The sequence below is a fragment of the Vidua chalybeata genome, chromosome 10 (genome assembly GCF_026979565.1).
Source record: "Vidua chalybeata isolate OUT-0048 chromosome 10, bVidCha1 merged haplotype, whole genome shotgun sequence".
Taxonomy (NCBI): domain Eukaryota; kingdom Metazoa; phylum Chordata; class Aves; order Passeriformes; family Viduidae; genus Vidua; species Vidua chalybeata.
Window position 1 is genome coordinate 9,588,300 of NC_071539.1, and position 123,099 is coordinate 9,711,398.

A 123,099-nucleotide genomic window follows, 5' to 3' on the forward strand; every position below is an offset into this window, starting at 1 on the left:
TTTCCTCTCTCTGAAGGGCAGCTTTTTGTCAGTGCTGCTTTGCAAATAAGGAGCCAGCCCCTGGCAGGGGCAGGGTCTCGGCACCGCGATTTGTTTGGCCAGAGGTAGAAAGAGAAGCCCCTGGCACAGCCCCCAGCCTCTCAGCTGACAGCAGACACGAGGGAGAAGGTGGATAAGGGCAGTCGGCTTCTCCGAGCTGAGCTCCGAGGGGAAAGCAGCGGCAGGATTTCATTTGCCTGCCTCTTAAGGCAGTGAAGTCTCCATCCCCTCCCACGCTCCCTCCCCAGCCCTGACCCTGTCCCTGTCCGGCGCAGGGGTAGTAGGACCTCAGCGTTCATCTGGAGTTTCCCAACAAGCCGTAAGTCCTTATCATGTTGGAAAATCAATTTTCCCTCTGACTGTTTTATTGGTTGCCCTGCCAGCCCTTCTACATATCTGCTAGAACTGCTGCCAGGAGAGATTTTTGGGGTTGTATCCTGCTCTGCTTACAGCGCAGGAAAAGAGGATAGCCCTGCTGACATTCCCCTCATGGGGCAGAGGGGCTGAGGTGGACTGGGGAGCTGCCAGGTTTGTTTGTGGATGGGAAATGGGGCAGGAAACACTTGAGAAGCCCGAGAGAGTTTAGGTGGAGGTTTTGTGTGGTTTCACAGAGGAAAGGCTGTGTTTGGGGCAGGATGGGTGCAGGAGAGCAGAGCCCTGGTGATCAGCAGAATCCCGGCATCCTGACACCAGTGGGGAAAGGGACAATGGGAGCAGGGGGAGCAGAGAAGTTGGGAAAGCATCCCAAAAACCTCTCCATCTCTCCACAGCCATGAATCCCTATGTCAACTGCTCCAGTTCCGAGTTCCCCCTGCCCCAGCGAGACTTCCCTGTGGAGCCCATCAGCCCTGATCTCAGCAACAGGACTCATGCAGAGACCTTTTTCGACCCTAAGGATGCCAACCTGACAGAGGAGCAGCTGCGGGATAAGTACCTGGGACCTCGACGGTCCAACTTCTTTGTCCCAGTCTGTGTCATTTACCTGCTGATCTTCTTGGTGGGGGCTGTGGGCAACACGCTCACCTGCATCGTCATCCTCCGGCACCGGTTCATGAGGACGCCCACCAACTACTACCTGTTCAGCCTGGCCGTGTCAGACCTGCTGGTGCTGCTGCTGGGGATGCCACTGGAGCTCTATGACATGTGGAGCAACTATCCCTTCCTGCTGGGGGCCAGCGGCTGCTATTTCAAGACGCTGCTCTTCGAGGCCGTCTGCTTCGCCTCCATCCTCAACGTCACAGCCCTGAGTGTGGAGCGCTACATCGCTGTGGTGCACCCGCTCAAAGCCAAGTATGTGGTGACCAGGAACCACGCCAAGAGGGTCATTGTCACCATCTGGGTCTTGTCGGTCGTCTGCTCCATCCCCAACACCAGCCTCCATGGGCTGCAGCCTCTCTATGTGCCAGGACGGGGGCGGGTGCCCGATTCAGAGATCTGCACCCTTGTGAAACCACGCTTGACCTACAATCTCATCATCCAGGTCACCACCATCCTCTTCTTCTTCCTGCCCATGGGGACCATCAGTGTCCTCTACCTTCTCATTGGCCTGCAGCTCAAGAAAGAAAAGATGCTGGAAGCCTTGGGAGCCAAGACCAGCAGCAGCCGCAACTGCCACAACCCCCAGGGGCAGAAGAAAGTCAAGAGGAGGCAGGTCACAAAGATGCTGTGTGAGTCGGTGCTGGGCATGGCAGAGCCAGGGATTATCTCCCCAGGCTGTGTTGGGAGGATGCTGGGGGGGAACTGAGTCATGGACAGTCCAGAGCACCACAGCTGGGTCATCCCAGAGGAAGGCTGTGGGTCTGGCTTATGAGGTGTTGGGGCAAAGGCAGATCTGGTGATTCTAGTCCAGCAGTAAGGATTGCTTGGGCCAGCTCCCTCCAAGCCATACTGTATCCCCTTCTTGAGGGAAGTGCAGGATGAGAAAGAGAAAGGAGGTGGGTTGGGATGGGGGAACTCACTCCCCATCCCTCCACCCAGACCTCAAATGCTGGTGGCAGTGGTGGGGTTTCCCAGAAGGGCAGCACTTCTGCCCAGCCCTACAGCTTCTGTAACTCTAACAGGGCAATGACCCAAGGCTGGATTGAAACATCCTCTTTCCCACTGCTCTTCACTATTGCACCCCTCTCCAGCATGGTTCCCAGAGATTCTGGCCCCCTTCCCAGGAGTGGGAGCTGGCTGCCCTCGGGTAGCTGCCTTTCCCCGGCACACTGACCTCCACACGCTCCCAGTCCGTGATGGCACAGCCATGGCAGATTGCCCAGCCCAAAGGCACAGCAAGGGCTGCTTCTCTACCACCTCCCAGACACATGGTAACTCTGCTTTCCAAGGCACTTGGGCTGGCCTGGGGACAAAGGGGGACCTGCCCTGCATGCCACAGAGATGCACTGTGGCATGGGTATGGCAGAGGACCCCAGGATTACCTGTACATATACATACCTACATCCTTTCCTTTCCATCAGCAGAGCTGGGTTATAAAACAAAATCAAAACCAGAGCACAAGGAAAGGTCTCAAATAGCTCATGCTCCTTGGACTTTGCTGGTGCACGTGGCAGGTTTCCGGGGGCTGGATGCTAACTAGGGACTGAGTCCCCCAGCTGCGCCGCATGGCTGTGACAGGGCCAGCTGCCTGCCAGTGAGGAGTGGAGAAGTGCAGCACAGAAATAGCACTGGCAGGAGATGGAGAGAGGAGATCCTGTCCAGACCTCCAGCCCTTCCATGACAAGTCCAGAAGGCACTGAGGGGACCTTTCCCCTCTCCTTCATCCTTCTCGTGCTTCTCTGCTATGGCCAAAGCTGAAATGGGGCAGTGCTTGTCCAGGGACTGGAGATCTCTGTGGGGTTAGTAATCCCCATCCCCCCAGTAACACCGGTTCCTTGTCTCCCCACAGTTGTGCTGGTGGTGGTGTTTGGCATCTGCTGGGCTCCTTTCCACACCGACCGCCTTGTCTGGAGTTTTGTATCCACCTGGACCAGCAACATGCTCCACATGTTCCAGTACGTCCACATCATCTCAGGTGTCTTTTTCTACCTGAGCTCGGCTGCCAACCCCATCCTCTACAACCTGATGTCCACCCGTTTCCGGGAGATGTTCAAGGAGGTGATGTGCCGCCCCGGCCACCGCCCGCCGTGGGCACGGAAGTACTCGCCCAGCGTCACCCGCACCACCACCCGCAGCACGGAGTGCGAGCCCGTGCCCGGCACCAACGGGCTGCCCCTCTCTGACGCCGAGGAGCACGAGCTGGAGGACATGGAGAGGGGCCAGGCCACCACGCATGCAATGTCCATCTGCTGAAGAGTGGGAGGGCAGGGAAGGACTCTGGGACCAGCTTTCCTCATTGCCAGCATCCATCTGACTGTGGCATTCATCCTGTGCTGGGGAGCGGGGCAGGAGCGATGGGGGATCCCTGCCTCACTGTGCTGTCCCACTGGGGTGGAAAGGCTGGTTGCATCAGCAGCACTGCTCCAGGGACATGGTGGCAGTGACCTTGCTGTGTCCTGGATGCATAGCAATGCATCCCACTGTCCTCAGCACCAGGCCTGACCAAGGCCAGGGCATCCCTTGTGGTGTGGGGACAGCTGACTTCTATGTCAGGGATATGTCAGCAATCCCTAAAAATATTCCATCCCTCCTGGCCCAGGGGGGTGAACTCGCAGGTACTGGAGCTGGGGACTTAGGCATCCCAGGCCATTTTGGGACACAGGGATGGATGGGTGCCCCCAGAGGTGCTTGCACCTGGGCTGAGATCCAGAGGTGTGTGAGAGGTTTGCATGGGATTGTGGAAAAATCCCATGGGGAAAATATAGTCTGTGGGTGCCTTCTCCCTTGAGACCTCTTCAGGGCTCTCTGGCACCAGTGTAACCCTGATTTTCTGGCACATCTCTTCAGTGGTGCCAGCTGGTGCCTGGCTGCAGGTGCTGGTACAGCTCCTTGCTCCCAGCCTTTCTCATGCCCTGCATTCCCAGCCCTTTGAGGGCAAGGGAAGAAGCACAGCTGCTCCCTCCAGAGCTGGAGTCCAAGGGGAGAATATGGAACAAAGGCTCCAGGCTGTCTGTAGTGCCAAGGCAGAGCTCCATAGCTGTCTGTGTCACATGAATATGCTCCCCTCTCCCCTCTCTGACTAGCATGTGCTGAGTGCTAATCTCTTCCTCCTCTGCCCACTGTGGTCACCTGAACTTGAGGGGAATGTGGGGAACCCTCCTCCATCCCTGCCCTGCATGGGCTGAGCCTCACTGAGAATTAAAAAAAGCCACTGGCCTGATTTTGCTTGTCCCCTGGCACCCAGCTCTGCTTCCAGCATGGGACTGAGCTCAGGCCATGCTCCTGGGGAGGGTGGTGGATGGGCCACGTGCCAGGGTGATGGACACCAGGGCTGTTTCACCAGATCTCCCTGGGGGTACCGCTGCTGTGGTGGGTCTGCAGGTCCAGGGACACTGAGGGCATGGCAGGGAGGGCACAAGTGGGATGCCTGCACCCTTCCTGGCCTCTCAGGCTGAGCTAGGGCTGGGGCCTTTGCAGAGGGACAGCTGCCTCTAGAGCCGTGGCCATCACTCCTTCCCCAGACACACGGCTTGGAAAATGTCACGAAAATGCCAGGGAGCGTGGGCTGGCTGGTCATGCTCTCCCAGGCTGGAAGGACCCATCGATTTCCTGTCTGAGATCAATGCTGCTGCCTTCCCCGTGTACACCAGGTCCTGCAGGATGAAATATTGAGGATCTGAAATGGGAGCTAAGGGACTGCCCAAGCAGTTTGAGCTCTTGTTTTGCACTACTTTCTCAACCCCAATTCCCTCACAGCCAGCTCTTGGAGGCTCCCCTGGCTCAGCATCACATGGCCGTGCCTCTGGTCAGCATGGGATAGCCTGGGGCTTTCTTGAGCAGAAATACTGGATGAGCAAGCCCCAGGCAGAGCACTGGCAGCTGCTATTTCCTTCCAGCCTCTCCTAAGCCCATTGCATGGGACCATAGCCAGGCCAGTGACCGAGAAGAGGCAGGGTTTGGGGCTTGCACACTCCCTCCTGCCCCCATCTACCCAATCCCTAGTTCAGAGGCAGTGCAGCTGGCTTTCCCTGCTCCCCATCCCACAGCCAGGTCTGCCATGGGCAAAGCCCTTCCTTGGCCCTTGAGGGGTCCTGGTGGGTGTTGCTGGGTGAGGGTGGGCATTGGGCTGCAGTAACTTTGTGTTTCAGGGTCTTGCTGACTGCTTGCAGCCTCTCTCTGGAGGATGTCAGTGTGACTGAGGACATTGAGATCTGTCTATTACATCCTCTCTCTCTCTCTCCTGTCAGTGATGGTCCTGGCAGGGCACACAGCACCCTGGCAGCCATGTGGGGCCCCTTGTGGCTGCTGCGTGGGTGGATGTGACTGATGCCTCCTTGATGGTCATTATTGCCCTGTCTCACTTCACCCAGCTGCTTCCTCAGCCACAAATCTCCAGGGAATGGCTTTTTAATAGGCAGTCAATAGTATTTTATAATGTAGTGACAGACGCCTGTGTGGAGTTTGGGTCCCTCATGCTGCACGAGGGCAAACTTTTCCTGCTGTTCCTGAACAGCCAGGCTGTGCAGGGATATAGCTGTGGCTGCTGCAGCTCAAGTGCCTTGGTCTGTGTCAGAATGTGTCAGAATGTGTGTTCCCAGGGTTTTTTTACAGAATCCTTGGTTGCGGCACAGCTGGGATGGAGTCCAGAGCAGCCAGAAAGGTGAGGCACCGGCTTTGCCTTTATCCAGCCTTGTGTTCACAGCTGCCCAGGCATCTCCTGTCCTGGGACTCCCCATCCCCCTTGGTGACTCCAAATTCTCCTCTCTCAGATGCACGAGGGGAATATGCAGCTCAAGCCCTGATATATTGGGTGGTGATGTTGGGGCTGCCCCACCACCCACTCCACGTGCACAGCTGGGCCAGGGTCACCCTGAAAAGCATCCCAAAGGCTTGTCAGAGATGTAGCTGCAGCACAGCTGGTGGCAGTTCCTGGGTGGAGATGTATGGGCTGGGTTTTGATGATGTGGACACTTCCCGGGTACCACATGCCAGCCAGGCTCCCCAGAGATGCTGGAATCAAAGGCTGCTGGGCAAGTCCTTAAATCCTATAATTAATGAATGCATGAAACTTAATAAAAAAGGAACTGATCTTCTCAGGGAGAATGGTTTCATGAAGAACATTTTATACCTCTCCACCACTGGGAAGACAGTGGTTGATGACTCCTTCCTGCCTCAGGCTCACTGCAGCCCCAGGAAGGGAATTACGGAGCTGTTTGCTCCAAGAACGGTGCTCCAAACTGCCCTGAGCCCTCAGGATCAGCCTGGCCCCTGCCACCTTCCCAGTATAAATTAGAGGGATTATTCCTCCCAGGGAGGTGATATAGAAGCAAAAGGCCCTGTGGGATGGGAAAATGCAGAAGGCAAGGATGGGCAAGTTGTCCCCACTGCTCTCACCCCTTTAGCACCTGACTGGTTCTTCAGGATTGTTGGGCAGAAGGAGCATTCCAAAATACTGCCTGGGAGTCAAATAAATATTTCAGAGCCCAAGGAACCCCAGATGGGTCAGAGTAGAGGTAAATTAAGGGGCCAAGAGATGCAGGGAGTGTGTGGATGCCATTGCTCTGTCTTTGCTCGGAGCTGGGAGAAGCATCTCTCTGTCCCTGCAATATGGAGCACGTGGTCAGGTTGGGCTGCATGCCACCATCTCCTCTCCAAACACTTTGTTTCTGAAGAGCTGTTCCCCAAAACTTGTCCATCTGTCCTCCCAGACTTATAGCAGCTTCTGTCCAACTGCCAACTCCTGCCTAATCACCTGCTCCTGTCTGCAGGAGAACCCTCCTGTCCCCCCGTGCCAGCTCAGCTCCTGGAGCTGTTTTCCCCGACGCTGCTGCATGCCCTGAGTGACACAGTATCTCCAGAGCGTCCAGTGAAAAGATTTATCACCAGAGCTTTGGGGATTAAAAAGCAATTCATCTATGAGGCTGCCCCAGCCTTGTAAGGCTTTTTTTTTGCGCTGTGATTATTTGCAACAAGCATGGGGTGGGTTTTTTTTCCTTTACAGAGCCAAACTCAAGTTTTGCAGCAATTGCCTTGTATATTTGTAGCCATGATAAATGGCTCCAGAGTGTGCCAGCGGATTTTTTCTGCCCCTTTTCAAGGGAAAATGGTTTCAAGGGAAGGGTTGTTTTTCCCTTCCTTCACACAGCCATGGGATGGAGAAAGCACGTACAGTGTGAATTTGGCAAAGCCCTTGTGAGCCTGGGAATGAGCAGTCCCTGTCTAGGTCAGGGCAGGGGGCAGGTTTGGGCTGCCCAGCCATGGATGCAGCACAGCAGCCTTTCCTACCAAGATCCCAGGCTTTGTTAGGGGAGGAGGGAAGCAGGAAAATGTAGAAGTCTGGAAGCTGTGCTGGGTTTGAGCTTAGGCTGCTTTTTGAACCATATTTCATTTATTCCCCTTATTCCAGGCTAGTGCTGGCGGTGAAAAGACAACACATAGTGCCTACAGAAGGTGATGGGCAACACGAGACAGGCAAGGAGGCAAGCAGACAACAAGAAATCACAGAATCATGGAATAGTTCAGGTTAGAAGGGACCTTTGAATGTTCTCTAGTCCAGCCCCTAGGGTATATATGTAGAATTTGATTCTGCTCCTCAGGGACACCTCTGGGCTCAGTTTTTAGGCAGAGGCAGCCCATCTTCCTGCCTGGCTCCTCAGTGGCTTCTCCAAGAGCCAGGATTCTCACAGAAATCAGCTTCCAGACAGCCAGGCACTGCAGGGAGGCTGGGAAGAGGCAGCCTGGGTGGAAGAGCTCAGGTGCAGCTCTGGATGCTCAGGCTGACTCAGCAGTGGTGCACTGTGACTGTCACCTGCACCAGGGACAGTCTCCTCTATGTCACAGCAAACCCAACAGCCCTGGAGGGACGAGGCTACGTGCAGGGAAGTGAGGGGGTCCTTGCACCCCACATCTCCTGACCTTAGGGCACACAGGGAGGGAAAACACTAGAGCTAGAGGAACAAAGGGCATCTCCAAGAAGTGAAGGACTGTGTGTTGTTCTGTGTCTGAAATCCCACTGTCCTGCTGGCAGGGTGAGGGGAAGGGCACTGTGCCTTGCACCTCTGTCCTTCCCCAGTCTAGCAGGGACAATTAAAGCCACTGGGCACCTTCACGGGAGTCAGCTGGGGCAGGGTTAAAACCCTGCCACTATGGGTTAGAAAGAGAGAGGTTAGCCCACATCTTCTCCTGTAGCAACTGTGGTTGCTAAAGATGGCAGAATTTATGTCAGAGAAGCTTGTGTGATGCTTAATTTTGTTCATGGGGACACTTTGGTTAAAAAAAAATTAATGTGAGCAAAGATAATTAGCGCTGCGGTAAGTGGATTAAAGTCGGCTGGATGGCTGAGCTCTGAGGCAAGTGGGGACTGCTAACAGCTGGCTGTGATTGCTGGCAGGACTGGGGGCATTGGGCTCAGGGCCCTGAGACTGACCTGGAGAACAACAGTCTGCAAAGAGCTTTCCTACAGCCCACAAGCTGTGCTTAGGGTCCCCAGCACACACATCCCAGGTGGGATGTCCCCTGGGTGGGATGTGGTGGATGAGGGGGCATCAGCCCTTGGGGTCTCATTGGGATGGAGCAAATTCCAACATGAAGAGGAAGGCTGGGAAGCCCAGATGGGAAAAAACTAACTTTAATCTAGTGTTCTATATATTTAGGACCAGTTAAAGTGGTCCCTGACCAGTCCCTATTGTCCCTGCCCAGGCTTCTAAGGGCAATGGTGTAGTACCTCAAAGGGAAATGCCTCCTTATGAACCATGGGCTTTTCTATAAGGTCAGCTCCTCTTCAAATACGGTTTTGAGGTGTTTGCTTCTGCTAAGGACTTCTCTGTGTTACAGCCAGGAAGGGAACAACAGCTCCTCCACTCCACCATGCCCAGATGGCATTTTCCCCTCCCTCCTGGCACCCAGCAGTGCTTGGGCTGAATCTCTCCAAACTAAGTTTGAATGAAAACAAGTAAAACCCAAGGTATGGACCCAGGCTCAGGGCTAGACTCCAGCTGTCTCCGCTGCAATGTTATTACACTGGCAGACTTTAATTACGTGGGTTTATCACTCTTTGTGCTTATCATGGCAGCCAGGGTGAGTTTGTCTTCTCAGTTCAGGACTATTTAATGTGGCACATTGGAAAAAGCTGTCTGAGAGGACTGGGAGGCCAAACTCATCTTTCTTGTTATCTTTCCTGGGCGGGTGGAGTGACTGTGTCACATTAATGACCATCTCACATTAAGGATGCTGAGACTGAGCATGAGACATCCCCTCCTGCCCACTCCCGGAGCTTGCATCAGGCACAGGATGGTTCCAGCTGGCCCTGGGGCTACAAGCCAGGTCAAAAGCTGTATTTCACACAGGAATCAGCCTGGGGCTGCCAGGATGGGATGACACAGGTTCCCCGCAGGTATTTGGCAGAGACTGATGGACTGGTTCTCCAAGACCATCTCCATGCCCTGGCAGGGCAGGCAATGCCTCAGGGGCAAGAGCTGCCAAAAGGCAGCAGAAAATGGAGACACACACATAGATCTGGTTTTCCTCAGTTCTTGTGCCTGGCCTCTTCCAGGACAGCTGACAAAAACTTCTTGCTGCCTGAGACCTGCTTGTACCCGCTTACAAAGAATCTCAGCAGCACTGTCCTCCTTCATCCCCAGGCAGGGAATGTTCCTTGGAGGGGGGAATCCCTGAGGAGCTCCCATGTGTCCTCTTGCATGGCAGCAGCCTCAGCACACATAGGGCTGCCCCCTCCCCAGACAGACCTCACTGTGGCAGGCACCTTTTCAGTATCCTGCTTGCAGGGAGAAGCATGAGCCCTGGGCCCATTTATCCCTTCCTGGCATTTCCTACTACCCCCATGACTGCATGCCATGCCATGCCATGCCATGCCATGCCATGCCATGCCATGCCATGCCATGCCATGCCATGCTCAGCCATCTCTGGCCCAAAGCACCCCCTCCCCTGCACACCAACCCCTCCAGCACTTGGCTTGTTTAATTCCTTTTAATTTCTCATCCCTTGCTCAGAGCAGCTGGGGCCAATTTGCTGCAGCTGTCACCAGAAAGAAATCAAGTTAATGACAAGAAAGACATTATAATTTAGGAGACCCATCAAGCCTCACCGCTGTATTAATGAGGAGAAGGGAGGATATTGCTGCTGCCTGCCCTGCTCTTGTCTCCCACACCTACAGCCCCAAGCCATCCTGGGAGCCAGCTAGCAATGCCAGGCTCAAGCTGACTTTTTTGCATCGTGGTTTGTGAGCTCTTTGCTCTTCTGGTGTTTTCCAGTGATTTCTGCTCTGGCTAAAGGAAGATCCACGTCTCTCTACAGCTCTTCACTTCTCCAAACTTATTCTGGCATCAGCTCCAAACCTCTCTGCCGGCGCTGATTTCAACAACCGCCTAGCACAGATGGAAAAGCAAATGCTTTGAGCTGGGTTTCGTTCCTATTTTTCTGTGGCAATCCCTACCAACAGGCGGTGAGTCCATCTGGCAGGAACCTGAAACACAGCAGCAAGTGCTGTGCTCAAGCATCATCTGCAAGATGAGGGCTGGGTGAAGACTCCTTCAGGCCCTTCCTAAGGAAGAAAGGAGATAGATAAGATGAATTTCTACTGATTCAGTTAAGGATGGTTGAATTATATGTACAGCAACGAAAAGCCAAAAGAAAGAAAACACAGTAAGTGGTAATAACTGGGCTGAAAAGCACCCATTTGCACCCAGTGGGGTGGGGTGAGTGTGACAGTAGAAACATTTAAAGATTTTTCTTCCTAGTACAATTTTTGTCTCTGTGCTGATTGTCTCTGGGCAGACATAGCTGGGAGATGTAACAGTTTAACTCTATTCCAAAAGCCAGTGGTTGCAGTAGGAAACCACCTACCCTTGGAGCTGAGACTGGTCTGAAGGGCAAGCATCTCCTATTTTACCTATCTGTATCTGCGAGCATCTCCTCAGGCACTGGGAGGAATTCTCTGTGTCTTCTTGCTGTTCCTCCCAGCTCCTGGCCTGCTTCCTCGCCCCAGCAGTTCAACATCTCCCCAGCCCAGCAGCTACAGAACTGAAAATGTCCTTTGGCTAACACTGGTACAATTTTATTCGGCAGGTGTGTGTTGGGAGAGGCTGGGGTCAGCAGTGAGGCATCCTCTGCATCGTCCATGGTTTCCTCTCCAAACCTACTAGAAACAGGTTTGGGGATCTTCAGTCCCATTCAGGATGTCCCAAAACTCAGCTTTTCTGTCACAGTGATGATTTTTGTCACTATGCTTGAGCCAGGAATTGGGAGAACAATTTAAAACAACAGGAAAGACCAGGCCAAGCAATCTGGTATCCTTTTGATTTAATACCCAGAGGGAGCCAGAGCATCTCCAAGCACAGACATGGTCCCACTGCAGTCCAGCACAATCCTGCTCTGCCAAGGGACTTGCTTCAGCTGTGTCCCCTCCTTGCTGGTGAGGGCAGGTCCCCTCCTGTGCTGCAGCACCAGAGGGTGTGAATTCACAGATCACCCCACAGCAACTGCTTTTGGTAGCTGGGACACTCATGAGTGTGATGTGGCCAGAGGGCACTTGTTGGCATCTTCAGGACCTTCTGCTCTAATTTTTCCTCCTCCAAGAGGCTGCTCCATGCCCGTAAAACCTGACTTATCCCACAAGAGAAGGATTTAACTTTTTTTTCCCAGAAAGCAACCAGGCAGGATGCTGCTATACCTCTGAACCCCCCTGTTCACTGCCTTTGCTCCAGACTCAGTGGTGGCAGGAGCAGGATCTCCTTTCTGCAGGTGAGAGCAAAGGCAGCAGAGGTAGAAAAATGGGTCCTGATTTTGTGCCCCTTTGGTCTGAGGCACTGGGCAAGAGAGAGATGGCTCAATATGAGTAAGCAAAGTGTGACTTCCTGCTTGGTGCATTTCTGCACCCTCCAGTCATTTCTGTGCTAAATGCACCTTTCAACACCAAGAGGGTGAAGCTCAGGCTGTGAAGCACTGCACTAACCCTGCAGTCATGAGAGTGCAAGTACAGCTCTGTGCTCTTTTAGACTCACCAAGGTTTGCCTTTAGCTGGTTTTCCAGCAAAGCTGGTGTCAGAACAGGCACCTGGTGATGCACTTGTCTCCTTTTCCTGTGTTAGAAGTGGGAACAGATCTTGATCCCCCTACACTTGGCCAGTCTTCAGGACCTTTTCAATTGCCCCAGCCTGTTTTTTTTGGTCAAGGCTTTGGCAGGAGATGGTTGGTGAGACCAAAGTCTGTGTTAACCCCTGCACTGCTGCAGGTGTTCATGAGAGCCCAGGGCAGCCCTGGACAGAAATTGCCTTTCTCCTCTCTGCACAGGCAGCCTTCACCCACAGTGTGATGGGGCCAAAGAAAACCCATTAAAATAGAGAAATCTGGTACCATTGTGGCTGGAAATGTTTGGACTTCCCCTTAAATTTCTCCTTTTTCTTCTGGACTTTTCTCCCAGTGAGATCTCCTTTTGCAAACAGGTTTGCTCCCTCCCAGGCTGTGGCTCATCCACTGGGGAACTTTTATCACCTTCAGGGTCTGGAGGATGCTGGCCCTGCAGCAGGAAGCAGTTTGTGTGGAGGAGCTCAGCTTCCCTGGGAGTGATACCTGGGGCTAGGGTGAGGATCAGGCACAGGATGAGCCCCAGCACAGCAGCAGAACTGGTTTGGGTACTCCTCAGCCCAAAGGCACAAGGTGATGCCACCTGCACCAATTTCAGCAAGTTTAGGCATGAGGCTGTGAGGCTCCCAGCCCGGAGGGTGCAGGGTTTGGCACCCATAGTGGTGATGATTCATTCTGCTCCTGGAAAAGGGTGCAGAGCAAGCACTGCTCCACAGCACAGCCCCCAACATCTGCCCATCGCTGCACAGGCACATCCCAAAGCCTCAGAGCAAAGGAGTGTGGAGACACAGCAATGTGTTCCCTTACCCTCACAGCATCCTCAGGAAATGTTTCTTTCCTAACAACCCAACAAACCCCTACTGAGGCTGTTGTACACACAAATGTACCAACATAGGTGTGTATTCTCAGTCTCAGAAAGGCTTTCCTAGAGTAAATGCAGCAGCTCACCCAGTCAGGGCTGCTCTACCTGGGGAGATGGGACACTGGGAGCATCAGTGCTGCTTCTTCCGGGGCTCAGTGTTCCCCTTCAGATATAATCAAAGCACCAGAGGCACCTTCTTCCTCCTCCCTGGGGCTGTAAGATAGCACCTTCCCTTCTTTCTTTCCAGATTTAATTTTTTTTAAGACTCTGAAAAGAAATTTACTTAGAGAGGTTCAATTTCAAACCATGAATCAAATGTTTGAGAGAATTGCAACCTCATGAAGATAAATCAAGCTACAAACAGTGCTCAGAGGTTGTTTACCCCACTGAGAATGACTGTAAAATCCACTTTTTCCAATCGGCAGTGTACCCAGAGAGCCCGCCCTCCCAGACAAGGCAGAAGGTGCCAAATACTTGTAAATTATATTCATGGACCTTTTATTGGGCAGATGCTGCATTATTGGACTATGGCACAGGGCAGAGAAAGTAATGAAGGCAAATGGAGCAGAGCCACCAGAAAAACAAATCAAATAAGGGTTTGACAGCATGATCTGTACTTGGGTTTGCTCAGAAAAAAATGCAAGTGCTTTTGGTTTCCATGCTGGAGTTCAGGAAGGGCTGTGTGGGCTCCCCTTATCCTTGGGCAGGGGGTTGTTGACATGGATTTGAGAGCTTAGGTGGAAATTTTGCCTCTGGTGGCTTTTTAGGCCATGTCTGCAGTGTCCCTGAAGTGGCTGCAGGTGGGGTAACCCAGCATGCCACGGCTGGAGGGACAATGCCTCAATCCTGGGGAGGTGGAAAAGAACGCAGCAGAGGATGGTCTTGAAAAGGGTTGCTCTCCCCGTCATGCTGCAGGTCCTTCCTTCCTCCATCTTCTATAAATGGCCCTTAAGCATTCCCTGCTGTCCACAGGGCATGGGATTCCTGCCATGTGCTGGGCTCTGAGGTCCCTGCAGGTGGGAGGCAGTGCAGCCTCCATCCTTCACTGGGTGAGACCCCCCTCAGGAAGTGCACAGTAGCCACCGGCACAGCAGTTCTGAGGGTTGACTGCTTCTCCCAGCAAGCAAATCGGCCTCTCCAGCTTGGAGCAGTGCTCACTCAGCTCACTTTTATGTGCTTAATCCCAGGCAATGTGTAGGCTCTGCCCTGTGCTCCACATCCTGTGCATAATAAATACACTAAAGCAGACGGCTAATTACTGGGAATGTAGAGCCCGGCAGGAGGTGGGCAGACGTTCTCGTGCCTTTGCCATGGCTTGTTATAAAAGGGTTGTACTGCTCAGATTCATCTTCCTGATCCCATGGCTGACAACATCCTAGACCTGTGCTGAGGGCAGCACTGATGCTCAGAGCTCAGACTCTCCTCCCCCTGCCACGGCCAGGGGGACTTCCCTGGGGTAGGGGCTGCCTCCTCCTCCATGGTCCTTCTAGCCCTTCCCTGTTCCCTTGCTCCCTGGGATGAGCTCTCACTCCTGCAAGTTGTCACGGCACTAATTCAGTCCCTGAGGTTTTTCACTGTGTGCTCCCATCCCACGTAACTATCGTGCTCCTCAGGAGCAGCTCGTGCTCCTTCCTCGCCATGATATAAGCGATTATTAATGCATTAGTGTTGGGCTGCTGAACCATAATGTCTTTATAGTCAATAGCATTAAGCATTTAATTACCCAGCAGGATGAATCGATGGGCTTCTTTCTTTGCTCTACAATTAAAACTGAGCAGGAGAGATGCAGTGTAATTTTCAGTGTAATTTTCAGTCTGCTTTAAGCTTCCTCTGCCATTTCGTACACAGGGAGATGAGCTGATGGCTTGTACAGGATGGGAAGGAGAGGACTTTTCCCCAAGAAACCATGTTCTCGCCTCCCTCCCAGGATACAGACATCATGATCACAGCTTGCCCAGCTAAATGAGACACCACTGGGTCGTTCAGGACTAGGTTTTTCAGGTCTGAGGCACCAACAGTGGGGAAATTATTGCTCTAAGTCTTATTTTTAACTATGGTCGTAGGAAGTTTTAAAGCAATGGTTTCATCTCTCATCCTGCAAGTGGGAATTTCTGTGGTGAGAGCTGGTAAGTCAAACAGCCCAGTGTGCTGCTGGGATGAGGCACAAACAGTCTGAGAGTGGTCTGGGCTGGAAAAGCACTTTCAGGTCTTACTTTTGACCTCCTTTTGATGGAGCTTGCTGCAGGCGGGCAGATGGATGGTGAAATCTGGTCTCTGTCTCCCCAACTCCCAAGCTCTGACCTCTCCCAGGCTCACAGGTGCTCTGTACACCCTGACGCCTGCCCAGGTCACTTCAGCTCTGCAGGCACAGTCAAATGTGAAGTAACCCTTTCCAAAAAGCTCAGCCCATGGCTGGACCATGCAACCATGAGAGGCCTTGGGGTGGCTGTTCCTTCACGGCAGCAAGCTGGGACAGGGGCTTTGCAAACTGCATGGATGGGGCTCAGTGGGCAACTTTAGCTGGGAGAGCACAGCACAGAAGCTCTCAGGGAGAGCGATAGAACATTTCCCACTGAGCTTAAGAAGCCAGCCAGCACTTCCCACTGGCACTGATGCCTGTTTCCTAGAGCAGTTCTGGCTCTTGCTCCCTGGCAGAGGTTGGGACATGTTATACTGGGGACACATGTGTGTTTGTGTGTGTGTGGCTCTGCTCTCCCTGATGTTATTTGGCTGTGTTCTGGTGCTAGAGGTGAGGGCACGGGGCAGCCCCAGGTTCACCATGCCATGCTGCCCTCTGCCTTTGCTGAGTGATGGGTGCATGTGGCTCACAAGCAGGGATGAGCTCACCCCCTCACTCAGATACAAACACAAAAATAAACTGATATCACAGAATCTTCTGAGTTGGAAAGGACCCACAAGGATTATTGAGTTAAATTCTTAAGTGAATGGTCCATATGGGGATCAAACTGGTGACCTTATAAGGGGAGTGAAGAGAAATTCCTGCTTTTCCAGTTTGAACTCAAGAAAAAGAAAGATATTTTTTTTTTTTTTTTTTTTTTTTTTTTTTTTTTTTTTTGTGATTGAGAAGGAAAAAAAGAAAGAAAAATCCTCTGGTTTGGGTTTGTTCCAGGCAGAGCGTCTGCCTTCCACTGGCCTTGTGCCCAGGAGCTGCCGTGAAATGGAAATAGCCCAACACAGCCTGGGAGCAGTGGGAGCTTCCAGCAGGTAAAATGGGAACAAACTGAGACAAAGCCCCAGGTTGCTGCTCCATGGGGCTGTACCAAGGGGCAGATGTGCTGAGCCACAAGAATGTGCAGACTTTTACTTGAATGTCTTGACAGTCATCCCTGGAGACCCAGTGCTTGTCTGGATTCTGTTCCCTATTGCTCCAGCTCTGGGAGATGAATAGGATGCACAGAAATGCCCATTCAAAGAGGAGCTTCCTCCTCTGGACTGTCTCCACAAAGGTCCTGGAAAGCCTTCCAAAATGCTGCAGGGCAATGCAGGAAAATGTGCAGCTGCATGGAACTGTGACATGCTCTGGCTGCTGGCCTGGCATTGCTGACCTGGGATCACCTGTAGCTTTGCTCCGGATTGACTTCCCCTGGGTTATAAAGGATTTGTATGCATTGTTTCAACATGCCTGCCTATTCCCATCTCACTGACTTGTCCACTTGGAGTTTCTCTACTCCAATGGAGAGAGAAGGGTGCTCCCAAGGTCTCCTCTCACCACCCAAATTGCTCCACATCTCCCAGTCCTTGTTTGTCTACTTTATCTCACACCTACTGCAAGTCCTCTTCTGGTCCCACTTTTCTCTCACACATCCTTTTTTCCAGGGCTGCACTTGTTCTCCTGCTGAGCAGATCCAGAGGGGCGTCCACCTGGCTGGGAGGCTCTGGGTGGCTGTGTGGGCTTATTGGTGGCTCACAGAAACACCACAAGATCCTGCTGCCAGCTCCAGGCAAGGCGTGTTGGGGAGAGGAATTGGCCTGCCAGAAGGGACATCTTAGGGGAATTGGCTCCTTCTGGAAATAAAAATCCCCTTTTTTCTGCAGTGTACCAGAAATTATCACTACAAGGAATACTTGGAGGGCATGTGGAGACTAAATTTGCATGTACAAAACTCCCTGTGAGAGTCACCTGTAGGTTTCCTTGTCCATGACCCCAGGAAATGGCACAGGAATGTGCTGGGTTATCACCCAGCATCTGCCAGAGTGACAATGGGTATGCCTGTCTCCAGGGGCCCAAGCCAATTCCTGCAGCATCCCACCTCAAGAAAGGATACTTCCCAGAGAAGAAATCCCATACTCTGACAGACACTGTTGACTTTCATCCCTGCAGGCTAGTGTGTCCCAAGCTGCCCATTTCAAGGCAGAGGACATGCACTTGTCTGTGACTACTTGAATTAAGTGCCATTTGTCACTGCAAGCTCTGCACCCAACCCACTTCATGCTCATCATCCTTGAGGATTCTCCTCTTGGCACAGACAGGGGGATAATGAAGAAAAGACTTAATTAGACTACTACACAGTCCCATCTAATTTTCTGTCCTGCATTAATCAGGGCCTGGGGAACTGTGCAGTTGGGAAGAGAGAGGACAATCCCTGAGTGCCTAGTGCTGCTGGCTCACCATCCATCAGCTGGGGTATCTGCTGGCATAGGAGCACCATGACGGGGTGAGGTGGACACCAAGAGGAGAAAAGGATTTGCCAGCGCAAAATGGGGGTTTTCAAGAGGTTTTGAGCAGCACCTAGACCTAGGATTGGTAAATTTGCTTTAATAGTGGTTTTTGGGTTTTGGTTGGGGTCTTTTTGTGTGATTTTGTTTGTTTGTTTGTTTGTTTGTTTGATATTTTTTCCTGTCACCTTTGCCATGCCGTACACATCAGGGCACTGCTCAGACCACACAGCAGGTGATGTCAGGTTGGGGTGCTCAGGGACACATTTCATTGCTTTTCTAGCTCGTTTCCCCTTCTCTGAGCACCCACTGGATGTTTGCTGGAGATCCCTGACAAATTTTTTGGCAGCAGACACCTGCACCAACTACAGGTAAAACTTTTCCTCTCCCGAATGCACTTGGCTGCTGCTTATATCCGGCGAGTACCAAAAGCGTCCCGGGATCTCCTGGGAGCGACGAAGGGGCCGGGCAGGATGTCCCGCTGAGCTGCGCCCAGGCAGGCGTTTGGGGGAGCCGGGTGTCCCCGCGGCTCCCACCCGGGACAGGCAGCCTTTTGTCACCATCTAGTGGAAACACACAGCCGCGACCGGCCACAGGCTGAACAGGGCGTTTGGGAACACTCCCTCACTCACCCCATCTGTGATTCCTACGGGGCTCCCCCTCCAGCTGGCCACCCAATTTTCCTGGCTTTTGGGCAGCCGCGTTTGCCTCGCAGCCCAGTTCCCCCCACCAAGCCCTGGGCAGCCGCAACCGGCTAAAGTGTTCCCAGCGCTGCAAGGCTCGGGAAAAGCACAGGGGTGAGCGTCTGCTATGCCAGAAACTGAGAATCCACAGCAAATCCCTCCTGGGGTCTCCACTGAACCAGCTAAATTCCCTTTAACTGTGGAATTATATCAACGCTCCCAAGCCACAGACATGCTACAACAAGAGACAGCCATAAAAGGACCTAAAGTGTATTTACTGCACAAATAGAGCTGTCAAACCTGCTCTTTTGGCCAAATTACCCTTCTCACTGATGCTTCTCTGTGAGACTTCCCTCGGCATTGAAATTCCTGGAGCCGCCTGCAGAGGAGCTGGGTTGTGCTGTGCCACAGCAGGGACAGCCCTGCAATATGGTGTGTCCCAGAAAAAGGCTGGCCTTGCTCCACTCTGGCATCACCCTGCCCAGTGCTAGGGCTGAAAAATCCTGGCCACACATGGGATACAGGGAACAGCGCAGCCTAAACACTGGCATCTGCAATGTCCTGGCTACTTTCCTCCCTGCAGTATCCTGGGCCCTTGTTGACCATAACAGCAGCTGGCAGGGTTGGGCCATATCCAGACCTGCTCAATGGTGTGTGGATAACAGTGCATGGATTGACATGGAGCATGGATTAACACAGTGCATGGATTGATGCAGAGTATGGATTGATATGGAACATGCATTGACACAGTGCATGGATTGACATGAAGCATGGATTGACATAGAGCATGGATTGATATGGAACATGGATTAGCACAGTGCAAGGACTGACACAGTGCATGGATTGATATGGAGCATGGATTGACATAGAGCATGGATTGATATGGAACATGGATTAGCACAGTGCAAGGACTGACACAGTGCATGGATTGATATGGAGCATGGATTGACATAGAGCATGGATTGATATGGAACATGGATTAGCACAGTGCAAGGACTGACACAGTGCATGGATTGATATGGAGCATGGATTGACATAGAGCATGGATTGATATGGAACATGGATTAGCACAGTGCAAGGACTGACACAGTGCATGGATTGATATGGAACATGGATTGACATAGAGCATGGATTGATATGGAACATGGATTAGCACAGTGCAAGGACTGACACAGTGCATGGATTGATATGGAGCATGGATTGACATAGAGCATGGATTGATATGGAACATGGATTGACACAGTGCATGGATTGATATGGAACATGGATTGACACAGTGCATGGATTGACAGGGTGCATGGATTGATACACAGCATGGATTAGTACAGCCCTGTGGGCAGCACTGGTTCTCACTCCTCTGCACAGGGTGCTGTGCTCCTTCCCCAAACACTGGGCTCTGCTGCACCTCAGAGATGCCAGAGGCAAGGACAACCTTCCAACACACTGCTGGGGAACGGGACTGAACACAGGCCATACTGAGAACTCCCCTGCCAGGGCTGGGAACCAAGACTAGCCAGCTGCCAGCCCAGCCCTTTGCAGATCCCACTGCTGGCAATGTTATTGGACACATACAGTGTCCCAGCTGCCAACACTGCCCCTGGCTAAAGCAACAGTTGTACCTTTCTCATGACAAACCAGCCTCCCACAGCACGTGGAGGAACCAAGGCCAGCCCCAGCACAGACAGCAGAGCTGTTCAGGCAGTCATGGTACACGATTTTGTTGCACCACATGCATGGTGAGGAGAGTGCAATCAGCTCTTGCTTCAGACAGTTAAAAATCACCTTCAAGTATCTCTGTCTTCCATTCCATCACTTTGCATCCCCTTGGGCCACACTTGGTCTGTGTCACTGCTTCCCCCATGCAGTGTCCCCACTTGGGGACAGCTCCCGCAGCACACACTGGGACATGAGCCAGACATTGCTATTTCACAGGCAGGGTCCAGCTGCCCTACACAAGGGGTTTTCCCAGCTGAGATCCCCATCTGCCTGCATGTATGTGACCAGGGCTGGAACACGGGCAGTATCCCACTCCGTTCCAGCTCCTTCCCTCTCCATAGTAGCTGATGGTGGCAGGCTCTGCACAGGCTTGAATTACTCCTGGAGAGTAATCCCATCACCTCTCAGTGAGGAGGTGCCCTTAGCTCAGCTTGCCTGGAAACTGCCTCTTCTTACCCAGCAGAGAAAGAGGCACTAGGACAGCCTAAGAGCCAGCTATGTTGCCTCACCCACAGTGTGTCCCTTGCTTCAGGTGGCACTGAACAATCCTGGGGTGCCCCTCAGGGCATCAGGGCCGTGCAGGATGGCATTCATTGAGAGTCTGCATTTTTATTCTAAGGCTCACTAGGATCTCCTGTTCCTCAAGTCAGGTCCTTATCTCAAGTAGGCCATGGATGAGCAAACTGCTAGTCACCTATGCTTGTGTCAGGAGCCCCCAGGAGCTGGCTGGATGCCCAGTTTGAAGTGGTAGGGGAGGTAAGGCAGTGGGAAAACCCCAGCAATGGAGGCCACTCTGTGTCAAGTAGGGGCAAGGCAGCACCCAGCCCTGCCACCAGAGTGACAAGTAAAACAGAGGTACCAATTGTGCCCTGGGGTCATTTATACCCCGACTTTATAGCCACCGGGGAAAAATTCCACAGGGAGAAAGGTGGTGTCTTCTTGCAGTGACTGAATTAAAAAGTATCCATCAGGCAAGCACAGGCTTTTTTTTTTTTTTTCTTTCATTTTGAGCCTTTTCTCCCAGCTGAAGCAGTGGAGGCTGGCAGCTGCAGAGTGCTCCTTTGCCAGCCGCAACCTCAGCAGCAGCAGCAGCAGCAGCAGCAGCAGCAGCAGCACACTGACCGGCTCCTACGGATGCTTTTCCAAGCTGCTCAGGGGTGCTTAGTGCCTCCCGAGGGTCGGGGAGGGCACGCGGGGCCAGGCTGAAGTGGGTGGCAGAGACAGCACTGGGGCAGGGACAGCGCTGGGGAGAACCCAATCCCAAAGCGGAAGGCAAAAGCGTGTTCGGGCAGAGTTGCACGCCGGACGCCGAGCTGCCGCCGGGCCGGCGGGGGCAGCCGTGACTGCCGGGGAGTGGCAGCGTCTCTGCCGGTGCCGGGACCGGCCAGACCCCCGGGACCCCCGCCCGGCCCCGCCGCGTGGCCGCCGCCCGCCACGTGCGATCCCTTGGCCCCCCCCACGCCGCCCAATCAGCGCGCAGGCGCCGAGCTGCCGCCGTCCCATTGGCTGAGGCCGAGCCCTCCCGGGCGGGCGGTGCGTCCCCCCGCGCTCGGCCCCCGCCGCGCGGCCCCGGGGCTGTAACGCGCCCTCCGGTTGGCCGATGGCAGAGCGCCGGCGATTGGCGCGGCGGCTCGAGGGGCGGGGGCTGCGATTGGCCGGGCGGCGGGGCGCGCGCGGCGATTGGTCGGGGCGGGGGCGGTGGGGGCGCGGCCTGGCGCGGGGCTAGCAAAGGGGGCGGAAGGGGCGCGCGCTCGCTCTTTCGTGTCAGTGCCCGGCCCGGCCGCCCGCGCGTCCCCGCAGCTCCCGCCGCCGGCCTGCGGCCCGATCCCCCCCGCGCCGCCGCCCCGCCGGACGCACCCGCCCCGCTCCCGACACAGCTCGGCCGCCGCCCCTGCGCCGCCAGGCACCGCCGCCATCATGGTGAAAATTACCAAGGTGAGAGAGCGGGGGGCGCAGCCGCCGGGCGGGAAGCGAGCGAACGCCGCCATGATGGGGCGGGCGGGTGCGGATGGCGGCGTATCGGGGAGGGAGCCGGGCCGCCTTCTCGCCGCCGTGCGCTCCGGGCCGCGCGGTGGCTCCGGGCCTTGCTCTCCCGAGCCGTGAAGATGGCGGCGAGGGGAGGGGCCGCGGGCCCGGAGGCAGCGGATTCAAGGCTCCCCCTCCGCCTTGTCCCGCTCTGCTCCGGGCGCCGGCGGCGGGCGGGGGCGCGGGGCGGGAGGGGAGCGGGCGGCGGGGTGGGGGGGTCTGCGTGTGAGGGACGCGGGTGGGCCCCGCGTGCGAGCGCGCGCGGGATGGGGGGGGCGGGGCTACGTCACAGTGCGGCCACGTGGGGCGCGGGGACAGCGAGCACGTGGGAGCGCGCGGAGCTCCCGGGGCGGCCCCCGGGAAGGCCCCGCACACCGGCGGGCGCGACCCCGCAGCCCCCGGGCGGCCCCTTGAGCGCCGCCGGGGCCGGAGGGCGGCCACGTGGTGGGGACAATTGCCCGCCGGAGCGAGCGCTCGCAGGCAGCCCGGGCGAGCACGGCAGCTAAACGTGCTGCTCCCGCTCTCTTTCAGACCCCGAAGAATCAGATCAAACAGAAAAAAATGGCTCCTCCCCCGAAAAAGTTTGAGGAAAGTGAGGAAGAGGAGTCCTCTGACCTAGAGGAAAGCAGCGGAGAAGAGGTGATTGATCTGGAGATGGAGTCAAAAGGGATGCACGTGTTACAGAAGTGTCGTGCGGGTTATGGGTTACACTCTAACAGGGGTTTAATCAACAGTCGGTGTTCCTCACCAAACTGTGGCTAAAGAATAAACTGGATTTTATGAGACTAAAGCAGCATGGGGAAAAATAGCTCAACTGCTAAGTCTGTGTTTCCAGGCTTTTGGAAGTGCTGCTGGCGTCTTAAAGCTGTACTAAAGCTGATAAGCAAGTGGGTACCTAATTACCCTAGTAATGAGCAGTATGATACTTGTCCACATGTGGTATATGTGCAAGTGTAAAAATTCCAAGATATAGAATGCTAGCAGACATCATTGGTCTTGGTTCAGGACCAGAGAATTTAGAGGTGCTTTGATGTAGGCTTCTGAAAGTATGAAAAAGCTGAGTTTGAGCTTTATTTATTCATTGGGGTGGGCATTTGAGGTAATTTTAAAGAAACTGTTAGAAGGATATTATTTAGATTTCAGTTGCTGTATGTTTGACACTGAAGTAATGGTAGGCTAAACAGGCCAGCATGAATCTTACACTAATGTGTCTTTCAGATGATCCCCCAGAAGAAACCACAAAAAGTTGCTGTTACCCCAGCCAAGAAGGCTGCAACTCCTGCAAAAAAAGTTGCTACTCCTGCGAAAAAGGCAGTTACACCTGCAAAGAAGGTTGTGGCTACTCCACAGCCGAAAAAGGCTGTTGCTCCAACTCCTAAAAAGGCTGCTGTCCTAACCAAAGGAGCAAAAAATGGAAAGAATGCCAAGAAGGAGGAGAGTGAAGAAGAAGATGATGAAGATGATGATGAGGAGGAGGAGGATGAAGAAGAAGATTCTGGTAAGTTACTTTTGAACTAGGAATTGACTAAAGCTGGTTTGATCAAGTCATTAAATATGAGTACCTTTGGAATTGAAGTATTTGTATGTTTGTATGATTTAATACTTGAGGGAGGGTTCATTGATTAAAGTGGGGTTATGAAGCAGAGGTGGGCAATGGCTGAAGTTTGGAGGAGAGCTTGGGCTGCAGCTGCCTTACACACGGCCTGTAAGACATTTCCTAGTTTCTTGATTGCTTTTTCCTGAACTTTTGGACAAAATTTTGGGAAGCTCTAAGCACTTTTTACCTACACCACTCATCCACTGAACCTTAGTAGTAAAGACTTGTACTGTTGGTGCAGATGAGGAAGAGGAACCACCAATGCCTGTGAAGCCTGCAGCCAAAAAGCCTGCAGCAGTACCAGCCAAAAAGCCTGCAGTTGTGCCAGCAAAGCAGGAATCTGAGGAGGATGAGGATGAAGAAGATGATGAGGACGATGAAGAAGAGGACGGTATAAGATGTTTATTATTAAACACAGGGACCTGGGGGAGGGAGGTAACTTAAAGGATAATGGGAATGATGCAGTGTGTGCCCAGCTGGTTTTAGCTGGTTGGTGTTGTCCATGTTGCTGAATAGGTGTTAAATTTCCCTATTGTCAGTAAAACTTCTTACTGTTAGTGAACAGGTTTTGGGGTTTTTTTAATGCAGTAAAACATAAGGGAGAGAGACAACTTTTGTAAAAATTAAGTGTATTAAACTTTTTTTCCTGATAACATACAAATTTTAAGCAAAATGAGGAACATTTTGCTTAACAGCATTTTGTTTTCTTAGTTTCAAAAGACTCTTAATGTGGAACTGTGTGAATACTGTGGTCATTTTGTTTCAGAGTCTGAAGATGAAGCCATGGACACAGCCCCTGTTCCAGTGAAGAAAACCACTCCAGCCAAGGCTGCACCAGTGAAAGCCAAGGCAGCAGAATCTGAAGATGAGGAAGATGAGGAGGAGGATGACGATGAGGATGACGATGATGAGGAGGAGGATGAAGAGGATGCCGAAGAGGAAAGTGAAGATGAAAGTGAGTTTAAGTGTTTTTGAGACTCTTTAATAACAGGTATGGTGCCTGATCAGAAATGTGGTACAGTGGCCTTTTGTACTGAGGAGCAGCTTCTGAGTAACAGGAGAAGATCTTGTGTATGAATGGTGTAAGGACTAATGCTCCTGCGTTGATTCAATTTAGGAAAAGTTCTGTATTTTTCAGTGTTGTTTTGTTTTCTGGCACAGAACCTGTCAAGGAAGCACCTGGAAAGAGGAAGAAAGAAATGGCCAATAAAAGTGCACCAGAGCCCAAGAAAAAGAAAATGGATGGTAAGTGGTGTAGGATCCTCAGATGATGCTTGTTTAATGGACTGTGATTGAACTCTGTTGCATGAGGAATGTAACTGTGAAGGTCCAGGATGTCAGGGGTGGGGTTTTCCAGCACAAATGATGATTATAAGGGACTTAATACTGAAATATGATGTCACTTCTGAGCAAAACCTGATGTGCTAAAGCTGTCTGGACTCTGGCTCCCAGTTATAAAAGCTGCCTTAAAAAAAACCCACTTTATTATCTTTTCATTTAAAGGGCCCACATCAGCTTTCACTGTATTTGTTGGAAATTTGGTCTGCACCAAGGAGTTTGAGGAGCTGAAGACTGGCCTCAGAGAATTCTTTGGGAAGAAGAATATTGAAGTTGTAGATGTCAGAATCGGTGTTTCCAAGTGAGTTCGTCAATACGATTTTGCTGCTCATTTCTTTTATTTGGTACTAATTTGTTCAGAGGGGTCCAAGTTGTGCTGGTGCTGGTTCCCCTCAAAATGCTAGGGTGGTCTCTTGGTAGAGATGAGGGTTTAACTTTGCCTGGAACTTCACCAGCGAGGACCTCTCAGGTGTTAGTTTTCTGTTTGTGGTCTGTGGTGCCAGAGATGGATCAGCTGAGACCTCACGGATGCTGTTCTTTCAGGCGGTTCGGCTATGTGGACTTCTCATCTGCTGAGGATTTGGATAAAGCTCTCCAGATGAATGGAAAGAAGTTAATGGGTTTGGAAGTCAAACTGGAAAAAGCAAAGAGCAAGGAAACTATGAAAGAAAACAAGAAAGGTACGACCCAATTAAGAACTTCTAAAATGCTTACGTACAGATATACAAGTTCAGACTGGAGTATCTGCACACGTGATCCCAAGAAATAGTGCGTATTGGGAGGGCTGAGGAAGAAATGTGTTTCTTTCTGAAACTTAAGGACCTGGTTTTTGAACTTGATGCCCTTAAGAGAAATACAGTATTTTCATTAACTTTTGTTACAGTTGCTTTTGCAGCTTCTGAAAATCTGAATGCTTGCTGTTCATTTCTGCTGGATCAACTTGCTAAGTCATACTGAACTGGCAGTGTAGATAAGGAGAGATTTTTAGCTGGTAACCTGAAATAACTTGTCTTTGCAGAGAGAGATGCCAGAACGCTGTTTTTGAAGAACCTGCCGTACCGCATAACCGAGGATGACATCAGGGAGGTGTTTGAAAATGCGTCGGAAGTCCGGATAGTGCTGAACAAGGACGGGAGCAGCAAAGGGTGTGTAGCTGAGAGGACTGTTGTGTGTTTGCTGTTCCTTTAGCTCTTGGCATATTCTGATAAGCTTAGGTGTCCTTTGGCTGCCTTAAGGAACCTGCTTCATTAGTTGTCCTACTTTTTGCAGCATTTTTCTTTTACATCTTTTCCCCCCTCATTCACAAACTTTGTTGTTCCCGGAAGGAAGCGTTTGCTTACGTTCTTTTCTGTGCTGTAGGATGGCCTATGTTGAATTTAAAACAGAAGCTGAGGCAGACAAAGCTCTGGAAGAGAAGCAGGGCACAGAAATTGAGGGTCGTGCCGTGGTCATTGACTTCACTGGTGAGAAGAGCCAGCAAGAACATCAGAAAGAACATCAGAAAGGTACTTTCCATACCGATAACATGCATACAGATGACATTGAGTATTCATTTCCACTTGCTTCAGAAGTTCCTGAGGGTATGGCAACTAAGATACCAGACCTTTTGCCTGACTTGTGCTCTGCATCCTTTGCACTTTATGTCTCTACTGCATGTTTCAGACAAGGGGCAACTGGTCTTGGTGATTGAAACAGGGTTGGATTTGGCTTTGTGCCTCACCTTGAGGTGAGGAAAGGGCAGCAAGTATTCTTACCCCTTGGCAGAGTCTGGTAACTAGAGGACAAGAGCTCTCCTTCTCCAAGTCTGCACTTTAACAGCACTGACTTTTCCCCGTAGGAGAGTCGAAGACCCTAATTGTCAACAACCTCTCATATGCTGCTACAGAAGAGACTCTCCAAGAAGTGTTTAAGAAAGCTTCTTCCATCAAGGTGCCACAGAACAACCAGGGCAGGCCTAAAGGGTAGGTTGTGCCTTTCACTTGACCCCCCAGGCTGGCATTGCAACTGACTTGCCTCCAGGTGTCCCTTGTTGTTCCCAGGCTGACTGGAATCTTCCTCTCCACACAGGTATGCATTTGTAGATTTTGCCACAGCTGAGGATGCCAGAGAAGCATTGAATTCCTTTAACAACACAGAGATTGAAGGCAGAACAATCAGACTGGAATTCAGTTCACCATCCTGGCAGAAAGGGAGCACGAATGCCCGAGGAGGAGGGTTCAGTCGTAAGTGTTTCATGTTAGATCTCCTGCTGTGGCAGGAGGGCACCATTCAGGCAAATCTGGGGCTGCTTTAAAACAAAACAAAAAAACCCAAACATCATAAGCAAGTGTGCTGGATATGATGACTGATTATCTGAAATGCTGATGAAACTGTTGTCAAATTCCTCTAGATAGTCAAGTGCTGATCCAGCAGTGTCTGTATGGGTAGTTATTATCATTGTTGATAAGGTGCAAGTATCTATTTTTAAAAAGGGAGTGGGGCAAATTTAATTTGGCAGTATCCAGTTGCCTGATGGAAATCCTTTGATGTCAGGCTCTAACTTCAGTCCTGAAAAAGTTTCCATGGACTTCAGGTGTTTGAGCTGTTCCTCGAAAAGAACCCCTTTATCCCTGAGAGCTGTTCTGGGAGCTAGTGATGCAAGCTGGATGTGATATTGTGAAGCTGAAGGTTTCCTTGCTCAGGCTGAATGAACTTCTGAATGTGCTCCCTTTTCACAGAACAAAGCAAAACATTGTTTGTCAGAGGCCTTTCTGAGGACACCACAGAGGAGACGTTAAGAGAATCATTTGAAGGCTCAATAAGTGCAAGAATAGTCACGGACAGAGACACTGGATCATCTAAAGGGTGGGTTAAACATCACCTGGGCTAGGTTCAGGTGCTACAAAGCACCTCACTTTAGCTGACCTCTGCAATGCAGGGTGTTTCTCACACTCATGTGGGTGGTTCTGGGGTGGGAGCAGAGAACACACAGCTTCGGGTCCTCTGGTGGAGGGCAGCACGTGCTCACTTCTCACCTCTTCTCAATGAGCTCCTTCCTGCCAACAAATATCCGTGGCAGCTGATGGATTCGCACGAGAAGAAAATTAACTGTACAGTACTGGCAGATTCACAGTGGGGCTCCATCGATTGTGATTAGCCACTGCTGTCCTACAAGTGACACATCCGGTGGGATGCAGAAGTGCTGGTGGATTCCAAAAGGATTTCTGTTAGGAACCTATAGGTGGTGCTGCAGTTCATGAACTGTGACTGACTGTCGCTCTTGTAACCTGTTCCCTAGGTTTGGGTTTGTGGACTTCAGCTCTCCAGAAGATGCCAAAGCAGCTAAAGAAGCCATGGAAGATGGAGAGATAGATGGAAACAAAGTGACCCTTGATTTTGCCAAGCCAAAGGGTGACTTTCAGCGTGGCGGTGGATTTGGTGGTCGTGGTGGCAGAGGAGGTGGCCGAGGAGGAAGAGGTGGATTTGGTGGCAGAGGTGGTGGCAGAGGTGGATTTGGAGGTAAGAGGAAGCAAATGCTGCTGTTCAAAGGGGGTGTGCTCCAAAATAAACCCAAGCCATTCTTGGGGTTACGGTGTAGAGCTACCAGAGACCATTCTGTCATGTGCTAGGATGGGTTGGGAAAGGCAGTGGTATAGATATACCACTGCAATATATTTGTGTGCATTGTATATATATATATATATATAAAATATATATCAAATACTATAGCGGTAACTCTGCTTTTTGCAATAATTTCCTTTCTAGGTAGAGGAGGTGGCTTCCGAGGAGGCAGAGGAGGAGGTGGAGATCACAAGCCACAAGGGAAGAAGATCAAGTTTGAATAAACTTCCCCTTTCCTTTCCCTTTTCCTGCTCTCCCAAGACTATCTGAAAGGACTCCGGGGGTTTTTATTCTCCTTTGATCTTGGCGGAGCCTTCAGAGGACATTCCAAGAAGCGAAGCAGTACTGTGAGCCACTTGGAAGATAACATTTTCATTTCAAGGAAGAGAGAGCAAGCCATTTTGACTGCTTGCCTGTTCAAATGAACTTCTTAAAAAAAAGAGTGATAGATGTGGGAATTTACTCCTTGTCTGTGAGTTGTCTTGAATTTATAATGTTTTACCCATGTACAAAAAATTTTTTTTTTCCTATAAACTTCTGTAGCATTTTTGCTGTAAAAATGCAGAATGTTTTATCATTTGTGCTTTAGCACCCTGTCTTGGACAGATTAAAGGACCTAAACTGGTTCGTGTTACTTCTGTGCCACTAAATGAAGCCAGGCTGTGAGAAACAGGCTGTCTGGAGCCTTCCCTTTTTTGGGTTAAGGTCATTGGTATCACAGCAGCAGCTTCTGTCCTACTCTGCTCCAGCCTGTGTCAGCTCCTAGCAGTGTATGTGTGCTGTGTTAGCAGGAAGTAGGGGAAAAAAAGAATATGATGGCCAAGGTAAGCTCTGTAACCACAACCTTTTTGTTTTTTTTTTTTTAACTGAAGATGCTGTGATGGTGCTTGCTAGACAATTGCTTTTCTACTTTCTTTTTAAACGAAGTAAATCAGATCTTTTACTAAGGCCCTACAGTTCAGTTGCTCTCTTCTACAGATATTTTCTCTTTGTGCTTCATTCCAAATTGTCTCCTTTGCCCCCAAGTGTGAAGCGAATACATAAACAGGAGTTTGGGCTAAGTGGCTGCTTGTTTTTAACCAAACTCAAGCCTGCTTTCCTTTCTCACACACAAGGTCAGGCACAAACCAGTCTGGGGATGAAGAGCCTCAGTCCTGTGGCAGTGGTCACTCACTGGTGGGTTTTTCTAGCCAGGTACAGGGCGCTGCCCTGCACTGGCAGCTGTTGGAGTACATGGTTTTCCCAGACTTATGGGTGCAGGAAACAGGCACAGAAAGCGGGGCTGTGTAGCTGAGCATTCTTGGGCACAGGGTCCCTTCGTGTCATCTACCCCTGCCCTGCTGAAAGATCGTGCCCTGGCACTGGCCTGCACCAGTGGCCTCCGGCCGAGGTCAGACTGTTCCACCCTCCTGGCACGTGGCCACTGCTGGGACCTTCCCTGCCCTGCCGAGCCTCTGCAGCCGCTCATGCTGCTGTGGCCGTTTCCCCCTGGCTTCCCAACATCGAGCCTTGCCAAAGGCCATTCCCAGTGGTGTCTGGGATCCCTTCAGCTGGAGAGCTCTGGGGTTTGTGTGCCGTGTGTCATCGCCCCTGGCCCGGGCTCTCCGGGCCCCTCGCCATCGGCCATTTTGGAGGCGCACGCGCACCCCGGCGGCAAATGGTCGGGGGGACGGGCGCGGCCGCCAGGGGGCAGCACCCGCCCGCGCTCCGCGTCCTTCCCGCCGTGCGTGACAGGGCCGCTCCTGAGGGGACTGCGGGAGCCTCGGCCGGACCCGCCTCCACACCGGCGCACGGGCCCTACTGCCACTGCCGGACTCGTGGCACACGGTGCCATGTGACAGTGTGGGGTCACATTGGACAGGCATTGGGCAGGAGTATCCATGAGTGCATCCGCTGAGCACTTGTGTTTTGTCCATGCGTGTGAAATTTTTGGTGCCCTGGGGAAGCCAGCCCCAGTCACAGGTGGCCCAGCCTGACAAATACAGTATGTCCTGGTCCCCTTCGCTGACCTCTTTGCTCCCCACCACCAGGAGTGTCCGAGCTGAGTGCCAGCCCGGGAAACGGCCCCTTGGTGCCCAAGTGCCAAGGTGAGACCTACGGGTTCACCTGTGGCTTTCCTCCTCTTCACCCCAGCCAGGTTCGAACCTCATGACCAGGGGCTGTGTTACCCCCTGGTGCTGCTTTGGCTGTGGAAGTGAGCAAGGTCCTGCTGTGGGGAGGTAACAGGGATGGGAGGTGCCCATCTCCTTCTGCTCAAGGAGAGAGTGCTCAACAAAACCAGTGAGCTTCCAGCCCTGCTGAGGTGGCTTTTGCCACAGAGGTTGACATGAGAAGCTCCTCCCTGCAGGGTACCAGGAGGATCTGAAGTTTAGTTTGAGATGAAGGTGGAGGAGTGCATGAAAGAGAGAAAATACCCACCAGCCTGGTTACCATGCCAGGCTCCACAAGGAAGCTGTGCCAAACTGGAACAGGGCAGCTATAGTCCCCAGATGCCCATTTTAAGGAGTTTGTTTTGTCACTGTAGCACACTGCCAGGTTTTGTTCCCAGCAGAAACTCACTAGTAATGACACGAGGTAAAGGCTTGTAGGATTTTTTTCTTCTTCTTTTGACCTTTATTTAGAAACTAGAATAGTCACCAAACTCTACAAGGTTTCTCTGTACAGGTCCCACCAGGTGAAGAACAACACTGCACGCAGCCCTGGCTCACCATACACATTGCTACAGAGAGCAAGAGCTGGCCCTGCATCCAGGATAAATATACAGCTTAAAGTACTGTACCTGACATAAATTATGGAAGTATCAATTTGGAAAGTATTTCTGAACTCACTCCTGTTGGAGGGAGGGAGGGGAGGGTAAAAGGAAAGAATTGTGTGCTGCCTAAGCCCAGTGGGTACCAAAAATGCTCTCAGGATTCTGCCCTGCTGCTACAGGGACCTGGTGCATTGTACATCCAGTTTCACCAGCTGAGCCCTGGGCAGCACTGACTCTTTCTCTTCCTTCTCTTCAAATCTGCATCTCATCTGAGCAGGGCCATTTTAAGAGTGGTGTGGCTTAGTGTGGGTGCCCTTTTTGACTGGTTTATGATCTTTTTTAGTTTGTTTTCTAACCTGGGAAATGTACTTGGAGTAAATGAAACAGGCCTGTTTCCAAAATGCTTTAAGAAAATAAGAGAAAGGGAAAAAAAAAAAGGCACTGCACAGGGGAACCTTTGAGGTAGTAAAATTTTTCTCCTTTCAATGTCTGGCATCAGAGAGGGAGAGGGAGTAAAGGCATCTGTGCCCATGTTTTGCTGTGCATAGTCAGGGCCATGGATGTGGCTGTGTGTGTCCACCCGCTGCAGGGATATCCGGGCATGCCAGCCCTACACACATGCACAGGGGCATCTGTGCATGTAGAGCCTGTGCCTGGGAGCACGTGTGTGAGCATGTGTGGCTTTGCACATTCCTGTGGCCTTTGCTCATGCCTGCAGTCAGTGGCTGGAGAGCATCCGTGGCCCTTGTGTGGCCACATGTCTCTCTGTTGGGTGGTTTCCACCAAGCAGCCAGCCCAGGGCTCCCCTCGAGAGCTCGCGGCCCTTGCAGCCCAAAGGAAAAAGGCCATGTCTTGTGACACCATTCCCTGTCATGCTCCTGCATCTCGGCCTGTCGAATAAATACTGCAACAACCCTGAGAGGAGCAGACGTGTGAAACACCAGGTTTCCTTCACTTTGTCTCCTTGGACTCTGCTTCTCATGCCAGAGCAGGACCAATGTCTCCAACCTACCCTGGAGCATCACAGTTGCTGACAAACCAGGGCTGAACTCGAAGCAGCCACACACAGAGCCTTTGGGGCTGTTGTCCCCCTGCAAGGCAAAGCCATGAAGGCAGTTGTGCAGCACAGAGAGGGTCTCCCCACAGCACCCCCTGGGATGCCCAGGAAGTAGAGTCCCAGAAGTGACAAATCCCTGGGGGACTCTAAGGCAAGCCACCAGTTTTCTCCACCTCTTCCTTGGCCACAGGCAAGGGCAGCTGGCCTAGTCTCCTTCCTGTGAGGAGGAACAAATCCCTGAGGAATTTCAGCTGGGTGCATTCCTCTGAGGACACATGCAGTAAGGCTGCAGAGGGGCTGGGGAGGCAGGCACAGCCCAGGCTGGTGCTCAGAGCCACCGTTGCCTGGGACCCTCTAACAGGGACAAGGACCCCAGTTCCCCAACTGCCAGGCTCAAACCCTAATGGGGACTCAGGGCTGTTGAGGGCCAGCCTCAGAGAAGAGCCCCTTTCCCCAGCTGCATATGGGGACACAGAGGACTTTGATGGGTGTGAACCCAATGCACACAGATTCAACGTTACCAAAACCTTGCATGGAGGAGAAATTTGAGATAACAAATAAAATCCCATGAGTTTTGAGTCAGGAGGGGCCGATGCACTTGTAATTGGCTGAACACCCTTGGAGCAGCTTCCCTGGATAGCCAGACCCTAAACATCTCCAAAAAATGCCAGTGCCACATCCCTCCCTGCCTCCCTCCACTCCTCCACTCATCATGCTGCTGTGGAGGAGGTACCGAAAGCAGAGCACAAACATCTTTGCCCTCTCTCCATTTTGTGCTAGACTTGTCATGTTTTGTTGTTTTTTTTCTCTTTTTCAGCAACCCCCAACCCAGCTGGAGATACGTGAACCACAATACAGTACAGGAACAAACCCTGCCCGTGAGCTCAGTGTCTCTGCCCTCCTCACCCCGGAGGGCAGTACCCCTGAAGGATTTGTGTGCCACCAGCGGAGGCTCACCCCACCCCAGAGCAGGGATCAGCTGTCCCAGCTCCTGCAGTCCCAGCTCTCCAGAGAGACTGAGCTAAAGGACATTGAGTTTTCTTGAGCATGTCAAGTTACTGTGGACCAAATCCCACATTTGGAGCAACTCTGGAGGCAGCAGTTTATGAACCACCAACATACTCCGGTAAAAACACGGCTCCTTGTTCATCTTGCTGTTCTTGTTTTTCACAATGCCAAAAGTTTTGAAGCCCTCGTGCCCAACAGGTGACACTTTAAGGATCTCCAAGCACATCCCTAGGAAGACGTCATCGATGGGGTACAGCTCCAGTGTCTCTGAGGCCTTATGCAGCCTCTTGGCCAGGGCTCCATCCATGATGAAGCCCCCCCCCCCTGCATAGGGTGGGTAGATGTTTTTGTTGTAGAGGGCACTGGGGATGTAGTACTTGTTCTCTTTCTTACGGATTGGCCTGGCCCTGTAGAGGACATCCCCCACAAAGAGGTCCTCTCCCTCCTTCTTGTCCTCCAGGAACTCCAGGATATTGCTGGGACTCACAAACACATCGTCATCGCCTTTGAAGATGAAGCGGACGTTGTCACAGTAGATGTCGACCCACTTCAGGAAATGGACCTCTTTGAGGGTGAGGTTGAAGAAGCTGTCCAGGAAATCCCACTGCAAGATGTCCCCATAGATGTGGTTCTCATAATCTAGTAGTTTCTGGTGGTTGGCTCTCTCCTCCTCCTTGGAGGCAGTGCCCAGCAAGAACAGCGTCCTGATCCTCTTGCCCTCCACCTCCTTCTCTTGGCCCCAGGTCCTCCGGATGGCCTCGCGGCGGTCGTGCTGCGTGATGATGGACTTGACCACAATGAGCAGGTAGACATCTCCGCTGCACTTCTCTGGGTGGTTGATCAGCATGGGGAAGTAGCGGCAGTGCCGATAGAGCAGGAACTGCTGGAAGTTGGGCTCCAGCCCTTTGAACCAATCCACCTTGCTGAAGTTCTGGTTGGCTGAGCAGTTGGTAGTGGTGACATCCCAGGATTTTGTTTGCTTTGCTGTCACGCTCTCCTCCTTCACAGGAGCTTTCTCCTTCTTGGTCTTCCAGAAAGTGCTGCTGATGGAGAAGGTGTTGTCTCTCTTCTGTGATTTCAAGGGCTCTGAAGGGGGCAGTTCTTTCTGCTGCTGGCCCTGCATGAAGTGGTTTGGGGCCATTCCACGCTGTAGCACCGTCACTGTAATGACCAGCAAGAAGGAGAGACAAACTGTTTTGTAGATGGTCTTCTTCCTAAAGAGAAGAGACAAGGGGTTAAGGAGAAGAATATACAGGCTTAAAGAGGCTTGTCTGCAAAACCACTTCCTTGAGAGGTCAGGGGGTTTCTCATAATCTGTGTTCCATCACCTTTTGAGGAGGAGAAACCTTGTGGGAAGAGCTGCAGGACACCTCAATGCATACTCTTGCCAGCTTCATCCTTCTTCTGGGGTGGCTCTGGGGCCACACTTAACTGTAGGGACAGTCACAAGGTATGTGGGGGTGGTTGCAGTGTCACCTGGTAAGCCCAGTGCTAAGATCAGGGAAGGGTTCACAGGAAAGATGAAAATGGGCTGAGAGAGAGAAGTCAGGGGGAGAGTTTCAGCAAGGCAGCTGCTTCAGAAGGAAGTCCCAAGGGAAACTACTGTTTCAGCCATCTGAAAATTGTCGTTTAGGACAAGAGCAGGAGGGAATTATCTTTTCCAAGGAAGCCTTAGCTCCAGGACAGGCATACTGTCCATGGCCTAGACTGGTATCACAGGTTACAGAGCACTGAGAAACCAGAACTAGGAAGACCACAAGAGTCAACATGAAACTAGCATTGCTGTTTCATTTCAAAATGGCGCATCAGGACAAAAAAAGAAAGCTATTTGAGTGAAATTTCATGGTTCAATGGGAAAAAGACATCCCTAAACCTACAACCACCTTGGGAACCAGTATTTCTGGGGGCACTCCTGAGTGTTTTTGCAGCTCTTGGGTCCCATTGCTTCCTTTGTGGTGATAAGGAGCAGCAGATACAGGGCAGATTGGGTGGGCAGATTTTCCCAGCCTGTGACAAAGCAGGTGTCTGCACTCTGTGACAAGTCCAGGGTGTGCAGGGCATTGAGTAGATTAAACCCAGTTCTTCCTGGGACCGTCCTGCTGCTCTCCTCTGCTGCAGACCTATAGCCCTGGGAAGCTGCTGGCTCATGGGACACACCCTGGATGGAATTCATGGGGAGCTTGAGCGGGATCCTTCTGAGTCCTTGGGACTCCGGCAAGGCTGCATTTGGAGATTATTGATGCACAATTCCTCCCCAGCCTGCTTTTCCACTCAGCTAAAGGTGGGTTTCTCATCTCACTGCCACAGAGGAGGGGAACTGCCCTTTCTGCCCAGCTGCACAATGTAGCTCCTGAGCAGTCAGCTGCCCTCCACAGCTTGCACATCTGCACCAACTTCCTCCTGCCTCAGTCCTGCATGTTCCAGCCACCTTGGGCCATCTCCCTGTGCAGATGAGCACTGGGTATGGGAGAATGGCTGTTGAGCTCCTTGTCTCCACTCCCGACAGCTTCCCAAGGGCAGTACCATCTCTGTCTGCTCCGACACAAGGTGCTTGCTAGTCCCTGGACCCCTTTTTCCTGCCACTGGGTTGTGGAGCTGATGGAGACAGATGTGGCACTGGTCTTGGGATGCCCCTGTACCTGTCCTCTTCATGTCAGAAGCACATCCCAGCCTGGGTGACACCCACTGGGATAGGCTGAGGGCTGAGCAGCCCCCTGCTTCTGTCAGAGCCAGAAAAATACAGAATCATCTCTAGCAGGCAGATGGCACTTTCACTTCAGGACAGTCCAGAGAAGGAGCTTGGGGCTGAAATCTTTAACCCAAGAATTTTCCAGATAGATAAAAAAAAACCCCAAAATCCATGAAACTCTCCTAGACTTGGGGACTGGATTGTCATCAGAACCACCGTGAAGCTGGGGGAGTTTTGGGCCTCAAGCTGCACCAAAACACCTGCTTGGTGGGACACCCTATAGGTCATCAAAGTCCCCAGGGCAGGAGACAGCACTGTGCTAGGGGATTCCACTGATCCTGAATTTTAGCAATCCCAGATGGGAACCAGGAGCTTTCAGGACCTCCTGTCTCTGGCTTTGCTCTGAAGCACAAAGAATTTTTGAGCTCGACGTTGTCATGGGAAAACTGTGATCACTAATGTGGACTGTAGGAGCGACCGTGGAAATAAGTAATTAAGGATAAATGGATAGATATTCCTCATCCGGTTTTGTATGTGGCCACTCATCTGAGACTGATGAGGGAGCAGTTCTGATTAGATCTCACCATTCCCTTAACCCTCTCCAGCCCTGCCTGCACAGCTTTGAGCTTATTCTTACAAACCCTTCAGTTCCAATACAACTTTACTCCAAGTACAGCCAAACAATGTTTAAAACCTCTCATCCATACCCAGCACTGCTGCAGAAATAACCCCTGTCAGCCCTGTATAGTAATTTCATTTGTATCAAACCCATCCCATCCTGTCCTGTCCCACCACATTCTTACACTCCCCACCACCCAAGAACAAGGAGTGATAAAATACTCAGCCTGAAGGATGGCCAAAGGTTCCCCAGAAGCGAAAGGGCAGGGAATTACTGATACAAGTTTCAACAATTTGCATAGGTAGAGCTGTCACATACTGGCACAGATGGTCCCAGCCTTGGCAGACTCTGCCTAACAGTGCATGGGCACACTGACCCCCATTACTCTCCTTGGGACAGAAGGTTCTGACCCCTCAGAGCTGAGGGGAGAACTCCAGCTTTTATTAAGAGGTGGAGCGTCAAGTGGCCTGGGTATGTTTATAGGTGAGGTGTTGCACAACAGCACAGAAACTTATTCCTCCTTCCTTCAGTGGACCCTGTTTCCCAGTTCTCACCAGTGCAATTCCTGCTTTGTTACAAGATCCTATTTGGGATTTTTCCTACTGGTCTGACTGCAAACCTCGGGGTCCCACCAGGTCCAGCAGAAACCAGGAGACCCACAGCCACCTCTGCCCTGCAGAAACCCTGTCCCTGCACAGCCAGGAAAGTGGCGGGGACTGGGAGGACCCTGAGCCACAACCACAGGCAATTCCCATATCAGACCAAGGATTTGGGGGACAAAAGAGCAACAGTTGTTTGTGCATCTTTTCGAGTGACGAATCTTCCTGCTCTGTGGTCTCCTCAGCTGGGAAGTACTTCAGGTACGGGTGAAAAAAGTATCTCCTGCTTTCTGGGGATGCATTGGCAAGGGAGGTGCTTTGGGTTTGTTGCCATCACAGAGACATCACCCTGCCAAGCCCCAGGACCCTTTTTTGGGGCACAGCCCCCAGCCACTTCCCATAGTGTCCCCAGGAGCTGGGGACACCCAGCACTGCAGAGTCCAAGGGTGGCACCCACTGGGTGGGGAGGGGGGGGGGCTGCCATCGGTGCCAGTCAGGTCTGTCTGCCCCAACTGCTGGTGTTGGTGCCATCAAGAGAACTTTGAAAAGGTCTTAACATGCTCCTTCTCTTCCCTTTTATCCACCAAGGAAACTTCAAAAGCCTCCCTGTGAGGTGGCCACGCCACCAGAGTGTTAAACATAAACTCCAAATCAGAGGTGGGCAGTATCCCTTTCAGATGTTGATGCTCGAGGGCAGATGAGGCACCGGAGACAGAAGCTCTCTATCCCTATCCCATTCACTTTGGATTCACGTGAAAACCTCTTTGATCCGCCAGCGCTATTTATGTGATAGGGGCTTTTGCTGGCCCCTCAATTAGACCCAGTCACTGGAGGCACTGCCAGTATAGAATCCTGTCTGTTGGCAGTGCTTAGGATTTGGTGAGGGGATCTTATAAAGGGACAGATGCTGGGCAGAAAGAACCCAAATGTCCCCAGAAATAGCCTGTGCTATAGCTGGATGCAAGCACCAAGTGGGGCCGAAGCTCGCCATGGGGGTGCCCGGGGACACGTCCCCTCCTCATAAAAGCCGTCTGGTTTAAATACAAGGCCGTAAAAACCCGCTTCTGGGGAAAGGGCAAGAGCCGAACCCCTGGATATCGCCCTCGGCGAGGGCATCGCCCCCAAGCTGGCGCTGCCGTGGGACGGGACCCCACCGGGCAGGGCTGGAGGCCCTGCTGTCCCCAGCACCTCCACATAAACCAGCTTTTTTTTTCAGGGAAAAGCTGGGAAACGCATCCCCATGGATTGGGGGCCACCCACCGGCCGCCCCTGCCCGTTGCCCCCATCCTGCCTCCCGCCGGGCCGGAGCTCCGGTGCCCCGGGATGAAGAGAAATTTGTGTCGGAAGCGGATCCGCAGAGAGCCTTCTCCGGGGTACCGCGGCCAGCGAGACCCCGCCTGGGAGCCCCGCAGAGCCGCGGCGGCGGGAGGGTCGCTCCTGGGATGGGGACAGACGGAGAGGGGACAAATAACAAATTCCGTCCTTAGTCGCTTCCGCATGCCCACCGTCCCCACCAGAACTGCCCTTCCCCGGCCAGCCACTCCCGGGGCGGCTCTCGAGAGGGACCCGGTGGGGAAGGGTCCTGGCAGTCCCCCGGCTCCGGGCAGGACGCAGCGTCGGGACGGCAGTGCCGGGCAGCGGGAATGGAGGACACGGGACGGCGGAGGCAGGGATACCGGGATTCGGTGCGAGAGCGGGGCAGGAGCGGGGCTCGGGCTCCGCGCTCCCCGGAGATCACTCACCACTGGAACATGCTGGGAGTGGGACGGGGCGGCCGCTCCGCTGCTGGCCGGGCTGCCCGCGGTCCGGGCGCTTCTCTCTGCACTCTTCCTCCTCCTCTTCTTTTTTCTTTTTCTTTTTTTTTTTTTTCCCTACTTTTCCTCTTTTCCCTCCCCTCTCTCTCCGAGGTGGAGCCTAGAGATGGATGGCAGAGCAGGTAGGTTAACTCTTGCCCTGCCCCTCTGTCCCGTCCCCCCGCCCGCCCCAGCAGACAGACACCTCCCCAGTGCTCCCAGTGGCAAGGAGTTTAAGGGTGACACCCCACACGTCCCCCTGAGGACCCTCCCCGCTGCTGATGGCACACTCACCAGGATCTGGGAACTCGGGGGCGTCCTAGTCCGGCTTCTCGTGTACTGTGACCTCTCTGGGGCGCATTAGCTCTGCCCCAGAGTCTTTAATGTGCCTCCTGGGATACCCACCTTTCCTGAGACCCACCCTTCCCCCACGACTCACATCTCACTCAGGCTCCACACCATGTCAAGGACCAATACTCTGCCCAGGACTCCAGTCTCACCCAGGCATCCATGCTCTGCCCAGGACTCACACATTTCCTGGGACCCACAGCACACCTGGGGGTGTAGGGAGTTGACAGGGAGTTGCTGCAGCAGGAAGGTGCCTGCTCAGCATGCTGGGACCTCTCATGGGTCAAATTTCCAATAACATCACAGCCAGGTGAGGGGTCTTTCAAACCGTTCCTTCAGCCCTGGTTTGGATGCAGTTTCACCAGCATTCCTGCTACAGCCGTATCAGCATGGGACATCCCATTGCCCATTAAGAACCAGATTAAAGACCTTCCTTTCCTTTTAAATGCAACATTTCTGTTGCAGGTGTTTTTCAGCCATAAAAATCAGTCCTTGTAATATCTCCCTTTTTTGTCACCCTCCCAATCCCACCAGCTGCTCATGTCTGCCATGAAGCCAGGCTGGGAAGCCTGCAGGAAATTTGCAATATTTCCTTTCCTGTCCAGCAGAGATATCCCAGTCCCTTTCTGAACAGTTCCTCTGCATTTTTCATGATGAGGGTCAGGGTCTCCTATAGCTCTCACAACCCCCTGGACACACTGAGCTTCTCATGGGAAAGGCTCTTTCAAAGACTGAACATGTAGAGGGACCCACACAACCTCTGCTACTCAAACAGCACCAAGAAAACTCCACATCCAGCTCACTTTGGGGAGGAAGATTTGCATTACTTTCTCCAGATCTGTTTCTCTCTCCTTATCTCAGCTTATCGCTTTCCCAGGTGCCCTGCAGCTCTGTGTCCTGGGACCTTTGAAAGCTCCCCAGGAAACATTGCCCAAACAGGCTGCACCAGCTCTACAGTATCCCATGTCCTTATCATCACCAAAAGTCCATACATACCTTTCCTGATTCCTTTTTAGCCTGCTCCCAGTGCCTATAGGAAAGTTTGTATTTGCTGCACTCATGGCCCCAAGAAAATCATGGCCATGAGATTCACTGAGCATCAGCTTGACCCGAACAGACTGTGAGAAGGACCCACCTCATCCCTGCAGCACAAGGGATGGTTTGGTGCATGCCAGCCCATGTCTGGGAATTCACCCCACTCTGCAAAGAGGGGCTCACAGTGGAGGAGGACACCACTGGAGAATGGCCCTTGCACAAACAGGCTCAAGGGATGTGAACAGGAAAGCCCTGAGAGCGCAACAACCATTTCATCCCTGTAATTTGCCCTGGGACCATGATGAGGACAGGGATGGCAACATCCACTCATGGGGAGCTGCAGTAAATCCCAAACCACAGCCACGGGGTGACTGCTGCCATTCCAGGGCACGCAGCAGCTGTGGGTGTGTGACAGTCTCACGGGGCTCTGTGGATGCCCCAGCACCAGCACATCCAGCCGGCAGGAGCAGGGCTGGCCTGGTGCAGCCTGAGGGCTGTGCTGTGCTGCTCCGGTGTGGAAGCAGCACTGCTGCAAGGTGAGGAGAGTTCCTGGCAGCCTGGGGCAGGGAGCGGTGCCAGCCCTGCTCCCAGCGTCCCGCCTCTCCAACGGCTGCTTCCGTGCAGGACCGCAAGCATAGGACTTCCCGGATGATTCCATGCTGCTGTGCAGGGTTTTGGTTCAAATAACACCCCTACCTCCCCCAGTGTGGGAAAAAGATGCACATCCCACTGCATGAGAGCACTGCAGGCCTGGGTGTGAGGGCTGCACAAAACTTTACCTCTGATAATCATTAAAGGCTCAAATCCTGTCAGGTCTGGGGCTTCTGATGCCTGGGATAAACACAGTCCTGGTCATCCCTGGCACCACCAGTTCCTGTTTCAAGGATGAACCTGTAAATGAAGCAGAATTGTTTATGATTTTTTTTTCATCATTACATAGAAAAGTTTAGGACAAAACTAAGTTTTCAGCTCTTCAGATTCACCCTGAGAAAGCAGAAAAACAGCAGGAAGAACAAAATCCAACTGAAAGCATGTTTCTTTTGAAAAGTATTACTCTACACACATTCCCTTTGCCTCTTTCCAGCACCCAGCAAGAACAGATTTCACATGAGCAGCCACAACCACTCTGCTGAGAACGAAACATGAAAAAGAGATACCTGAATATTTTCATCCACCCCAGCAGACTCTGCCAGCAGCATATCCCTGCCATTCCTGCCTAGCCCTGCCTTCAGCAAAACAGCTGAATCTGTAGCCTTGCCCCTCCTTCTCTGCAGCACCCATCACCCGTATTTCTTAGGTCTGAGCCATTAGGCTGAAATTCGGAGACACCAGGTGCCTTTTTGGCACTGTGGGCAGAGCTGCAGATTTCTGGATAAGTGTTCTGGGGTGGCAGGTGCTGCTTGAGCATGGAAAAGCCAAGTTCCTCTGCCTTGCACAACACCAGTGACATTTGAGGTGTGCCAGGCCACTGCAGCCCTGGGAGAGCTGGCAGGGCACCTGTGAGGAACAGCATTTGAGCACGCTGTTGTTGCATTGGATGGGGATGTAGAGGGGAAGGTAATGCACAGATCTTCTTGGGTGACACCTCAGTGACAGCCAGGGTGACACCAGCTCCTGCTGGCAGCAGCCATCTCCACATCTGGTAGCTCCTGTGACCCATTTGGAAAGAGCCAGTCCCAGGGCCACACGCTCACCCCCCACCCAAGCATTATCCCAATTGGTGGCACTGCTGGAGATGGGGAGGGGCAACCTGTGGGGACAACAAGGCTTTGGAGCTGGCATCAAACGGGGCTCCAGGACAATGTCTGGGTTAAGGGAAAGGATGAGGACTGGGGTGATGCCCAAGTGGGTCATTTAAATGTTCTCAAAGCTAACCACAATGCTTTTTTGTTTCCAAAATCCTCTTTTAATTTCAAAATGGACCTGAACTAAAATGTTTCATTAAAAAACAGTACAAAGAAATAAGTGGGGTTTTTTTAATGAAGTTTATGTAATCCCAGAAGACTGGCTAGTGGCAGATTGACCTAGCCAGTGTTTTCCCACTGATGGTTTGGAATTTGTTTCACTGGGGAAAGCTGCACTGGTTTCTTTGATATGGTTTTTTTTTGGTGTGTGTGTGAGTGTTGTTTTCTGATTTATTTTTATTCCAGCAAATTATACATACACAGAAAAAACTCTCACTGCTTCTTCCAGGAACTCTCACACCTCCTGACCACTTGTGCCAACACTGTGGTCCCTGGGCTGGGTTTCCCACACAAGCCAAGGTCCCGTTGCCCTGCGGAGACACACAAACCAGCCCTCTCCTCCTCAAACCTCTGAGTGCCTGGAGCAGGACCAAGGGCTCAGCCTGACTCAAGATTAGCTGCACAGGGTGGTCACACTTTTAGGTTTTTCTCTGCTACACCACCACCTGTGGTGTACCCTGGAGCAGGGAGGGAGGTCAAGGCTGTAATTTGTTTGGCTGAGCCAGACTCGCACCACATCAAGACTTTGCACACACTCAGGAGCAAACATCCTGGATGTGATAGGACAGGGAATGTTCCTTTTTCCTTCCATGTTTGTTTTCTAAGCACTTTTCATGATGCTGTGGTAAAGAGCAACCCTGTGAGACTCGCCCATCACTGCAGCTCTCACGTGGGATACTGGGAGCTGTGAGCGGGACCGGCTCTGCCTTCATCCCAGGGAAGGTTCCCCAGGCAGTTGGGATTAATTATTAACCTGATTTATTGCTGTGTCTTGGAAGGTGGAGCAGACGTCACGGACTGACCAGTCTGACGTGGGACCTTGGGAAAGACATCCACCCCCACAGAAAGCTCCCTCTGCTTGCCCATGCTAACGGCCATAAACCAGACCCCAGGTGGGGTGAGTTGTTTTACTCATTAACCCCAGTGCCCCGTGGCTGTTTCCATCCTGGCACCTCTGCTAGAGCAGGACCATGCTGGCACCCAGGATGTAGGAGGAGGTTTTCTGCCTTCCTACAGCCAGCTGCTTCATCCCACTCCATTGGCCTCGGCATTTCACACACTGAAACACTGGGGGCTGCCGAAACACCTTTCAGCCACAGCTGAAAGCTACACCCTCTGTCCTGCCTGGAATCAAACACTCTGGGATTTGCATGATTTCTTCCAAAAACAGGGGAGGAGTGTAAGTTGCTTTGCAGGGTAATGGCTAGGCCAGCCCCCGTTGCTTCGGGGTCCCCAAGCTGCTGTTGCCCTTTGCAAACCCAACCGTGGGATGCAGCTGGGGCTGGCAGGGAAGTTCTCCTGGTCATTGTGCCAGGAACCACAGGAGCAGGGCAGGGGGAAGCACACTGCAAACCTGGGTGAGCAAATCCCAGGTCCAGACCCACCCAAGGGTTTCTGTCCTTGGGCTTCCCCTTCCTCATTTTCCCCAGTGAAAAGGCCCCCTCCAACCTCATGGCTGCTGCACAGTGAGGATGCTGCCTTCTCTTCCCATGGGATTTGAACCCCTGGGACACCTGGGTGTCCTGGGGAGCCCTGTGTGGCTGTGCTGTTGCTTTAAAGCAGCAGCTGGATCCAGCTGTGACTGCGAGTAACCCTCACCGCAGCCTTGCCCAGCCTTTTATGCATTTTCCAGTGGTTCCAGAGGCGCTTGGCGGCAGCGCGCAGGGGAAACCGGACTCACTGGCTGCTGGCGAGCAGAATGGGAGGGGAAAGGGAAAACATTTCCCTTCCCAGAGGAGGAGGGGGAGCCCAGTGCTGCAGCTTGGGCAGTGGGCACAGAGAAGGCAGGCTCTGGGGTGTGATGCAAACAGCCTGAGGCTGGGCACAGTGAGCCACAAGCCCCAGCAAGAGATGCTGACCCCAGTGTGCCTCAGTTTCCCTTGTGCAGAAAGCCCCAGGGTCTGGGTTTTTCCTGATAACCTATGGTAGGATGGCATCCAGGCACTGAAAAAAACAAGCCCATGAGGACATAAGATGGGGGACGTGAATGAGGGGTTTGAGGTGGGAGACACTCTCATGCTGCCCAAACCCAGAAAGGAAGGAGGATGGGGCGCTTGGCCTTGGGAAGAGAAAGATCTGTCCTGGTGCTGAAGAACGGTCGTTTCCATCCTGGACCCTCCAAAGAGGTGGAGAAGAGGAAATCAGGAGTGTTAAGAAAGCAATGTAATGCCAGCAGTGAAATCAGGAGCCCTGCCTGTAGAGATGCTCCTGCCCATCGCAGGGACCATGGGCCTGTCCTGCCCAGCCCTTGCCACCCTGACCGTTCTGCCATGCCAGCTATGGGCACAGCCTGAAGGTAAAGCCCTGGTTGGGCATCATCCCATGGAGCCTCTCTCCCAGCTCCATTCTGGGAAGAGTTGGGCTCCAGGTGCCAGCACAGCCCTGGGAAGCTGTGCTGCCTGGGGACTGGCATGGGCCCAGAAGCCATGAGCTGCAAGGAGACGTGTTTTCCGTTGGGCAGGAGAGCACTCGCGACGTCTCTCATGAGTCAGATGGAAAGGACGGCTCAGGAGTCACCTGAGCCCAGCGGCTGCCTGCCCACAGCCCCTCTCCAGGCCAAGTGGAAAAACATACAGCCCCATACATGCCTGCTGAGACCCTGAGCTCTGGCCGAGCCCCCTCCTAGGCTGGCAGATGCAGAAATGCTCACATTAGCCTTTTTTGGCCAAATTGGTTTAGGAGAGAGGCAAAGACAACTCAGACGTCCCTGGCTCTGTGGCTCTGCTCAGCATTAATCATCACTCTGCTGCTGCTCGGCGCCAAAACCTGGGCTCTGCTACAGCCACTGGTGGATCTGTCTCCAGCAAGAGACGGAGAAAAGGAGAAGGAGGGCATGTGGAGTGCAGACTTCCCCTCTTTGGCGGGGGCTACTGGACTGAAGCCATGGCAGAGCTCCCTGCATGCGCACAGAGGGAGGGCAGCACCCACAGTGCCACCCCTGGGCAGGCACCCTCTGGGCACAGGGGATGACCCTTGCATGGGCACTGCTCCCCAGACCAGCTCAGGGAGCTGGTGGGAGAGGTGACAACAGCAATTTGCTAGCCTGGGAGTAGCTGAGACATAAGAGAGCCCTCTGGAGAGGAGAAGAGAGTCGGCACACCCAGACGCATTCCTGAGGTTTAGTTTCCATGGTGGGATGTTCACCCGACGGTGAAGTCATTCTATGCTGTGAGCTGAGATGGCCAGTGAGTTAATGCATGGATCCAGCTCCTTCCCTGATTCACAGCAGGCGCAGCCACAGCCCCGTGCCATCCCTCGGGCTGACGACTTTCACGTGGCTCTGGCATTTCCAGTGTCTTGGTGCAGGGAGGCTCCAGACACCGCTGCTGGGTTGATCCCTGCCTCACCATAGGAAACCAGCTCCTGCTCAGGGTGGAGGACAAACTGATGGCTCTCCTGGGTCTTTCCAGCCCATTTGTATCATCACACTGTGCTCCCCATTGTGGTTTACTTTCCCATCATCCTCCCGCTGTCACTGGTGACAACAGGACAGAAATGCACCACCCTAAGAGGTCATTCCTGCAGGGCCAAAGCTTTGAGGATCTGCCCAACACTAGAGAGAGGTTGGGAAGGATAGAGAATTGGGCATCATGGAAGGAGCAGGATGGAAAGCCCATCAGTCCTTGGGGCGAGGTGGCAGGGACATTCCCTGGCACAAGCAGCTCATGGTGCCAACACCGAGCATGTGGCTGCAGAGTTCAGCAACAGGGCTCTACAGATCAACAAACCAGAGGTGTGGTGGGTGAACTAGCCCTGAAATGTCAGCCAGCAAGTTGATAGGATTATTCCCAGCCTCTGGGGTGGTTTTTGCAGGTCTGGAGGCACAGGGATGTGGCCAGGCTGCCCAGAGCCATCATCTGCCATTTACTCACTCTCTTTTTGGGCCATGGCTATTTGTGCTAAAGGGAAATATCTAAGTCTGACTTTTCATCAAAGTTCAACTCCCTCACAGTCCAGTCAGCTAAATCCCCATTTAGCATATCCCTTCAGGATGCATCTCCTCATCAACACCACTGCAAGGGCCTTCTGCACACTCTCTGCACCAGTGGTCCCCTCCTGCTCTCCCCAGCAGATGTGGGCTCCAGGACAGGGGCAAGCTGAACCCCAAGGGGCCTCTACTCTTCTCTTGCTGGTGTCTTACATGAGCACATGATACGTCTGGAAGACAGTAGCACATGCCTAATCCTCAGATACATCATGGGGGACCTCTCTGGGTGGTAACACCACCATGTGCAGAGCTGTTTGCTTTTGAGATAAAACCAGATCTTCCCATACATGCTTACATCTAATCTAAACCAGAAATCCCTCCCTGCTTCTCATCTCACATGCAGCCAGGCACAGAGGTCCTAACTGGGACCACCAGGAAGCCATTCTCCCTTTGGGACTGCCCAGAGCTATGAGCACTGTTGCCTGCTCCAGGAAGTGACAAGCCACCTCCTGGCTCTGCCACGGCAGGTGACATCCCTGGGGCCCAGGAGTTGATGCTGGGGATGTGTAAGGTGCTGGCACAGCCTGGCAGCCGCCTGGGTGTGTGTCAGCCAGAACGGGAAGTGCACAGCCAAACTGAGCCAAAGAAAACCAGCAGCTCCAGGGATGTTTTACACGAGCCAGGATGGAGCCCCAGCCCTACAAGCCAGTGCTCAGGACACCAAAATGTGACACAAGACAGCTCCCTATCTCAAGGAGCCCATGGATATTTCCAGGGCTTTCCCAGCCTTTCCCCAGGCTTTGTTTGACAAAGTCACGTGAAAGTCCAGTGATGGGTGCAGACAGACCCAGCCTCCACTGCCCCTTTCCCGTTCCCATCCCTGACCCCTCGCAGACACCCAGGTGTGATGCAAGGCTCCCTCAAATCTCTCCAGCCCTGGAAACCTCCTTCAGCCTCCCTCCATGCTCGGGCCCTTCTGCCTCCACTCCAGGCTAATGAGATCCATGTCGCCACCTTTCCCTGGGAAGCCGGCCCCTCCTGCGGCAGCTCTCCGCTGCTCTCCCCGCCGGCTCCCAGCTGCCCTCCGGCCCGGCTGACTCACGCTCGGCGCACACTGAGCCCTTTCAGCAGCCCTCGGCCCCGAACACTGTCCCAGTCTTCCAGCGCCGGGCGGAGCCCCCCCCCCCAGCGCCCGCTGCCGGCACAGGCTCCTGGCCAAAGGGAGACATCCACGCCCTCCCTGAGAGAGCGGCTTTCATGGCCGGGGAGCCAAAGAGCTTCCCGGAGTAATCGGGGCCGGGTGAGGCACAGGCAAGAGCTCGACTGAATGGGATGGACACACAGACCGGGTCGCTTTGAGCAACGGCCAGCAGTTAAAAAAATAAATAGATGTATTTGAGAAGAAAAAGGTTTACAAGCTTCTAATGTGACCATTCTTGGCTTGGACAGATGAAACCTGTCAGGAATCTTTTCCTCCTTTCTGCCTTCACCAAACTTCCTCTGACCAACAGCGGGGCTCTGTCTGTGCGGGGATGGGGCCGGAGAAGGGGCTTCTCTGTTGCCCAGCTCCCAAACCAGCAGGGGCATGGGCACCACCATCCAAACCACCCCCTCACCTGAAAACTTTGCAGAATCCTCCATCAGAGGAGCTGCTGGAAAAGCCACTTGCACTTTCTCAGGGCTGGGGCTGTGCAGAGAGCGGGCTGGAGCCATACTGCAGGGCAGCACCAACCCCTGCACTGCACTGGGCCCTGCTTGTGCAAGGGGACGTGCTGGCCATCCCCAGAGTCTTGTGTCTAATGGCCAGGGGTGAAGTGCTGGAGCCTGGGAAAAGTCCATGCATGGAGTTGTAGGGGAGGGTGGTGCTCAGGTGTACCCCAAAAGGAGCCTTACCAACCTGTCACAGCCTAATATGAGGGCTTTTCAGCTGTCAGGGCCTCTCCAGCAAGGTGCGCATGCCTCAGGGGACACAAAAGCACAAGGTGAACTCTTGTGACCCCGGGTGACACAGTGGGGATGTGCACCAACCTTCGGGCATGAGACTGCAGGAGAATCTTCTGCCTCTTTCCTTCCTGCCTCTTGCTGTGTTTTTCACCTGTCATTTTCTGCTCAGTTTTCCAGAATGCCCAAAATACCTGACAAAACAGATTCCTCTGTCTGTCCAGGGAGATCACCATTACCACAGCTCTCAGCGCAGGCTGGACAAAGGGGACAAAGGGGCCTCACCCTCACTCCGTGGGCAGCGTGGCAGGGTCACCAGTGTAGCTGAAGCTGTGCTGATTTACACCTGTAGAGCATTTGAACCTGCACCAAGCTCAGCTCTGGGCTTGGGAACAGGGTTAATGGGAAAAACCTACAACCCTGACTGTGCTACACTGCAAGAGGCAGCTGAACAGGCTCAAGGGGAATCTCCACCAGGAGTTTGCAACTGACTGCCTGACAAACCTCTGCTCTTGCCCAGGCATTTCTCCTTGGAGGGTTTGTTTGTCCTCTTCCACAAGTAGGGCCAGAGAAGGGAAATCTCAAAATCTTGGTGGGAGGAATGTGGTAGCTGAAGGGCTGAGATGTGCATCACAGCCACCCTCCCCTCTGGGCACTCGCCAGGTTTCGGTAGCAGTGAAGTCCCTCTTCAGCTCCTGAAATGAAACTGCAAATGAAACCACCACAACAAATGAGTCAGTTTTATAAGCCTGGAAAGAGGCATGAGGTTTTGTAAGCTGTGCTTAACCTGTGAAAGGTCACCTGGAAACTGCACTCCTGGCTGTGTGGGGTGAAGCCGCGTGTGTGTGGACACCAGCAGCAGCTGCCCCAGGGAAAGGACGTGTCTTGTCACCAGATACTGCACAATGCTGTGGTGAGCACAGCCCACAGACTCAAACTGCCTTAGGGCAGAGAGCAAGTGCTGCTGCATCAGGCTGCAGAAACCCTTTCCACTCCTGCTCTCCTCAGTTATCCTTCCAACATTACCTGGTTTTGTTAAGGAGGAGGGAGATGGATCCTATGAAACCCTTAGCACAGCCCAAGGAGTGTGTGGGGAGGACAAGACCCAGCTTTCCGGGCAGTGGTAGCTGTGCCAGATATTATGATACTGAAGGAGGGTGGTGGCAGCCACGGGGGACAATTCATGGATGAGGTTTAAAAATATGTACAAAGCCCTGCGATTCTTGGAGCCCAGAGGGACCTCATTTCCCAGGCCTTGTGTTGCTGAAGTGGAGGAAGGGCCAGTGAGCATTTCCTACACCCAAGCCCTGCAGGGCACTGTGTGCTGGGGTCAGCAGGGAAGGAGGGGACCCCTGCCCCTGCAGGCAGCTCTGTTTTGGGCTGGTCATGAATCCCGGATGGGTCCCAGTGAGCAATCTGCTCACAGGGCTGACACAAATATCTCCACTGCTCCTGCTGGCCTTGGGATCACCCATCCAGCGGCAGAGCCTCGGGCCAAGCCATAGCTCTGCCAGCAACATTATCTCCACTGCTTGCAAAGGGAGAACCAACGCATTTCACACCCAGGAAACACAGAGATTCTTTTCTCAATAATCTGGAAAAGCAATTGATATTTGTGTGGAGGAAGGGGAGAGGCAGAATAACGTATTTATGGAGCTTTATTCGTCACTGGTTCCTGCACGGCCAGGCTGGACAGCTCTAACCTGCTCCAACCTGCTCCTTTGTGGCAGAACACATTGTTTGAGTAAAACCCAATACCAGCAAACTCAGTAATGCAACAGAAACCTGGCCAGATGCTGCCTCCAAAAAACAATGCAACAGGAAAAAGTAATATTCAGGCTTAGAGCAAAAGGAACAGTGCATGAGGAAATGTGTAGCACTGGTACTTTGCACCCCATTAACTAGGGGTGGCAGAGCAAAAGAAAACCTGGGCTGGGCGTGCACAACCCCAATCTTTGCCTTTGGTGTGGGTTGCACGTTCAGTGGATGTGGAGGAAAAGTCAGATCCCACGTAACAGCTTTTAGCTGATGTGGGCAGAGCATGGGCTAAGTTTATGTAGAAGCAGAATCAAAACTGTTTCAACTTCACTTTGTGATGTTAATAATATGTAGGAGCTTCCCTCCTGAACCACACCAGTGGGGGAGACATGTGGTCGTCCAGACAAACACCATCTATTTCTCACCCTCAGGGTCATGCACATGAGCTTCAAACTGTGCCTGGAAAAGAAAATAAGAAGAAGCTAGTACTGATCATGTTGACATTTTAAGTCTCCAGGCAATCTCAGCAGTGTAAGGACAACACTGCTGCTGTTCCCCCAGCTGCACCCTTCCTATGCACAGAGCAGTTCTTGCACCCTCACCCTGCCTAAATAATTTCACTTTGCTGCAAGAACGCAGGAGACAGCACTAAGGGATCATAAGAATCACCCCTACCAACAAGAAATGGGACCCTCCAATTAAACAATAAGGATTAAAATAGGACCCTTCCTAAAGCTCACCCTCTACCTTTTTGGGGTGCTGGTCCCCAGCAGCCTCCCAGCCCTGCTGCCCACACTCCATCGAGGCTCAGAGGGAATCCCCATATCTCCCTGCTTTTCTCTTGCAATCTCCGAATCTCCCCTGAGGCAGCTGCAAAGCCCCGTCTTGCTTGAAGGAGTTAAAACAAAGAGACACTTTAAAACTATTACATTTGCATTTGAGACAACCACCCACCACAAAGGTATTCCTCAACTTCTTTGTGATGTGCAAGTTCTGAAAGTAGGTGTGGTGGTGGTGGTGATGGTGGTGGTGGTAAAGTTTCCATTCCGGAATCTTTACAGGAACTACCTCAATTTCATATTGATTCAGCCTTTCCTGCACTAAGCCTATTGTATGACCTTCTCCATGGTTAAGCCTAATACAAACTACTTGGTATATACACACCTGAACGCAGGTCAAACTCCAGGTTTGAGCTGCTCTAAGAGAATCCTGAATACAAATGGCTCTAAATAATAATCCAGGCTGAAATGCAGCTGCCTTGTTGATTTGGTGCTACAAAGGCACATTTGGTGCTGCTGCCAGGCAAACAGCAGCCATTTGGGGCAGTTACAGATCTATTGCATCAGTTCATGATGAGACACAGAAGAAAAGCTCTTCGTGATTAAAAAAGTGATATCCTCATCCACAGGACTGAAAAGGAGCCTGCAACAGGCAGTGACAGCCTGACTTGGAAGAGCTGCTGCAGTAGCATGAACCTTTCCTGAAGTGGTGAAAAGCTAGCACCAGCTCCCAGTGCAGTATTGATTTCTTCCATGCTGTTCAACTGGGGGTTTAAAGGCCCCTGCCAGCAACTCCCTGGAGGCAGAGCAGATGACCAAGAGTCTCCTTTCAGGGCTGTGTGCCACATCCTCTCAGATCTCCCCAAAAGTGTTCAGGAAAACCCACAGTTTCTACTCTCTAACTGGTCTAACTGGTGTCCAGAAACTGGGTGCCAGCTCCACACCAGCCCCTGCTGCCACCCACACAGTTCTTCTGGTACCCAGCTGGGCTCAGACGAGCTTTTTCCTCTCCTGAGTTGTACTGTGCTTCCACTCCTCGCATGCTGTGGCCAGTGCCATGCAAAACACAACAAGAAGACCCACCTGCCCTGGCTGGGGCCAGGACAGAGCTCATTTTCTCTCTAGTAGCTGCTGTCGTGCTGTGTTTTGGATCTGGGACCAAAACAGAGCTGATAAGGCAGGGGTGTTTTAGCTGTTGCTTACACAGCACAAGGCCAGCTCTGTTTCCCACACTGTCCCACCAGTGAGCAGGCTGGGGGTGCACAAGACAATGGGAGGAGACAGAGCACAGACCCCAGCTGATCAAAGGGATAGCCCAGACCGTGTGCCAAAGTGCTCAGCAATAAAAATTGCGAGAAAGGAGTTACAATGTCTGTCTTCCCAAATAAGAGTTATGCATGATGGAGTAACTGTTCTGGCTCTCCCAGGAATGGCCGAACACCTGCCTGCCCGTGGAAAGCAGAAATGAATTCCTTATTTTGCTTTGCTGGTGCACACAGCTTTTGCTGTACCTATTGAATTATCTTTATCTCAATCCACAGATTTTCTTACTTTTGCCCTTCTGCTTGTGTCCCCCATCGTTCTGGGAGGGGGGGAGCAGATGAGGGCTGTGTGGAGCTGAGCTGCCCCCCAGGGTTAACTCACCACACACCCCAAAGGTTGGGCTGATAGCACCCCACATGCATCATCTCCCACATGCCTAAGCAAGAACGTATTTCCCCAGGAGCTGATTTTCTAGCAAGGACAGGGTATTCCCAGTACAAACCACACTCATAGCCCAGAGAAAATTAATTCAAGGCAGCACGTGGGTCACACCAGAACCTGTGCCAAGCTGCAGGACCAGTCAGCTCTGCAGAAGATAAGGCAGCGTGAGAGTTTACTTCTCTGCCCAGGACAACTGTCTGTGTTGGGAGAAAGAAGCAAAATATGCCAGCTCATCTGTCATCACACTGTCCCGTTCCTACTGCCAGAAATGGTTTGAGGGGTGTCTAAGGAAGACCAGAGGTCTCACCTCTGGACAGGTAACACTTCAGGGCTGAGTTGCCCTGAACTTTTCTTACTAGGAAATAGCTTTGCATAAAGTACTGACGTTAGAAGGTAAAGGTAATGAGAGATTGTAATCAGCCCGGGTACAAAAGGAAGGGAATTCCTGCTAATACCAGAGACCCTAATCTGGGATCTTTTTGGGATCAGGTCTGTTTGCAGGAAGAGGCTGTGGTACAGACAAAAGGGGTTACAATCAGCAAGCACCAAACACCCAGCCATTTTTCACAGAATTCCAGCTTGGGACAAGCATCTTTCAAAGCCTCCTTTGCCTCTGTAATGCATGAACATGATCCAGCTCCATGGAATAATTCCCATTGCAGGAAAAAATAAGGTAACCCCCCACTCCAAACAAAACAAAAAGTTAGAGAGAGGGAAGGAAGCAGGAGGCAGGAAAGTACAAGGACGCTCTTCAGAGAGGCCACTGCTGCAGGATAAAGGGACAGATTTTTATGAATGTACTGAGGTTTATGAATGTACTGAATGTACTGAGGTTCCCTCTGAAACTTATTTTAGGCACCTGAACAAAACTTACCAGCTTTGTGCAAGAGTTTAAACAATCCCCTGCTGCCAGCAAGGAGCAAGTGCTTGTAGAAAAGTAGCTGCCTCCTCAGAGCTGCTTGGGGGATGCTGGACTGGGTTGAAACACAGGAGATATTTCCATCTCACTAGGAACAAATAATGAAACAATTAGATGTAGAGCAAGGATGTATCTTTTTCAGACTGGGCTTTCCAGATACAAATGTGTTACTGTCACCAGAAAGGTGTCAGATCACCTGGATTGGTTTTGGTTAAGAATCCTTGGTCTGTGCCCTGTTCATGGGCATGACCCAGGAGCCAAATCACTCGAGATGAAATTGGTTCTCACTGCTGCCATTTCGGGGTGACTCGAGCAGTGACACAATTGCTGACACTGCTTTAGTTGCTGTAAATGTGGTTTCAGAGAACCTTAGGAGCCCCAGCATGGTCTGAGATTTGTAGAAGTTCACAGTGGCTCACACCCACCTTTCTGCAGTGCTGGCATGGAGCTTTTGGTACAGTTAGTCAGGATGGAAATTCTGGCTGTTTCAAATAGCCCAGTTTCCACAGGCCTTGAGGGTGGAAGGGGCTTAATCGAAACAGAACTGTTTTCCTCAAGTCCCAGACTGCCACATTTCATTGCCCAGCTGTTCACTTGGATGAGGAAGAAATAGAAAGGAGCCAGTTTAATGGAAAATCATGGTAGGCCACAATCTGCAGAATTAACAAAAAAAAGTCATCTGCTTACCAGGAGCCAGTCCCCTACAATACTGCAAATTTGATCCTGGGGGAAGGCTGCTGGAGAAAACAGTAAAAATTTCAGGGAGACTGTGCTGCTTGACAAAGAATTCATTTGGTGCTAATGGTTCTGCTTCTTGCAACAACATGAACCACACTCCCAAAAGGCAGTGCATGAGCAGGCACAAACAATAAAGTGATTTGTTCTCAGGAAGGATTCAACCTCTGCCAACAGTCAGCCGGATCCAGGCAAGGGCTCTCGGACACAGACCGGCACACGGCAGCCCAAAGGAGGAACTCTATCACTTGGCACACAGCTGCTATTTCCAGCACTTTCATCCCATCCTCACTCCAGCTCAACTTTTTCACTCTTCAGAGGAGGAGAACCAAATCTGGATCTACAAAGGCCAGATTTTTTCCTTGAGATGAGTAGAAGGAGGTGTCCTTGAACTCCTAAAAACCCTCTGCAGGTGGTCTGATTGTCAAATGGCTGCAGCATTTGTAGCTGTGAGTTACAGCCCAATATAAAAAGCACCTTAAACATCTACAGAATAAACCTTATTGTTTCAGGTGTCTGCTACTTTTTATTTGTCCTGTTTATTTGGTTGCTCAGAAGAATTAGCTCTTAGCATTATTAAAAGAAAAAATTAAAATGAAGTAACACTTTCAAATTATTTTAAGATGAAAGCCAGCAAGGCATATTGAAAACTATTTTTGAAATTAAAAGCAGTCCTAGGTCACTAGCATGCAGAGTAAACAAAATAACTGACACTCCCAAATCTGTTGCCTTAAAATTATATCAGAATAGCATTTCCCATACTTGAAGAAGATAAGAACAAAACATTAAGGTTATTCAGGTGACAACTTTAATGAAATAAGATTTCTTACTGCTTATGTGAAGCATTCTCACTTTCACTGCCATCAATTACTGCCCTAGTTTCTTGGAAAATTGGACCATATGCCAAGGCCTGCTGACAGAACTTGTACGAAAAGGAGGACATGTTCCAGAAAGTTATTAGAGGTCCTAGGGTGCGCCACTGAGCCTGTTGTTTGGACAGCTTCAGGTCCTCAAAAAGTGGAAATTTGGATCATGATGCTGTTATTGAATACAATGTCATTGCAGGGCAGAAAGCAGCCTGGAGCTGGGAGGAAACCTGCTTTGAAATATGGGATCCCAACTCCTGACAAGATGTCAGGCTACAGAATTACTGGTCTGATAACACAGTAGGATGATGTTCTGTGCTCTGCACCCAGAAGTCGGTTTCTTTTTCAAATCCATTAGCAGCAGATTGCCATAGCTTGGCCAGAACAGTCTGGTCTTAGTCTGTTTCGTTTGTCTTGAAACATTTTGCTATTTCTCACCTGTCAATAAACTCTCAAGAGTCTCCCTCCTTTCACAATTTCTATGAATAGGTTGGGAAAGTGCAGCCTAGCCCAGAGAAGTCCACGTGGCTCAGTCACAGAGGTATTTTGGCACATGGTTCCCACAGGATCAGTGGAGGTTTGCAAGGCTATAATTATATATATCCTCTCTGCTTGCCATGCCCACACACCTCCTCGAGCTCAGGGGCCCACACAGCACAGGAGGTGTCTGGGGTGCCTGGCAGGGCTCACACACTCCTTCCTTAGATTCAAGCAAGGAGCACCCCCCCACTCTCCCACATTTCCTCTCCCAGGAAAGTGCTTGCTCCAATATTCAGTCCGACTGCAAGCATGAGGATGGTCCAAACTGCCAGGAAGTTCTATCTCAAAGATAAATTCAAGCCCCTAGCTACACAGTAAGTCTTGGATACACTTCAACACCTGCAAGGAAGGCAGTGCGTTTGCTTTTTGGCTACCACCACGCCAAGATGTGCATGAACACCATGCAGAGCTCCTTATTTCTGCAGTGCCATGATTTATAAAGATTAGTGAAACTTTGTTTAAAGGGACAACTCAAAGCCAAACCAAGCAACCACTGTCCCTCCCCACCACAGCAATATTTTCCCTCCAGAGAACTTCCTTGGTTGTCTTTTCTAACACACTTAAATTGCACAACAAATAATATCTCTGATAGCAACCCAGTGTCACTGGTGGCATCCCACATGCCTGGGCTCTCCTCATGTGAGACCACAAACAATGAGTGGTTCATGCCTGCTTTGCAACAATTCTGAGTAAACACCATCACCTCTGCAGAGGCAGGCCAGGCTGAACTGAAGGGAGCTGTGTTTTTCACTTGGAGATAAAAACTGTTAGGGACAGAATTTGTCAATAATAAACTGGAGCGAAATGTAAAGAAATGCATACAAAAAAGTTGCATGACCCCCAAACCAAACATATCAAAAAGAGAAAGAAGGGAAAAAAAACCCTTTAGGAGCATTTTTATCTAGTCATGGAAAGATAATATTAAAGCAGTTGTACAGAATGAGCCCTCTATACAAACTTCAGTAGACTTACAGTCTCAAATAACACTCTGCATAAACAAAATGACATTGAATATACAGTAGTTGCATCCAAAAGGCACAGTAGCACCACTTAGACTTTGGTCCCGGAAAAACTTTCCTTGCAGATCCGTGTGTCGTTTGCAATAATTTTATTTGCTCTTTGTGAAAGAAATTACAGCCACTCTAAGTGCAATCACACCTCTCCCACCGGCAGCAATTTCCACTGCTCCTGTTAAGAGTTCCCCAGGAGGGTGTTGAATCTAACAGCTGCCTCTTCCTGGCACAAGCAAAAGACACCCATGAACTTTTCAGAGTGAGGTGCTGAATTTGCTATGTGTGTGCTACTGACCTCCATTCAGGGACCTTTCCACTCCAAAGAGTAGAGTTCTATGAACAAAGGCAGAATTGACCTTTTTCATTAGCTTCAAATCTTCTGACTGCGATCACAGGGGCTTTTTTTGTGGAGACAGAGGAAAGGAGGACATGTTACTTCCTCAGCCTCTCAAATTACTGTTCAGCTGATAACTTATTTCTAAGCACATCCATAGTTTCTCTCATTATTTGGAAAATTAAGATTCTCATGCATTAATATAAAAATAGTCTTGGACTTCAAACTCCATACTCACACAGCTAAGAGAACATGGGAAAATATAGAGTTCTGCATTGCAACAGGCCTGAGCAAGAAACACACAACCACACACTCTTCAGTTTGTTCCTTTCAGTCCAAATCAGCAAGATGCATTTTGGTTTTCATGAATCTTGATCTGCTGGAGCAGCTGCCACACCTACCAACCACCTTGGGGGGTCTGGCAAGGGGCAGTGAAGTTTTACCTCAACTCATAAAATCAGTGAGGTTTTGGGGTTGTTGTTCCCCACCCCACTCCCCGCAAAAAATAAATTAGTCTACTCTCAACACTTTTCAAAAGCTGCTCTCCATTTTACACAATCAGATCTAGCATGAACATAGCATAGATCCAACATGAAACACAGCACTGCTGTAAGATAAAGAAAACTCAGCTACTGGAGCATTCTATGTTATTCATGTATGCAAATGAACTGCTTAGCACTTCGTTCACAACTTGGTTGTTGATGCTACAGTGCTGGAAAAAAACCAGAATTTCAGAGGAAATTCTGCCTACCCTGGAAAGCCACGAGGTGAACTTTTATGGCTGTTTTCCATTACTGCCTTTTTGTGAACCAGAGGACATTTTCCCATTAGTTGTGTTTATCAGCTCTGAGAGGAGGCAGATGATTCTAAGCACAAGTCAGAGATTTTCTCTGACTCCTTTGTCTGGCATGGGGATCTGTGTGACAGAGGCTAGCAAGTGTCTGTAGTCACTTCATGTCCCGTGTAGTTTGGGAGCTAAAGCAACACCCATACTCTGGCAGCTTGGTGTTAGGTCGGTGTTACTGAGTAGTAAATTGTAGCTTCCACATGAATTGACTGGATTTTAAGCTACAGGAGGTCTTCTCTTACAAAACACCCCGTTCTGACTTAAAGTCTATCCAAAGGGGTTTCCTGAACTTGTGTGTGGGAGCCCTTTCTGCAAACATTTGACACAGCATCACTGATCTCAGTGGGTATGAAGCAAAGACATCAGTGGCCTTGGTTCTTGAGTTGCCAGCACAGAGCACGAGGCCCAATTCAATGTCTTGTCAGAAGCACAAAGCTTTCTTCTGGCTCTATGGAAATGGCTTTACAACTCTTTACTTTAGGGGAAGGCAGTGTCACTATAGAAGATGCTTTACCTTTCAGGCTGTGTTCCACTTGTTTGCTCTCCAAAACCAAAGCCTTAGCTTCTCTGTTTTCATACTCATTCAAGCATTTGTTTCTGAAGTCTCACTGTGGCAAATACACTGTTTGCTTTTTGTACATCTCTGCCTCAGCAGCAGCCAAGTTCCAATGTAAACTGCATTTATGTGTCCTAGCAGCTGTCACATGAAGGGGTGTTACTGAAAAGCCAGCCCTCAGTGAAGACTTCAGTGTTTCCAGGTCACTGTTACTGTTGAGAGAAAGAACAAAAAACAGCACTAGCTTTGTAATTCACTGGCAGAACTGCTGCTTTTTATTCTGTGGAAGGATTCCTGATATCTCTTGCCTAGCCAGCACTTCACATGCACTAAAGACCAGCACAAATTCCATAAAGACATAAACACTCATTGCTCTGAAGTGAAGAGCATAAAAGAAACAACAAACACCAAAGAAGATGGAGCACAGTTATATGTAAAGAGAAAGTTGCTTCTGATCTGTTCACATTCTCATGGTTTCTTCTATGAATGAAGAAGCAAAACTCTTCATTCCAGGGGAAAAAAAAAGAGATTTTTCATTCCACAAATGTTAAACAGTAGAATTAACAAAAAAAATGCAGAAAGAAGGATTAGGAGTAATTGCTGCAGATAAAGACCTCAGAGGCGAGCATGGATGGTGCCTTGGGCACTGTAACAGTATTTTTCATCTGCTACAGGTCAACCAGAAGTTGATAAAATACCTCCTCTTCAGGGTCTGGAGGCCATGTAGATCTCACCCCACACAGGACTGCTCTGGGCTGGAAGGCTCTGCACATGTGGCAGACACTGTCCCTCTTCAGGCAGATGCTTTGAACACAGATACCTCCCAAACCAGTCACACAGGCAAAATGTTTAAAAAAGCAATTGGCAGGCTGCTTCAGCAAGCAATAAGTAAAAAATATAGTTTCTTGGTAAAACTTCTGGGCTGAGCCATTCTGTTTCCAATGCCATTTACACTGACACAGAAGGCAGAGAGCAAGAGTTTCTTCTCAAGGTGGCAATGTCACTTTAGAGTAAACTATCAGAAAATATCCATCTCCCATGTCAGTCCTGGGCTGCTGCTGAGACCTCGAGTTCTAATAACAAGGCCCTTGTCTTAGCCAGTTTTAGAGCCCACAGACACATCCCATCAGATAATCCCGAATCCCTGTGCAAGGCCTGCAGTGTCAACAACCTCACTCTCCTCTGCAAGTTGCCAGTAAAGCTCATTACAGGAAGCTGGCTCTGTCCTTCAACAATGTGACAGGTGATTCTCGAGGAAAGGAACTGTTCTCACTTCCTGTAGGACTGGCTGCCTGCAGAAAAACATCGAGAAAGGGTCTGTCAGCTCAAAGCAGGATTTATTACAAGACAGGAGCTGCCCGAGGGCAACACTTGTACAGGGACACACAAACATCTCAAAAAACATGCAGAAAGGCACTTTAACTCGTGATGCTGCAACTCAAACCTGCAGAATGCATTTATGGCAATCCCTTCTCAGGGGATATTGAAAGAACTGAAAGGGCATCACCAGGGCCCAGTTGCACTCCCGACAAAAAACATTCCCCATTCTTCTGGTAGAGATTTCTGTACTGCCCTAGCTGCAATGTGCCTTAGAACTTGGTACACTGCAAACAGCTTCAGTACACCCATGCAGAGTTGCCTGGAACAGACAGAATAAGGATCAGAGTGGAGTAAACCACACAACCATGTCCACATGGAACACAGTTGAAAAGGTCTAAATTTGGAGGTGCCTATGCTCCCTGTGGAATTCTGTGTTTCATCCATGCTACCAGTGTCATCCTTGTGCCAGCTTGGAAGTGGAAATCACAGAGGATCCCAGCATGGCTGATTTTATTTGGAGGAGTTTGCTTTTGCTCTGGAGTTCAGTTAACAGCAGGGGCTGCATCTTGGGCAGGACTCTGGCCCCAGGCCTGTAGCTGCACTAAGTACCTGGGCTTCCTCTGCATTCCTCAAGCATTCCACACACTCTATGCTCCAAGAGGAGTAGTCCAGCTAGTTCAGGCAGGTTTACATAAAATCAACTTGTTTCCAGAAAATACACCTGTAATAAATACTAAAATCAAGCTAAAATTGTGCCTCTAAAATAAGTGAATACAGCAAGTAAAATCAGAAAGTCATCTTTTTCTCATCGTGTCCATCAGCTATAAAAACTTGCATTTGTCCAGAAATATTAAGAAATCCACAAATTAGTCTTCCACTGGAACAGTCTCTTGATATGTAAAATCCTACATACCTATGCAGCAGGCAAATGGGAGGCAGCAACTGCTGGAATCTACTGATTGCTGGTATCTGTGCATCTGATACCATTTTTGACCTGCAGATGAGTCAACTAGGAAATTAAAGGAGCAGTAAGCACAGAGCTTTACTAGGGAAACATTAGGGGCTCACTTGCTTAAGAACTCTTCCCTGCATCTTTAAGTAACAGCTGAGAATTACCTTTGAGAACCTCAAGTTTCAGCATAAAAACCCTTTTTAGCCCTTTAAAAATCTGTTCCTTACAACCTTCATGTAACTCTTCCCACCTATAAACACCTGTGTGAAAGTCCCTGCAGGATGGACAAGAACTAATTGGTGCTCTGTGACAGCAGACAACGAGGCTGGATACACGTACACAGCATGAGTGGAAGATTAGTTGTTTACAAAATAATTTATTTGCTATTTTTAGCAGGAAGAAGTTAACATTTAATTGCTGACACTGTCTCATGGCACATGTGGACAGATAGAAAATGATAACCTGGAATCTCAAGCAAAAAACTGGGAGAAATGGTAAATGGACACACAGCAAGTTGGGATGCCTGTTATACGTTCAGCGTACGTTCCTAGCAAAGAGAAGAGGTATAGTGTAAAACAAATAAAACAATAAAAGTTAGAAGAGCTAAAGTATCTGGACTAACAGATCACATATACTGAATCCACAGAGAACCCCAAGTGATCTACTTTAGAGCAATTTAAAAATAAAATACATTTAACACTGTGCCACTGGAAAAGGATCTTGCTCCAGAGCCTCCTGAAAGCAACACTGGTCTGTCACATCTTTCCTAGGACACTCTCCCCAGGAGTGTAAAGCTGCCCTGGAGAAACTACAACATGCAGAAGATTTTGTGCACACATACACACACACTCTGTACTTTTCCTTCCTTCACTAGGGCTTCTTTTCAATGGGCCAATGCTTTTGGAAACAAACCGAAACAGGAACCAGGGACAGACTCTTGGGTGTTAACACCAATTCCAGTCAGGGCAGAACAGTACTGCTGTTACAGGAAACAGAGAGCACTGATGTCAGAGGTAAAACTTGGGGCACATGCAGCAAAGGTAAAGCTGAAAGAGCTGCATTACCTCAGCACAGGAGTGTTGAAGCAAGGAGCCTCTGGGTCAAAACCTCCTTTCGCCACCAAGAACATTCCCTTCCAGTGCCTCACCTGTACTCCCTGAATGAAGCCATACCACTTCTCTGCACATGCAACTGTGTGGAACAATGAATGAGCAACACAGGAGGCTCAGAATGCTCTTTCCAGCTCTGTTACTGGTTTACTGGGTTATTTAAATTATCTTCATTTAATTTCCTGTATCTGTAATGAGTAGCTAATGATATATACACATTTCGAGTTTCTTGGGAAGGTATTGACTTACTGTGCTTTTGTTAAATGCTTCAAGGTTACAGTTACAGCTAAAGAATAGAGCTAATGTTGCATTGTCATCAAATAATCATCACTAAACTTGTTATGATATCATGCTCCTGCCATTTTCACTGATGATGGACACAGAGTTTTATTTGAATCCAGCTGTTCCTATCCACATGCCTGGGAAAAAGTTTGTTCATTACTGAAGAACGCACCTTTCTTCCCCCTCCACCCCAAAAAACTCCACAGCTGACACACCACATGTGTTTACTGATGCGTGGGCATCCAAGATAAATTTTTCCTCTGTATTGAGCTTGTGTTGCCTGGCTCAAAGCAAGTGTCCATCATCTTCCTCCATCTTCAAGTCAAAGCCACCCTCTCTTCTGAACCCCCCACAGATGAAGTACTTTTTATAAACTTTTGCAGGCCACAGCATGGCCACGTGGTACTTGAGTACCAGTCTCCAGCAGAAAGGAGACTGCCATAAGCAGCACACTGTGCTTGGCTCTCTGCTTACCAAGCTGCCCTGAGCCATCTCCTGAGCTGCCTGACATGTGCTCTACATCCAGCTGCAGTGTAGACACACCCAGGGATCCGACTTCAAGTTACACAGTGGGATGAACAAATGTCTAAAGAAAAGGAAAAACTCTGATGACATCTAGAGAAGGTCTAATCTGAGACTCATAAGCTTCCCCGAAAACTTTTGAGAATTTGGGTCACTTTCTCCACCCAGAGACAGGACAAAGCATGTCTTTTAACTGCTCACATGACAGCCTGGAAATAGGAGCAGTGCTCAGCAGGATATAATTACATGGTTGTACATCCTGCAGATGACAAGTACAATGTCATATACTCCTGGCACATTTGCAGCCTACCACTTAATTCCTGAAGAGTTTCTACAATGCTCCCTCCTTTCCCACCCAAGGAATGACACACAGAACGATGACATTTTCCACTTACTCTGTCGACTCCTTGTAGATCCTGCGGAGCTTGGATGCCTTGATTGTTGGGGTCCAGACTGAGAGAACTGGGGGGCAATGCCTGGGACCTTTCCCTTTCTAGGGCTGCTGCTCTGCCCGTCAGGAGTGCGAGGGATCTTAGGTTTGCTGGTGAAGGCTTGGGCAAACTCACTGGAGCAGGAGAGGGAAAGGGTTAGCAATGCATGGAGAAATATGTATGCATAGTAAATCTGCAACCAAGTGAAACCTGCAGTACGTGCTGTGACAGCCTGGCGGGTGCTCAAACCGCAGGGAGGCTGCAAATGGAAAGGAACATGGCACCACAGGCACTGCCTGGGCCTGTGCTCACTGCACAGCCTCCAGCCTGGCTCTATCCACCTGTCCATCCTACCCAAACCTCACTCTGCACAACAGCAGTGAACAGGGCCAGTTAAATTCCCTGCAAACCAGTAACTGACCTTTAGCTTGTTTTCTGTTGTGTTTATCACATCCAGTGACTCGTTCTGGGGTGGAAAAAATAGACAGATATGCTACAGCACAGGAACACATCCTTTTAGGGCACAGACACCACAATTTTTTCCAGGTATAGATCAATCTTGGCAGACATAGGCAGCCTCCCTGGCTCCTGTCTGGGATATGATTTGTAGAATTCCCTGAAGGCTTTGTCAAGAGAGCAAAAAGCTGTGATGGCATCTCTAAAATAAATTCCCTAAACACATAGGTTCCTTGCTCACACTGAGAACATAAAGCAGCTGCTACTATTCATAGTCTGCAAAAATACCATTCTTTAAAATTTAGTCAGTAACTGTGTGAGGATACACTGTCCTTCCTTGCCCCCAGCATAAATATGGTTCTCCCCAGTTACAAAAATGGAGGCTACCAGGAAATAGCAAGTCTCTAAAATAATTTTGAATCTAAATTAATGTTTGCACTACTGAGTCGATTTTCTCTTAAAAGGAGAAAAGGCTAAACTGAAGTAACAGCTACATGAAAACTTCGTATTTAAAAAGGGAAATAAAAGAACCAAAGGCAGGACATCGAAAAAATAGGTGCCATAAAAAAATCGGTGATTCAAATAGAAAGTTCCCGTGTTATTAGCTCCATCAAAAGAATCCTTTGTGATCATCAGAAGGGGTGATTAGGAGGATTTTCAAGATATTTAATCTCCCCTCCTCCCCCGGGAATGCTGCTACGTCAGTACTGATTAGCCCTTCCAAGGCCCTGCTTCACCTTGCAGGGAAATTTGAGCAAGTGTTCCTTTTGTATTTTAAACAGCATTATTGTCTGTACTTTGCATATGTATATGCTAAATGTTAAGGGCAGAGATGTGCTAATTGCTCTGCTAAGAACCATCTCTGCAGCCTTCTACCTATGACTATTACAAGTGTTAATACTTGTCTCAGCTTCAAAGGAGGAGGTGGCAGATGGCAGCAGAAACAGATTGGTAAAACAACACCGAAAAATAAGACTGGCTAGATAAAACCTCAAGGCGTGGACCACAGAGATATTTAAACATCTTTATTTCCATATAGCAGTGTCATTGTTATTGCTTATTTTGTCATTTAACTCAGTCTGACCTGCATCAGTTGGAACAATCATTTGTTCCTGTGGAAATAAAACAGCTGTAGCAGAAATGTCACTACTAAGCTCTCATTCTTCTCTCCAATTTATTTTGCTACCTTTCTCTCATCTCTGTTCAGTTAAGTTCTCAATTTATACTGCTAAGGAAGAGGGGAAAAAGAAGTGACCACTTCCACAGCCCAACTTAGCCCTCCTTTTCTCATACATACCTCTTCTAGGAAGGTCTTGGTATTTGCCAAATAGTTATTTGCCTCTAGGAAGGAGACAGTTCTTACAGTGGACAAAACTATGAGCAAAGCAGTGATTTATTAGTCCTGTTTGTTTTGCAAACAAATTATAGTCTGCATCCAGGAGTGAAAGAATGAAAAGGCAGGTCTAGGTATTGCAACACCAACATATTAACAAAAGACCCTTGACACAGAAAACCCTGTGCTCTCTTTGACTGCGAATGGCTGCATTCCTATATCTGTAACTCAAGGCTGCATTTGGAAATCCAAATTACTGCATGCATGCTGAGGAAACACAGGGTGAAAAGATATGATCTTCCTCTGCAGGATACTGCACCTTGCCTTCACTTCTATAAATTCCATCTTGAGATTTAGACATATGTTTGTGAACAAATACTAAAAATTACTGGGAACACACCTTTTAAGTAATACGTTATGTAGGGAAGCAAAGCATCTCACTAAGGTGGGGGACAAGATGCTGCCAATTTGACTTGCTTCCTGGAAGCAAAGCCTGAAAGATAATATCCCTATCTCCATCACAAAGCAAACAATTTGGCTATAAATTTGTATGGTCTATTTGTATTTCTGTTATGTACTTAGCTACTGTTACAACAGACAACAGAAATAAAACCAGTAATGCTGGCCAAGAGGTATGACTGCTAAGCACTTCAGCTGAAACCAGTGACAATTTGTTGACAATGTATAATTTCTCAGATCTCACCATGGAAACAGTACAGCTGGGGAAAAAAAACCCAAGCAAACAACCAAAGCCACACCAACCCCACAAAAAACCCAAAACCACACACTGGCATCTGTAGGCATGAAGGAAACAAAGTTCTAGACACAGAATCTTTCAGAAGTTCTAGAGCTGTAATTGACACAAATAACCAAGCACTTCTGAAAAATCAGGTGCATAAAGAGCTTATAAAAGTTTTCCTTTAACACATCTCCACCCATTCTGTGTTTTAGTTCTGGAACATATTTGCTTTTAAAATTTGTCTACACTGTTTAAAACTTGGCCCAATCTAATTAGCTGTAGGAAAAAGCTGTTAATGTCTGAAAGACACATGCAGGCCCTGAAAACTTTGGTAGACCTTAGTCCAATTGCTAATTAATTCCTAGTTCTCATCCAGGATATAACATCACAGTTGAACACATGACAAAGGCTTCACAGAGGGCTTAAGGTGAACAGGATAAGCAGGATAAGGAGAGCAAGACTTTTCATTTCACAGGAATAATTTCAAGGAAGAGTTGAAACCCATTGCTGGGTGATCTCGTAACTTTGCCTCCTTTGCTATACTCATCTAGTGGATAAATTAAGGACTCTGGTCAGCAGTGCTAGCAACTCAGCATCTTTAAGCACTCTTAACCCACTTAAATGTTTCATTTTTCTTCCTTCTGCATGTTAATTCCCATCCTGTTCCCACAGTCCTACCTATTTCTTTACCAATAAATGATTTTCATGGGCTAGTGTTGAGTCATCTAAGGAAGCAATCAGGAAATTTTATTTTCAGAAGGCTGCGTTGAGCATACATGTGAAGTTCATTAATAATGTCTTGCTTGAGACTTCTCTCATTCTGAACCAGATGTTTAGAAATTGAACAGCTGCCTCTGGCACAGCAAAGGGTATTTTGTTTGGCGAGCACCACCACAGCTGTCTCAGGCTGGACTGCGTCACACATCAAGTAACTTCACAGATTGTCTTTACAGCAGCATGGAATTAGCTGGAAAATCCTGTCAGACTCCTCTCACAATTTTAGGTATCCTCTGGATAGATCATACCTGTGTGATTGACCATTTACTTTGTCCTCAGTGAAGTCAGCAGATTGAGAAGATAAGGTATCACCAGCTGGGATGTGTTGGTCCATTCTATGGCCTGATGCAAATACTTCAGATGACTTCATTTCAACTGCTGCTTAAAAAGGAAACAAAGTTCAGTGAGGAGTTGTCTCCCTACAGTTTTATTAGAAATACAATCAAGTCACAGTTCTGCTGTATGAAGGAAACTTTGAGGTTTTGGCAGGCTACTGAGTTTGTGTGGCAGAGTGTATTAGGGCTCATCACCTGAGCAAAACAGCTGCAAGTGTGATAATTTAAGTCCTTTGCAGCTGGAAAATAAAACTGGCTACACTGTGCACTTGCAATGGGATAGGAGCATGCAGACCCGCAGTTAACACACTTCAGCTACGTCCAATATCTCATTAAAGCCATAGGAAAACAACCCCTTGCAGTTGTCTGTACATATCCACAGTAACAGGGCCACTGCAGACAAAAAGAAGTGCTTTACACTTCTGTCAGATTCAATTTCTGCATTACACTAATGGAGGAGTGAAGGACACTCTGCTTAGAACCACAAGGCTACCAAGATGTGCAAGTTCAATGAAAGTTTAGGGAAAATCCCTAGCTCCATTCCTGCCATGCTCAGGACAGGCTGCTGTCCTGGTTTGCTCTCTCATGCTGATGAGAATGCAGATCAGGGCACTCTCAGACAGACATTTTGCTGCCCAGCACATGTTCTGTCTGGCATTCAGCATAGTAAGTGTAGGAAGATGACCAAGTTTCATCTTTGGTCCACAAGTTTTCTGCCCACAGGAGACAAAAAAATAAAACAGTGCAAAAATTATTGATTCTTAATCAAAGGATAAAGGGGGAGAGGACAGACCCAGACAAAATCAGACCAATTCAAGAACAACCAAATATTTCCAGGAGGACATTAAAGAACTATGCTCATTTTTGGAAAACAAAATAGGATCAAGGTTCCTTGAGGCTAAACTTAGCCTCCTTGAGATAGCCCCTTGAGGAGGCTAATTGTTCACATGAAGCTTTTATTCTGGTTTTTTCACTCTTTGTCTCTTACTATTCATTTCATGACTTGTCTGCATGAAACTCTGAGTCCCAAGGTACTCATGTCATGCTGGTAAACAAATATTCTGAAATATTTGTAGTACTGCAGAATGACCATTAGACCAAGATCAGAAGTCAATAAACAGCATATTTATTGCACAGCAGAGATGTTTAGCAGAGGATCATGAAAGCCTCTAGAAGCAGTACCATTATTTTTACACATTTCTGTTCCCTGCTTTATCTTAGAAGGCAACAGAAGAGAAAGGGCTTATTTTCCCTTGTCTTAAATTAAAGCCTTTTCAATTTAAATATTACAATCCCCATTGCCTTTTGGAAAAGTGGAGATGTTCAAAGACCCAGCTCAATTATCATCCTGCAGAATAAAGTCTTGTCACTGACATAACAACCAGGGGGTCCAGCAGTGCAGTCTCTCTTTTCTCTTCCGTTCCACTTCATTTCTAGTTCCCTCATATCTAAATGTAATTCAAAAGATAAGACAGACAAGCACATATGTCACTGCTACTTGCAAAAACCCGAAACAAACCTCAGGCCATCTTTCAAGTAGCTCAATGTTATTTTATAGCCCGGATTAATGCTAGGAAAAATTTCCTCTGTCACACACAAAAATTATTTGTGTTTTTACATGTATAATGCATATAAACTAGCAATATGTTGTATGTTCTGACCTCAAAGATTTTTCTACAGGAAAAGAATATAATCTAGTAGTCTTATCAGTAGCCACCTGCATATAATTTTGACTGAAAGTAGCTAACAGACTGTTTTAAACAGAGGCTACAAGCAAAGTTCTGACAAAATGAAACATTTAAGCTGGCAGAAATATCCTCAGCATAAAGGCTTTAAATCAATATTCATCAAAAACCAACAACATTTACTTTGCTGACTGACTCAGGCTGCCTGTTTAAACCTCTTCACAAATCTCTACAAAACAGACTATCAGACAGCTTCAGCAGCACAGCAAAAGTGACAGAGGTGAGTGAATGCATCTCACTGGAAAGATACCAAAATCTGTTCACTTGGGCTCTGGATGGCTGCATAATGCCTTAGGAATTGCATCCAGTTACACTCTAAAACACTGAATAGGAACACCCTTGATAACTACTTGGCTTAATTTCCTTTACGAAGCACAGGTATGTAAAAATCTGTTCTTTTTTTCCTTCTCTGCAGGAAAACTGCCAAATTACTTAGTTTACAACCTTTGCTGGTGTGAGTTGCTGCCCTTGGTCGGCCAAACCCCCCAAACTGTTACTGTGCACAGTGAGGCTGAGAACAGCAGCTCTCATTGCTGCACAACAGCAAGAACCCAAGTGTCCATCGTGGACAGGAGCTTCTCCTGCTCCTATCCTCCTCTCCTTCAGCATGTTCCATTTATCAGCTCTAGGCATTATGCAAGCGAATTCCTGTCTGCAAGACCTCAGTTACTTTTCTCAGAATCCTTTTCATTTCCTTTAGGAAATTTAAAAAAAATAGAAGAGAAAGTAAAAAGTATGCTATTCCTTTACTGCTTCAAAGCATATTTTTCAGAAAAGAAAAGGCACACTTTGCCTGAACTTATTAATAATTCTGTCCCGGATGTGCTGCAAGATCCTTTATCTATGCTGCTGAACATTTTGCCTTAGATCTGTAATTGGAAATGTTAATGAATCCCTCCAGGAAGGTTAAAACTCCAACATCCAGTGTTCCAAGATCTCGTGGATATCAGAAGTTCAGCAATCGAGTATTTCAGAAGGCTATAACCTTTTAAATTCCATCACATGCTTCTGAGCTCTCAGGCCCAGCTGAGTTTGCATTAATTTCAGCTGAAGCTGCAAGGGCAGAATCTTTAGCAGCATCACCCACAATGCAGCCACACAGCATCAGGCTGCCCATCCTCCACAGCCCTGGATGGTCTGAATGCAGTTGCAAATCTCAGCAGATAACTGCAGCTGCCTTTCTCTCTAACACTGAGATACAGCCAACGGAGCCTGCAGGTGCCAGCAGACAGTGATTCATTTAGATCCAAACAAGGGATATTTGATCAAGCAAGGGGCTTTGCCTGTTGGGAAGTGCACTGTCTCTGCAGCTCCTTCCCTGGGCAGGGGACATTGCAGAGCACCTGAAGCCCTGGGTTTGATCCTTGGCACTTCCACAGGAAGCAAGATGGAGCGAGGCAAGTGAGACCATTGGTGTCTGCTGGCCACACGTTACCTTCTGTGGCCATTCATTCAGTTGGAGCTGAAGTCTCCCGTGTACCCCAAGGTCCTGCAGACTGACCCAGGCTCTATAAACAGAGGGCCATTTCCACACTACACTAAAAGAATCCCCAACCTACAACACACAGTCCAGGCCCCCTACACCTGCCCCAGTCAAGGAAGTCATCAGCAATTAAGAACAGCACCCACAGGCCATCCTTACATGAGGGGGAAATGCAGAAGTCAGAAATGCTGGACTGTCTCCCACCACAAATGGAAGAAGGACCACTCAGTGGAGACTGCAGCTTCTCATCCCTATCGTGACAGGAACTGCTACTGTTTTCTGGCCTGGAGGAGAAAGGAGAATGCAAGGTGAATGCTCACAGTATAAAAAGTTTAATCAGAGTAAATTCTAATTTCTTCTAATTGTCTGTAATGACATAGTACACATTGAAATTATTTTATATTTCATATTGCAAACCAGTACTAAGGAAGTAATTTAACTGCTTGACTATACCTCCCCCAAATGAGCTGACATCAAACATATTTGAAATTGGCATTTTTTCCTCCTGCAATAAAAGAGCCGAGGAAAGGAAACTATAACTCCCTGCAGTCTGAAGACCCAAAATACCACCATGACACTTAAAGAAAAAGATTGTAGAAATGGGTCTGAGATGTCTTCAACACTTAGCTTTTTCAAGGATTTAACATTTACTTCTGAACATTACAAGGATTTCACTTTAAAAAGCAATATGCAACACAGACTTAAAACAAAGTAGGCAACAAATGGAACTCTTGATTTCACAAGTGAAGTGGATCAGTGGGAAACTGAAGCAGCTGAAGGACAGAACAGGGACACAATTGCTTACTAGTAAGCAATAAAACACAGCACAAGTGAGAGGGTGTGAAAAGTGTGTGAAAAGAAGTTGGCAGACATGCGAAGTTTCCTTGCCCAATAACAGGTTAAGGTAACTAAACTACATTTCTAGTAAAAAGGATGCAGTCCAAGAAGGCAGTTAATGATTTCACAGCTAAATTGGTTTCCAAGGAAATAGCTAGCAGAATATTAAGTAGTTCAGGCCCCCTTGAGTGATCACAGCCAGCGAGTCTTTAAAGGAGGGAAAAATGAAAAAAAGAAGAAGGCAGCTTTCCAGTATTTCCTGACTCCCTCAGCTCCATACAGCAAGAGCTTGTCCATACAGGGATCCCATGACAATTCATCTGAAGTAACTAGAGCCTTGTCTGCACTGGGAAGTCATAGAAAAATTAGCATGAAATGGCTGCTTCATGTTCTGTGGCTATTCTGTATTAATTTTCTGTGTGAATACTTCTATTCAGCACTAAAAATCTTCACCCCCCTCCTGTTTGGAGGTATGAACCAACAACTCAGACACGTTATAGTATCTCCTCAACTGCTTGCTCTTTCATGATGTTTTTAAATGGAATATATTAATTACATTGAGTCTCACATGAAGAACTTCAAACAAGTTATATTCACTTCAATTTTGAATGGAAGCATTTACAAAAATTTTTAATGTAGTTTAACCACTCTGCTGAACACAAGACTTCAGATATTCAGATGAGCTGTCCTGCATTGTATCCGGTAGACAAGCTGTATCCAGGGCAAAAGTGTCATTTTTCATGAGAATTCATATGATACAAGCCACTTAAATTATTTAAACTACAAAATACATCCAGTTCAGATATTGCTTTCAAATTAAGGCAGCTAAGTTTTTATTGTCTTCCTCCTGCAATAATTTCCAAGCGAGTATTTCCTTATTTTAGTAAATGAATTTGTACTAAAATTAGAACAGCATAAAAGCCATCAAAGCTTGTCCTTTTCTGCTGTAAAATGTAGTTAGAGAATGTCTTCATCTACTCACTGCAGTTTCCTGCACACAAATTAGTTAGGTACAAAGGACAAACTTCTCATTCAGGGTGGTACTGCTTGTTTCCTGCTTAAAACATGGGAGCATCAAACACTCATAGTATTTCTACCATTTGGGCAGAGCAGGAGGGAAATTAATTTTCACATATTTTCACAGGGTTAGATTTCTGCTGTTTACATTTCTCCTCTGCAGTTTGCATAGTGAGGCAATCTGTAAAGGCTGCTTCACACCATCAAACTAACACTTCTCTTAGACTAAGATCTACCAGAACCAGCATGGTAGAAATGTGTTTTTAATTTGTATCCAGCAGTGACCTGAAGCCGTCTCGCAGAGGCACAAGCTGCACAACTGAGAAGATTCAAGTTGTGCCAAATAAAAGAGTCGCGTCACTCCAGGATCCCGGGACATTTAAGTAAACACCCTGCCTGGGTGGATGGTGCTAAAGAGAGGCAGCAATCACTTCCAGAGATTATTTCTGATGCAAAAATTGCACTGCAATACATGACACTGGGACATAAAAGCCACTCCCATGGGTTTGACACCATTTTTTTGACTTCCCAGAGGAATGTAATTTCATTTCCACAAGCTTGGTTTTCTCTCCACTTATAAAGCAAGAATGTAATGCTTAGACACTCCAGTGATAGTGATGATTTATTCCTGAAAATATACTTTCTAAACAGGCTGTAAGGCTGCCTGGCAGAGACTGAAATAGTTCATGCCTTAGACATTGTTAGGAAGGAGTTTTGCCCATTATAGCAAAAACTGTATAAAGAAGCTACAACCACAGAAGCCCCCCTCCTTGAACATGCCTGACTGGAACTTTGAACTGTGAGTTAAGCTGCCTAGATAAGATAAAGGGGTCATTATGTTCAATCATCTCAGGTCTAGGGAGAAGCAAACAAGGCTGAGAGCAAGGAATGCATCCACAAAAAAGCCAAATGCAGCAGAGAATCATCCCTGGCTGGGTTTGGGGTGAGGGAGACCACAGCCCACAGAGGCCAGGTTTACACAGACTCCCCCCATGAAACGAGGCGGGGAGGCAGTTTTGGGTGTAGCCTCTGGTCAGAGGCACTGAATACCCATCCTCCCTTACACAAATCCCTTACACAAACTGGCCCAGCTGTGTAACCCCCAACCCCCACAGGCCACATCCATGGGACACTGATGTGGCAGGAAGCTGAGGGGGTGTCAAAATCCATCAAAGATCCCCAAAGAACCCCTCAGACTCATTCCTAAGGCCTTGCACCACGGGACTGCATGTGAGGCAAAGTGATGCAACAGACACAGAGCCTGCTGCAAGAGACTGTGTCAACCTGCCCCCCTGGGCATTCCCACCTGGCCTGAGCATGTACTCATCCATTGGATTCTGTGCACTTGGGGCACCCTCACCACCAAGAAGACCAGAGCTGGAGAGGATCAATGGAGCATCCTTGGGATCCATAGAGTGGTGAGAATTTCAATCTGTCTCTGACACTCTCTTTCTGTACCCCCACCTCTTTTCTGATTTTTTCTCTTCCTTCTTCTCCCTTTCTCTCTCTTATTTATTATCAAATAAAATGCACAATATTGACTTTGGCATATGGTCTTGTTAGCACCTTAATTTGGGCAGAGGAATTTCTAGTAACTTGAAAAACTGGACTGTAACACTGCCCTAACAGCCAATTCCACAGAATCACTCCAGGTCTCCAAGCCCACCATGGGGCACAACTGAGAAGATTCAAGTTGTGCCATATTTGAATGTAAATACTGTGCAGGGGAAGTGGGACCTTGAACTCTAACACTGACTCCACAGTAAAGTGGCAATGTATATTTAGGCATAGAAAACCAGTATGTGTATATTTAGGCATAGATTAACCAGTCTAGATTTTTAAGGCCTGCAGTTCTTTTGGAGGACTGCATGAAAATTGTTAGATAATCACTATTTTACTAATATATTAATTAATTGCTGCTTTCTTCTGACACACAAACACACACATTTAATATATATGGGGAGAGGTCTTGCAAAAACTGTGGATGTTGTGATGGTGCAAAAAGTTGGCCGCTGTAAGAAAGGACACAAAGTCAGAACTCCAAATCCACATTTAGGCTATACCAGGCAGACAAAGTAGGGCCACGTTCAAACAAATGCCATTTTATCCAGGCCAGTACTTGGAAGAAAAATTAAGATTTTAAGGCAAAGTATGCCACTGGATAGCCAAAAATTCTTCTGCTTTGGAAGTGTGTATTTCCTTCATCTTGCTTTTTTTAAAAAATAAATGTCTTCTGGGGTTTTGTCCATGCCCAGATCTGGTATGTTACACTTGTCTGTTTCAAGGCCCTGGTAACCTCATACATATAATTCCATAAGAATGGTACACATTCCTACTAGCAGCAGTGCTAATTCCAGCATGAGACAGTGGGAGGCAAGATAAAGCTGTGATCACTCCTTATCCAAAACAACAGACTTCACTCAGAGTCACCTGTGCAACTACATCAGTCCTCACCATCTTCTGTACCCATTTTCCACACTAAAATGAGGAGGAAGTGTACTTTAAGAAATAGAAAATATGAACAGGAAAGAAAAGAGTGGCAGAGGGACAACATGGGACAATCTTCAGGACTGATGTGTTTGAAGAACCACCTGTAATTTCATTACATTGTGCTTTTCAGGTTACCCATTCATTTTAACATACCTATACCAATCCTGTGAGCCTTGAGTACTCTTATCATACTTTGTTAGTCTTGTAGTCTCTCAGATTAAGTATCCACAGAGATGAAAACATTAAATCCTCACAATAAACATGCCTGTATCATAGCTACCTGGACTTGATCAAATCCAAAACTATGCAACTGAAAGCTAAAAAATCATTTTAATTTGGGATCTCATTGCTATTTTACTTTCTCAGTCAGGACAGTGAACAGGAGAAAGCTCATCTCAGAAATTAAGATATACTTGTTCTAACAGAAGGCAGAGAATATTCAAGGAGCTCTACGTGGTAAGACTCCTTTATTCCATTTACAAGAACCCTTCTACTCTGACTCAAATCACATCAAGAGCAAAGTGTCACACACACATCTGATGGACACTGTATTTCTTCCAAAGCAAGGAAACACAACATAACAAGATTTTTATCCTATCCATTTTCTTTTTCATCTGTCCTCTAACAAACCTCCCCAGAGCAAATAGACTTTGTTGCTTGTGAAGTGGGAGATCCCAGGCATTGTAGATGTTTGGTGCAACTTTCCAATGGAATATTTTATAAGAGGATGCAAATTTAAATCAACCTGATCAGTAAATATTTATTCAACTATTTTGAGAATGTGACCTCAGCCAGTGGACCTTTCTCTGCCTGTAAAGTTCTGCTCCTTTTTTTGAAATTATCCACAATGAATGACAATGGCAATGCACTTTTAGATAGGGAAGGTTTCGCTATTAGGCATTGTTATGGGCTTATTTTCTTTGTTGTTATACTTTTTAAAAGAGCTTAAAAAATCCAACTTGGTCTCATTTGTTTGCACTTACATTAGATATGCAGTTCTGTGATAACCTGGTGTCACAGGTCTCTGGAGAGGCTCATCTATACTCTGCTGGACACCAGCAAATTGCTTCTTCTTAGTTTTTGGAGTGTGAGTCATTATCTGATACACAGGAAATGAAGAAAAAAAATAATGCAGTGGAAAAACAGGTATTTGAAGCCATAGAGAAAATTCTATAGAAACATTGCAGCAGAAGCCAAATTGCATTCTGGTGTCACTGGATAAAACTGCCTGGAATCAATGCTCTTTCACAACATCTTCCCTCAGGTCACTTTTCCATTGTCAGGATTCTGGACTCTCCAATCCAGAAAGTGCACATTTATAATAGAATGGGTTGGGTTAGAAAGGTTCATAAAGACCATCCAGTTCCAAACCCCCTGCCATGGGACACCTTTCACTACATCAGGTTACTCAAAGCCTCATCCAACCTGGCCTCAAACACTTCCAGGGATGGGGCTGCCACAGCTTCTCTGCGCAACCAGTGCCAGAGCCTCACCATCCTCACAGGGAAGAATTTTTTCCTTATATCTAATCTGACCTACTTTCAGTTTAAAGCCATTCCCCCTCGTCCTATCACTACATGTTCTTGTGAAAGAGCTCCTCTCCAGCTTTCCTGTAGGCCCTTTTAGGACTGAAAGCCCACAATAAGGTCTCCCTGGAGCCTTCTCTTCTCCAGGCTGAATAACACCACTCTCTAAGCCTGTTTTCACAGGAGAGGTGCTCCAGCCCTCTGAATATCTCAAATTAGTCACAGCACACTAAATGGCATTCATACAAACGTTATGCTTTTTACTTAAGAGCTTTTTGCTGCTTGAAGTAAGGCAGACAATACTTGATCCGTCACAACGCCTGCAGGAGCTGTTGACTTTTCAACTTTTCTTTTTTCTAAAATAATTTCAGATCAGCAGAACGTTCCAGTATTAACCTGCTCAGCACTGTGCTTTGTGTGCTCAGAGTCACTGGTGTAGCACTAGAACCCTAAGGCTGCCTGTAGCTTATTATTAAGCCATAGCCTGACCACCCCCTGTGAAAGGGTAGCTCCTTTCTCACACTGGTTCTGCTTCTCCTGAGCAGCAGCTCATACATAGACTGTGAAAGATTCAGACTGCTCTTCAGGTAGCACCTGCCTCTTCAAGCAACAAATTGAATAAAGTGGTGAAACTACTGAAATAAAACACTTAACCCCGGAAATTAATTTAATATTCTAAGGAGTGGTACTCACGCCCAAGTACTCAGTTGTTAGCAGCTTCTCTCCTGAAAGCTCCCCCAGCTGAGGCAGCAAAACTTCATCTTTGTCCAGATCAGGCTCCAGGACGTCACTGTCCTCCTGCAAGGCAACAAGAAACTCAGATGTGCAAGGAAGCTTTAAAGCTAGTAATAAAAAAGAAAAAAAAAAAAAAGCTGGTACAAAAAGCTTGGAATCAGTATTTCAGAATAAAAATATCATACAACAAGGCAACAATCCTCTGATGATTTTATTCTACAAACCCAAATGTAACCAACTTCAAGTAAAAACTACCAAGAATTCACTCTCCAGTGCCTATTTCTAGAATAACTATGGATGATTCATCTTTCATGGAAGCTCTGCAGCTTCTACAGATCAAAAAAGCCAGGAAATTTTGAAGTTTGAGGGATTCCTCCAGCAAACCAAAATTAGTAGTACAAGAACAAGTCAGTATTTTTGCTTGTGTTTTGCTACTAAAAAGGATTCTCTTCTGTCCTGCACAGGATATCCTAAGACAGACCCACTCCAGATGAAGAAAATGTCCTTTGCTTTTGAAACCTGTTGTGACAGTAAATGTAAATGGCTGTCAAAAACTGTAAATGAAAAAAAGTAAAGGACTCGTTCTAAAAAGGTATGTATCGTTATGTAGAGAGCCTGGCATAAACTCCATTAAAAACAATGTCCACTGGACTCTGATGAACTCCAGAGCACAATGAAAATGAAAAGCAGTTTTACTTTTGTGAGATTTAGATAGTCACACTCAGCTCTTAATTACCTGGAAAGCTGGTGAAATGGTGAAAAATAACCCAGATGATGGCAAAAGGATAAACACTTGTAGACTAGGCAACAATCATCTGTATCAAGCAAAAAAACAACCCACCACCCCCTGCCCCCCACCAAGAAACCACACTCCAAAGTCCACAGTATAGTGTATTTTTACTGGGGGGAGTGGGGGGGGGAAATTGCAAAGATAAGCTCTATAAATAGGTCTGGGGGGATTATTTTTTTTTTTTTAACAAGGTTTGTTAATGCAGCCAATCCTGCTCCCTGACATTATTTAACCTGCCAGGTAACCGAGCCTGAAAGTGTCCCTCCTTTGCCTCCTTGTACAAAATAAGGACTTTGCCCATGTGCCATCACTGCACTGCTGAAATAACACAATTGGTGCCCTGTTCCCCACTGCTCACAGGCTGCAGATGATGTTGGAAGCCAAGCCCGTTAATGTAATGGCTGGAAGCCCTGTGATTAAGCTCTTTCTTTTGATGTACTCTGCGGCTGAAGTGGATTTTCACACGGCAGCTCTCTGATTTTATTGCCAGGTGCTGAGTGACAGTGGATCAGAGGGTTTCTGATAAATCGTCACTGTACAGTCACCTCACACAGCTCCAGCTTGTAACTAAACAGAGCTACAATATCACATATTCACTTTAACAAGCAGCTTTTCAAGATGGTCCAAGTCAAATAAAAAACGAACGCAAAGATCAAATATTGAAGATAAATTAAGTTAGTATTTAACAGACCAGTCAAGAGAGTATTGAGCACCAGGAAATACACACTGTGACTGTGGGTGTCAACACACCCCAGAAGGCTGACATCTCAAGGCTGGGTATGTACTCCAGGAGCCAGTGTATCCTAAGCTCTACACTAGTTAATTTAAAGCTTACAGACAAACACAAAAGCCAATTTATTCTGAATAACAGCACACACAGAGACATTTTTAATATGGTTATATGCTCCAGCGTTAAGACAGTTACCGAACCTTGAATTTCTGAACTATGATGCCCTTAGAAATCCCAGAATTTTCCTCTAACAGGCTCAACTGCATCTTAGCCACAGTGTTTAGAATAAAGGAGTTACCACAAGATCTGCTCACAGCCAGGATAGAATTCATCAACTCTAAATTAAACACAGATAAAAGCAAAAAACCCAAAAACACCCCATGAAAAGTAATAGTAACAGCACTGGGAACATTTGCATGCTCTTGTAAACAATTAAAGCTGGAGCAAAACCTGCAAATCAAGGCTGCATGAGAGGCTTTTTGTTGTTTCTTAAGTTGTAAAGGTATAAATAAAGGTATTGAGCAACAAATTCTAACATCAGTAAGCAGTCTGAAAGCATGTCACTAAACTGGCAAAACTGGCAATATATGGACATATTCTGAAATGTACTCAGTCTGTAGTAGTTTAAAAGTTACATAAAAGCAACACTTTTGATAAAATTTTCCAAAACTTTCTGTTGCCAGATCACAACATTAGATGTTATCACAGAACACCATTGAGAACAATAACTCACTGCAATTCCAAAATACAAAAGAGTTCCAAGCATTGAGGTAGTGAGTCAACAAATCTTTGTCTATTTAACAAAGTAACAACATCATGCATTTCTGCCATGATATTTGTAAACTATATTTTCTAAACAGAGCGACTAAGAAACCAAATGTCCTTGCAGCAGAACAGAATTTTAGTTCCCAGCAGCAATAAGGATTCAGAATGTGTTGCAATGAATGTTACACTAAAAACAGTTTCAAACTTGGCTTTTCTTTTTAATATAATGGCAAAGCTAATGAAAAACTGAAATTGGACGCAAAAGCCTACTGTTATTTTTTGAGTCAAATAATAAGAAATGCCAGAAGTCCATTTTAATCACATGAAGATCCAGTGGCAAAAATACATTTCAAAAGGATTTGACCTAGAGCCTTTGCTGGGATTGTAAGTAGCAGCAACTCATCTAGGGAGTAGGACTGAACAGGAGAATTCACCTTCCTTTCATTTTCAGGAACAGGTAAAGTGATGGAAGCATTGAACATTATCATGCAATTCAATGCCACATCTTTCAGGAAGGAGTTCCTTATCCATGTGTTTTCACAACACAGTATCCTTTAAAAAAGTATATTGACGTTCAAGCAAAGGTCTTATCATCTTGGACTTTCACCATACACCCAAGACACTCAAAGCCTTGAAACATCCGTTAAAAGGTGTTAAGCAGCAATTTAAGCAAAAGAAAGTTTTCATGATTCATTTCCAAGAAGCCCATCTTGCACTACAAGCACTGATTTTCAGTTGGAGGAGTGGAAAGATTATAAAAAATAGACTTTGGGACTGCAGGAGGTGAAACAATTACAATAATCTAATCCTACAAGAAAAGAAAAGTTTACTGTATTCCCTTAGAATTCACTTAGAACTCTCCCCTTAGAATAAAAAGGGGAGAGTTGATTGTTAAATAAAACTTATTTTCTAGCTCTAAACTTAGAGTTTCCACATAGCTCTAACTTTAGGCAAAGGAGTTATTACTTCACCACCTATTGTGCCACAACACAAAAGGTATACACAACACAACACAACACAACACAAAAACTGGATAAATAATGCAACTAATGCAAGACTTCCCTGGACACTGACAGGCAAAGGCTGGATCCTGCATGATGCTGCACCCCATAGCAGCTGAGAGCACACCACACCTGTTGCAGTCAGGATATTTGCATTTTTATATGCTCTCAAAACAGAAAAAGGTCAATGTGCACTGGAAAACGCAATCTGTCATGCTGCAGTAACAGGACAAATTTTAGACTTGGTTTTCCCCAAGTCACTGTCATTCCCATGAATGGGCAACGAGCTACTAGAATGTGGACACAACTAAGTTTTATCTGTCTTATTCTTTGTTGGTTCAGGACAAAAAACTTATATCTAGTCTAAAAGCACGGTTTTCAGTAAATCTGTCTGCAGTAACACTTCTAATACAAGAACAGTTTGCAGTTCACTCACTCTCCATGTCACTGACTTCTTCAGGGCCAAACACATGCTATGAATGTATTTGCACACATACACACACCTAAGTAGCCACAAATATTCTTTCCAGGACATTACCATAGCTGTTCTTTTAAATTTCTCACGCAAGGCTTCTCAATAAAATAAAAATGCAGCGGGGTAGATTTCCTCAAGATAAAACTCCCACGTAACTGCTGACACTGTATTTTCAAGCCTCCATTGTGCACTTATGGCAGTACAGAAATGGCAACACCACCAGTGAAAACTGGGTATAACATTTCCCTCACATGATTTACATCTCGCTTTGGTTGTTAATTTAGGTGATCCAGTATGTTGTGTTGTCTACACCCATGGCTCTATGAAGACAGCTTCTTAAAAGATGTTGAAATACTGGTATAGAATGCATTTATCAGCAGAGATGGAAATACAAAGCTAATCAGCTTTGATATAGTTTCTCATACTTAATTTATTTTATTTTATTTTCTCATGGGACTTATTCCTTATTTGTAATAACTGTTTCCCTTTCTTACATTCCAGCAATTTACTAAATATATTTCAAAGTTTTTAAACAGCAAATAAAGTCACACCCTGAAGAGATAATGACACCTTAAGAAAAAGTGACAACCTGTTTATAAACTATTCTGGTAATATACTTTTTTTTAACTGCATCTGATAGGTCTGCTTGAAAGCAAAATTCCTACTGCTACAGTAACTCCTCATCTCTTCACTTATATCAAGCTATAATCCTTTAATTATCACAGAGGTGGTGAGTTGCTAAAATAAAAGAGTAGGAGTTCAAATGAAGAAAAGGTAATGGAAACAGATCCAATTTTCTTGTTAATGCAAGAATAATTAAGTAAACATAAAAACCAAAAGCAAAACCCACCAACCAGACAACCAAAGTCTGCATTATTGACACAAACATTTTCTTTCTAGAAGGTTAAGGATTTTTCTAAAAAGTGTCAGAAAGCCTTTACTTACTTCCTCATACTCCTCTTCCTCATCATCATCAGACACAAAACTATCATTGAATGGCTCTTCTAGAAAGAAGCAAAACAAAATGGTGTCAGTTAAGTTGCACATGTACAACTTAATAGGATCTTATTATTACCTCAGTTTTACAGGAGTAAGATTTAACCTGCTTCTCATACAGACATGTCCTTTTCAGAACAACTATTGGAATAATTTGATCCTATAAGCATTCTACTAGAAATCACTGAAATCAATTCACATTTTGGAAAATGGCAGAAACACTCTGGAATAGTTACTTTCTCATAAAATCCATGGTGACATCTCACTGTATTTACTGACAAGACTAGTATGAAAGTGTGTGTACTTGCAAGTTTGTCTATTTTTTCGAATATTTTTTAATAAGAGACTCTAGTTCTCCCTACAAACACTTTAATATTATACTGCTTTTGTACATAAAAAGTTAGTACTCATGCAGAATACTTATTGTAAGTTTTGGACAAAATTATTTCCTCAGGAAGAAAGTGGCCAGGCTTATGCTAGAAATCTGAAAACACAACTTATATTCCTCAATGACTCAGACAAAAGCTCTTAAAAATGTCATTTGCAGGTAGAAGAGGAGTGGTTCTATAACCCTGAAGAACAAATATTATATAGTGGCAATACAGTGCTTAAATATTTTATTTGTTCTTTTACAAGCTAGAACTGTAAGACAGGCTGTGTTCTCTTTCCAAAAGCCAACAGAGCAGTTCAACTTGTTCTATGTTTACTGTACAGAAAGATGCAACCAGAACTAATCTCCTTTTCATTATTTGCTTTCTCTTTCTTCAGTCTTCCTTTCAGTCACAGGGAACAGAAAATCGAATAAATATTCCACCTTCTCAGTCTGTATTACAGCATTTACAACTTCGATGACCCATCAACATCCTCTCCAAAAAGGATGGTCTCTGCTCCCTATTCAGGATAAGCAATTTCACATAAAGCTACACCTCAATAGAGCAAGAGATGATCACAGACAAACCTAGTCACTAAATCCTATTTTACAAATTTCTACTGCATATTTGCAGTTGGCAGCAGTCTCTCATTACCATCAGACCACTGGCATGAAAGAGAACAGCTAAGGTCATTTTATTTATGATCCTAAAACTTTGGAATTGTGTCTTACTCCGCCTTTTATTTCTTCTTTATTACTACAACATAAAGGAAATCTTAAAATACATTACTTTCAAATCCTGACATTCACTATTCACCGTCTCTCAGACCATCACATTATTGTTATTCTTTGAGGTTTCCAATGCCAAGTAGAAACATGAACTTTTTTGTGGCTTTTGTGAAAGATTTAAAGCTCTGATAGCTGCATGTGTTCTGACCTGAATTGAGTTGCTTGATAACAAATTCCATCTGGCGAACCATCTCTTCATTTCTTTCCTTGATAAAGCAGCGCAGAATTTCTTCCATTCCCTGGATGTAGCAGAAAGCATTGGTAGATCAGTATTTCACGTCACCACAGTGACAGATCTGTTAGCTAAAATATATATATATATATTTTTTTTTTTGGTCAGGGGAAGCAGAGGCAGTGTGAAGCAAACCACAGTGTCCAGCTCCAAGTGTTGCACAGAAAAAAGAAATACGCTCTCTAGATTGCTTCAAGGCTTAAGCAGTGACATGTCCACGATGAACAGCAAATTTTTACAACAGATGCTTTTGCCTTCTGAATTCAGTGCACAACAGTCATCAGAACAGGATAAAATTTGCACCTACAGAGACAACAGTGCAAAGTTCAGAGAAAGAAAGCAGAACCAGCTTTGACTTTAAACCTGTTCTCTCTCTTTATGGCTTCTTATAGCCTTGATATTGTGTCTTTAAGCATTTATGATCACTTTCAGTCCTCTGTGCTCTGTGAGGTAGAATATCTGATAACAATTATGTCTCCATAACTCTCTGGGTTAGTTCTTAAGATACAAAGACATGCTGCTATCCCAGGAGCAGCTTCCTCAAACATAGAAGTTGAAACGCAGTCATTACCATTAGACTAACTTTCACAGGAAATCAGTTCCTAGTTCTGAAACCTCCCTCCTGCTCATTCCCCAAATAACCAACTCCATACCAGGCAGAAGGAAAAGCAGGAAGAACTCCTTTTAGTGGCTACTCACTGGTGCAGAATGCGAATAAGGGGAAGAAGTAGCAGGTGAGATGAAAGCATCTCTTGGGGCTACAAGGAGTCTACAAAATGCTAGAAGGACACACAATTCTAAAATAAGACCTTTAATTTATAATTCAGACAGAATCCTTCACACTACTGGGGCTCCACTCCTGGGAAAAAGACCTGGAAATATGGCAGAAGTGTTTGAGAAATACATTCATACTTCCCTGAGGATCAAAGGGGAAGGGCCTCTTGTGGGTTCCCTTCTCAAAATGCCCTGGCCCCCACCTCACAGCCCTGCTGTGCCATGCTCAGCAAGTCCTTGTCTGGGCCATCTCTGGCAGAGGTGTTGATTTTCATGCTCTGCAAAGCAGCACTTCTTACCATTTCTTTGGCTTCTTCTCGGACAGAAGGGATGGCTAGAATACTGTACAGTACTCCATTCACATATGACTGGACCTAAGAGGAAGAAATAGTAATACCATGAAGAAAAACTCTTACATTCCTCCCAGATGGCTATCAAAATATAAAAGCAAAAGTACAAAATAATTATACTTCAAAGAGTTTAACCAGGCTAGACTGGACTTGCAAAAATTCCCACATGGGAAGCAGAGAACTTTTAGGATGCAAATATACTGTGATATGGTTGATCTAAACCAGTATGCTGCATGCCAATTTCCCAAACAGCCCTCCCTGCTTCTGATAATGTGTTCTTACAAATTGACTAGCTGTAAGAAAAAAAAAAAAAAGAAAAAGGAAAAGAAAGAGAGAAAAGCAGAAAAACCATTCGTTTCTGACAAACATTAACAGCAGTACAAAAAACAGGACAAAGAACAGGGAAAAGTCCCTGCCAGCATGAACTCAAGACAGGCTTCAAGCATTGTAGCCTCAGGCAGGATGATAAAGCCAAAGCAGCTTCATGAATGTCACAAGTCTACTACTTTCTTATAGCATTCCTTAGAACTACAGCAAATGTGTTCCCCTGCACCTGATGTTTTGCATAATGGGTTTCCATCACACATTGTTCATCTCATGAACAGTCAAGCTTCAGGCGATTTGGTGCATGCCATTTAAGCAGCATCAGAAACTGCAATTAAGGCACATGGACTGCATGGTAACTGCATCCAAAAGCTGCCATTCTCAGCTGCTGATGTTTGTTAAAGCAAGACATGCTTCTGTCTAGAAAAACCTCTGCTCAACAAAATAAAATTTATGTATTTGTGAATTTTAGGAAAAATTCATGCAACTTAATTAATGAGGGTCTAATAAAGGAAACAAAATCAATTTACTTTTTACATTTTTTCCTTTCTTCTTTTTTTATTTTTTCTTTCCACCTTTTCATTAACCCAAAGTTTGCTGTACAAATACCTTAGGATTCTCATGGTCAAGAAGACCAGAAAGAACTCTGAGCATGGGGTTTGGGATACTTGCACATATTTTCTTCCCTGCAAAGGCAGAACACATAAATATGCTTGAAAAATCGAACAGATCAGAGCAAGTTTCTTTCTTACTTTTTAGAATCAGTATTAAATATAGTTTGCACAGAGCAATACTGTTTCTTGTTCCTGACAAATGCTGTTCAGCATAACTGAGTTGAAATCAGTGAAGTTACTCTGGATTTATGCAGCTGTAGTCTTGGACAGGATGCAACACAAAGGGGATTAAAAAATGTAACAAAGGCATTTTTTTGCTTACAAGAAGATGATTTTTCACCCTTACCTTATTTTCCTTTTTAAAAGGAAATTTAATTTTTGCTCTTTTTAAGTCTTTTGGACACAGACAGGATCTTGTTCTCTTGGGGAGGAATCTCTGCTTTGTAGAAGTGAAGGCAAGGTGAAGGTTAAGTTCCTCACCCTTACTGCTCAACCCAGTTCTTTCTGTTTACAAAGAAATCTCTTACACAGATCCTGTAAGTGTACACAAAGTGTCCTTTGAAAAGTGGGCCTGGAATGTAGGAATGGCAGCCTTCACGTACTAATATAAAAAATAATCAAATCTTATAGGGTGCCATTGCTTAATTCTTTAGAATTCCCATAACTGGAATTCTTGGGGAAAAAAGGTGCTCAAAAGCATTGGTTATAACACTCAGATATCTCTGGTTGTGGTTCTTGCTGCTGATTGTAGTCACTTGAAAAAATCCTGGTAAAACAGGAAAAAAAGATTCACATTCTTCCCTATCTATTTCTTGGAATAAGGTTGTAATTCAAAATGTAAGACACCTGCACTCCGCAGACAAAGATTCATGAGCAAGGCAGCACAGTACTCCAGGTTGTAATCAGACAGGCAATCTGGGTCTATTAGAACATCAACCAGCCAGAAAATAAGCCCATCTTTGATCATTGCTGACTGCAGTGTACGTCTAGGATTAAAAAAACAAAATCAGATCATAAATCACAAATGTCAGATGACAACATAAATAGCTTTCATATACATTTATAGCCAGTAAAAAAAAAAAAATCCCTAAACTACCTGTTTTGGCAGAATCGCTAAACTAAGTAAATAACAAAGCCTGAAGAAATTGGAGATGCAGATTCCCATACAGTTAGAGGACTAAAACATTGGATAGATCGGGGGGGTTTGTCTTTTGTTTTATTTTGTTCTTTGTGAACTGCTGAGGTAAATTTCTTAAATGTTTTCTAAGGCTTCTTACTCCAGCTAAAATGGCATTTTCAATTGTATTTTAAAATTAGTTTAAAAAGCCAGCTACACACAACAGATCCATAAAACAAATTAATTACTTCTTCTGTCAGAGGTAGCCATAGCACTGTAGCACTTTTGTACTGTCGATTTGACAAATGAGGTCTTTTGCCTGAATCTACTTGCATTTTTCTCTAGAGATTCTTCAATCTCATGCTCTTTTAACTCAACTTGTAGTTGCCCTCAAAGACTATGCTTAATAAAGTACCAGGTGGCCAACCATGATCTACAATAAAAATTCTACACTTTACAATACAAAAAAAGAAGTATATATACTGGTAGAAAAGTCTTACTGAAGTATAGAATTTTTCATAACATTATTTCCAAGAGGCATTATATTTAAATTGCAAAGGTCAAAGCAGGTGCTTTCCTAGCTTTGGTCCTGAGAGATCATATGATTCTTAGTGCTGGATATTGCAGCAAGTCTATGGCCTGGACTAAGCAAAACAAGGGAGCATCTGACCACATATTAAAAAAGTTTCCCTTATGTCAAGTATCTGGAATTAACCTTTTATAAGATTTATAAGATTTTATAAGATTGTTACTTTTTAGAAAATAAAATACTTCCAAATTTTCAGTATTCCGCCTGACTGCTGTGAAAACAGTGTTCCTAAGATCATATTTATTTGATAAAGAGAGCATGCCCTTTACTGCTTTTGTGTATTTCTGTTGTGGTGAACACTTCAGTCAGACTGCTAAAGCAAAAGTAAGAAACAAGACAGCCTGTGCATAGACAGCTCCAGGAAAGGGGATCAACAGGATAAAGATGAAATCCCTGAAAAATGTTTGCAGAAATTATAATGAAAACCTTATGCTTTGGAATATAACACGACTCTTTTTTTCCATGTAGGATCATTAGAGCTTTCTACATTAAGATTTTCACTTTCTTCAGTTAAGGAGCACATACAAAGCACACACGGCTGTGGCAGGAGATGTACATTTACTTGAGCCTTGACAGCTGGTAGGAAGTCAGGTTAATTCAGTCAGCAAAACTGAGTTCTCCTTCATAATAAGTGACATTGCTTTCATCAGCCATCAGGGCTTCTGATGATTGTTATGGGAAAATCAAGTGCTCTTCTTTCCTCCCTGAACAGAGCCTAACTAGCCTGCATTTCCTCCCCTGCTGTCACCACCACTACGCTGTGCTTTCATCACCTGAGGCTGAATTTCTGCAGAGCCCCCAGAACATTCTCCCATGTAAGGGACTCCTTGTCTTCAGCTTTCAGTCTGTCCTCCAGCATCTGCAGCAATGTTGGGTTCTGAGAAAGGTAGGCACGACCTGGTGCAAAAAGCGATGAAAGAACAGATGCTGAGATAGCAGCTATGACAGAAAACCTCCCTCTCTTTGGAAAAGTAAGCAGGATTGACCTCAGTTTCCTCTTGACAAGCCACAAACCTGTGCCAAGATCCAAACAAACTTGCACAAAGTTGTGTAGCAGACCTGTTGCACTCAATCCAGACACTTGGGGTATTAGAGGTCCACACTTGCCAAATCAGTACCACACAGAATCCACTTTGAGTATATGCTTTCTGATCTATCAGTTTTGTACAATCAAGAAAAAGAACAGAAATGTCCAAGGAGCTTGGGAAAGTTAGATTCCCTCCTGCTACTGACTTCAAATGAGATTTCAGTGCAATACTTAGTTCCAAAAATAGCAGCAAACCAAGAGCTAATTTGGGACAGGCAGAGATAGAAAGCTGGATATATGCATCTGGATTGTTAGCAGTGTTGCACAAAGATTTATTCAGGTGAGGACCAGAAAAATGCAGGAGCCACAGTAGTTACTATTGCACAACCTGGTAGCAGATCTGCCCACAGGAAACCTAATTAATGGGGATTTTTCTATTTAACCCTCATGGAGAAACTGAAGACTATATTAAAGACAGTATCTGAGTAAGTTCCCACATAGATCACAAATCATCAAAACAAGTTAGAAATACTGAATATACACTGTCAAAATGAAAACTTTCCAGATACTGAAAAGCTGCTTTGAATGCATGTAACAAAATAGAGTGAGTCCTAGATATAGGGTGCAAATAAGGCTCCAAGTTTTCACATGCACTGACATGCACTTGTGAAGCACCAATAAGACAGCATTATATGAAAATACTATCTTATTTTTTGCAGTGAATCTTTTACCTTCTATCAGTGAAGCAAAAGCATTGATGAGCCTTGCCATATACTGTCTGACTACCTCACTCTTAGAATATAATAACTGGAGGACACTTCTCTGAAAAAGAAAGCAGATGTTAATAAATCACAAGAAGGAAAACACAAAAGTTAGTCTTCTATAATGTTTTAAAAACTTCATTAAACTTACACAGAAAAAACCAAACTCTTTGAAAGCATACTGATTTGTCAGTATGATGGACAATTTATTTTTTTTATTGGCAGGGGACTGAAGGAGAGATGGAAAATAAACAAACAGGCAAATTTCAGCTTCTCATCTGAGGCTGTTAAAACACCATTAAACTCTATGGTGTAGAGTGGAAATTATATAGAGGCAACAAAGTCCAGCTAAAGCTGGTACCTAAAATTAATATTCAGTCAGTGACAAAAAAAAACCCCAGAAACCAAACAAATTAGTTTTGGTGATAAACTTAATTGCAGTAATATTACCTGAATAGGAATGCTTTTCTTTGACAACGAAGAATGTGGGAAGCAGCTCAGTAACTTACCAACACCACCACACTGAAATTATTTCTTATCTGCATTATTTCAGGCTTTACATATAACTTCCCTCTTACAAAAAATTAGAGGGAGAAAAACTGATGGTTGATTTAATAATCCTTTATGTTTCCTAGTGGTACAAGTGACTGTTGCAAAGACAATGAAGCCACAATAAACCCAGCAGGCTCAGTGCCTTGAAACCCTGAGAAACTCAATTATGCACAGAAGGTACTACAACCAATGAAAAAAGTTGTGCTTTTCTTAGCAATGGTACTGGGTTATCAGGGACTGAAACAGCTTTTCAAAATAAACACACCAGAATTCCCCTTTCTAAAGAAAGGTGCCAATCCACCTCAAACTCACAGAAACACAGTTGATCATTGCAGGTGCACAATGACACATTCCGTAGTGGCATTGGGACTGAAGTCCTAATTTAGTTCTTATCTTAGATCACTGAAATGAATTGAGTGCATTATTTAACAATACACAATCACTCAAAAAGAGACACAGGATCTGATAACCAAGATTTAAAGGGCATCAGGCTTCAGTTCAACTCACAGAAGTGAAGCACAGGGAGGTGATAAACTTTCATTTGTCTACATGAACTGTGTCTACACTAAGAGCTCTTGTAAAGCAAACCTTTGCCATCAACATTTAAAGACTGGGATGCAGAACCTAAATGTATCACCCAATTTTGGCACTACTACCTTTTTTTTTTTCTCCTCTTCCAGAGAGCAATAAAATTTTATGATCAGCACTTCACAGACATAAATGAGCAGTATCACACAGAAGTTGGACAACTGACAACTCAGTTCAGCTGACCTGACAGTTGCTGTGGCAATCTAGGAGGTCATTACTGATGTAGGCTTGCATGATAGTGTCTCTCTGTTCTCCAGGATATGATGTTGTCAAGCGCTAAAATAAATAACAACATAAATGAACAAGTAAAAAAAAAAACACAAAAAGCCAAAATTATGGATTGATGACCCCTGGAGATTTTAAAGGTGCTGATACTCTATAGCTGAGAACCTCTTTCATGGGGAGCAGTAATTCAACCTCAGTGGCCTAAGGGAAAGAGATGAAATGAACTGACCTGACCTCGGCTCTGTGATTCATTACAAAACTGTTACCTGGGAGCTGTCATCACTGTCCTTACAGGAAGGATACAGAATTACTTCCCATAAAGTTAAAAAAGTCCCTCTAACAGTTACAGATGTGGTGCTTTTCTTAAACATCCGAGACAGAGCACTGGGCTAGAAATACTGTTGGTCAGAACAAACAGATTGTTTTTATGTGAAAACGGACACTGAAACTTGATCAGAATTCCACTATTATCATCTTTCATGACTGTCACTTTGAATACACCAGCTTCCTTTTCAGCAGGAAAATGTAACTTCCTGTTGTCACCTGTAATTTTTCTGAAATGTCATGACTTGACCAAAGTCAGCCAAAAGGTAGGCTCCTGTAAAATACCTTTATTATAAAGGAAAACTGGTGATCAGAGTCAGGTATGTCTTGGATACAGAATATTTATATAAATATAAACCAAAAGGATATGTAGAAAAAGGAACTGCCTAAAACAACAATTTATTTGAAAGCACATCAGAAATTCTACTGAATATCCCAGAAATCTGGGAATTCTTCATGTGAGGAATCTGTCTCTCCTCAGATAAGAAGACGCTGCTACACTACAAATAGATACCTCCTGCCTGGGCTGCCTTCATCATCTCAACAGCCTTAGCAAGCTTCACCAACAGGAGTTTGCCTGTCATGTTGAACTCATCACCAGAACAACCATGTTGTTTGCTAAATGGATTTAGGTATGGATGCTTCCCTGTCCTTACCCAGCGCAGAGCCTGCAGTAAGAGGGCCTTGAGACGATCACTCCCTGTAATCAAATCTTTCTTCAGCTTCTCATAATCCAGCGAGGGCAGCAATGGCACATCCTGCATTTTCCTAAATGCAAAAGGAAAAGACAGTCATCAAAACTCTCTCCTCATTCAGCGCAGCTGATGTTACTGAGGTGAGAAGAGCCAAAACAGGAAGTCTGCTTCAGGAAAAGAACTTCCACATTTTCACACTTTTATCACTTTTATTACCATTATAGTGTTAGAACAACAGACTTGTTAAATTTGGGTTTATTTCTTACTTATGCATGCAGCTTGTTTACCATCATAACTTGCAGACAGTAAACTGATAACAAGACAGCTGATGACCTGAGATTTTTACTGGCACAAAACAGTACAGTAAAACCCTTTTTTCCCCTTCTCTACTGGACCACAGGGGCATGAGGGCAGCAGCTCATGGCTCTTGACACAGTTAGAAACAGATGCAGTAAAAAGGTGCAGCCCCAAGTCCACCTCTGAGCGCACACAGAAATGTCTTCCCCAAGGCAAAGGTGTTGTGGGCTGAGTGGATTTTTACAGCTTGGAGTATGCTGGCTTAACTACTTTCTCTGCATCAATACTATCTTGCTGTTTTAAAATTTAACACTGCAATAGAAGTTTCCCTTAAGAAAACTGCTTCCAGTCTTAATATTTAAATATAACCCACTAAAATGTTTTAGTATCTTCCCATCCTACCACTTTTCAAAACAAATTTTATGTCCTAGGTGAAATTGTCCCATTATCTTGCAAACAACAGGATAAAAAGTGTCTCAAAAATTTAATAAAACTTCACCTTGAAAATACCATCTCTATTCAATACTATAAGCCAAAATTTATTAAGTCAGACACAAAAAAGTTAAGGCACCCAAAAATCCATATTAGTGATTCCCCATTTTCCTGGATTTGTGAGAATCAAACCAGTTACAACAATAGGACTGAAATATGTGGTAACACTAAAAATACAGCAACAACCTCACATGTGTGGAATGGCAGATTTACTGGATGGGTTAACAACACTCTGCTGAAATGAGAACATTACTGAAGCTGCTCAGCAGAAGAACACAGATCACACAATATTTGCATCTATGTTCACTGAGGTCAGAGGAAGCACAGAGGAGGAGTGAGTCCCATTTGCAGACAACTGACAGTGTGTACTTCGGTTTACAAACCCCTCCTCTTCTCTACAGACAGAATTGAAGCTCAGCAACAAATACTTACATAGAGGATAAAGATGCTCTTAACAGTGTGGAAGCCTGAATCACAAAAAAAAAGAAAAAATGAAATTACAGCATAAAAGTCCAAATTTCACATAATGCTATTAATGAGGTCCAAAGTGAATTCTTTCATTAAGATTCTGCAGTTCTTTTCCTATAAAAACCTGTGCTGTAAACCAGAAACACAGCTAAAGAAAGAATACTTCAGTGTTTATCTTTCTTTTCCCTTAAAGTGTTTTTCAGGTCAAAATCTCCTTTGTTATGATCTGGCTATATTATCCTCACCCACATACTCCACAAATTACCTATGCTTGAAGCATTAAAAAAAAAAAAAAAAAAAAAAAAGACTAGAAAGTACTATCTGAGCCTGCTGAGGAAGATGAAGAACTTGCTAAGCACGTTCACTGTCTTCATAAATTTTCATACCTTTAAAATGCAATAATATTTCATTGGAGATCTAGCATGCATTCCTGCATACAAATTTATTGTAATTCTTTGCTCCAACACTAATGTTATCAAGTGCCTGCTGCTATCAAAATATACCCCTATATATAATTATTAATATGTATTCTGCTATGTATTCTTCTATGGATAAAACTAATATGAAATAGTGTGCCATTTCTTAGTGGTTCTGCCTAGGAAATTCTAATTAAATCCTGGATATTTCTTCTCTGATGCAGGGTGACACAGTGCCTGTGCAGGCACCACTGTGCAACAAGGAACACCAACACCATATAAAAGTTCCACATGGAAGTTGTCTGCCTCAGTAAATAGTTTTTGCTAGACTTAACTGTAGGTAAGCAAAGCAGCAGCAACTCTAGCATAAGAATGCTTCATGTCATGCATTCTGATGTCATGCCGTATTTGCAGAATGCTGTATTTGCAGAATATTCAATGTCATCTCTTTGTGCTGATCTCTCTGCTAAAAATCTCTCATTACCACTTATGCCTGTAAAACTGGTCTTCTCTCCTAACTGAACCTCTTTCAATGGGAGCTATATAATCAATGTCTATTGTCAGATTTAAAACTGGGATTTAGGAGACAAAAAGCATGAAATACCATAGAGAATATTGAATTACACCAACTGACATATTCTTGAAAACAACCTCGTTGTATCCTTGTAATACAAGGAACTGCTCTCTTAGATGTGAAATAAGCTTATATGCACTTTGGAAAGCATTTTATATTATGTCAATTAATGACTTATATACAATAAACAGGTCATACACCTCAAAAGTAAATTGTCTGGACCAGCAGTTCTCACATCATAGTTTATCTTGCACAATACAAAATTCTTTCTAAGTGTCATATCTGCCCCTAGACTGTTTTGCCCTCATTCATTTTCCTTAGCATTTTTGAGAAGTATAAAGAGTTTTGTTTAAACAAGACTGTTTTCCCAGTCAAAGCCTAAAACCTTGTAGCTGCGTGTGCAATGAAATCACAAATCACTTTAGTTGCCTCTGTCAGCACCTTTCTCCTTTGTCCATTAGGGGAAATGGAAGAAAGTGGCTATAGCACTTGAATGCAAAAAAAATTACAGAGCCCTTGAGATGGAAGGTCGAACAGAGAATAGCAGTGCATAAAGAAACAGAGCAGGGCACTAGGGCTATACAGATGCATATAAAGATTCTCTGCTTCTCAATAAAGGTTCTTTTACACATCTCTTTGCTGTCTTAGAAAGAAAAATGTGCTCCAACAAAAATCTAACCAGAGGATAACTTGTTAAGATACACATATCACTCTTCTACACAAATAAAACTTCTTGGAAAGTGTAAGATTTTGCAAGCTTTTATAAAATTTCAAACTACAGAAACTTTAACTGGAAAAACATTCAGATCAAATGGGACAAGGTCCTATTAATTCCCAAATTACTTTTTAAGCCAGCAGATGGAGCACAGCAAGGTATTTAGTATGGTTTCCTTCTGTACTCTTCCTACACCAAAAAGGCACCAGAGAGTGAGGCAGGCCCTGCACTGGGGCTCTGAGGGCAGAACCACTGAGCTGGAAAAACAACTGGTCACTTTGCTGATTAGACCTAGTTTATCAGTCTAGAACCTGCACAGGAGGAAGGAAGTTTTGTCAGGCTTTTGGTGTTTCTGGGAAAGCAATAAGGATAAAGTTCATATTACATCAGGTTCAATCATCAAGGCTAAACAGGAATGGAGGAAGATTTGGGGGTCTTATTTGTTCTTCACTGCACTGTCATTTCTCAATCTGACTACAATCAGCACCACTGATAAGCAGAAAGAATGCAAGCATGTTACAGGCAGAGGTTTCCTTTCTTCCTTTTCATCTGCATTATTGCAATTAGTCATATGTAAGCTAATCTGTATCTGTGGCATGCTGAGTAAGGCATTGGCTCAGTAGATACACTTCTAGTCCTGATTCAGCCACCAAGTGCAGACAGAATCCAAACACATCATTTCATGTCTCTAGGCCTCATTTTTTCTCATCTGAAAAGCAGATACAGGCATCAATCTCTTGAACAAGCTGGGTTTTGAGATCTACCAATGAATGGCAGAGTGCAAGAGCTAAAAATATTTATTTTGCTATTAAACAATTGAATGATTATAGCACAATCACCATAAACAGAAATTATTTAGTAGCTCCTCTTCTCATATTTCTTAGATTACAAGATTTATTTCCTCAGCATTTTCTCCCTAGTCCTTCCCTCAGTCTTTCCTGGAACAGGTTAACCATAATTTTGAACTTTTGAGTGACAGTATGCCTTAGATTGTCAATGAAAGCAGAGTGTGAAGAAACTGTGGTGAACATGTTCCTATGTCCCAACATGCATAGACTTCATCTTGAAAAACATACATTTCATGCAAAACCTATCTCGAGAGAGATCATTTGTCATAACTGCAAGACATGCAGAAGCTCAGTGTCTTAAGAAAGGAAAAAGAAACACAAGAAAAAACAGCCCAAGCATAGCTCATTCTGGTAGGATCATGGGTATGACTTATGTTTGTGTTGGTTCTTGCCAAAGCCAAACCAGGTACCACATTAAGTCAAATAATTCTGTCACGATGCACATTAGCCACAGATGGCATCCCTTTATTTTTGAACAAAGACAGGCATGAATATGAACAGCATGGAATAAACCAAGGTTCAAAGGGAAAAAAAAAAAATCAGTATTTATAAAAGAAAGCAGATGCACCTCATGTGCAAGCCAAAACCACAACTGATTTTATCAAATACTGCAGCCCTATATTCAAGCCATATCCCCTTTGCTGTTTGATGTATATATTCATAATATGCTGAAGGCAAAGCTGAAAGCCAGATTCTGTCCTCAGTTCCCACTCTGAAAATGTGCTGTAAGAATTCAGTGCAAATTCAATGCAGATTCAGAATTAATAATCAATGATCTGTGATGAATATGTGAAGAGTAAAACCAAAATTTGAGCAGATTTCTACAAATCATTAGAACTCACAAATCTATGTTGAGTTCATGTGTTACACACTAATAACAAAAAGACTGCTCCAAACAGCCTGTGAGGGATTAGACCCTGAGCTTGTGTAACCTGGCAGATCTACTGGGGCTATGCAAAGTCTTATTTCATAAGAAGATCTGCGAATGTTTTTAATTTTTTTTCCTACTTGTACTAGAAGTATGCTGTTATGAAAACTTCCCACTTGCCATATAACTCAGATTCTCTAAGTCATCTGATGTGTACATTAAAAAGTCACACAGTAATACTGTGTGATAATGTAATGACAACACAAATGTCAGAAAGAAGTATAAAATACTATACATAAACAGTGAGGGGAGCTGAAAGCTACCCATATATTCAAGAAATACCTCAGAATCAGAGTCAGACAGCTTTACAACAGTTTTATAAACAACTCTGCACAGTAAGCTACTACATTCTACATTGTATAAAGTTACATTTCACTAATGCTTTATACTAACTGGTATAAAGAAAATGTTTTTCTTCAGTAAAAATAATTTGATTCATAATTGCTTATCTGTCATCAACCTTTCTCAATCTCAAAACAGAGCATTACATGAAGGAACAAAATGCTTAACATCAAGCAGAATGTGTCCATTATGAACATTCATGTCACCAATGGGAACAGGTTGATTGATACAGGTGATCTTTCACCATAGGTGGATGTGGGTAGTGTTCTCTACATCAAGATAAAAAGAAGTATGTAAGGAATAGTCCATTGCATTCAATACTTCTATAACTATTTCTCAAAATAAAATGTTGTTCTAAGTGGAAAGTTGAATGCCCACAAGGGCTTACTTTAATTCCAGGTGATATATATGTTTGAAAATTAGGCAGTTTTTCTTGAAAGACAAATTCTTGTTTTACCTAAAGAAAGTGATAAAAATATAAATTTGTTTTATTTTAAATAGTATTTTAAAGAAAGTGATAAAATTATAAATACATATTATTTTAAATTAACTGGCATCTTTCAGAACTGGTGTCAATCACTTTTATGAAATTATTACATACTGAGTTACTTAGAAGTAGACTCATTTCCTTTCTTCACAAAGAATGCACTGACTATGGGCAAAATTAGATACTTATGGTGTGCTTGTAGTATTGCCAGAATACAAACTTCCATCTGGGTTACAGAAGTCACAGGCAGTACAGAGAATATAATTTTGTGTTTTCAGTGAAAGAGGACCATTTTAATTGTGTGAAAGAATTTCATAATCTTTACTACCAAAAGGAAGCTTGACTTTAGGAACAAAAAATACAAATATGTAGAATACAACATCCGTCTGAAAAGCATGAATCAACTTGCTGAATTATCTTGAGCAATAATATTTATTTGCTTTGTCAAAGGTGTTGTGGGGTCAGCTGGTTTTGGCACACTTCAGAGAGAATGTATACTATACACAGATGATCCCATGGAAGAAACAATTGCTTTCTGCATGCTATAAGAAGCTGTGTTTCATGTGAAAGTTGTGGACAAAGCTGCTCTTATGTTGACATGCTGTGTTATGTGCATTATGAAGCCATAAGGTTACCCAGAACATTTATTCCATTCCCCATGCAGAATTTCCAAGCCCTGCACATTTTCTGGCTCTTCGTAAACCACACAGTTAATGTCATGACAAGTTAAAATGCAGGGAAAATTGCTGCACGTTGTGAAAGAAAGAGAAATACAGACTGTGGCAGACTGAGCAGGCAATGTGAAAGGAAATAAAGATAGACACTTACATATCCGTCATCACAAGGGCTCATAGAGTAATATCCCTTTATAGGCAAACAGACACACATTAAAATAAAGAAGATTAAAAAAAATAAGTTAACAGAAATAAATCACAGAGAAATGCACAGTTCTAAAAAAAACAACTGATAGAAATTAGCTAAAAATTAACAGACTATTAGCTTTGAAAAGAAAAGTATAAACCAATCCTCATACTTGTATGTCTTAGAACTGAAATTGCTGTGTCTCTCCTGTGATATATTTGGGAGTTCTCCTCTCAACACCTGGCAAACACACCTGTCTGCACATTGTTCCACACTGTCAGAGTCAGAACAGCTACACACAAAGCACTGACAAATTGACAGGAATATCTGACCTCTGAGGCAACCAAGAGAGATACCCTGAACATGGCCTGGATCAGAAGACCTCAGCTTCTGAGAAAGAACCTGCCACTGTTCTCCACACTTGCTTTGACTGGAGTTTCTGACCAGCACATAATAAAGAATGAGAGAGACAATTTAAGGTGCTTCAGCAGTGCTATCAAGTCTTCATCCCAAAACGTTCCAGGGATAAACTAAGGAAGTTTATGGAGGGAAACCTAGTATGTAGTTACTAAAATAAAGAATGGTGCTAATTCATGGTTTGAGTAGTTTAGTACAAAATATGCCATGTTCTCCTTAATTAGACTAAAATACTTAGAACAGCTTTGGATCTAAAAAGAACAGTCTTAATTAAAAATAAAAGTACACAGTTCAACACAATGAAATAAGACCAACATTAATTATTTGCTTCCAATTTTTTTGTGCAAACCTGTCAGTACTTACTTTAGAGGACATATTTGTACACATGAATAAGCACATAAACACCCTATTTAGCAGGCTGCTCTTTAACAGACTTATACAGCCTTACACAGAAGACATAAGAAACTTGCTACTCCTCACTGTAAGCAGAAAATAAAGTTATTTTTATCCTTTAATCAATTTTAAAAATCTGACATTCTTCTTTTTATTACCATGATACTTTGAATTCCCTGATGTGAATGATTACTTTAACTTTCATGGTGCTATACACACATACAGACAGTTCCTGGCAAAGACAATTTAAAATTAAATTTAAGGCAAAGGATGACATCGATAGATACCAATAAGTGAGCAAAAGAAACCAGGGGATAAACTGCATCATGATTAGAGACAAGTCAACACATGCACAACCTAAGCCAGTGAAAATGGATGTAGGCATCAAGACAAAAGATGACATTCAAGTAAAGTTTTAACATTAAAGGAAATCACAAAACGCTGGACCTGACAACCTTTGGGAGTCCCTTCCAAACTGGGCTATTCTATGATTTGAGGACAGTAACAGGAAAAGTTTGTGGAAATCCCTACTGAAGGCAATACCTTACCCTTAAACAGTTCATGTAAACAAAAAACCATACAGCAACTTGTGAAAAGGGCATTATATAGTGTATCAGCAGGAAAAAAATAACTTCTTCTTGCTTTCCTGAAGAGGTAGGCTTGTTTCTGCTTTTCCATACATAAATGGGAACATATAAAAATAATCCCATGGACAGAGATGCAGAAAACTGATTGTGTCATCCAAAGAAAAGCACTTAGGATAGATGCTGTTTGCTGCAATGTGCACTTTAATTTTAAATGAAAGAGCAAACATCTGCATAATAATGCCTGGTGAATCCACTCTGAATGGGTTAGAGAGTAATTAAAAAAACCAAAATAAAAACCTTCTGTTACCCTCACCCTAGGTTTCATGTGGTCTGCTGGTGCAGAAATTTCATAAGTAAGAAATGGAATACTTGCCACCAACTATTACAGCTTGATGGCAAGGGCACAGTTGCAGTAAAAAACATGTTTGAGGAAAAAAGCAAAGAGTACAAGAAAAACAGGAGCCCATAATAATCATTACAACTATCCAGAAAAAAAAAAAAAGTCTTCTTTGTTCACAGTTTGTAAGTGACAGTTTAACTTTCCAGAGCAGCTGGTAATTTTGTCCAGTGACAGAACTTAAAAAACCCACCCCACTACTTTTCCACAGCTTCAAGAGTGGTATCAAAAGAGACCCAAAACTTGCAAGGGACATTAATTCACCTAATTGTAGCTACAAGTAAATATAATCAGAATGAATAGCAGCAAAAACATAATGGGTATTTATTCTACTCCATGACACAGGTGCAATACATGCAAACAACTTTACAGCTTTCAAGTCACAGAAAGATTCTCCAGTGGTTAACACCCATCTCTACTATTGACAGAAACTGCACATCTGAAGAAGCGGTTCTTGTTTTGCCTGTAATCCAAAATTTAGAGAATCTTACTACTTTATACTTAATCCAAAATATTCCAGGAGGGTGTACACCTTACTTCAATCAAAAAAAAAAACCCTGGTTTTGGGTTTCAGACTTGAGTCTGTGCTACTTTTGGTGAGGTGTGAATGTACTGTGTTTGTGATAAAAAGCCAGAATCCTCTTGGCTTCGTGATGTGTATTAAACAGAAAACTGCAGGCATCAAAAACTACAACCACTGCTTCTTATCCATCAGACAAATCAAGACTAGAAAAGGAAAATGGTAAAAAAAAAAATTAAAACATGACTTATCTCAAGAGTGTTAAAAATATAAGGGACTGTGATAGTCCTGTAATAGATTACTGTACTTGCAAGTATACTTTTCAAATTTGCCATTACCCACATCAGTTCCCTATCCAAAGGAACACTAAGAAGTCAGGAATCTATTAATTCCTCAAATAAACATTTCTTCAGCTTGTCAGACCTGCTGCTCTGATCTTCTATTCTTAAATGCACACCTTCTGCTCTGACAATTCTCTCTGGTTTCTTATCTCCCAGTTCAGGACCACACATGTCAAATGACATGATGGAAGGTGGAGATAACATTCAACTGCAGCTAAGAGAAAAACTTTAGGGTGAAACAGGGCTTTAGAGGCCTTGGAAAGGTCTCCCAGCTGTAACAGTAGTGTGACCTCTCTCCCACTGCACAAAGCAGATGCATCCTGTTAATGGATTGTAGATCAGGTTCACAAGCTGACCCAGGAAGTCACAGAGCTGGCAAGAGACATGGAGTTGTTCTGCAAAAGAATGAGATCCAATCCAGCTCACCAGAGAACGCAAAGCTGACACTAGAAGCCCTTGCTAAGAAAGATTTCAGAGTAGATTACAACGGAAAACTCTTTTGGCTGTCACTGCCTCAGGTCTTAAAGCCAGGTCAGTAAGACTTGCCCCTGGGATTTGTTCTCCTGATACAAATTTCTTCCAGTTTGAAAGGACAGGCCTTCAGCCATGGTGGAGGGCAAGCCAGGAAGCTGATATTTGCACATTAACAACTGATACAGGTCACCTTTATTGTAATTTCAAAGCCTGAGACCTCACAGCTTTCTACTACACAATATGACTTTTCCCAACATTAAAAGTTGAGCACAATGTACTAGGAACAAAATCAACTTTGCATATAAATAATGCTACCAAGGATATAATATAAGTTATACTCCTTAATTTCCTTGGACAATATTTCATTTTGGTTACAGTACTCATATAATCCTCCTTCCCCATGTAACTAAAAACTACCAGTGTAGCTGATTAAACAAAATATACTCTAAAGCTCAAGTACAGATCTCAGAGAATTATGCAGATTTAGCATTTTCTGCTCTCAGAACCTGACACAAAACCTGGACTGTCCCCTGAGTTGCATTAGTACAACTGGCTGTGAACTCAAGCACCTCCTCTTTCCAAACTATGTAATGCATTTCCACTCATACCCTAAATAACAGTGGTGGAAATTTAAGGCTGCATGACAGTACAAAAAAAAAAAAAAAAGTAATGTCCTTGCTAATGATTCCTTTTTCTGCTCATTTATTTAGAGATATTGATCCAGCAGAACCAATTTATTTCAGGGCCTTGTCCTGACATCAGTGATGTCAGTTAGATAGGATCATCCTTAACAGTCAAGGTGAAGTGGGGAAAAAAAAAACCTAACAAACGACAAACCACCATATTTAATGCCTGATAAAACTCTTTAGACAATGAATAAGGGGAAGGTTTTTTTAAGCCTCTCACTTATCCTGCCTACAGATGAGGTAAGATGATGGTACGGGTAAGGATGAACAAAGCAGCTGCCCCTCTGCTAGTCTCTTCTCTCTGTAATTATGCAGCTGGCTGCCCCTTACAGCAGGTTTGTGAAATGGAGTAGCTGGAAAGACCACACTCTAGTGCCTCTAAGTACTTATGGGCAAAAGGTGAATGAATCTTCCAACACAAATCCAGCACAGATGCTGTGAACTTGTGCTACTACTTAGTCTGGGTCACGGTGCCTCCAGCTTTATTCCAAAACTTATGCAAAAACCTGAAACCACTTAAGGGTAGAACAATAACATCTGAGTGTATAACAATGAAGTACTTGAATCCTTGAAGAAGAAGTAATGGCATGCCTGAGTGGCCTAGTGGCAAATAGTCAGAATTTTAGTTCATCTCATCTGGCTTCCTGCATCAACAAAGCCAGGGAGTGGTTAGAAATATGCTGGGATGAGAAAGGAATCTTATTTTTCTTTTCATAAGATAATATCTATTTTTACTTCTAACATTTATTTGTGTTTCTACATGTTTGCTATTCATGTATAAAACCAGAACTCTTTACATGGGAAATAAACAAGAAAATATGATCAAGAGAGGACAAAAGGATAAGATGAGGGAACCTGATTATGATGCAGTTAATGTCTATATGCAAAGACTGTGATTAGCCCTCCAAAACTTAGCTAATGCCTCAGAGGGCCTGTGTGGATCTGCTTATAGAAACAACATAAGAGCTCAACCACAATAGCTGCTAGAACCTCAATGACAAGGTGTGACCTAAACCAGTCTAGAAACCCTTAATCTACACACTCTCAGGGCTATAACTGGACTGGTCCTTCACTAGAGAGTTTGGCTGTCACAGCAACTACCTCAAATAGTGTGGATAAATGAGCCACAAAGTCACACAGAAATAGTTCTGCTAGCAAAGCCTAGTATAAAAATAGATACAACTGTGCCAGGAGAACACTGCTTTGCTCAGGTTAACCCAATTAAAGGAGACAAAAATTTACTTCCAGCAGGGAAAAAAATCCACCACCAACATATCCTCTTTCTCTAACCTATCTGCATAGCTGGAGACTGTGTCAAAGTGGCCATAGTGCCATAAGTATAGTGGCAGAGGTGCTTTTGGAGCAGAAATGCTTTTAGTGACACTTTTAGGGAAGCAGAAATCAGAACCTTGCATAAGGATGACACTCATCCCTCTGCCCCCTTCCTAAAAGGGTTCAAGAGACTAGAGGATCAATGTATGATAAGAAGAATAGAAATAATAAGCAAAACCCTGGGCAAATGGAGCATCTTGAAAGCACAGGAGAAAAAGAGAAGTCTTGATGCAAGCAGAGAGCAGGAACAGAGAGAAGAGGGCATGTGGCTGTACAGAATGGGTGATCTCAGTACAGGGAAGGAGAAACACACACAACATCAGATGGCAAAAATACAGTAGACTACTGAGGTACCTAAAGCATTATCTCAAAAAGCCACTGGCAAGGAAAGAGGAAAGGCCTCTGCAAGCCGTTGGTTAGAAGAAAGATGGGGTGGGAGGGGGGACATTATGGGATGGGAGATGAGATAAGCTATGGATATTATATAAATCTGAGGAGAGGGGAGCAGCAGACAGCACCTAATATTGAGGTATCAGATGAACAGATGCTGGTTCCTTCCTGAAACCCTGAAATAGCAGCTTTTGCAGGCTGCATAAGATTGCACCTCCTAAACTCATGGCAGGTCAGAGAAAGGAGTTCTGACCATTAACAGGAATGTGAGGGTATTTAAAACAGCCTGAAGAACAATGACGAATAATACTTATCTCTGAAAATATTAGCACATAGAAAAGAAAAGGAAGCATTTGTATTATCTCCTTATCTTTCTGTAGCAAATTTTCAAGAAGAACAAAATGTACCCATAGCATCATTGTTATTAAAAACCTTGGCTAGAATAAGAAGCAGGAATTTTATTTTCTTCTGCTTTTCCTTTGACACTTCACTAAGTTCTCCTGCTACAAAGTTAAGTACACATGAATGCCTGCCATGGCAGAAACAACAAGCACAGTTCATGATTTTGGCTTGTCTTTGTAGAACAGTTGTACAAAATATTTTCTTAGTAAAACGTTTTGATGCACTTTTATGATTAATGCTTATTTAAAGCATTTTGTTAGCATTTTAACAGACACAAATTTTACTGTCCTCACAATAACAGAATTAACCATACTTACACAGCTATAACTACACAACCAGGTCATTGACCAGCATCTAAGATCAACAAAACAATGTATTGCCATATTCTTATACAAGCTTGAACACATTATGTTTTGTCTTTCCCATTACAGAGCATTTATTGTTCTATATATAGCTTAAGTAGTATTGTCTTTTAAGACAGTTACTGTAAAAATCCCAAACATTTATACTTACAGTTCCAGGCCTTGTGAAGTCAATGTTGTGTGCTACAGTTTGTTTCAAATGTTTGCTAAACAAGCAAGCACAAACACTTTGAATATACTCTGGTGTAATCTAAAAATTGGGAAACAAAATGAGAACAAGATTTCATAAAACTTACACTTTCTACCAGACAAGAGCAAGAAATCACACAACTGAGGCTCACTGCACAGGCACAAGGTATATACTGCAACTACTATTCTGTACAGAAATTTTAAAAACTGTAAATTCTCTTTATCTGGGTATAGTTATGCTATTCACAAGACTAGTGCTAAACCCTTTCAGAGAGTCTAGGAGAAAACCAGATTTTGTCACACCTTTACTTGCATACAGATTTTTGTGAATCAAAAGGTTCAAAATCAAATCAAAATAAAAAATGAAGCAGTTTTGAGCTTGAAACAATGCTGACGTGTTGTTTACATAAAGAGCAGAACTTACACAACTATCTTGTACAGCAGAGAGAATAAATATGAATTACTCAGTACAGCACTTTGTTTTTCAATGCAAAACATCTCAGTGGGTTTAGTGTTTTTGTTTTGGGAAATCTACCCCTCAACAGAATAGCTTAATTTCAGGAGAGTTAGTACCTTCCCCAGAAAAGAGGACTGAGATTATAGAAATGCAACTGGGGACTCTTCTGATATTCCCAGACCTTCAGCAGGACAATGAACCCCTTCAAATTCAGAACGCCGTAACTTCAATATCACTTTATTCGGTACCCAACTCCGCTTTGGATTCAGAAATGACAGAATCCAGGATCCCTAACGGAAGAGCACCCTCAGCTGGACACACTTCGGAAGCACCAAACGAGTGCCCCGCACAAGGCTCACAAAGGAAACTGAACAACATCCGCAACAGAAGAGAACCAGCGTCCGGTTCGACCACAGAGGGTCATTGGATATCGCCTGGAGAGCACGGAGGTGTGAAATGGGAGGCAGCAAATGAATGACTGTGATTTTATTGTCGAGAAGATACTTTCCCTAATCTGCTGTAAAGCATAATCCACCCAAAGGCAAATTCTTCCCTGCAGTAACAGTGAGCAGTGATCCCAGAGCAGAGTAACAAACCATATGGTGTTCATGCTGATGACAGGAGGAAGGTACATATTGACTTTTCAGCAGGCAGCACGGGAAATGCCAGGTCATTCTCCCTGCTAACAATTCACAGTTCCTTCAAAAGCACCTAGAGGGCACTAACATCTGCCATAAGAACAGCCTTCATGTTACACAGAATTTAAACTCCCAGAGGAGCACAACACATGAAAAAGACAATCAACTTCATACAAAAAATACTCCTAAAAAAGTTGTACCTTCTCCATTTACATACGTGTGGCCCATTTCACATGAAGAACTCATTCACTCCTATCTCCTTGCTCCCTTTATCAATTAAATTAACAAGTCCAGTTTAGCAGAACAGAAAGTAAAGCTTTTCCTCACCAAAATTTTGGATAAGAAGATTGTTTCCACTACCATGGAATTTAAAACAGACCTGACAGAAGTTTTTAATACACAACAATTGTTGATGGGCTGGACTGCAATCAGTAAGCACCAAAATGCCCTCTAATAACTGCTGCTGCCAAAGCTCAAAAGGGGACCTGCACAAGAGATCTGAGATGTCTTGTGAGACAGTGATAATTTTCTCAAGATTTCTGAGCCAGCACAATTCAACCTGCTTTTTGCACTTCTTTTATCCTCTTTCACCAGGGCAATGGGAGAACTGCTCATCCAAAGTGCTGTGTTTCATTAGCAAAGAGCCGCAGCGCTAACAGAAATGCTCGTAACTATGAAGTGTAATTCACCCTTTGGTCTCCATTTTCGGGGGGCTGTGGAAGCAAGTGCACATCTGGGTCATCTCTTACCATTTTGCCAGTGACTGTGGCCTCCAAAGAATCCACCAGCTTTGCGGTGACTTCAAGGAGACCACGGTAGTCCATCTGCAACTTGCGCAATCGTTTCAGGTTGGTCATGTAACTGTGCTCACGCTTCACTAACTGCTGATGAAGATGTTGCATCATTTCTGTCAAGAGAATAATAAAAAAAGAAATAGCATCACCTATTCAAACAAAAGGACAAAAGAACCCACAAGCATTTTTACTGCTCTGAACGGACAACCTCAATTTCTGAGGTGGGAATTTGCCTACAAGGATAATTTCATGCCTCTAGCAAGATTCCCTTTCATTGCAATACCTACGAGTATTTATTACACCTTAATTGTCCAAAGAACCAACTGCTTCACAGTTACAGTAGCAACACAACTATAAGGCAGTAAACATCACTGAATACACTTGTGAAGAGGATGATCCATTACGTAGTGGTTAATGGTAAACTCTTATCGCTTACTTTTAATATCCTAAGTTTCTGAAAATAACGCAAATTTGTCTTTCATTTCTATCAGAATAATAAAAAAGTTACATTTCTGATACATTTTGTTCCTTTGGGTTCAATTACTTTCAAGACAAAAGCAAACTGAGTACCAGAATCTGTGTACTCCACCCCAATCTCAGACCCAGCCAAGTCAGCGTTCTGCATGGAACTGGGCAGTGAACCTGGAGCTGTGGTCCACAGTGCAGATCTCTGTGACCAGACAAAACCATGAAGGGAGGCACAATAATTCTATTGTTACAGCTGATGTTGTGTATTTTGCTAGAACATTATGTTTTAAATCAGTTCGCTGAAAAGCCAGTACTGCTGTAGAGTTGTGAAAAGTGGCATGGGCCCATCTGCAGACAGACACAATATTTACCATAGGACGTTTTGTTAAACAGTGGGAAGGAATCAGCTTGACTGTGGAGTTTCAGACAAAAGTAGGATTCCCTCTCACAGACTGGAAATCTTTCTGGGTTAAAGTAAAGCGTTCTAAACAGCCCAATATGACAGAGTTTATCTTGCTGATAAACGATAAGCCACAGATCCTGTTCAAATCCAGCAAAATGCACTTAAAAAACCCCCAGACCAATAACCAAAATACCAAGAACAGTAACATTAAGCAATCCTGCTGAAACTGCTAAGCTTCTCACAATTCTGTAAGCTGTTAAACTAATCTCAATTTTAATCAATATTAACTGAAAAATCAGTAGAGTTAAGATGACTTCCAAAGACAACCAAATTATTCAGCCTTGATGATAATAATTCAACTTTGATTTTGTTTTTATTTCACAGCCATTACTGTTAAACTGCTACCACAGCTTTAATATGATACAGCTTCAAAACAAGAACATTTTTCTAAACTAAAAAAAGATTCTGAGAGCAACCACTGCACAAAACTAGCTACTCCAGCACTTTATTCTCATCTGTTGCCTAGATGAGAAATGGGAATATATTTTTATTTAACTGTGACATAACACATTCAATTAATAAATTTCCAATGGATGTATCTAGAGCGTGACTTTCACTCAAAGGAAAGTTGGAAGCACCAACTCACAAAGCATAAACCTTCTCAGTTTGCTTACTTTTCATAGCTCAGTGGGTAAAATTTCCAGTGATGAAAATATGTCTTCCAACTGCAGTCAGCAGGAAAAAACTACATAACCAAAACTCAATGCAGCTCATGAACACTAGTCTTGGAAATTCAGAAACGGTCCAATTTTACCTCTTGGCTGTTAGATGCAGGGATTATCAATAATAAACTGAGAAAAGGGTGTCAGAAAGGAATCACAAAGCCTTGGCATATCTTGCAATTTTGTATCACTATCTTCTCACACCAAAGTCATTTTACTGAAAAGGGGAAAGTCTTTCATGACAGCTTCTCCTGCTGAAAGAGCAGGAAGCTCTCATCACTGGCAAGCAGCTGTTCCAAATTCAGACAGCTGCTGGAAGAGCTGGTCCTGTGCTGCCCCATTCCCTCATTGCATTCCTGCCATATCCCTGTAACAGCATTCATTTAGACAAATCAGGGAGCTACTGGCCCAGGTAAAAATTAGTATTAAATTCCTTGTTTAAAATGTTAAATCATTACCATCCCAGTCCAGACTTGGTAAAAGGAAATGGCACCTCTCAGAGGCATTTCATTTGACATTTATGTCACCTTGCAGCAGTGATCAAACTGCACCATTACAGGAATCAGAGTAACACTGTTACTCTGAGAGTGGCTTCTCTCTTTCCCAGACACACTCCCAGCACTGGCAAATGCTTTGTACATATGAGAAGCTTATTGAGGAGGAAAAAAAAAAAGCTCTGGACCAAATACCTACCAGAAACATTATTCATATGTCGATGAAAAGAGGAAGAAATACAACACAAAAAACTAACCTCCTGGTGTAGGAAGATACAAGATACAGTAAAGCTTGTGACTTTGCCAAATGAAGATGCTGGCACTGGGTATCATCTGAACTATTGCATGTTTCTACCAGAATTCTTGCCTGCTCTCTCATGTGTGTAATTGTCAAGTCTTCTAACTCCAGTTCCTACAAGCAGCCAAAAAGTTACACATATGCACTTAATTCCATGATAACCTTTTCTCTCTAAGTGAGAGATTCCTTTACAACTTACCTATACCTGAAACACGCTTCCTGAACTTGTGCTTGCTCTGTCTCTTTCTGTCTAATCTCAGCCCACTTTCACATACTTGTCCAGAAGCACTGACTCCAGCCAGCTGAGTTCCTGCACACAGTGAAGCAGAGCTCTGAGCAGAGGAGCTGCAGGTCTCAGGAGCTGCTGTTGGACACTGACTCTTGCTCTCAGGAGAAGTAGGAGTCTCCTTCTTGCTTAAAAATTACTACCCATACTTTAAACTGACATTTTTCCACATAAATAGTCATTTAGAGTTTAGCAAATCTTCACAGACAGGTAGGTCACGCTCCACCTTCTCTAGTGCAGAAGCCTGAAAAACTTCCACCACTCTCCCCCTCCCCAAAACAGTGGAACAGTGGCTGTGAACTCATCCACAGGTTTGTAAGGAGGCAGTGAAGGGAACAACAGCTGAACACATGTCCAAATACTTCATTCCCTCAGTTCCTGTTAGCAGAGATGACACAAAGAAGGTCTGAAGCTCGCTGTGCAAGATGCCAACCACTTTGCAATTTTTTCCTTTCCAGCCAAACTGAAAACATATGGGAGAACTGTAAGTTAAGCACAACTGCCACAGAAATAGCTTTGGAAATCATACAGGAACTGAAATTTTTTAGCAAATGGGTAAGAAGCCAGACTGTAGCAGGTAAATCAGGCTAGGTAAACACACTGAACGCTCTAGGACACCCTCAAAAGCATTTACACCACCCCACCCAAACTTGAAGTACTTCAGCATGTCAGACTGATGACTGGCAACTATTTACAAAAGGCTGTTTTCAGGACTCTGCCATACTGCTCTTCATTCATGGGTTGCCTATAAATTTCCTTTGCATTTCCCCTTCGCTGATAAAGTAAACATTCTCCAGCAGCGATTAAGTGCTGTGGATCCCATGTGATGTGAGCAGGATACTGCAAAAATAACCTCTTGGATCAAAAACCTTCATATGAGACAGTCCTCAAGTAACCTTTATGAAAAATCCAAACTGACTCAACCTCCAAGGCACATAGCAAATCTGCAAATTCAGGCTGACCTGCATGAATTGAATTCCAAAACAGTCCCTGCACAAAGCACAGAACCTGCCCAAATTAAAACTCATTAGGCCCCAAATAAGTCAGGTACAATTGCGTATTTATTTCTTTTTAATAAGAGCATGGGATTATTGCGTTCAGGAAAGTCCTCCACAAGGAAAAAGTGTAGCTCCTGGAAAATAAAAATCCAAGAGACCTTTCTATTATTCAGTGAAAGTCTAATGCAGCAACACAAAGCATAAAATAACAAAGAAAACACATGGAACTCACCCTGGGAGAATACCTAACTTTCTGCCTAATTCAATCTACAAAAAGTAAATCCTCAGGATAAACCTACAGATAAAATAACTCAAGAGGAAAAGTAATTTTAAGAATCTAACTGGTCAGATATAAATCCCTAACTAGAAAGTGTATGCAGAAAGTCAAGTGAAAAAAATCAATGAAAGGTAATTGGAAACCTAAGTTCTAATTATTGAACCGATTTTTAAAAGGCACATGCTTCAAGTGTTACCAGCATCTAACAGGATTCTGTGCTGAAATTATTATTTCTAAAGTGCCACAAGTCACACAGGCACATTAAAGTGTGTATAAGCAGCTTACCTCAAAATGCAACACATCAGCCAGTCACACTTAAATGAACACATTCTTATTCAGGATATACTAATATGCACTATTTTAGGAGGTACTATTTAAACAAAATGAGTAAATAGGAACAAAAATCAACTTTGTCTAAGATTATCAGACAGTCATCAGAACAACTGAATGAGACATAAAACCTGGAAGCAAGGGAAAGGAATCCAAGACAACTTACTTTCATCAGAACTAGAAAAGGAAAGCTGGTATGCACTTTTATGGAGTTCTCCACTTGTTTTTACCATGTTTCAGAACAGAATAGATGTTTAATACAAATCCCACTGCTAGGCCCTTTCCCCTTTATAGTTCATACTTATTGATACTTATTGACTGCTTGAACCTTACTGAACTTGAAAAGCTATCCATAGCTATCACCGAAGCTGGGGTCTGGATTTCCACACACTCGCTGCTATGCATCACTGGTTTCCCCACCCCTGCAGGTAAACCTCCCACTACTTTCACAGCCCTTGACATTTTTACAGAACATCCTTACCACAGCCCAGTATTTACCTTTGTTGCACTGTCCACTCTCCTTCTGTTGCACAAGTAAAAGCAGATCAGGAAAATGTGCACCTTTTCAGTGTTTGTTCCAGAGACTCAGAATGAGAACCTCAACCAAGCCACATATTCCTACTATCCCAGCCAACAGCAAGTGCCTCATGCTCTACATAAATCAACAACACATAAATCAACAATAAATACATAAAAACCTCTTAAGTGTGCAACTCACAGTGTTGCCTAGGGATTTGAGATCTTTTGCTGACCTATCAGTGACCAAATAATTTCTAGAACCCTTAAAAGCCCTGGAAAACTTTCAGCTAGTCCCTGAAATGGCTAATTTAAAAGACTAACAGCTTTAGGAATGCTAAGAAAGAAGTCAGGTCAGGTTGGTGCCTTTGGGTATCCTGTATTTATACATGGAAACAAAGAATGATCACATGATAAGCATGTAGGTTCATGTGGATCTGTACATGGTCTTTATATGACTTTTCCAAAAGTTTATTTTTGAATGTGGAATATAAACAATGTTTTCTGTCATAAAAACACTGAACTGCCATGTTACTGCAATTCTGCAATAAATCTTAGCAGCACACTCTTGCAATAAATTATACTGCCTCTTTATAGTATTTGTAATTATCTGCAAAGTGTTTTCTTAGAAGGATACAAATATAGTGAGAAGCCGAGGAGTCTGTCTGGCTTTGAGAGCCAGAGACAGGAAGGTTTCCAATCTTGTCCTTAAGTCCAGTGTCCAAGAATCCTTGAAAAGAAAAACAAATAATGACAGTCGTTCACCAAATATGTACACTCTGCAGAAAGTACTGCTTGGATCACAGCAACTTCCCACTAGCAAACAAGGCAGACAGCACTGGATTTAAAAGATTTTCCCTTCACTGTTACTGAGGTGAATGTGTTTGCTCACTCCCCATTGAAAGCATACAGAAGTCAGAGGGGAGTTCAGTATTATTCCTAGATAAGAGTTCTAGAAACACAATGTATCTTGATTTAAAGTAGAAAACTGACACATAGCTTTGTCACATAGCTTTGGTGGCTTGCATATACACACAACAACTGCCCTGAAAGTAAAAGCACCTTTAAAAGACAAGCAACGTGAGAAAAGGATAAAAAATTATTTTCACGTGTATTAAATAGAGTACAAAATTTGTAATTTTGCACTGCTCAGTTTTCATCCTTTGCTCCTAAAAAGATCTGGGAATTATAAGTTTTGTCCATAACTACTGCAAGCATCATGACATGACACTGGTGGGTACAATGTTTCTAAAATAAGGATTTGGAGAAAACCAGCCAATGCAGGAAAACAGCAGCAGAACAGACCAAGAGCATTAACTGAAATGCTGTCCTCTGCCTGACGTAGTGTCTCATACCCACAAGAAAATAACAGTTAAGGAAAAAAGTCAAACTACTACTAGGAATCCACCAAACACTCATGTCTTCTATTTCAAGCCTTCAGTGAAGCTGGTTTCTGCTTGAGAAAAAGCCAGCCAACGGAAAAAAAGCTCTGTCTTCCAACAAGTACCAGGAGCTCCCTGAATTTACTGCTGTATACATATATGTTGCAAGCTGTTCTCACAGCTCAGATTTGCCCTTACTTCACCATGCTGGAGAGTGTACAGAATTTACTTGTTGCATTTACCAAGTCAGTATCCAGACTGTGGTGTACCACAGCATGCTGTATATTACCAAAGGAACCTTGTCTCCTACAGAGAGGAGTGCATATGATTTTTCAAGATGCATTACACAAACTGACAGGAACTCCAGCTATATAAAGCATCAGATGCCTGAGAAAAATGCATGCCATAAGAACTCTGCTTTGTAAACTAGTGACTCACTGCTGCTCTTTCTCAAACATAAAACAATCTGTGTTTCAACACTAACATGGAATGAGTTGAACAATTCCCACAAGAAAATATGAGTGAGTGTGGACTAAGAGCTTGGACACTGGGTTACTCAGAATAAACCTGAGGATCTCATCTTAGATAACACATTAAAAAAAATGCTGCTACATATAATTAAAAAAGAGTAGTCATATTCCATCTCTGAGGTCAACCAGTCTATCTCATTATTTATTGCTAGTCCCAAAGGAAAATGGCAGGATATGCCTTTTTTTGGTGTTAAACTGGAGCTCCTCATCAACTGGTACATCTGAAGTCAGCCCTAAGGCAAGTATCACTTAAGCTTTGATTTGGTATCAAAAGCAGTGTGGCAGCAATGCAGGCTGAAGACATCTCCTTGCACCAGAGTGGCTGCCCACAGCTGCTCAGCCAGGGCAGCACAACTGTCCACATGGTCAGGGAAGCATCCAGAGCAAATAACTCTAAAAAATGCTATACATGCTTTACAAACAAATTAGTGTAGGTATGTGTATGTGGGAGCTGTTTACACACACATTCACAGGCAAGAAAGCAATTCCTTGATCCAGTCATAGTGCAGGCACACAACCAGACATTTCCAGCACAACAGAGAAGCTGAGGTGCAGTTTTGCAGTAGAGGAGCAAGCTACCAGCAGATGAAATGGTGGCTGTACCCTCCCCACAGGTATTGCCAGCAATACTTTGGAACATCAAACCACAGCTCTGGAAGTCATCTCCTAACCATCCACCCACGTGGTGTGTAGAGTGCTCAGTGTAAGTCACCACAAAACCATCTCTGCAACACATACACTTACCTGGAAAAGTTCTTTAAATGAAGGATGTACCATGGGGTTTGGAACAAATGGCAAAGCATAGAAGGGAAGAAACTCTGTAGTCTGGCTCAGTGCAGCTCCTTTTGTTTCCAAGTATGCCTTGAAATAAGAAATCCTTTCATCAAGTTCAGCTTTGTCCTAAGAAATAAAGCAGCAGATTTAATTTAGAAAACTACCATTCTGAATGAACTGTAAAGCTGGCAAATAAAAGAAGAGACCCAAGTATATTAATACCAAGTTTGAAATTCCATAGTATTTGTTATCTAAAAACCAGTATTTATTTAACTAGAGAAGATATTGTATGTTTTCACCAATCATAAAAGAAAATGTAAACCAATGCTGTTGTTTCTGTCATCCAAGTCCAAAGAAAGAAGAGACAGACAACTGCTTTTTGAATGTAAATTATTCCTGTTCACTTTAGGCTAGATTTTTAAAGAAAAATGCCATTGCTACACTCAGGGCAGAGAGAAAACACATACTTTAGACATGCTTTATTTCAGTGGTAAGTGCAGAAACAAAAAAATCCACTTGCACAGCAGGGGGAAGTGGAGCTGGCACACAGAACAGAACAAAAGCTCCTTAGAGGCTGGAAAACAGACTGCAGGCATCCAAATACTCCTGTAGCAGCTAACAGGTGAAGGCCAGGAGCTATAAAGCCCTGGCTAATCTGGCTAAGTCCAGGCTACTTAAATGTCTCTTCATCATAAAAGTCCCATGTAACAGAGATTTTGTTTTATAACATCTTGGGATTTATATTTCTCAGCATGATATATTGAGCTGGTCAAAACTGAGCTTTCCCATTTAATCAGAAATGATTATATTTCAGCTCACAGCTTCAGTCCAAACTCTGAGCAAATAAATGTTTTAAGAATCTGATATGATCTACAACTACAAGTGTGAAAGTATTGCCATTTTGGTATTTTCTAAGTTGAAATACTTCAAGAACTTTGGGATAAGGACAGCTCCAACTTCCATCTCTGTACTTCACAATACAAAGGATCTGGCTGAACTAAAATACAGACTGTGGCCAAAACTGGATACATATTCTTGGAATGATTCTTAGAAAATATCCCATCCTCATCCACACTAAAGACAAATATATGAAGTAAAACAAACAGCAGCAATAGCAGCAATCTGAGGTTTGAATTGTGAACTAAACTTACAGGCTTTCCCATAGTTTGTTTCAAGAGGAAGGTGGCAAAATAGATGTGGAGATAGAACTCCAGGTTCTGAGCAACTGGATCATTGTCATGGACTGAAGACAAAATATGCTCCTCCCAGAGCTGGAAGAAAACTTTCTGATCACCATCTTCAAATGCTGTAAGCATTCCTTCCTGTGAAAGGGAAAAGCATCAAGTGAAAACCCAAGCACAGAAGAGACACATATTTTCAGCAGTAGGTTAGTGAATGAAGAATTCCAGTGCCATCTGAACACTTCCAATTAAAAGTTTTATTCAAAAATGTCCCACCATTCAATGACCACCCAAATATTCTTTCTTCATGTATCTTTAGTATCTTTGAGAGCCTGAATCACTCATGAATACAAGAAGCAAAGCCCAAATTTTCAAGCATATCAGTAAAAACTTAAGTAGTGTAAATCAAAACTAGTGCCTTGAGTTCAAAATGTCTGCATTTGTGAAAAAAAAAAATAATCCCAACCCCAAATTTGAAGGCTCCTGTACTGGAAGAAGACTGCCAGGGGATTTCTTCAAATAATCAAGTACCTGTTCAGACAATTCACTGTTGTAATAGCTCACAGGGTGGTTAGTGATCTCTGTTTTCATTATTACTCAAAGTACGTGTAAATGATTACCTGAACAGGCAATGAATCTTCTGAGGAAACATCTGCTGGTTTAGGTAGTGGCTTCCCTTTTATTTTACATTCCTTTTTAAATACTTGCACTGTTTCTTGAAATCCGGCAAAATCCAAATACTGCAAGATACAAACATAGAGGAACAACATTTGTTAGATGATTAATGCTTCAGTAAATAATTAATCCTTTTTTTTTAGGTGATTAATGCTTCAATGAATGGCCCATGAAATGCCAAAGTTTCTCTGCAGGATGGTCCACAAATGCCAAAGACCACAAAGTGATAAACCAAGAACTGACACTTTGTGGTAGGAAAATATTAAATTTCCTCTCTTAAATTTCCTCCTGCATCCTAGAGACAACTGAGTGCACCATCTCTGAAAGAATGATGCCTCTTGGTTTAGCCAGTAATTTCAATCAACCAAAGAAGAAAATTTACTGCTGGCATTTAATGGACATTGAGCCTTTTGAACTGACAGAGCATGACAGGAGTCAGCACAATTTCAGAGTGTAGCAACACTCATGCAGATAAACAACTCCAGAATCCAGACCTCAGTTACAATGCCTGGGTCTGAATGCAAACACAGAGAAATCTTGCCTTGCAAGAATCACAAAAAAGAAAAAAAAAAGAAATAAAGAGAGAAAACCAACCTCTTTCACTAGTCCAAGTAACTCAGCTTCATACGCTAAAACATCACCCATTGCTAAGGGCTACTGCTACTTCTCATCACTGATAAAGCTGGAAAATGGCAAAGAAGGGGGTGTTAGTGCACAGCACAGGGCTCACACAGCACAGCCCTTCAGCCACGGCATGTCCAGAGGGCATGAGGAGAGACACAGGCAGGCAGGCACACACAGGTGCCCACGGTCTACCTGCCCCACTCTCACCTGCCTCACATCCTCCCTGTCCCAGTCCATCCTGGCCCGCATTCTCCTTCGCCCCAGTCCCACCCCTCCCACATTCCCACGCGCCCCAATTCCCCCCTTTCCCAATCCCCCCATCCCCTACTCCCACTCGCCCCTTCGCCGTCCCCCATTCCCACGTGTCCAATTCCTCCCTGTCCCCCGTTCCCACGTGTCCCAATCCCCCCGTCCATTCCCACATGCCCCATTCCCAGGTGTTCCATTCCTCCCTGTCCCCCATTCCCACCTGTCCCAATCTCCCCTCAGTCGCCGCCGGTGTCGCCCCGGCAACCGCGGCCCCGCCCCGGTGTCGCGTCACGCGCACGTGACTATTCTCAGCCAATCGCCACCCGGGACCGGCGCGTCCCGTGGCGGGGGCGTGCCCGCGGCGGCCGCGCGGACAGCGCCCCCTGTGGCGCGGCGGGCGGAGCGGCAGCGGCGGCCCCGCGGCCTGAGGTGGCTCCGGGAGGGCCCGGGGCCGGTTCGGGGGCCTGGGGCCGTTCTGAGGACGAACGGCCTCCACAGGGGCTCTCGTGCCCCGCTCCGCCCTGGGCCGGGAAAAGCCTTCCCGCTTGGAAGTTTCGTTTGAAAGAGATGTCGGGCGAGGAGGGCGGAGCTTTGCAGGGACCGAGCAAGGCGGGAGGCGGCTGAGCCCCGGCCTTGGCTCGGTGGATGAGCCGTGCCAGGTCCGCCCTGTCCGACAAGTCCTTACCTGATGGAAGCCCCACCAAAGCAAAGGGGAGGATTGGTCAAACTCCTTATCGAGTCTTTGTCCCTTTTTCAATTAACAGTGCTAATGAACTTTTTCCCATTAACATCAGGTTTCCAGCAAACTTTAGCTCCACGCTGTAAGACAACGCTGTATGATCAGTTAGGTGCTGCCCAGGGTCTCGGTCCCACTTCCTACAGTCTTGTTTGCTACCAAAAGGACCCATTCTTCTGCATCTCCCACAGCCAGACACGGCACAGCACCATCTTTGCTCCTTTAAAAGTCTCCTAAAGCGGAATTCCTAGGAAGCACATCAAACTGTTCACTAAGGACCCTGGAATTCCAGCCCATAAGCCCTACAAATCTCTCTGCAATTCCTAGAAAGAACAAGGATATTCCGGGAAAGCACAAAGAAATTTTCAGAGAGTGATGGAATATTCATAGAGTCCACTCTGAGTTCCTAAAAATCCTACGGAAAATCCACAGAAAGCCCTTTGAAATTTCTAAAAGGCCTATAGATATTTTATAGAGAGCATCAGGGAATTCCTAGGAAGGAACAGGAAATTTCTGTTCTAAGCGTTAGTTTGTGTTCTCATTGCTCCCGGTGTGTGTGACAATTAGCATTCGAATTAGCTTTGGAGTTGCTTCGAGCACTGTTAAATGGTCAGGATGGTGATGACTGAGCAGGCAACTGGGATTTCTCGGTTTGGAAGTTTATATACTAAAAACCGAATTTATATAGAAAACATAGTGTTTATACACCCCCAAACTTCTAAAAACATAAACAGTAGATATACTCTGTATTTAGAGGGAGTATCTCTGCACCAGAGGTTTCATCTTTCTGTTCCCTACACTCTTTCAGAGATCCCACAATAGCAAAACTTTAATAATTAATGTTGAGGTTTTCCCTGCTTGAGCCCATCAGGCACTTGGCTCATCCCTAGGGGAGCAAGGACTGGCTCCCTTGGGCATTTATAGCCCCCTCACCCCCACTGAGTGCAGCTTTCCGGATCCTTGCTCCAGCCAAAGGGATGCCAGGAGGCTGTGAACTCCTCCTCCTGTTTGTCACGTGTGCTTTTAACTTTCTAAAGAAGTGAAAGACTTGCCTTAGAAAGTGGCTCCAAGGTTTTGAAGTGGACCGGCCACACTTTCCCGTGTTCCCTCTCACCTGCTTTGTTTTGGTGATGATCAGGCACTGCCCACGGCCAAAGAAAGGGATTTACAGGTTTGGTTATTTTTTTTTTTTTTTTCCTCCTCACATTCTTGCAGAATTTCTCCTCCAGTGAGCAGACAAGGCTGCTATCCCTTGTGTCATGCTCCTGGACTTCTTGGGGAAGGACACTTCTCAGGGAGGTGCTGGCAAGGAAGGGAACATCCACTGCTGGCCAGGAGCTGGGCTAAGATCAGGAAGATGCAAAAGCTTGTGCCTCAAACCTGAAAAGCAGGACCCCACTGTCCTGTGCATCCAAAGAAGGACATTCATCATCACCGGGGGCATCACCCCAGCTCCACAGTTTGGATTTTCCTTGGGGCAGGTGTCACTGCCATCTCTGGCAGGGGTTGAGCATTCCTGGGGCTGGGCCACTGGCTCTGCTAGCTGCAGATCCCAGACTGGATCAGAACCTGTTGATTGATTTGAAAAGAGAAGACTGTTCTCTGTGCCCAAGTGGAAGATTTTTGCAGGAAATTTCTTCTTGCAGTAGCCTTTCCAAGTGGTTGCATTAAAAACAAAAGCAAGCAGGGAAGAGAGGAACGTTTTTCAAAGCTTAAACATGCTGTTATTTTCTGTTATTTTCTTCAGCTCTTAATTGCCAAAAAATATTTTGGTTTGGATTTTCAATTAATACTTTGAAGGGGCTTTGAGGCAATAAATAAATAGGAAGTTATTTGAGATTTTAGTTGATATGTTGTTGTTGGTTGGGTTGGAGCACAGACTGGCTGGGGCAGAGGGGTTTGCTTGGACCCATGTCCTGTGCTGAGGCAGCTGAGATGCTGCTCACACACAGAATTACACAGCAACACTTCCCCAGGGCCCTCTGCTCAGAAAACCAAGGCAATGGCATTGCAAATCACCTCCGCTCTCCCCAGCATCAGGCTGCCATAAAGCTGTTTTGTCTCCATTGGATAGGGTTTGTTTGGCTGCTGCTGAGCCTCAGGTTTCAGCTCTCCTCTGCCTCTCCCCAGGAGGATTCAGTGAGCTTGTGTCAGGTTATTTGTATCACACCGTTCTTCAGTAATTTCCTGTCCAAGTCCTGACCAGGAGAGGCACAACAGAGACTTTGATTCTGTGTCCTGGGATGCGTTAAGGAGGTGCAGGGTGAACTCAGCTCTCCTTAAGATCCAGAAACCTCTTGGCCTGGTCAATGCAGAGCAGAGAGGGAGGAGGGACTGGCTGGTGGATCCCCAAAAAGCTCCTTTCAGCTCCACTGCAAAACAGTGAAGGAGGCTCACAGCCACCTGCAGTCCAGTGCTGAAGGAGCCAGAGCCTTCTTCTCCCAGTAGGACTTCACAGATGGGGACAGGAGCATCCAGGGCTCAGCCTATTCCCCTACCATGTCAGGCCCCTCGTGTGTCTCAACTGCTCCCTGGAGGAGATGCTGCCTTCTCCAACCTTTGCAAAACCTTCTTGCTGCTGCCACCACCCTGGTGTGGAAGGAGGGAGTCCTCCAGCACTTTCTTTTTTGCTTCATCCCAACAAAACAGCTGATGGTACCTTTCCAGCAGAGATCACCCTTCAGAGATTCCCTACAGGAAAAGAGCTGACATCCAGGGGAAATGGACTGCTTTTTTGAGGCTGGGGGTGCCTCTGTTGAGAATGACATCAGCTCAGTGCCTCCAGCCCAAAAGGGGCCCCAGCTGGGCTTTCTGGCATGTGCTCACCTCACACATGGGTCATTAAGCTCCCAACCAAGGCAAATACCAATGTGTGAGAGAGCTGATTTTCAGTAACATCAAGGCATTCCAGCCAAAAATGGCAGGGGGCTGGGAGAAAGGAAGAGCTAGAGATGCTCCATTAGAAAAAAAAAAAAAAATGGACAAAATAGTCTGGGAACTGGGTGCACAGAAACAGCAGGACAGAGAGCTTCATCATCAGGAGAAACATCCCCAGTCCCAGCGAGCCTCATTGTCCTCATCACACCAGCACAGCTTTGGTGCTGCCACCAACACTGACCAATCAAACCTGTCCCATGCCACTGATACAGACCAATGGCCACCTGCCCAGCCACTCAGGAGGAAAGTGCAAAACCTCCAGGCCTGCAAGAGAAGCAGGCATCAGGTTTCATCTGTGAAGGAGCCCATGAACATTGCTGTTCAATGTAGATGTTTCCAGCAAATTATTTTCAGCTGCTTCTTGTCCACCCCTGAACCCCAGATTTCATGCTTAAGCTAAAAACAAAAAAGACCTTGATGTGAGGTTAAAGTAAACAGTGAATTTGCCCAGCCCTGCAGGAGCTATCTCAGTTCCTCCTCTGGGAGGGCATGGTGGGGAGACAAAAAGTTAATCCATCTTGGTTCTCATTGACACGGAATAGAAAAAAAACAATGAAATGGGAGAGCCACCCTAAAACTGAGAACAAAGACACTGCACCAATATTTCAGGTCCTTTTTCCTTCACTCTGAAGGGGAAAAATTTGCTCCTTGCTTCATCCCTTACAGGTTATCTTGGGAGGAACAATGTCCCCATAATTTCTGCTGACAATTAACCTCGCCTGTGCAGCCATTCTTCTCTGGGTCAGCAGAGCAGCTATTTATACCCTTGGCCAGGGATGCTATTGCCACCAAACCACTGTCCTTCCCCTTGGCCAACCCTGCACCAAGGCAGTGGGCAGCAAGCCCAGGGTGTCCCCCCAAGGATTCTGCTTTGCTCCCCAGGCCCTGCTTCACCTGGACCCTTACTGTGTAGACCCTCCTGTCCTCATTTTCTGCTCATGCTCTGCAAACAGAAAGAAAAAACCCCAGACATACACATTGCTGAACCAACCCCTGTCAGGCAGCTGGGCCCACCAGACCAAGTGCACTGGGCAGAGATGTCTGGGATTATGGTCTTGAGTCACCTCTCTGCCATCAGGTAACACTGATTCCCCAGTGGCAGAGACACTGACAGCTCACCTGAGCACCTCCACAGGTATTTCTTCTAGGCAAAACCCAGAGCTTTAGCTGTGTAATCAGTGCCAGGAACTGGAGTATGGAGCTCAAAACAAAACTCCAGATCTGGGCTGCTGCCAGCTGGAACGTTTGCCCACACAGAACAGGATCTCAGAGGCCAAGTCAAGCCAGAGGCTGGGGCAGCATCTCCTCCCAAGGCACAGAGCATGGGCCAGGCTAATCCCAAAAGTGCTGGAGAAACACATTGACCTGGTTTTGCCCAAGCAGTTACTTTCACTGAGGGACCAAAGACCCTTGCTTCCACATAAAACCACCCTGGGGAAAGATCAGCACCCTTGGCTGAAGGCCTTCAGGCCCATTGGTCCCATCAGAGGTTACAAGCAAACAGAAGATTTCAGGACTGTGCAAGGCTTGTATAAGCCTTGCACAGTCCTGAAATGTCCATGATTGCCAACTCTGCCATCCTGCCACTGCTGCAGGCTCAAGGTGGCCCCAGAGCTGGGCTGAAAACCCAACCCATCACCAACACCAAGAGCAGCACGCAAGGGAAGAGCCTGGGGCTGGCTGGCATCTGGCAGGGGTCAGGGTGGAGGGTGCTTCAGCCCAGGATGCAGGAGATAAATGGCCAACATCATCATCATCATTATCAGTGGTGTCCACCCTTCACTCTGAAAGGCAAGGAGGAAGAGCTTTGCCTGGCCCTGGAAGGAAGGGGAGAGATAGGGAGGGTGGCACTGTTGTGATGGGGAGAGGTGAGAGGATGAGGCCACTGAATGCCTGCAGGGGAGGAACAACAGTGCTGGGAGGCTGTAGGGATCTCAGCCCCCTCCTTGAAGACCTCTTGCTTTGGGAGCTTTACTTCCAACATCTCCATCACCACTTCAGTCCCCAGTATGGTGCCAAGCATGGGTCTTGCACCCGAGTTAAGGAGTGGAAAAGGAAGGCTAAGGAAATGTCCAGGGCCTTCTGAAGGGACTCTGGGATCTGTCAGAGCAGCATGCTTTAGAAGTGATTTAATTTGCACAAGGGTTAATTGAGATGAAACCCATTAGTCAGGAGGGATAGAAGCTTCCTGCCACCCCCGCCTCTCCCTCTGGCAAAGTCAGGCGTATTTAGGTCCAATTAGCCCCTGACAAACAATCAGGGCGGGTCCCTCCGCAGCATCCCCAGACAGGCCCAGGAGAGCAGCACTTCCTCAGCACTAATGAGTCACTGAAACAAATGACATTATTCAAAGCACTGAGCCACTCCTGCTGTTATTGGCTGCATCTGCCCGAGAGAAACTGGTCAGACTCCTTAACACAGGGGCAGGATCTCACAAGCTTCCAGAGCCTTCTCAGAGGTTTTCTAGCACCTTTCCAGAAGATTTCTGGACATCTCCTGGCCATTTAATTGATGTTTTTCTAGTCTTTCTGGAGGTTTCTTCCACAGTCACCAAAATCTCCTCTAAAAAACTGTGTGTGTAACCTTACCTCGTAGCTCCAGAATAGCAGCTCAGAAATCAGTTTGGGACTAAGGTTTTTACATTTGCTTGTGCTAAGGGAGCTCTGGGGAAACATCACTGCCAGAGGCAGTAGGGATCTTACAGGAACAAGAGAATCCTTTAGCACAAGAATCAGGAGTCCTTCATGGTGCTCCAGGCAGTACCCAGTGGCTTGGTGGGAACTGCTCTGCACATACAGATTTACACAGCCTCACTGAGGACCTGCAGCAAGCATCAGGTATGTTTTGATTACCCTGAAAAATCTATTGCAATTAGAAAAGTGTGGCCAAAAGCCCCATGAAAAGCAGCAGTGTTCACAGCTTGGCCAAAGCACCAATGCAGGACTTTAGGTCCTTCTGAGCCAGCCATTTCTACTTGGACTTTAGAAATCCTCCAGCAATATCTGGCCTCTGGCAGGTTGCTGAACAACCTGAAATGAGGGGTTTTCTCCTCCCAGTGTCTTTCCCTCTCCACAGTATTTTACAACACAAGGCATTACTAACAAATTACCTGAAAAACACCACACACCATTATTGGTTGACATTGGCAGAAGATGCTGGAGTAAGGGATACAGATATCCAAAGGGAAGGAACTGCAGCACCAGAAGACTTACCAATGTACATTTGTCCAGTTTCTGTTTCTTGCACCACAATACCAGGTCTTTGACCATGGGATTGGAGCAGTGGTTCCCTCTTTGTTTCCAGCTTTACTGACAATAACATTGTCTGTAGCCATTTCAGATTCATTCTTGGCTCCACTCCATTGGAGAAGATCTGGATGATGCTGAGAACTGCAGGCTCTAACCAGTAACCTGAGACATTTCAACTTGAGGGACTTCTGCCTGAAGCCTAGGACTCAAAACTGGCTTTCAGTCCCACATCTCTGCTCAGTATTCCTTAGCTTTGCAGAGAACAAAAGCAGACTATCCCATGAGCTATAGCAGCATTCAACAAAATAAACCATCTGCTGGAGAAGCTCCCTGGCACTACACACAAGATTTATCTTCCATTATTACCAATGCACGTGAGATGGTGGTATGTTCACATGGATGAAATACTTTCCCCACACACAGATACAATAAAAACCTCATTCCATTTACATGCTGTTTCAAACAATGGAGATTCACGCAGCATTTGCTGGCAGCAGACCAGGGCTGCAGTCTCTGGCTTGCTGCTGAG

The 123,099-nt window shown here is 45.9% G+C and overlaps 4 protein-coding genes, 1 long non-coding RNA gene and 3 other non-coding genes across 17 annotated transcripts; 5 read left to right on the top strand and 3 right to left on the bottom strand.

The window, feature by feature from the left end:
- The first annotated feature begins 811 nt into the window (after positions 1-811).
- Positions 812-3,330, top strand: NMUR1 (neuromedin U receptor 1). Its single transcript, XM_053952178.1, has 2 exons — positions 812-1,706; positions 2,927-3,330. The coding sequence occupies exons 1-2, from the start codon at positions 812-814 to the stop codon at positions 3,328-3,330; spliced, it is 1,299 nt and encodes a 432-aa protein (XP_053808153.1).
- Positions 3,331-21,928: 18,598 nt separating this feature from the next.
- NCL (nucleolin) lies at positions 21,929-29,299 on the top strand. Its single transcript, XM_053951994.1, has 15 exons — positions 21,929-22,049; positions 22,671-22,778; positions 23,358-23,637; positions 23,978-24,127; positions 24,503-24,691; positions 24,898-24,981; positions 25,240-25,375; positions 25,618-25,754; positions 26,093-26,219; positions 26,434-26,579; positions 26,912-27,035; positions 27,142-27,296; positions 27,792-27,918; positions 28,352-28,572; positions 28,819-29,299. Exons 1-15 carry the CDS (start codon positions 22,032-22,034, stop codon positions 28,896-28,898), a joined length of 2,082 nt encoding a protein of 693 aa, XP_053807969.1. The 5' UTR covers positions 21,929-22,031; the 3' UTR covers positions 28,899-29,299.
- On the top strand, positions 25,092-25,161 carry LOC128793268 (small nucleolar RNA SNORD82). The gene has a single exon (XR_008432724.1). It is a non-coding gene; the product is annotated as a small nucleolar RNA SNORD82 (small nucleolar RNA).
- Positions 27,407-27,483, top strand: LOC128793269 (small nucleolar RNA SNORD20). Its single transcript, XR_008432725.1, has one exon. It is a non-coding gene; the product is annotated as a small nucleolar RNA SNORD20 (small nucleolar RNA).
- Positions 28,089-28,229, top strand: LOC128793266 (small nucleolar RNA SNORA75). The gene has a single exon (XR_008432722.1). It is a non-coding gene; the product is annotated as a small nucleolar RNA SNORA75 (small nucleolar RNA).
- A 1,976-nt stretch (positions 29,300-31,275) lies between the features above and the next one.
- B3GNT7 (UDP-GlcNAc:betaGal beta-1,3-N-acetylglucosaminyltransferase 7) lies at positions 31,276-39,273 on the bottom strand. The gene is made up of 2 exons (XM_053952326.1): positions 39,141-39,273; positions 31,276-34,705 (listed from the first exon to the last, which is right to left on the bottom strand). Exons 1-2 carry the CDS (start codon positions 39,149-39,151, stop codon positions 33,505-33,507), a joined length of 1,212 nt encoding a protein of 403 aa, XP_053808301.1. The 5' UTR covers positions 39,152-39,273; the 3' UTR covers positions 31,276-33,504.
- An 8,566-nt stretch (positions 39,274-47,839) lies between these two features.
- On the bottom strand, positions 47,840-48,362 carry LOC128792642 (uncharacterized). Its single transcript, XR_008432498.1, has 2 exons — positions 48,083-48,362; positions 47,840-47,988 (listed from the first exon to the last, which is right to left on the bottom strand). It is a non-coding gene; the product is annotated as an uncharacterized LOC128792642 (long non-coding RNA).
- Positions 48,363-58,703: 10,341 nt separating this feature from the next.
- Positions 58,704-115,940, bottom strand: ARMC9 (armadillo repeat containing 9). 10 transcript variants are annotated; one of them, XR_008432560.1, is made up of 28 exons: positions 115,870-115,940; positions 115,371-115,458; positions 114,722-114,841; positions 114,072-114,242; positions 112,891-113,046; positions 110,872-110,964; positions 110,217-110,241; positions 105,398-105,555; positions 103,516-103,614; positions 97,031-97,066; positions 91,857-91,891; positions 90,597-90,708; positions 89,575-89,667; positions 88,222-88,312; positions 87,237-87,360; positions 85,604-85,743; positions 84,753-84,829; positions 83,769-83,843; positions 82,612-82,702; positions 81,254-81,312; positions 76,506-76,610; positions 75,270-75,385; positions 70,102-70,226; positions 66,628-66,760; positions 63,039-63,208; positions 62,596-62,707; positions 61,878-61,921; positions 61,135-61,277 (listed from the first exon to the last, which is right to left on the bottom strand). XR_008432560.1 is itself a non-coding variant. In XM_053951527.1 (26 exons), the coding sequence occupies exons 2-26, from the start codon at positions 115,419-115,421 to the stop codon at positions 59,728-59,730; spliced, it is 2,475 nt and encodes an 824-aa protein (XP_053807502.1). In that variant the 5' UTR covers positions 115,422-115,458; positions 115,870-115,940; the 3' UTR covers positions 58,704-59,727. The 10 variants fall into 10 exon arrangements, 6 of the variants coding, with proteins under 6 accessions (XP_053807502.1, XP_053807501.1, XP_053807505.1 ...); XR_008432561.1 differs by lacking the exons at positions 61,135-61,277; positions 61,878-61,921 and adding an exon at positions 58,704-59,750 and having other exon boundaries at positions 66,628-66,757; XR_008432559.1 differs by lacking the exons at positions 61,135-61,277; positions 61,878-61,921 and adding an exon at positions 58,704-59,750.
- Positions 115,941-123,099: the final 7,159 nt, after the last annotated feature.

What these genes read in the sequence shown, in the direction of transcription:
- NMUR1 (XM_053952178.1), top strand. Translation starts at nt 812, where the DNA reads ATGAATCCCTATGTCAACTGCTCCAGTTCCGAGTTCCCCCTGCCCCAG. An exon ending in GCAGGTCACAAAGATGCTGT is followed by an intron (nt 1,707 to 2,926) that starts GTGAGTCGGTGC and finishes GTCTCCCCACAG; the next exon opens with TTGTGCTGGTGGTGGTGTTT.
- NCL (XM_053951994.1), top strand. An exon ending in AAGGACGGGAGCAGCAAAGG is followed by an intron (nt 26,220 to 26,433) that starts GTGTGTAGCTGA and finishes TCTGTGCTGTAG; the next exon opens with GATGGCCTATGTTGAATTTA. An exon ending in CCGAGGAGGAGGGTTCAGTC is followed by an intron (nt 27,297 to 27,791) that starts GTAAGTGTTTCA and finishes CCCTTTTCACAG; the next exon opens with AACAAAGCAAAACATTGTTT.
- ARMC9 (XM_053951526.1), bottom strand. Translation starts at nt 115,421, where the DNA reads ATGGGTGATGTTTTAGCGTATGAAGCTGAGTTACTTGGACTAGTGAAA. An exon ending in ACTTCACAAGGCCTGGAACT is followed by an intron (nt 97,067 to 103,515) that starts GTAAGTATAAAT and finishes TTGCCTATAAAG; the next exon opens with GGATATTACTCTATGAGCCC. An exon ending in AGAGCATCTTTATCCTCTAT is followed by an intron (nt 90,709 to 91,856) that starts GTAAGTATTTGT and finishes TTTTGCATTTAG; the next exon opens with GAAAATGCAGGATGTGCCAT.